We start from the raw sequence: 144179 nt of genomic DNA, 5'->3' as shown, positions 1-144179 counted from the left end.
TAGTGTGCATAGGATAAATGCACAACGTGGCAGCACAGGTAGAAAACAATACTTAAATGCCACCGTGGCTTAGTATCTCCAATAGTACTCGCAGCTGTTATGACACAATTATGGATTGTACATAGACTGACCGCTTAGGAGCGGGGCGGCTCTAATCATTAGGCTTAAGGTATCGCCCTATGTAATCAGTGATAATGGATTATGCCCACTTATGATATTGAGTGTATGTGTGTGTGGAGCAAGTGTATAGTATTAGTGGCGCTGATAAACAATACAACTGCATACCGCAGTAATCCACGTAGTGTTCGCAGGGTCTCCAGCACCAGTGTATGTTACACCCCTCCAGCCGTTAGTATAGCGAAGCGGTTGCGCATAAAAATCCACACAATAATACACTCTGTAGGTGGAACCTCCCACACACTTCAGTATAACCCGATCACATACACACTAAATACAAACGAGCCTGTATATTGTAACCCCGCTGCAGCCAGATGCACGGACTGGTCTCACCGGATTCCTGCCTCCTTCAAGACGTCAGCGTGATGACGTCATTCCGACGTACGTTTCGCGCGTAGGGGGACCTGCGCTTTCTCAAGGATGGGAGGTGCCAGTATGAAGCAGCTCTATATCCATATATATGCTGCTAATTGATTGCAGAAAGTGTCTGCAATTGTTTATTAAAGCCATAGGCATCTACAGCTGAACTTCAATAAAGTATAATATGGAGTTTGTGATTGTGGTTTTTTGAGTGTGTGTGTTTTGCTTCCAACCTATATGTAGTAGTAGCTGTTTAATGCTTCTACATGCATATCATTGTACCAATTACAAAGAGAATGTCTAAATCGTATAAATAGTTATACTGCTTGGTACTTATAAAGCTGTCCTGTTATATACATATCCTTCCCACTCTAAGACATTTATATTAGGGTGCCCAATTTGTATGGAAGTAGTTTAGGCAGTGTGCAGGGTATAGGGCAATGTCATAAATCAGTCTCACATTCACCTCCTTCACATGATACTGTGATTAGCAAAATGGTCTTAAGAAATCGTGAGGGAATAATCCAGTAGTGCAGTCTAATGTAATTGCTATGTAGGAGTGTTCTAACCTAAGTTGTCCGCCCCGAGGGTCAAAACGAACTTCTAAATTTTAAGCTGTATCCCACTAAAGCCCTCCCACTAGATATTTGACATAAACTCGTGTAAGCCACTCAACATTCCATAAGTGTGGTAGTAATTGTGTAGGAGTGTTACTAGTATTACTAATGTCTGCCCAAAGGGTCAATACGGACAGATATGGGGATAATTCCCGATCCGATTATATATCCATAGCTTACATCTTATCGCAGCATACTGTGTGTTGTGTATGTATTTTATATGAAGGAGGTGTATATGTAGCCCTCATTCAGACCTACAGTACAGGGCTGAGTGTTTTTAATGTATATATCCATCTGCATTCTGTTTGCAGAAGGATCCTATTCCAGTCGCCCTTGCGTTGGCCCCATGGGATATGCTGAATACCAATGAATACTAGTTTATCACTATTTCCATTGTGTTCAGTCAATACATGCCGTGCCAGTGGAGTATCTTTCGCATTTCGTATTGATCCCAGATGTTCAAGTATTCTGGTTTTGAAGTGTCTGAATGTTTTCCCTACATACAATTTCCCGCAGGAGCAGATGATCAGGTAAATAACCCCCTCAGTAGTACAGTTAATGTACTGTTTGATTTTGAATGTTCTTGTTTTACTTGAATCTGAAAATTCAATGGTCTTTGGCACATATTTGCAGGCTTTACACCTTCCGCAGGCATATGATCCTACTGGTTTTGGATCTAACCAGGTACCCTTTTGTTTAGACTTAAAGTGGCTTCTCACTAGGATGTCTTTTAGGTTCCGACTCCTCCTACTAGTGAGTTTGGGGTGTGTTGGCAACACCTCCTTTATGTCATCGTCATCTAGAAGGATATGCCAATGTTTATTAAGAATGCGGTAGATTGAGCCCCATTGGTCACTAAAAGTTCCAACAAATCGTATGGGTTTAAATCCATCTCCTCCATTCCTCTGGTTAGTAGTTGCTAAAAGTTGTGTCCGTGGTGTATGTATGGCCCGATTATAAGCTTTTACTAAACTGCCTTTCGAGTGTCCCCTCTCCAGGAATCTATTTGTAAGTGAATTGGCCTGTTCCTTGTATTCTGCAAGCGTCGAGCAGTTACGCCGGACCCTTAGATATTGCTCTATAGGAATCGCATTTATGACATGTCGTGGGTGTTGGCTCTCTGCTCTGAGCAGGCTATTTGTTGCCGTGCTTTTCCTAAAGATAGTAGTCTCTATTTTACCTATTGCATCTTTTAGGATGGTGATGTCCAGAAAGTCTATTTTTGAAAGACTTGAGACAGTGGTGAGTTTAAGGTTATTTTCGTTAATATTTAGCTTATTCACAAATTCGGTTAGAAGATCCGCCGGACCTGTCCAAAGGAGGAAGATATCATCAATGAACCTTACCCATAGGTCAATGAAGATGGTATAGGCCTCCAGGTCCTCGCCAAAGACCACCGTTTCCTCCCACCAGCCAAGATATAAATTCGCATAAGTGGGGGCACAGATGGTCCCCATGGCGGTACCCTGGATTTGATGATAATACCTATTGTTGAATACAAAATAGTTCTTTGTAAGGGTAAGGTTCAGAAGTTGTAGGATAAAATCATTGTGACCCACTAGATCTTGTCCTCTTGATCGTAAAAAATGGGCAACGGCTTTCATACCAACCATGTGTGGGATGCTGGTATAAAGTCCCTCAACATCCAGGCTAACTAGGAGTGTGTTAGGGCCTGTAGTGATGCCCTCCCAGTTTAAGCAGTATATCCTTAGTATCGCGCAGATATGACGGGAGAGAACTGACAAATGGTCTCAATAATTTGTCCACATAGATACTGGCATTGGACGTCAAATTCCCAATGCCAGAAACTATGGGTCTCCCTGGGGGCGGTATTTTGTCCTTATGTAGCTTTGGAAGGTGATAAAATGTCGCCACCTTCGGGTTCTTAATATAAAGAAACTCAAACTCTTTATTCGTAATGATCTTATTAGTTTTACCTGTCTCTAGTATATTGAATAGTTCTTTTTGGAAATTAGATGTGGGGTCATAGTCGAGTATATGGTAACAGGATTTATCAGACAGTAGTCTAAGGCATTCACGTTGATAGGCTACCTTATCTAACACCACCACATTCCCACCTTTATCTGATGGCTTGATTATCAAGTCATCATCTTGGCTCAGTTCTTTCAATGCATTGTGTTCATCTCTAGTCAAGTTGTACTTGCTTGTCCTGTTGTTTAGTTTTTCAAGGTCATGTGTGACTAGTTCAGTGAACACTTTGATTTGTGCACTAATCTCCTGTGGTGGTATAAAGGTAGATTTTGCCCTAAACTGTGTAAACGGACCTTCCCCTATAGGTCTGTCACTGTCTATTACAAGTTCCTCAAGAGTGGCCAAATTGTCCAGATCATTAGTATTTAGATTCTCCAAATCAGGGTTGTTAACTAAGCTCCTTTTCTTTTGTTTAACGAAAAATTTCTGAAGAAGTAACTTCCTGGAGAAGAGGTTCAGATCTTTAACAATTTCGAACAGATTCATTTTACTTGTTGGGCAAAATGATAGGCCTTTTGCTAGAACCTGCAAGTGATGGGTATTAAGAATCTTAGAGGATAGGTTTATGACCTGTAATTTGGTTGCTTTTTCTTTTTGTTCCTGCTGCCTCTCTGGTGGCCGGGACCTTTGTACCCACATACTTTTCTGTCTCTCAGATAATCGTCCTGATCCTCTTCTGGTTTTCCTCCTAGTGTGTCGCTTAGGTATGAAGGCCCCTCCAAATCTAAAAAAAACCCTGTACTGTTGGCGACTAAGGATGTAGTGGTGGTTTGTTTAGGGTCTTTACTTTTTTCTTGTTCTAGGTCACTTGCAGATCCTTCCCACTCAGTTGACGAATTGAGCGGTGTAGGGCGACGTGTATTTCTATTTTGTTTGAAGATTTTATATTTAAAGATTCTGTTTTCCTCAAAATCTACTTTGTCGCGTAGGTACACTGCCGACACACTTAATTGCAGTGCGGCCAGATCCGCAAGCCGGGAGATTTCCCGGCTTGCTAGTGGCCGCCCCTCGGCGTGCCGCGCGTCACGCGTCTTCGGGAGCCTGTGCCCCCTGCACGCGCGTCCAGGGCTCCCCGAGGGAGCCCTGGTGTCCCGCGATGTGGGGGACGGCGGCAGGGGGTTCCGGGGGACCCGGCGGACCCGGCAGCGGTAGGGAGAGCGCCCCGATCGGAGGGCGCTCTTCCGCTGCTTCGGCGCGCGCCCATCACCCTCGGGCACGCGCCAGGCTACTGCTGCGGCCAAGAACGGGCAAATGCTCGAATAAACTTGGCCGCAGCAGTATTTCCTTTGTTTTCTCTCTTTTAAGTCTGCCTAAGCGGTCAGTCTATGTACAATCCATAATTGTGTCATAACAGCTGCGAGTACTATTGGAGATACTAAGCCACGGTGGCGTTTAAGTATTGTTTTCTACCTGTGCTGCCACGTTGTGCATTTATCCTATGCACACCTACACAATATGGTTGCATAGCTATTCGTTCCAATTATATCCAATGAATGGTGGCAATTTATATATACCTATATGGTAAATAGATGGTGAATTATTCCGACCGCTACAATTGAGACTGTTTCCCGGATCCAGATTTTAATTGGTTTTAGTTAGTTTAGAGCATGCGCCGTTTATGTTGTGAGTTTTGCTGATATTTAATAAAATTTTGTTATTTTGGCTATGGCATTTTAGTGGCAATTGTCCTCACTCAATGCAGTGAGCAATTGCTTCCCTGTAAAGGTTGACTGAACCATCATTGTAGATAGGTATTGATAACGTATATACTATCCCTGGCCTAGTGTGCACTCAAAGTGGGAAGGATATCAGGTGTCATGGATTGGGAGAATAGTATCAGTCAAGATGAATATACTCCCTAGGTTATTATATCATTTCCAGACTCTCCCAGTCCGGATACCGGGATCCGAACTGAAAAATTTCCCAAATAGAATATTTAATTTTATTTGGCAAGGTAAAAGGCCTAGAACAGCTAGATCGGTGATGATGGCTTTAAAGACAAGAGGAGGTTTGGGTGTCCCAGATATCTCGAAATACTAACAAGCTGCCCAACTAAGGCAGGTGGTGATGTGGAACGCTGGTCCAACACAATATTGTTGGTTAGCCATAGAATCCCAATATGCTAGAACGTCTTCTCTGCCAGTGTCCCTATGGGCACTGGATAAGGAGGTGTACGCCAAAATGTTTGAGCTAGATCCGACGAGATATACCTGGGAGATTTGGAGCAAGTCTAAGGGCAAATTTAATCTTGTGTCTCCCGTTTCGCAACTCACTCCGCTTTTTAATAATCCCAATTTCCCCCCAGGCTGTGATTATAAACAATTTGACCAAATTAAAGCTAAACATATTAGAGTAGTTGCCGACCTAGTGCATAAAAGAAAACTTTCTAGTTTCCAAGAGTTCCTAACTAGGTATGAGGCACCAGACCTTAGTATGTTTAAATATCTACAGATCAGAATTTTTTTCCAAAAATGTCCCCAAAATTAGAATTTACTCCCTTCACAAGTTTTGAAGCACTATGTAGGAGAGGTAGTTATCAAAAAGGTTTGATAACTAGAATAAAAGCCAGTTTGGAGGCCTTGGTCAATTCACATGATCATGACTGCATGCTCAAATGGGCAGCGGATTTGAAAATAGAAATTGACAGGGATGATTGGGAGGATATATGGGAGTTTGCTGCAAAAACTTCCATATGCAGAGCAACTAAAGAAAATATATATAAAATTTTATTCATTGGTACCTCACGCCATGGCGGCTGAAGCAAATCTACCCTGTGGTGTCTGATCTGTGATGGAGGGGTTGTGGGCAGAGAAGCGATATGGTCCACATTTGGTGGACGTGTCCAGCAATAGAAATATTGGATCGTTATCCAATCTATTAAAAAAAGAAATAACGGATGTGTCCATTTCTATGGACCCACTGACTATTTTGTTGGCTAAACCAGTTGAAGATATTGGCTGCCCGCCTTCTTGCGCCCTACCTGATCCCTCCTGAGCCTGCCTGCGCCCCCACTGTGAAGAGAGGGTCTGATCAGAACTGTGGTCTGAATAAGAGCTTTCTGAGTAGGAGCTATCTTCATGTCATGTGTTTCAGCCTGCGTTCCATCTGGATCCAAGATGGCCGCCTCCCGTTTCAGTTAAAGACACAGCTTCCCTAAAAAAAAAAAAACCACAGCCAGATTTTAAGTTGTCTATGACAATACTGAATATTGATGATCCATTAAAAATGTGCTAAAGGGATGGGTGTCCAATGATGTCATCAGGAGTGGGGGTGTAGGAGGGGAGCTCCGCGGACCCACCGGCTAAAACTTAATAAATAACGCTCCCAAACCAGAAATTCAAGGCTCAAAAACATACCCCCATTACTTGGAGAGATCGGAGCATGTCCAAACACACAAAGAAGCCCGCAGCACCGGCGGTGTCACGGTTCTTCTCTGAGACACAGAAGAGTCCAGCAAACCAAGAGGGTGGCGGACCACGAGGCTCACAAGAGCCGCAAGCAGCTCTAAATATGGGTACGAAAGCCCATGCAACTCTTGAAATGGAGATAGAGGAACCGATTACCCGATCCTACCTGGAGAGCCAATTCTCCACCATGCATGTCAAGCTCCAAACATCCCTGCAGGCAGAAATCAAAGCAGCAGTAGCGGAGATTAAACAGGAGAGGTCTGGCCTAACAGAGAGGACAACGACTCTGGAAGGTGGACTGGAGGAGTCCCTGGCAAGACAAACAGCAGCCGAGGAAGAAATCATCCGGCTAGGAGAGGAGATCTCCCGTCTCAAAGATGGGCAGGAAGACCAAGAAAATAGGGACAGGCGCCAGAATCTGCGCATAAGAAATGTACCGGAGACGGTCTTACCTGGCCAGCTTCGTCCCTATCTTGCGGAACTGTTCACATCGCTCTGCGGCCCGCTAGAGGACATGGACCTAGAGATGGATAGGGCCCACCGGGGGTAGCTCCCAGATCAGAAGATCCCAACCGGCGACGCGATGTAATCGTAAGATTACACAGCTATACAGTAAAGGAGAAGATCATCACCGCCTGCAGAGGGAAAGAGTCACTACCTTTCCAAAATGAAACTCTCCAAATTTTCAACGACCTGTCACGGATAACAGTCGACCGAAGGAGAGAAATGAAGCCCTTGACCTCATTCCTCCGGGAGAAGGAGGTGAAGTACCGCTGGGGCTTTCCGTTCAAGCTTACGGTAAGCTATGACGGCAAATTCCTAACCATCCGCCGCCCTGAGGACATGGCCCCATTCGTGAAAGCCCTGGGTCTGACCCCGCCACTTTCCTGGACAACGGAGCAACTACAAGACCCACCGCACCGGGAGGACGCGGAACCACGCAGCACCCGTCCCACGAGGAGACCGGCGGCGCCAAGGCAGTCTAAGAACAGATGAGAAGCACCGTAGTCCACAGCGAAGACGGGAGCACATGACGGCTCAAGAACCACACCAGACCCAGCCAGACGCATAGCTTCAGAATCCGACCCCTGACGATCGGAGGCAGCCCCCAGCTGAAGCTACTATAACTTTTGCCGCTGACCAGTTGAAGAGTGCTGAGGTCCGGGTGGGCTTTGGGGGTTGGCGGGGGGATTTGTGGGTGGGATAGGAGGGGAGCGCGATGCTCCGACAACAGCACTGCGATCTACTAACTGTAAGTAGCAAAATTTAATCTGTCTAAGGCCCGGGTACAGGACTATGGACCCCAGGCTCGGTTCGCACGACTGTTGCTACCCTCCCCACCCCCCCGGACTAGGAAATACTAGTTAACTGGGAAGCTGCCTAATGAGCCCTGCACAAGACAGGAAGCCCAAATGACTTCGATAATGGAAGCAGCGGCAGTGACACTATTACAGTAACTGGCAGTCTAGATTAGCTGGCCACATGGATCTAGTGCTAAGCCGTCCCTACTGCTGCGGCCAAGTTTATTCGAGCATTTGCCCGTTCTTGGCCGCAGCAGTAGCCTGGCGCGCGCCCGAGAGTGCCGGGCGCGCGCCGAAGCAGCGGAAGAGCGCCCTCCGATCGGGGCGCTCTCCCTACCGCTGCCGGATCCCCCGGGTCCCCCGGAACCCCCTGCCGCTGTCCCGCGATCGCGGGACACCAGGGCTCCCTCGGGGAGCCCCTGGACGCGCGTGCAGGGGGCGCACGCTCCCGAAGACGCGTGACCGCGGGCGGCCACTAGCAAGCCGGGAAATCTCCCGGCTTGCGGTACCGGCCACACTTTAATAAAGTGTGTCGGTAGTGTATGCCACAGTTGAGTTATGTAAAAAAAAAAAAACCTGTTCCTCAGTTGATGAATGTTGAAGTTGAGAAAAGTTGTATGTGTTATAATATAATGTACTCCCTTTTCTCTCCCCCCCCTTTCCCCTCCACCCCCTCACGCTCCAAATCCCATAAGCCTGCCCTTCCGCCGCAGAAGATATGGCCGCACGGCCCCATACTAATGATGCTGCCTGCAGTAATAAAATACGTTGTCAAACCCTCTGAGGAAGGCACACGGCGGGCCACATAGATCAAATAGAAATGTCATAAGGATCCTCGGATATTAACTTCACTAAATGTTACCCCCATGTTTTATGCTATGGTTGTGAGGTTAGTCAGGAAGGTTCCTATGCTAAGATCCCCATCCCTCCCCCCCCCTCTTCCCCGACCAGCAATCGTAGGAAGTATTCCGTTTATGTTCAGCATGATACCTAAAAACATTAATGCAATGTGCTGTTGTGTTACCTGTCAACCCAGGTCTCCCCCTCCCCCCTATCTCCCCACCCCCCCCTCATCTCCACCCCCTTTTCCCAGGTCCAAAACCTATAAGCTTGACCGACTGACAAAAAGAGAGGTTATAATGCTTTTCATGTACTGAGCTTGTTAAGAGTTGTTCTCACGTTTATTACGCTGGTTTTAAGGATTGTCAGATAGATCTCCATGTTATGGCTATGCTAGGAGTTTTCCCTCTCCTCCCCACGCCTTCCCCATATCCAAAAAATATAAGCTTGACCGTAGTGGGTGAGGGATATTATCCCAATATTCAGGGCTCTGCTGTCCTAGGAACATACATGCATATTCAGAGTAATAAAATATGTAACTGTGACGATAGTGAGGGTTATAAAATTTTATATATATTTTCTTTAGTTGCTCTGCATATGGAAGTTTTTGCAGCAAACTCCCATATATCCTCCCAATCATCCCTGTCAATTTCTATTTTCAAATTAATTTGTGCTCCGACCTGTTTAACCCCGGGGTGCGTCTGGCCAGCAGAAACAACCAGGGGTCGGTCCAAAGGGATCGCGCAATCGAGAATTCTCTGGAGCCAATTTCTGATATCTTCCCAGATTGGGAGTATCTTGGTGCAACCCCACAGCATGTGCAGCAAGTCTGCCTGCTCCCCACATTGTTTAGGGCACAATGGAGGGTAGACCCAGACAAACTTTGATAATCGTAATGGGGTCAAATACCACCTCATCAGGACCTTATACGCGTTCTCCTTCAATGTCGTGCAGATTGAGCTCTTAGCTGCCGCCAAGACAATATAGTCCCAGTCCTCGTCCTCTAGTGTGTCCCCCAGATCTCTTTCCCATCTATTCTTATATTTTAGTGTCACGTCGGCGTCAGGAGTCGGACAGACTAGCGCTTTGTACATCGTAGAGATAAGTCCCTTGGTTCCTGTTCCAGTAGAACAGAGCTGTTCAAAATTAGTGCGTTGAGCTCGAATGGGAAATTTATCATAGAAAGCTCTTAGCTGGAGGTATCTAAAAAATTCTGAATTTGGAACTGATTTTTCAGACTTAATTTGCTCAAACGGTTTGATAGATATTCTACCCTCCAGGTGTAAAAGGCGAGTGTAGCCCTTCTGTGTCCATATAGTGAAATCTTTCTTCTGCAGGCCCGGAGCAAAATCAGGGTTTCCCAAAATTGGGGTCATCAAGGAGTGTTGTCTCATTAATACGTGCTTATATTTGCTTTTGTCCCATACTGCCAAAGAGCTGGCAATCGCGGGGAGCGGGTGTTTGAAGTCCTTGCGAACCTTATTTGGGAGCCAGATCAGGTCCTGCAATGCCACCGGGGCACAGCAGGCCGCCTCCAGTTCCACCCATCGCCTCCGACTAGGGTGGGTGTGCCACTGGATAATTTGGGTCAATTGGGCCGCTCTGAAGTATGATAACAGGTAAGGTACCGCTAATCCTCCTCTTGTTGTGGGCCGAATTAGTGTGCTAGTTTTGATGCGGGGGGTTTTATTACCCCAGACAAACTTCACCATTGCGGACTGTAACCGAAGGATCTCTTCCCTGATTATAGGGACCGGAAGAGTCTGAAATAGGTACAGAATTCTGGGAACGAGATTCATTTTTAGAGACTGAATCCTGCCAATCCAGGATATGTTGTACCCTGCCCATTTCCGTAGATCTTTCTTCAGTGTCCGTATTAGTCTGGGGTAATTCGCCTTATAAAGGGTGCCTGATTGCTTCGTGATATTTATCCCTAAATATTTTATGGAGGAGGTTTGCCATTTGAATTCAAAGTTCACCGTGATCAGTTTCTCGGTGGCCTTAGGTAAGTTGATATTTAGGGCTTCTGATTTTGCCTGGTTAATTTTGAACCCAAATATCGCATTAAATTCCCCTAGCAATTGAAAGACGTTCGGCAGAGAGGTGAGGGGCTGTGATAACGTGAGTATCACGTCATCAGCGTATAGGGCCACCTTATGTGGCTGGTCACTAATTTGGATTCCTGCTATATTCGGGCTGAGGCGGATGTGCGCCGCTAGGGGTTCGATGCATAGCGCAAAGAGAAGGGGTGACAGAGGACAGCCTTGTCTGGTGCCGCTCTTAATCAGGAATTCATCCGAAGGGAAGCCCTGGTGCCTGACCTTCGCTGTCGGTCCCCGATACAGAGCGAGAATTGCCTCTATCATTCTCCCACCCAAGCCGAACGCTCATAGCGTCTCCCTCAAGTAGGGCCAATCAATTCTGTCGAACGCTTTTTCTGCATCTAAACTAAGCACCATAGACGGGATGTTTTTTTTGCGCCAGATCAATCAAATCTATAATCCGTCTGGTGTTATCAGCTGCTTGTCGACCACATATGAACCCCACTTGATCAGGATGGACCAACTTGGACAACACCTGGTTAAGGCGGTTAGCTAAAAGTTTGGAAAAGATTTTTGTATCAGAGTTTATTAAAGAGATGGGCCTATAGCTTTTACAGTCCGCTGGGTCTTTTCCTTGTTTGTGGATTACTGAGATAGACGCCTGGAGCATCGAGCTCGGGATGGGGGCACCATCCAGGAAAGAATTACACAGTTTTAGTAGATGAGGAGCTAATATTTTGCGAAATTTCTTATAATAGAGATTGGAAAAGCCATCTGGGCCTGGGGCCTTGGCTGCTTTTAATGACTTCATTACCTCTAGGAGTTCCTCGATAGTAAAGTCTGCCCTCTCCTCTCTGGTCACTTTAGGCAATTGAGCCTCTGTTAAGAACGTCTTTAGTCGTGCTTTTGTGGTTGGCGTGTGTGCCACCTTCGCCCCATCATATAGGGTTTCATAATATGTTTTAAATTCATAAACTATTTTTTTGGGGTCAGAGGTCAGATCCCCCTGTTCTGTTCGAATTATCTGAATTTGGGAGACGTGGTTTTTGTCTCGTAATTTGTTGGCAAGTAGGGTATCTGGCCTGTTTGCTTTCTCAAAAAATTTCCGCTTAGACCATGTCAGCTCCTTTTCAGCACGGGAGGTCAGCAAGATATTAAGTTTGGTTTTGGTGTCTAGCAACTCCTTAAGGGTCATTCCATCTTTGTTATTTTTATGTCGAGCTGAGAGGACTGCCAATTCCTTCTGTAACTAGATTGATTTTTTGTCCTTCTCCCTCTTTCGCCTGCTTGCAATACTTATGAGCTCTCCTCTCAGTCGCCTTATGGGCTTCCCATAGGGTAGCCTGCGAAGTCACACTTCCCATATTCTCCTGAAAATATTCCCTGATTCTATCCCCCACATTTTGTGCAATTTCGGGGATTTTTAGTAAAACTTCGTTAAGTTTCCAGTTCGCTCCTGGTCTGTCCAGAATAAAATCGGAGCACCGCAGCTCTATCGGCGCATGATCTGACCACGAAATATCGTGGATGCCCGAGTGGGAGATCTGTGAAACCATTCTACTGGATACAAAGAGGTAGTCTATCCTACTATATCTGTCATGCGGGTGGGAGTAAAATGTAAATCCTTTGTCCTGGCGGTGCTGTTCCCGCCATATATCTAAAAGATTATTAGTTCTCAGCCCTCTATTCCAGGTTTGTCTAATCTTTGAGTTAGCTTTACCGCTCGGGGTGCATCTATCCATTACTGGATCTAGTGTCTGATTAAAGTCGCCCCCTAGTATTACGCATCCCTGTGCCATCCTCTGGAGGATGGAGAAGAACCTTTCCAGGAAAGCCTCTGTGCCTTCACTTGGAGCATAAACGTTTGCCAATGTGATCGGCTGACCTCTTATTTCGCCGCTTATAATCAGAAATCGGCCGTTGTTGTCTTTTTTAATGGTCTTAATCGCAAAGGGCAAACGGTTATGTAGTAGAATGGCTACTCCTCTTTTTTTTTTGTTGGATGAAGCTGAGAACCAATTCCTAAACCTATAGTCAATATATTTCGGGGAACTGGATTTCAAAAAGTGTGTTTCTTGTAATAGAATTACGTCAGGGTCTGTTTTCTTATAGTCCGCCATAGCTAGCCTGCGCTTCCCTGGACTGTTAAAGCCTTTCACATTGTGTGAAATAATAGTGATCTCTTTACTCATGAGTGTATTTCCAAACCTTTACTCGTTTGTAATCAACCGTCCGAGCCCATGGTGTCAGCGTCGAGAATCTTCTATTTCTTTCCGAGGATTCGGACTGCAGCCGGGAAGAACAAGGGGAACAAGGGAAAGTACACTGGGGGAACAGATAAACACATGTAACGAAACATAAAAACACAAAATTAGCACATCCGGCAATAGGGCGAGACCAGTCCTCCCCAAGTGCCTTCTCTGCCTCTCCTAAATGTACAGCACGAGCGTAGTCCGGGATGGACCTCCATCCCCCTCTACCGCTCCTCGTTGCTGGTTCAGTGAGGACTTTCATGGGCCGCCAGACAGAGTTACCCCCCGCGCCCATGTGGAGGCTCATGCCCTCGTTGAGACTGGAGGGCACTCCACCCTCCCCCCGACAATATTAGGTGATTCATCTTCATTATAGATAATATAGATAAATGAACAAACAGAAAAACAGAACCCTTCTTTTGGCAGTTTAACTGAGATACTGCAACTTTTTCTCCCCCCCCCCCACCTTCTCGGTCCCGAGTCTTTTCTTTATATATTTGTTTTTATTCCCCCTTTTTTTTTATTATTTTTTTTCTTCTCCCCCATTTTTTTTTTCAAGGGGGACTGCCACTTTAATAAGCTAGTGTGGCTTTATGACCCTCCCAACTCCCCCAATTTGGTATCGTGTCTTTGGATGGGGGGATTAGCCCATAGGGGAATGAATGGGCACACAGCTACATTTGCCTGGGGACAGTGTTTATTATCTCCGCTACTCCGCTGCTTGCATGATGGGCCTTGCTTGCTTGCAACGTGGTGGTGTGGTGGTTCGTGGGCCCTCCTTCCGGATCGCTGTAGGATGTTGTCCACGCCTTCTCTTCTTCCTCCGCCATCAGGTAGAGAGTTGTCCCTCTGCTGCATTCCTGGTACTTTATCCTCTTCCTTACCCGGTTTATGAGTCAGAGTCTCTTCTCGCGAGACTAGATGGTGTTCGGCGCTCCGAGATGACGTCAGCGGTAATCTCTCTTTAGCCTCCTACAAGATGGCGCCCAGCAAACTTCCGGTGACGCTGTTCCGGGGAACGCCATTTTCTCACCTGAAGCCCGCGAGGAAGGTCGCCACTCCCCTAGCTCTCCCGCCGAAACTTGCAGCACTTCCGTGAAGCCGCCTCGTGGACTCCATCGAGCTCTTCCGCCATGATGGGCAGCTTACGTTCCACCGCCCGCCGCCATGATGTATGCAGGTACGATTTTTCACTTTTTAGTTGGTGTTTCTTGCAGGAATGCCTTGGAGGGTTGCAGGGTCCCATAACATGTAGTGTTGAGTCCGGCTATAGCCACGTAAGCAGCCAACTCCTTGTTCGTCACACTCGGGGTTAATCAAGGGGGAAGACAGTTCAGGAGCAACATATAACTTTATTAACTAGCCTCTAACCATGAGGTAACTTCAAGATACGAGACTTTAAGCGAGCTCATGTGAGAGCTTCCCGGCTTTCGCCCACAGCCCCCACCACTTGCCAATCCGTTTCTCTGGGCTTTTCTCCTCTAGGGCTCGTGGGTGAGTTCTCCTTGATCCCTAGTTTTTGTAGGAACTCAGCTCCCTCTTCTATCTCCTTCATGGAGATGGCCCTTCCGTTGCGGATGACCAGCAGGCCAAACGGAAAGGTCCACCTATATCTGATGGCTCTGTCCCTCAGTGTGCGGGTGATGGGCTGGAGTTTCCTTCTCCTGGCCAGGGTAAGCGGTGAGAGATCTTGGAAGAGTTGCATTGTGATCTCTTCGAATCTGCAGGCTTCTGCCACTCTGGCCTTCTGTAGGATAGCATCTCTGGTGCGATAATGGTGCAGCCGGGCTATTACATCTCTCGGCTGCTCTGTTGCTGCTGGTTTGCTTCTTAGGGCACGATGGCAGCGATCCATTATTCTTTCATTGGGTGGGCAGTCAGGGAGTAACTCCGCCATCCATCTTGAGATGAAATCCTCCACATTTGTGACGGTTTCAGGGATCCCCCGTACCCTGTTATTCCTGCGGTCCCTGTTCTCCGCATCTTCCTGTCTGTCAGCCAATTCCGAAAGTTGTACTTGTAAGTATGTGGATCGTTTGTCAGCTTTTTAAATCAGTTTTGTATTGGTGCTGACTTTCTCTTCCAGGGCTCCGGTGCACTCACGAGCCCCTGCACCTCCTTTTTTAAGTCCTGCATTTCCAGGTGTATAAGGGCTTTCATGTCTCTATACAACCTCTCAAAATCACAGCGGCGGACAGGTAATTGCTCCGGTCCCTCCGCTGTGTCTTCATCGCGTTCTGACTCTGATCCTGCATTTGAATCCGGCGCCATTGTTGCTGCCACGCTCCGTGAGCTCGATCGGCCCAGATATTTGCGGAGGTCTCCTTCTTTTTTGCCTGCATCGGTGCCATCTCTAATGTTTTAATGGTATTGTGAAAGTAGTTAGGGGTGATAAAGGTTCGTTTTGCTTGCTTTATGAGTGTATTGTCGGGGATGAGGGATGGAGCTCAAGGCTTAAGCTGCCATCCGTCTCACTCTGGGGGCGGGGTCTCTGTCTAAGGGCAAATTTAATCTTGTGTCTCCCGTTTCGCAACTCACTCCGCTTTTTAATAATCCCAATTACCCCCCAGGCTGTGATTATAAACAATTCGACCAAATTAAAGCTAAACATATTAGAGTAGTTGCCGACCTAGTGCATAAAGGAAAACTTTCTAGTTTCCAAGAGTTCCTAACTAGGTATGAGGCACCAGACCTTAGTATGTTTAAATATCTACAGATCAGAATTTTTTTCCAAAAATTTCCCCAAAATTAGAATTTACTCCCTTCACAAGTTTTGAAGCACTATGTAGGAGAGGTAGTTATCAAAAAGGTTTGATAACTAGAATAAAAGCCAGTTTGGAGGCCTTGGTCAATTCACATGATCATGACTGCATGCTCAAATGGGCAGCGGATTTGAAAATAGAAATTGACAGGGATGATTGGGAGGATATATGGGAGTTTGCTGCAAAAACTTCCATATGCACAGCAACTAAAGAAAATATATATAAAATTGTACTCATTGGTACCTCACGCCATGGCCGCTGAAGCAAATCTACCCTGTGGTGTCTGATCTGTGCTGGAGGGGTTGTGGGCAGTGAAGCGATATGGTCCACATTTGGTGGACGTGTCCGGCAATAGAAATATTGGATCGTTATCCAATCTATTAAAAAAAGAAATAACGGATGTGTCCATTTCTATGGACCCACTGACTATTTTGTTGGCTAAACCAGTTGAAGATATTGGCTGCCCGCCTTCTTGCGCCCTACCTGATCCCCCCTGAGCCTGCCTGCGCCCCCACTGTGAAGAGGGTCTGATCAGAGCTGTGGTCTGAATAAGAGCTTTCTGAGTAGGAGCTATCTTCATGTGTTTCAGCCTGCGTTCCATCTGGATCCAAGATAGCACCTCCCGTTTCAGTTAAAGACACAGCTTCCCTAAAAAAAAAAAACCACAGCCAGATTTTAAGTTGTCTATGACAATACTGAATATTGATGATCCATTAAAAATGTGCTAAAGGGATGGGTTTCCGATGATGTCATCAGGAGTGGGGGTGTAGGAGGGGAGCTCCGCGGACCCACCGGCTAAAACTTAATAATAACGCTCCCAAAACAGAAATTCACGGCTCAAAAAGATACCCCCATTACTTGGAGAGATCGGAGCATGTCCAAACACACAAAGAAGCCCGCAGCACCGGCGGTGTCACGGTTCTTCTCCCCGACACAGAAGAGTCCAGCAAACCAAGAGGGTGGCGGACCACGAGGCTCACAAGAGCCGCAAGCAGCTCTAAATATGGGTACGAAAGTCCATGCAACTCTTGAAATGGAGATAGAGGAACCGATCACCCGATCCTACCTGGAGAGCCTATTCTCCACCATGCATGTCAAGCTCCAAACATCCCTGCAGGCAGAAATCAAAGCAGCAGTAGCGGAGATTAAACAGGAGATGTCTGGCCTAACAGAGAGGACAACGACTCTGGAAGGTGGACTGGAGGAGTCCCTGGCAAGACAAACAGCAGCCGAGGAAGAAATCATTCGGCTAGGAGAGGAGATCTCCCGTCTCAAAGACGGGCAGGAAGACCAAGAAAATAGGGACAGGCGCCAGAATCTGCGCATAAGAAATGTACCGGAGACGGTCTTACCTGGCCAGCTTCGTCCCCATCTTGCGGAACTGTTCACATCGCTCTGCGGCCCGCGAGAGGACATGGACCTAGAGATGGATAGGGCCCACCGGGGGGTAGCTCCCAGATCAGAAGATCCCAACCGGCAACGCGATGTAATCATAAGATTACACAGCTATACAGTAAAGAGAAGATCATCACCGCCTGCAGAGGGAGTCACTACCTTTCCAAAATGAAACTCTCCAAATTTTCAACGACCTGTCACGGATAACAGTCGACCGAAGGAGAGAAATGAAGCCCTTGACCTCATTCCTCCGGGAGGAGGTGAAGTACCGCTGGGGCTTTCCGTTCAAGCTTACGGTAAGCTATGACGGCAAATTCATAACCATCCACCGCCCTGAGGACATGGCCCCATTCGTGAAAGCCCTGGGTCTGACCCCGCCGCTGTTGCTACCCTCCCCACCCCCCGGACTAGGAAATACTAGTTAACTGGGAAGCTGCCTAATGAGCCCTGCACAAGACAGGAAGCCCAAATGACTTCGATAATGAAAGCAGCGGCAGTGACACTATTACAGTAACTGGCAGTCTAGATTAGCTGGCCACATGGATCTAGTGCTAAGCCGTCCCTATGCCACAGTTGAGTTATGTAAAAAAAAAAAAAACCTGTTCCTCAGTTGATGAATGTTGAAGTTGAGAAAAGTTGTATGTGTTATAATATAATGTACTCCCTTTTCTCTCCCCCCCCTTCCCCCTCCCCCCCTCACGCTCCAAAGCCCATAAGCCTGCCCTTCCGCCGCAGAAGATATGGCCGCACGGCCCCATACTAATGATGCTGCCTGCAGTAATAAAATACGTTGTCAAACCCTCTGAGGAAGGCACACGGCGGGCCACATAGATCAAATAGAAATGTCATAAGGATCCTCGGATATTAACTTCACTAAATGTAAGAGCCCCATCCCTCCCCCCCTCTTCCCCGACCAGCAAGCGTAGGAAGTATTCCGTTTATGTTCAGCATGATACCTAAAAACATCAATGCAATGTGCTGTTGTGTTACCTGTCAACCCAGGTCTCCCCCTCCCCCCTATCTCCCCCCCCCCATCTCCCCCCCTTTTCCCAGGTCCAAAACCTATAAGCTTGACCGACTGAAAGGAAAATCCGTTATTTCCTCCCCTGGCTTCAGAACCAAAAGGAACCTATTCTCTGCAGAGCAAAACTGAAGCCAAACTGAAGGAAAATCCGTTATTTCCTTCCCCTGGCTTCAGAACCAAAAGGAACCTATTCTCTGCAAAGAAAACTGAAGCCTTGTGACCGGACACACTATCTGCACCTGTTTGCAGCAGACTTCCCAGGAAGCTTCACGCCCTGCAACTGTTATCTCCGGTCTTCGGTGAACTTTTCAGGCCTGGGAGACGAACAAAATGAAACGTAACGCACGCCAGGTTTCAAATCCTTTGTCTCAATTTATTACTCATAGGGTAATGGTTTTTATACAGAATAAAAAAAGATATTGGTTAGAGGCGTAACATAGGCGTGTCCTGGGCGTATACTAGGTGTGTCTTGGGCGTAGCTTTGATTAGAGGCGTGATTTCGGGGCAGGACATATTAGTGGCGTGACTTTTGAGACGTGTCTTTTTTCAATACAAGCAATTGTCTAAATACATAGCTTATTCATTGTCTGTTATCAAAAGAGACCTTGAGTCTTAGCAACTATATTTCACTACCTTGCTTCTTGCAGAGAACTATTCTATTATATTCTACTAAAACACCAGGAAATTGACCTTACAAAAGTATCTAGTAGTATCCTGGCCAGGAAGAATGAAATGCAATTTAGCTGAGAAACTGAGTGCATTTATGAATTATATTTCAGCAAAAAGGCTGACTACAGAATCTTAACTAGTTATGACCATACAAAATGGAAGCTTAACATGAGTGCAGACTCTGGCCTGACATACTGGTCCTAACACCGACTGACAAAAAGAGAGGTTATAATGCTTTTCATGTACTGAGCTTGTTAAGAGTTGTTCTCACGTTTATTACACTGGTTTTAAGGATTGTCAGAAAGATCTCCATGTTATGGCTATGCTAGGAGTTTTCCCTCCCTCCCCACGCCTTCCCCATGTCCAAAACCTATAAGCTTGACCGTAGTCGGTGAGGGATATTATCCCAATATTCAGGGCTCTGCTGTCCTAGGAACATACATGCATATTCAGAGTAATAAAATATGTAACCAAGGCATTAGAGCATGTATAAGAGCTAAGGAGACTCATTAGGATGATATAAACATAGGAGTGTACTAGTTACGCTGGACGGCTAACACAGATCTCTATATATACCATAAAGGTCCTGTATAGACCCCCAGCAAAACAAAAGTACATACCAATCAAACGATCAATGTGAGGAACTCCCTTGAAGCACAGCTCAGTCCTTGATTAGTGGGTGCGTCACGCCAGACGTAATTGCAGAGAGTAGTCCCATAGGGCAGTGGCGGAGTACAACCGTGCAAACAATGGGGGCTGCAAACCAGTATCGGATATAAAAAGGTTTATTAAGTGGTCAAAAGGAGTACATAGTAACTCTGACGCGTTTCGGGACCTGCGTCCCTTTGACCCCTTTCCCCCCCTCACCCCCGCCTTCCCCCCCCCCCGCCTTCCCCCCCCTCTTAAACTAAGGTAGAGCTTACACTAAGCAAGTACAAGGGTCCGCACCTTCCCTGCACGCCTATGCCTGAACTATCGGATTCCCCCCCCCCATTGGGCCTTAAGCCCAAATGCCGGTAGCCAATCCCGGCCGTACTTATTGGAGGTCCTTAGCTGACCTCGTCCCACTTTGCCTCTTGCTGCTGACCCTGTCCCAGCAGCCTATTCCCCCCCCCCCCTCTCGACCTTCCCTGCCCTCCTCACACCCAACCCCTCGTCGGGCGGGCCTGACACCCATACTCAAACAGCACCATCAAGAAGCGTTAAAAAGGTTCTCTGAACCAACGAACCAGGATCTCCCCGGTGGGAAGGGCGAGACCCCGATGGACACTAAACTCTCTCACCCAAATGGCTAGTCAGTCCGCAATTAAACTTGTATCACTAAACGTAAAGGGCCTGAATAATAATTGAAAAAGACGACTGGCGCTCCAAGAGATGAAAAAGTCCAAGGGAGATATCATCTTCCTCCAAGAGACGCACTTTACATCCCAAGAGCTGCCCAAATTGATTAGCAATGTATTCCCTACGGGTTTCTTCTCGTCATTTAAGAGTAAAAAGCGGGGAGTAGCGATCCTGCTCCGACAAGGAACCCCATTCAATATCACCAAAACCAGAGGGTAGATTTCTAATGGTATAGGGCTCACTGGCTGGCTCGCCGGTCGCTCTGATCAACATCTACGCACCAAATGATAATCAAACGGAATTCCTGAAAGCAGTGTTAGAAAAGGTTGACCCTACCTACCTATCTTCGTTGATTGTGGGCGGAGACTTTAATATGGCCATAAACTCTGCGGAGGACAGAACCTCAGGCCAACACAGAGCTCCACCTCAGAGGATGGAGAAACAATTTAAAACGATCACCAAGGAATATTCCTTAATGGACATCTGGAGAATCCAACACCAGGGCCAAAAAGATTACACATTCTATTCCGCACCCCACCAGTCATACTCTCGTATAGACTATTTTTTTGCTACCAAATATATCCTGGAAGCCTGCACAAATTCGGACTTAGGCCCCATTACATGGTCAGATCACGCCCCCATCACATTAACCCTATCCACCCCATTTCATAAATTAACCGCCTACACTTGGAAGCTGAACGACTACCTACTGAACCACCCGGAGGTAGAAAAAGAAAGTAAAAAGGCTCTTAGGGAGTACTTCGCTCTCAACTGGGGCATAGTAGACTCTCCGGCGGTTCTGTGGGAAGCCCATAGGGCAGCAATTACGGGAACTTTTATTTCAATTGCATCCCACAGAAAGGCCAAGGTGAAATTAATAACAGATCTGACAACTAAAATAATTATACATATATAAGGAGACAAAGGATGCTCCTAAAAAGATCCCACTTTAATGCACAGCAAAGCCGAAAATAGTCCACAGGTATAGTAACCCACTAGAGTAATGGTAAGGCTATAAGGGTACAATTAAGTAACCGCTCCCAACACTGTGGGAGGACAATTACCACTAAAATGCCCTAGGGCAAAAATAATAAATGATTTATTGATAATCAGAAGTCAACGCAGTAACACACACTCAAAATAACCATAAAAACAATTAAAACATAAATCACGGGTGAGGCAGGGTAAGGGGATATTATTATAAGGTGAATTCCCAAATATTAGTGTATGTCCCCTTACCAGTACCAGGTGGTAGTGTGAGACACAATGGTAAATACAAATGATAGGCAATAGAGAATGCTAGAGCCTCTGGTTTCAGGGTATGGTGGAGGTTGCACTAATCATTGCATGCTGTGATTGATCTGCTCAGTATCAATAGTTGGATACCTGAACCTTGAGAAAGCGCCAGCCCCTTATGCGCGAAACGATCGTCGGCATGACGTCACCACGTTGACGTCGTGTAGGAGGAGTCACGGGTGAGACTGTTCCTGGTAGTTTGTGTGGGGTTGGTCGAGTTGTTAACTGCCTAGCAGAGGTAGTTTATGGATAAATCAGGTCCGGTTTTTGATGCACATGCCGCGGTTCATTTATATAATGTGGTATAATGTGCACTAATGATTTACTGAATCATTGATCGTGTGACCTAGTACCTATATAGGTTTTGTGGTATATGACAGTGGCACATTTATTTGCATTCACTACTCTGCATGCATCACTACCTACTGTCAGTGTGATATCCAACTATTGATACTGAGCAGATCAATCACAGCATGCAATGATTAGTGCAACCTCCACCATACCCTGAGACCAGAGGCTCTAGCATTCTCTATTGCCTATCATTTGTATTTACCATTGTGTCTCACACTACCACCTGGTACTGGTAAGGGGACATACACTAATATTTGGGAATTCACCTTATAATAATATCCCCTTACCCTGCCTCACCCGTGATTTATGTTTTAATTGTTTTTATGGTTTTTTTGAGTGTGTGTTACTGCGTCGCCTTCTGAATACTGTATCAATAAATCATTTATTATTTTTGCCCTAGGGCATTTTAGTGGTAATTGTCCTCCCACAGTGTTGGGAGCGGTTACTTAATTGTACCCTTGTAGCCTTACCATTACTCTAGTGGGTTACTATACCTGTGGACTATTTTAGGCTTTGCTGTGCATTAAAGTGGGATCTTTTTAGGAGCATCCTTTGTCTCCTTATATATGTATGTCTGTCATCCCTATCCCCTTTGCACCAGCTGATATCATAGAGTTGGTATTCAATATTGACTTGAGCGGTATGTCACTAGTTGTTACAACTAAAATAATTAAGCTGGAACAACAGCACAAACCCAACCCCTCGAAAAAGATTTATAAAACCTTGACCGCAGCCAGGAATGAGCTAAAACAAGCCCAAATGGAAGAAGTAGAAAAAGCTCTTACATGGACTAGTCAGAAATACTATGACAAGGGCAATAAGGCTGACAGACTTTTGGCGAGCAAACTAAGAGGTATACAGAAGCGTTCCCAGATCACAGCGATAAAAAATTAATCATGAGAAATAATCTATAACAAACAGAAAATAGCGGAGGAATTTACCGCATTTTATATTAAACTTTATAACCTCAAGGCTCAGGGTGGGAACACGGGGACACCAGCCACTGAACCTATTAGTAATTACCTGTCCGATTGCCTCCTACCAACACTGACAGAGGAGGAGAATCAAATGCTTAACGCAAAAATTACCCAAAAAGAGCTGGCGGACGCAATAAAAACATTAAAAATCTCAAAAGCCCCTGGCCCCGACGGCTTCTCCAATGTTTATTACAAAAGATTCTCCCCGATCCTAACTAAACACCTACTCAGCTTATTCAATTCATTCATGGAGGGCAGCCCAATCCCTCCATCAATGACCCAGGCCAATCTCGCCATCATCCACAAAGAGGGTAGGGACCCACTGCTATGTGGGAGCTACCGACTAATCTACCTACTAAATAACGATCTTACGCTAAACAGCAAAATCCTGGCAAATAGACTGAATCCCATCTTACCGAGATTAATTCACAACGACCAGGTGGGGTTTGTATCTGGCAGACAAGCCTCAGACAACACCCGCAAAATTATAAATATAGTTGATCATGCCCACCTCACAGCTACCAAAGCGCTTCTGTTAAGCCTGGACGCAGAGAAGACGTTCGATAGAATTGATTGGCTATTTCTTGACAAAACAATGCAGAAATTCGGCTTAAAAGATGCGTATCTAGCGGGAGTCCGAGCGCTGTACTGCTGCCCATCTGCAGTGGTGAAACTCCCGGGGGGTACAGCAAACAAATTTGAAATTAAAAATGGAACGAGACAGGGATGCCCTTTGTCCTCTCTCCTCTTCGCCCTAACAATCGAACCACTAGCGTCTAAAATACGAGACAATATAAATATACAGGGGGTACCAATTGGCGGAATAAACTATAAAGTCTCATTGTTCGCAGACGATATCATATTAACATTAACACAGACCCAGATCTCCCTTCCCAACTTACACAAAGAATTAAAGGAATTTGGCAAAATATCAGGATACAAAATTAACAGTGATAAGTCAGAAGCCCTCAACTTAAATCTATCAGAACCAGAGATGCGGACATTGAAATCAAACTTTAATTATAAGTGGAGCCCTATATACATCAAATACCTGGGAGTACATGTATCGAGGCACTATTGCTCCCTATACCAAAATAATTATCCCAACCTATTTAGGAAAATTAAAAAAGATCTGGATAAATGGGAAAAATACCAGATCTCATGGATCGGGAGAATGATCTCAGTTAAAATGAATATACTCCCCCGATTATTATATTATTTCCAGACGCTCCCGATCCATGTCCCTGGTTCTGAATTAAAAACTATCCAAAATAAAATCCTCCAATTTATTTGGAACGGAAGGAGACCTCGGGTAGCTAGGTCGGTTCTTATGGCGTCTAGGACAAAAGGAGGACTGGGGGTCCCAGACATTAATAGATATTACTAAGCAGCCCAATTAAAACAGGCGGTAATGTGGAACTCGGACCCAGACAAGCTATGTTGGCTAGCAATTGAATCTCATTACTCCAGAACGCCTTTTCTACCAGCTTTTCTCTGGAGCGGTGACAGGGGAAATGACATGGCGCCCAAATTCGGGCTGGGGGCAATGAAACATACTTGGGACATATGGGCAAAAACTAAATTCTTACTCTCGTCCCCTTGCTCTCAGCTCATTCCAATATTTGACAACCCTAAATTCCCACCAGGGTGTGAAACCCGACAATTCGACCTATTTAAAACAATGGGGATCAGAGCGATCGCGGACCTGCTGAGCGATGGACAGTTCCTGAGTCTCCAAGAATTGCGAACCAAATTAAAATTACCCCACCTGGATACATTTAAATTTCTCCAAATTCGACACTTTCTACAAAAAATGTCCCCATCATTGAAATTCCCCCCTCTCACAAAATTTGAGAAACTCTGTCGCGAAGGAGTACATCAAAAAGGTCTAATAACACAAATATATGCCGGCATGGAGAATCCGGTGAACTCTACCGCTCACGACTATATGCTTAAATGGGAAGCGGAATTGGACATAGTTATTGACAGAGAGGACTGGGAGGAAATATGAGACGCGGCCTCAGGAACTTCCATCTGTACCACGGTGAAGGAAAACATCTATAAAATAATGTATCATTGGTATCTTACCCCAGTGAGGTTAAAACAAATCTACCCTCTGGCCTCAGATCTATGCTGGAGAGGCTGTGGACATAGAGGGGACATGGCCCATACTGCACCGACACACTTTATTCGAGCAAATACCCGGTATGTACCTGGCAGATACCTGGAATGCGCCACTCCTCACCTCTGACAAGCCCCGTTGCATTTGCCTTCCCAGCCTGGGTTCATGCCTGGCTGACGGGCGGCTGATCTGTTAAATGATAATGATTAGGATTTAATAGGCTGCAATGCTTCGCGTGTCTACCAGATGGCATAAATTCATGAATTGTAATGCAGTATATATATATATATATACTGTGCAGTATTGCAGCCAGCGGGAATAAAATGCTTCAATCCCTGCTTGGAAAATAACTCAATGCACTCGGGCAGAAAACAGTCACAAACCTCAATACACCCGGGTATACCCGAATTCGTGGGACTAGCCAAGCTCGAATAAAGTGTGTCGCCAGTGTATCTGGTGGTCATGTCCAGAAATTCAGAAATACTGGCTTACGGTACAAGATTTGATAAAAGAGGTCACAGGCCTCACAATTCCTATAGATCCACTGACCTTCCTACTGGGCAGGCCGATAGAGGACATCGATCGCCCAGTATGGAAATTAATCTCCTTTATTCTAACAGCAGCAAGGTGTTCAGTCGCATACTCTTGGAAGAAGATAGCGCCCCCCACCAAACAGCTAGTGAAAAAAAGAGTTAACGATGTTATGAGTTTGGAAAAACTCACGGCCTTCTTGAACTGCTCAACTGAAGGTTTCTAGAAAATCTGGGAACCCTGGTTAACCCATTAATCCGAACCAAATCAGGATACAACCCCAGATGGATCTGAACCACAGTAGAGCCGTGAAGGATGGATGCCGGGACCCGGCCGGACGAGGGTGGAATGACTCCCTCTCTCCCCCCCCCCCCTCCTCTCTTTCTTTTTCCACACCCCAGAGACCATGACGTGGCCTTAGGGGATCTTTCCTTTCTTTCTCTCTCCCCCCACATGAACAAGGAAAATACAACTGTATTAGGCCAACACTGATAATGTAAAACCACATGAACAAGGAAAATACAACTGTATTAGGCCAACACTGATAATGTAAAACCAATGTCTGTAAAGATGATTATGCCTAATAAAAATGTTTGGGGAAATTTTTTTTTTTTTAAATGGTACGAGACAAGGGTACCCATTATCTCCTCCTCTCTTCGCTCTAACGATTGAGCCATTGGCTGCTAAAATAAGAGCAAATAGTAATATACATGGTATATAGTGATTGGGAAAACAAATGATAAAATCTCATTATTCGCAGACGATATTATTCTGACTTTAGCAAGCCCTCAGACTTCTTTACCCAACCTCCAAAAGGCGCTATCAGACTTTGGAAAAATCTCTGGATATAAAATGAACAGCGACAAGTCACAGTCTTTTAATCTGAATCTTTCAGATCCAGAGATAAAATTACCAAAACTGAATTTCAGCTACAGATGGAGTTCCTCACATATTAAATATCTGGGAGTAAATGTGTCTAGGAACTACCACTCCCTATATCAAGGCAACTATCCACCATTGTTTGATAAGATTAAAAGGGATCTGGCAAAGTGGGAAGGATATCAGGTGTCATGGATTGGGAGAATAGTATCAGTCAAGATGAATATACTCCCTAGGTTATTATATCATTTCCAGACTCTCCCAGTCCGGATACCGGGATCCGAACTGAAAAATTTCCCAAATAGAATATTTAATTTTATTTGGCAAGGTAAAAGGCCTAGAATAGCTAGATCGGTGATGATGGCTTTAAAGACAAGAGGAGGTTTGGGTGTCCCAGATATCTCGAAATACTACCAAGCTGCCCAACTAAGGCAGGTGGTGATGTGGAACGCTGATCCAACACAATATTGTTCGTTAGCCATAGAATCCCAATATGCTAGAACGTCTTCTCTGCCAGTGTCCCTATGGGCACTAGATAAGGAGGTGTACGCCAAAATGTTTGAGCTAGATCCGACAAGATTTACCTGGGAGATTTGGAGCAAGTCTAAGGGCAAATTTAATCTTGTGTCTCCCGTTTCGCAACTCACTCTGCTTTTTAATAATCCCAATTTCCCCCCAGGCTGTGATTATAGAAAGGGGGGGGGGAGGGGTGAGGCTGCCACAGAAAGGCTCCGAATCATCTAGGCTCGTTTTGGAGATTGCTGCCACAGAAAGGCTCCGAATCATCTGGGCTCTTTTTGGAGACTTCAGGTCCGTCAGATCTCGGGCTAGCTTCTATCTTAATGTTTGCGTACGTCCGCGGATGTGTACACTTAACCCTGCTCACTCACTCTACTACCAAATTTAGTTGTACCTCTCTGCTGTCTGTATTCTGTCTCCCCGTCAGCCACACTCATCCAAGGAGAACGTGTCTAGATCTATTAAAGCAGTATATTGAAGGCATTGACCCCTGGGATATCGTTCAGGGCTAACCATGGAGCCCAGACTTTTAGAAAGTTTGTGCCGGTGTCGTTAACCAGACTCGTTAACTGTTCCATCCAGCAAACATGCCAAATTCTATTTCTGATTTTTGGGATATTTGGTAATTCGGGCTGCTTCCACAATGCTGCGATTTCGCACCTCAGGGCAGTTGCAAAATGTGCAATTAATTTGTGCTCCGACCTGTTTAACCCCGGGGTGCGTCTGGCCAGCAGAAACAACCAGGGGTCCAAAGGGATCGCACAATTGAGAATTCTCTGGAGCCAATTTCTGATATCTTCCCCCACAGCATGTGCAGCAAGTCTGCCTGCTCCCCACATTGTTTAGGGCACAATGGAGGGTAGCCCCAGACAAACTTTGATAATCGTAATGGGGTCAAATACCACCTCATCAGGACCTTAAACGCGTTCTCCTTCAATGTCGTGCAGATTGAGCTCTTAGCTGCCGCCAAGACAATATAGTCCCAGTCCTCGTCCTCTAGTGTGTCCCCCAGATCTCTTTCCCATCTATTCTTATATTTTAGTGTCACGTCGGCGTCAGGAGTCGGACAGACTACCGCTCTGTACATCGTAGAGATAAGTCCCTTGGTTCCTGTTCCAGTAGAACAGAGCTGTTCAAAATTAGTGCGTTGAGCTCGAATGGGAAATTTATCATAGAAAGCTCTGAGCTGGAGGTATCTAAAAAATTCTGAATTTGGAACTGATTTTTCAGACTTAATTTGCTCAAACGGTTTGATAGATATTCTACCCTCCAGGTGTAAAAGGCGAGTGTAGCCCTTCTGTGTCCATATAGTGAAATCTTTCTTCTGCAGGCCCGGAGCAAAATCAGGGTTTCCCAAAATTGGGGTCATCAAGGAGTGTTGTCTCATTAATACGTGCTTATATTTGCTTTTGTCCCATACTGCCAAAGAGCTGGCAATCGCGGGGAGCGGGTGTTTGAAGTCCTTGCGAACCTTATTTGGGAGCCAGATCAGGTCCTGCAATGCCACCGGGGCACAGCAGGCCGCCTCCAGTTCCACCCATCGCCTCCGACTAGGGTGGGTGTGCCACTGGATAATTTGGGTCAATTGGGCCGCTCTGAAGTATGATAACAGGTAAGGTACCGCTAATCCTCCTCTTGTTGTGGGCCGAATTAGTGTGCTAGTTTTGATGCGGGGGGTTTTATTACCCCAGACAAACTTCACCATTGCGGACTGTAACCGAAGGATCTCTTCCCTGATTATAGGGACCGGAAGAGTCTGAAATAGGTACAGAATTCTGGGAACGAGATTCATTTTTAGAGACTGAATCCTGCCAATCCAGGATATGTTGTACCCTGCCCATTTCCGTAGATCTTTCTTCAGTGTCCGTATTAGTCTGGGGTAATTCGCCTTATAAAGGGTGCCTGATTGCTTCGTGATATTTATCCCTAAATATTTTATGGAGGAGGTTTGCCATTTGAATTCAAAGTTCACCGTGATCAGTTTCTCGGTGGCCTTAGGTAAGTTGATATTTAGGGCTTCTGATTTTGCCTGGTTAATTTTGAACCCAAATATCGCATTAAATTCCCCTAGCAATTGAAAGACGTTCGGCAGAGAGGTGAGGGGCTGTGATAACGTGAGTATCACGTCATCAGCGTATAGGGCCACCTTATGTGGCTGGTCACTAATTTGGATTCCTGCTATATTCGGGCTGAGGCGGATGTGCGCCGCTAGGGGTTCGATGCATAGCGCAGAGAAGGGGTGACAGAGGACAGCCTTGCCTGGTGCCGCTCTTAATCAGGAATTCATCCGAGGGGAAGCCCTGGTGCCTGACCTTCGCCGTCGGTCCCCGATACAGAGTGAGAATTGCCTCTATCATTCTCCCACCCAAGCCGAACGCTCCCAGCGTCTCCCTCAAGTAGGGCCAATCAATTCTGTCGAACGCTTTTTCTGCATCTAAACTAAGCACCATAGACGGGATATGTTTTTTTTGCGCCAGATCAATCAAATCTATAATCCGTCTGGTGTTATCAGCTGCTTGTCGACCACATATGAACCCCACTTGATCAGGATGGACCAACTTGGACAACACCTGGTTAAGGCGGTTAGCTAAAAGTTTGGAAAAGATTTTTGTATCAGAGTTTATTAAAGAGATGGGCCTATAGCTTTTACAGTCTGCTGGGTCTTTTCCTTGTTTGTGGATTACTGAGATAGACGCCTGGAGCATCGAGCTCGGGATGGGGGCACCATCCAGTAAAGAATTACACAGTTTTAGTAGATGAGGAGCTAATATTTTGCGAAATTTCTTATAATAGAGATTGGAAAAGCCATCTGGGCCTGGGGCCTTGGCTGCTTTTAAAATCTTCATTACCTCTAGGAGTTCCTCGATAGTAAAGTCTGCCTGTAGTGCGTCCCTCTCCTCTCTGGTCACTTTAGGCAATTGAGCCTCTGTTAAGAACGTCTTTAGTCGTGCTTTTGTGGTTGGCGTGTGTGCCACCTTTGCCCCATCATATAGGGTTTCATAATGTTTTAAATTCATAAACTATTTTTTTGGGGTCAGAGGTCAGATCCCCCTGTTCTGTTCGAATTATCTGAATTTGGGAGACGTGGTTTTTGTCTCGTAATTTGTTGGCAAGTAGGGTATCTGGCCTGTTTGCTTTCTCAAAAAATTTCCGCTTAGACCATGTCAGCTCCTTTTCAGCACGGGAGGTCAGCAAGATATTAAGTTTGGTTTTGGTGTCTAGCAACTCCTTAAGGGTCATTGCATCTTTGTTATTTTTATGTCGAGCTGAGAGGACTGCAAATTCCTTCTGTAACTAGATTGATTTTTTTGTCCTTCTCCCTCTTTCGCCTGCTTGCAATACTTATGAGCTCTCCACTCAGAGTCGCCTTATGGGCTTCCCATAGCGTAGCCTGCGAAGTTACACTTCCCATATTCTCCTGGAAATATTCCCTGATTCTATCCCCCACATTTTGTGCAATTTCGGGGATTTTTAGTAAAACTTCGTTAAGTTTCCAGTTCGCTCCTGGTCTGTCCAGAATAAAATCGGAGCACCACAGCTCTATCGGCGCATGATCTGACCACGAAATATCGTGGATGCCCGAGTGGGAGATCTGTGAAACCATTCTACTGGATACAAAGAGGTAGTCTATCCTACTATATCTGTCATGCGGGTGGGAGTAAAATGTAAATCCTTTGTCCTGGCGGTGCTGTTCCCGCCATATATCTAAAAGATTATTAGTTCTCAGCCCTCTATTCCAGGTTTGTCTAATCTTTGAGTTAGCTTTACCGCTCGGGGTGCATCTATCCATTACTGGATCTAGTGTCTGATTAAAGTCGCCCCCTAGTATTACGCATCCCTGTGCCATCCTCTGGAGGATGGAGAAGAACCTTTCCAGGAAAGCCTCTGTGCCTTCACTTGGAGCATAAACGTTTGCCAATGTGATCGGCTGACCTCTTATTTCGCCGCTTATAATCAGAAATCGGCCGTTGTTGTCTTTCTTAATGGTCTTAATCGCAAAGGGCAAACGGTTATGTAGTAGAATGGCTACTCCTCTTTTTTTTTTGTTGGATGAAGCTGAGAACCAATTCCTAAACCTATAGTCAATATATTTCGGGGAACTGGATTTCGAAAAGTGTGTTTCTTGTAATAGAATTACGTCAGGGTCTGTTTTCTTATAGTCCGCCATAGCTAGACTGCGCTTCCCTGGACTGTTAAAGCCTTTCACATTGTGTGAAATAATAGTGATCTCTTTACTCATGAGTGTATTTCCAAACCTTTACTTGTTTGTAATCAACCGTCCGAGCCCATGGTGTCAGCGTCGAGAATCTTCTATTTCTTTCCGAGGATTCGGACTGCAGCCGGGATGAACAAGGGAAAGTACACTGGGGGAACAGATAAACACATGTAACGAAACATAAAAACACAAAATTAGCACATCCGGCAATAGGGCGAGACCAGTCCTCCCCAAGTGCCTTCTCTGCCTCTCCTAAACGTACAGCACGAGCGTAGTCCGGGATGGACCTCCATCCCCCTCTACTGCTCCTCGTTGCTGGTTCAGTGAGGACTTTCATGGGCCGCCGGACGGAGTTACCCGACGCGCCCATGTGGAGGCTCATGCCCTCGTTGAGACTGGAGGGCACTCCACCCTCCCCCCGACAATATTAGGTGATTAATCTTCATTATGAAGAAACGGAAAAACAGAACCCTTCTTTTGGCAGTTTAACTGAGATACTGCAACTCCCCCCCCCCCCCCCTCTCGGTCCCGAGTCTTTTTTTTATATATTTGTTTTTATTCCCCCCCCCCCCTTTTTTTCTTCCCCCCCCCTTTTTTTTTTTCAAGGGGGACTGCCACTTTAATAAGCTAGTGTGGCTTTATGACCCTCCCAACACCCACAATTTGGTATCGTGTCTTTGGGTGGGGGGCCCTAGGGGAATGAATGGGCACACAGCTACATTTGCCTGGGGACAGTGTTTATTATCTCCGCTACTCCGCTGCTTGCATGATGGGCCTTGCTTGCTTGCAACGTGGTGGTGTGGTGGTTTGTGGGCCCTCCTTCCGGATCGCTGTAGGATGTAGTCCACGCCTTCTCTTCTTCCTCCGCCATCAGGTAGAGAGTTGTCCCTCTGCTGCATTCCTGGTACTTTATCCTCTTCCTTACCCGGTTTATGAGTCAGTCTCTTCTCGCGAGACTAGATGGTGTTCAGCGCTCCGAGATGACGTCAGCGGTAATCTCTCTTTTGCCTCCTCCAAGATGGCGCCCAGCACACATCCGGTGACGCTGTTCCGGGGGACGCCATTTTCTCACCTAAAGCCCTCGAGGAAGGTCGCCACTCCCCTAGCTCTCTCGCCGAAACTTGCAGCACTTCCGTGAAGCCGCCTCGTGGACTCCATCGAGCTCTTCCGCCATGATGGGCAGCTTGCGTTCCACCGCCCGCCGCCATGATGTATGCAGGTACGATTTTTCACTTTTTAGTTGGTGTTTCTTGCAGGAATGCCTTGGAGGGTTGCAGGGTCCCATAACATGTAGTGTTGAGTCCGGCTATAGCCACGTAAGCAGCCAGCTCCTTGTTCGTCACACTCGGGGTTAATCAAGGGGGGAGACAGTTCAGGAGCAACATATAACTTTACTAACTAGCCTCTAACCATGAGGTAACTTCAAGATACGAGACTTTAAGCGAGCTCATGTGAGAGCTTCCCGGCTTTCGCCCACAGCCCCCACCACTTGCCAATCCGTTTCTCTGGGCTTTTCTCCTCTAGGGCTCGTGGGTGAGTTCTCCTTGATCCCTAGTTTTTGTAGGAACTCAGCTCCCTCTTCTATCTCCTTCATGGAGATGGCCCTTCCATTGCGGATGATCAGCAGGCCAAACGGAAAGGTCCACCTATATCTGATGGCTCTGTCCCTCAGTGTGCGGGTGATGGGCTGGAGTTTCCTTCTCCTGGCCAGGGTAAGCGGTGAGAGATCTTGGAAGAGTTGCATTGTGATCTCTTCGAATCTGCAGGCTTCTGCCACTCTGGCCTTCTGTAGGATAGCATCTCTGGTGCGATAATGGTGCAGCCGGGCTATTACATATCTCGGCTGCTCTGTTGCTGCTGGTTTGCTTCTTTGGGCAAGATGGCAGCGATCTATTATTCTTTCATTGGGTGGGTAGTCAGGGAGTAACTCCGCCATACATCTTGAGATGAAATCCTCCACATCGGTGACGGTTTCAGGGATCCCCCGTACCCTAATGTTATTCCTGTGGTCCCTGTTCTCCGCATCTTCCTGTCTGTCAGCCAATTCCGAAATTTGTGCTTGTAAGTATGTGGATCGTTTGTCAGCTTTTTTAATCAGTTTTGTATTGGTGCTGACTTTCTCTTCCAGGGATCCGGTGCGCTCACCGAGCCCCTGCACCTCCTTTTTTAAGTCCTGCATTTCCAGGTGTATAAGGGCTTTCATGTCTCTATACAACCTCTCAAAATCACAGCGGCGGACAGGTAATTGCTCCGGTCCCTCCGCTGTGTCTTCATCGCGTTCTGACTCTGATCCTGCATTTGAATCCAGCGCCATTGTTGCTGCCACGCTCCGTGAGTTCGATCGGCCCAGAAATTTGCGGAGGTCTCCTTCTTTTTTGCCTGCATCGGTGCCATCTCTAATGTTTTAATGGTATTGTGAAAGTAGTTAGGGGTGATAAAGGTTCGTTTTGCTTGCTTTATGAGTGTATTGTCGGGGATGAGGGATGGAGCTCAAGGCTTAAGCTGCCATCCGTCTCACTCTGGGGGCGGGGTCTCTGTCTAAGGGCAAATTTAATCTTGTGTCTCCCGTTTCGCAACTCACTCCGCTTTTTAATAATCCCAATTACCCCCCAGGCTGTGATTATAAACAATTCGACCAAATTAAAGCTAAACATATTAGAGTAGTTGCCGACCTAGTGCATAAAGGAAAACTTTCTAGTTTCCAAGAGTTCCTAACTAGGTATGAGGCACCAGACCTTAGTATGTTTAAATATCTACAGATCAGAATTTTTTTCCAAAAATGTCCCCAAAATTAGAATTCACTCCCTTCACAAGTTTTGAAGCACTATGTAGGAGAGGTAGTAACCAAAAAGGTTTGATAACTAGAATATAAGCCAGTTTGGAGGCCTTGGTCAATTCACATGATCATGACTGCATGCTCAAATGGGCAGCGGATTTGAAAATAGAAATTGACAGGGATGATTGGGAGGATATATGGGAGTTTGCTGCAAAAACTTCCATATGCACAGCAACTAAAGAAAATATATATAAAATTTTATTCATTGGTAACCTCACGCCTTGGCGGCTGAAGCAAATCTACCCTGTGGTGTCTGATCTGTGCTGGAGGGGTTGTGGGCAGAGAAGCGATATGGTCCACATTTGGTGGACGTGTCCGGCAATAGAAATATTGGATCGTTATCCAATCTATTAAAAAAAGAAAGAACGGATGTGTCCATTTCTATGGACCCACTGACTATTTTTTTGGCTAAACCAGTTGAAGATATTGGCTGCCCAATAAGAAGGCTGATATAACTTATTCTGACAACAGCTAGATGCGCTGTGGCGGCCTCCTGGAAGAAGATATCTCCCCCCTCTAGACAAACTGTTGAGAGAAAGATAAATGAGGTGATGCTGATGAAGAAACTGACCCCCTTTTTGAAGCAGTCAACCGATGAATTCTATAAAACATGGGACCCATGGCTGAGTCGGTGATCGGAGTTGATCTAAAAACAAAATTATCTGTGATAATTCTGGGCGACCAAGCGGGATCCAGTATCCTTCCCCTACCACTCTCTCACTGCCCCCCCAAACCCCCCTCTATCTCTCTTGCTCTTTCTGTCCTCTTTTTTTTTTTTTTTTTTTTTAATTGTTTTTTTTTTTTTTTTTTAATTTTTTTTTTATTAGGCAATCATATTTTTACAGAGTGTTGACAATACAGTAATGCAGAGTATGGGCCTAATACATCTTTTTTCTTTTTTTTTAACTGAAGGGAAAGAAGAAAGGCTCAACGTCCCCCCTGGCCTTAGTTGGTCCATCGGGGCGGCGTGAGTGTAGAAACAGAAAAAGGGGATGGGGAGGGGAGGGGTACGACCAAGACAGGTCTTACTCTCCTACTCCTTGTCGGCTCTTGGCTGTGTCGTGGCATTTTATCTACTTCTGGGTTATTATGGGTGAGTTCGGCATAACAGAGTCATATGGGTTTCCCATGGGTCCCAGATTTTATTAAATGTGAAGGAAGACCTTTTCAGGAAGGCTGACAGTCTTTCCATGTCCTTTACTGTTTGTACTCTTTGTATTATTATTTGTTTTGAGGGAGGAGACACCTTCTTCCAGGCCGCAGCCACCGCACATCTAGCCGCCGTTAGGATGAAGGAGACTAATTTTCTCGTTGGCCGGTCCAGGTAGTCTAAGGGCCTGGCCAACAAGTAGGTCAGCGGGTCAATAGGTATTGTGAGGTCTGTGACCTCCTCTATTAATTTTTGTGTTGTTTCCCAGAATTTCTGAATTTCCGGACATGACCACCATATGTGGGCCATGTCCCCCTTTTGACCGCAGCCTCTCCAACAAAGGTCGGATGCCAGTGGGTAGATTTGATTTATTCTAACTGGAGTAAGATACCAGCGGAACAGTATTTTATATATATTTTCTTTGATTGTAGTACATATGGAAGTTCCTGGAGCATTTTCCCAAATACTTTCCCAGTCCTCTCGGTCTATAACTATATCCAATTCTGCAGCCCAATGCTGCATATAATCATGAGTGGGGGGGATCTGTGGCCCTTTCCAGTTCTATACAAATTTGTGTTATTAGACCTCGTTGGTGGCCTGCTTCTCTGCATAGCCGCTCAAATCCTGTGAGAGGGGGAAATTCCAACGTTGGGGACAATGTTTGGATAAAGTGCCGAATTTGTAGGTACTTAAAAACATTTAATCCTACCATTTCATATCTGGTTTGAAGATTTTGATAGCTCAGGAACTTCCCAAAGCTCAGGAGGTCGGCTACCGCCCTGATGTTTTTGGTTTTGAATTGGTCGAATTGCCTGGGCTCACATCCAGGAGGAAATTTTGGATTTTCGTGAATTTGTATTAGTTGAGATTGGGGTGTGGTGAGCTTAAATTTGAGTTTGCATTTCGCCCAGGTCTCCCAGGTGTGTCTCATCGGGCCTAATTTGAATTTGCTATTCTGCATGTCCTCTCTACTCAGTGACCAAAGGCAGGCCGGCAGTGAAGGCGTCCCGGCATATTGTGTCTCTATGTCTAGCCAGCCATATTGGTGTGGGCTCGCGTTCCAGACTACCACCTGTCGCAATTGGGCGGCTAGGTAGTACTTTGTGATGTCCGGGACACCCATTCCTCCTCTCCTCCTTGGAGCCAGGAGGACTGTTCTCGGGACTCTGGGTTTTTTACCCTGCCAAATGAATTGGAAGATTATTTTTTGGATGTTTTTCAATTCTGAGCCAGGGATGTGGACCGGGAGGGTCTGGAAATAGTATAACAATCTAGGGAGAATATTCATTTTAACTGAGATCATCCTCCCGATCCATGATATTTGGTATCCTCCCCATTTCCCTAGGTCTTGCTTTATTTTTTGGAACAACGCCGGATAGTTATGCTGGTACAATGTTTGGTAGGTCCTCGATATCTTGACTCCCAAATATTTGATACAAGAGGAGCTCCAACGGTAGTTAAAATTTAGTTTGAGGAGTTGCACCTCTGGCTCTGGCAGGCTTAGATTCAGGGCTTCTGACTTATCAGTATTTATTTTATATCCCGAGATTTTTCCAAAGTCTCGGAGTTCTTTTTGTAGATTGGGGAGGGAGATTTGAGGATTGGTAAGGGTTAGGATGACATCGTCTGCGAATAGGGATATTTTGTGCTGCCTGTCTCCAATTTCTATTCCCTGGATGTCTCTATTGAGTCTTATAGCCGAGGCCAGTGGCTCTATTGTAAGTGCAAAAAGGAGAGGAGATAGGGGGCATCCCTGTCGAGTTCCGTTGGTAATCTCGAATCTCTGGTTATTGCCCCCTGGTAATTTTATTGTTGCTGACGGGTTTTGATATAATCTACGGACCCCCTCTAGATATGCGTCTTTGAAGCCGAATTTACGCATAGTTTGGTCCAGGAATTGCCAGTTTATTCTATCGAACGCCTTCTCTGCGTCCAGGCTTAACAGTAGTGCTTTGGTCCCTGTGAGGTGGACATGATCGATAATATCGATTATCTTCCGAGTATTGTCTGAGGCTTGTCTGCCTGCGACAAATCCTACTTGGTCTATGTTGATTAATCTCGGTAAGATGGGGTTCAATCGATTTGCTAATATTTTACTATACAATTTGAGATCACAGTTGAGTAGGGAGATTGGGCGATAGCTTCCACATTGCATCGGGTCTCTACCTTCCTTATGTATTATAGCTAGATTGGCGAGAGACATTGATTGAGGGATTTGGTTCCCTTCCATAAAGTGGTTAAAGGTGTTTAGGAGATGCGTGGAAAGAATGGGCAAGAACCTTTTGTAATAGACGTTGGTGAACCCGTCAGGGCCAGGAGACTTTGTGACCTTCAGCGTTTTGACCGCCTCTTCCAGTTCCTCTTTTGTAATCTTGGAATTGAGGACTGTGTTTTCCTCCTCTGTTAGTGTGGGGAGGTGGCATTTGTCTAGATATTGCTTAATGAGTTCTGGAGCTATTGGCTCCGGTCGCCCATTTTTGGCTCTTAAGTTATAAAGAGCGGTATAATAATTTGTAAATTCTGTTGCGATTTTGTTATCGCTATACTGAATCTCACCAGACCTACTCTTGATCGCCGTTATTTGTGATCTTTTTTGTACCCCTCTTAATTTGCTGGCCAAGAGCCTGTCGGCCTTGTTACCCTTATCATAGTATTGTTGATTGGTCCATTTGAGGGCCTTTTCAACATCCTCCAGCTGAGTTTGCTTAAGTTTTGCTCTGGCTGTTAATAAAGTTTTGTATAGTTTTTTCGAGGGGTTGGTTTTGTGGGCCTGTTCTATTGTTTTAATATTGTCCGTTAGTTCCTTGATTAGGGTTTGGCGGGCTTTTTTCCTGTGGGATCCGATGGAAATGAATTTCCCTCTGATAGCTGCCTTATGGGCTTCCCACAGGATTGCTGGAGAGGAGACTGTTCCTGTGTTGAGAAGGAAATACACTGGCGACACACTTTATTCGAGCTCGGCTAGTCCCACGAATTCGGGTATACCCGGGTGTATTGAGGTTTGTGACTGTTTTCTGCCCGAGTGCATTGAGGTATTTTCTAGGCAGGGATTGAAGCATTTTATTCCCACTGGCTGCAATACTGCACAGTATATATATATATATACTGCATTACAATTCATTAATTTATGCCATCTGGTAGACACACGAAGCATTGCAGCCTATTAAATCCTAATCATTACAATTTAACAGATCAGCCGCCCGTCAGCCAGGCATGAACCCAGGCTGGGAAGGCAAACACAACGGGGCTTGTCAGAGGTGAGGGGTGGCTCATTCCAGGTATCTGCCAGGTACAAACTGGGCATTTGCTCGAATAAAGTGTGTCGGTGCAGTAGTCCTTAAGTGAGGTTCTTATTTCCCTCTCTATTTCGGGATGGTTTAATAGGGAATCGTTCAGTCTCCAAGAGTAATTTGTTGTTTTCTCAAAGGGTATTGAGAGCGTCAGGGTGATTGGGGCATGGTCGGACCACGTGATTGAGCCAATGTCTGATTCAATGGTTGCCGCCATCACGTTTTTGGTGACCAAGAAGTAGTCAATCCGGGAGTAGGTCTGGTGGGGTGCTGAGTAAAAGGTGTAGTCTCGCTGGCCCTGATGTTGGGATCTCCAAGTATCTACTAGGGAGAACTCGCTTAGGATATCCCTGAACCTTTTCCCTGTGATTTGGGAGTGGGTTGTACGGGGGGGACCCTTTGTAGTTGATCTGTCCTCGGTGGGATTTAAGACCATGTTTAGGTCTCCTCCCACTATCATCGACGACAGATATCCTGGGTCAACGCCCTCGAGAACTGATTGTAAGAATTCCGTTTGGTTCTCGTTTGGTGCGTATACATTGATCAGAGCAATAGCCGAGCCCGCTAAAGAGCCATATACCACTAGGAATCTACCCTCTGGGTCCTCTGTCGTTTTGGTATGATTAAATGGGGTGCCCTGCCTGATTAGGACAGCTACACCCCTCTTCTTACTACTAAATGATGCAAAAAAGCATGTTGGGAACACTTTTTTGAATAAATTTGGGGGGTCTTGTGATGTGAAGTGGGTCTCCTGCAGGAATATGATGTCTCCTCCTGATTTTTTTAAGTCCTGTAAGGCTAGTCTGCGCTTTCTATTATTTTGTAACCCTTTGACGTTCAATGACCGAACCTTAATGGGGGCCGTGGTCGTCATTGTGGGTTGTTTGTTTTTTGCTGTGTGGGGTCTTGGGACCTCCTCCTTCCCACTGGGAGGGGTCTTGCATGTGGTTGTTGGGGGTTTGTCGTAGTTAGTTTTTTGTTTTCCCTAGGGGCGGGGTGGGGGCTCTTTAGACTTCGTTTGGAGGGTGGGCAAGGCCTGTCAAGGAGGGGGGAGGGGTGAGGGGGGAGAGGGGGGGAGGGGGATAGATCTGCTGGGACAGAGCCAGCAGATAAAGAAGAGATAGAATTTGGGCCCTGTCGGGTCCCAACATGTTGCTGCCAGGTCTCAATGTGACCGGCATTTTGGGCAATACGTGCCCTACTGGGGTGGGTCCGGTGCAACAGTGGCTTGTGCGCAACAGGGTGGTCCGGACCTTTTGTTGCTGACGTGATGCGCCTTGCCCCTCTCAACCCTTTTGTTCTAATTCTACGATCTATCCTATAAAACTTTGAGCGGGGACAGGGTTGATAGGGGAGGGAGGGGGGGGGAGTGGAAAAGTCCTCAGGGGGACTAAAGACGTGTGGGAGGGATGGGTAAACCTTGTTCAGGAACCTTGTGACATTGGTCCTCAATGTTGGGCTCTGAAATAAACAACCATACTGAACCATTTCAATACCCTTGGGTATCTTAAACACTGTAACAACCATTAATGTATAACATTTTCATTTCCCTATCATGCAGTGACGAGCTATTTTGTTCCTGCGAGCTCGCAGGACGGGGCCCTCGCCAGGGGCACTCGGTCAGTGTCGCCCTTGGGCGTTAGGTAGAGCAGGCTTTCTTGCCTCCCTCTTTAAGCTCTGTTGCCAGCCCTCGTGTTTCCTTCTCGGAGTGCTTAGGCTACCTTGTGAGTCGCGTGCGGTGGGGTGGGGGAAGGGCGGGCTCGAGGAAGGGGGGGAGGGAGGGGGCAGGGGAGGTGGGAGGGAGGGAGGGGGGGGAGGTGGTGGGAGGGAGGGGAGGGACAGAATGGTGAGGGAGGGTGGGCAGTGGAGGGAGGAGGGGGAAATGGGGAGGAGAGGTGGGTAGGGGGGGGGGGGGAAGTGGGGAGGGACGGGGGGAGGTCGCGCGCCACCCGTGCGGGTCAAATAGGGACGCTCCCTTCTGTTCGGTTTCATGCTCCGCCTTGGAGGCTTCTCATTGTTCACTCTCTATTGCCCCCCCAGGGGTCGTATCTATTACCCATCTCCTTCTCTGTCAACCTTGTGACCTCCTAGGTGGACACTCTATCGATGGCTTGATGTGGCTTGGGCCCTCTGGTTAGGTCGTGTTGTTTTCTTATAGGCCTTTCGTCAGGACAGGCTGGAGAAGTAGGTGAGGTGGTAAGGGGGGCCTCGGGCGGAAGGGGGAGGGAGGGTGGGGGGGGGCGGAAGGGGGAGGGAGGAGAAGGGGAAGGGTGGGGCAGGGAGGGGGGGGAGGAGAGGGGGGGCAGGGGGTGGGGGAGAAGGGGGTGGGGGGGAGGAGAAGGGGGGGGAGAAAGGGGGGGGGATTCTTTTCTCGCTGCTTTTTGGGGGCCGCGTCCCCTCTCTTAGGCTTTTGTGTCGCATGTTTACAACATTGTGTATAATCTGGACTTCGATTCAGGCCAGCTCGAGGGAGGAGTTGGTAATTGGCAGAGGTACATGCATCTTCTTCAGGTAAGGGGGGGGTTGGGGGGGGGGGGGAGGTGCCGGGGGGAAGGGAGGGGGAGGAGGGGGGAGAGGGGAGGGGGGTGGGGAGTAGGGGAGAGGGGAGGGGGGGGGGAGTAGGGGAGAGGGGAGGGGGGGGGATAGGTGGGGAGGGGGTGCCTGCATCTTCTTTAATATAGCCTCTCCCTCCTTATACACTGTGAGGTAGGCAGAGCGGTATACATGCTTGTTACATTTTGATAGATCTTCCACATACAGCGAGTCTTAACCTGTCATTTTGTGTGCTTTGCCGTAAGGGGTGGGCCCCGCTGCGGCTCCCAGGCCAGCCCCGGCGTCCCCCAGCCTAACACCTTAGGTAGGCTCCCTATCGAATATAGTTTCTTATTGGGTATGAGGGGAAAAGGGGGGGGGGGGAGGAGGGGGAGGGAGTAGGGACATGGGGGGGAGCACGGGAACACAAGGGGGGGCTAGCTCCGGTAGCAGTTGTTGTGCTAGACATGTCTGTGCTCTGGTTTAGTGGCAGGTAGGCCGCCAGTGTGATCAGAATAGGCCCTCAGCTCATTGGCCGTGGGGGTCTGTCAAACCATGCCGGGGGTCTGTCAAACCATGCCAGGCGCCTGTCTCTTTAAGAGCTCTGGTTTCGGGGCTTGTGGGGCGCTGTACTCACGATTGCGGGGGGGATCAGTTCTCAGTCTCCGCCTTTCGGCCTTTTACCTCCGCGGGCAACAGCTCCGCGGCCTCCGTCCTTAGGCCTCCAGGGACTCCCCCCCCCCCCCATGGGCAGGAGGGGGATCCGGGAAGTGGCCAAGTGGGGACGCAACACGGGGGGGGACAGGCGCAACCCCCTCCAGCCTCCCCCCCCCCCCCCACACGCCCACCGAAACCCCCCCGCCCCGAGGACCGGGCCCGGTAGCTGATCCGGGGAGCCGGGGGGATCCCGGCTGCGTCGGCGGCCATCTTTCATCTGCCTCTCCTCTGTTGCTCCCCCAGGAGCCGATGGATCCTTCCAAAGATGGCCGCACAGCTTGCTTCAAGGGCGTTTGGTGCTTTGGGGTCGTATGTCCATTCCGTCCGTCTGGCTTCGGGTCTCCGGGGCCTCTGTCGCCCGCACTGCAGGGTAGGGTCTGATTAGGGCTGAACTTACAACTGGGAACAAGGGAACAAAGGTAAGTCCTGAGCTTTTTATCTCTGCTGCAGCCGTTGGCCTGCCAGGCGCTGCGATGCTCTCACAGTGGGACCGTCAGCGTCCCTGCTCTGGGTCTCGGATGTGTCTGAGTCCCACGCCGGGGGGGGGTCGAGGCCCACAGCTTTGGCTAGGCGGGTCATCTCTGTGGGGTGCCTGATTGTGAGGAACTTCCCGTTTCGGTTCACGATCAGTTTAAACGGGAAGCCCCACTTATATTTAATCCCTTGGTCCCGCATTAGTCTGGTTAGTGGTTGGAGGTCTCGTCGCTTGTCTACCGTTATCTTTGACAGGTCATTATAGACCTGGAGATGGTCGTCCCTGAATGTTATAGGCTCTTTTGCTCTGCTGGCCTGCATGATCTTTTCTTTGACCGTGTACCGGTGGAGACGTGCTATGACGTCTCTTGTCCTGTTTGGGTCGTCTGAACGCGGTCCTAAGGTGCGGTGGGCCCGGTCCATCTCCAGGTCTTTTACTTCCAGATCGGCGCAGAGAGATGTGAACAGGTCAGTGAGATATGCCTGCAGCTGGCCGGGGAGGACAGACTCAGGGATGCCTCTTAGCCTGATATTCTGCCTCCTATCACGATTTTCGTGATCCTCCAGAGTGTCTTTTAGAGTGTTTATCTCCCGTCCCAGCCTGAATATCTCGTTCTCTGCGACCGATTGTGCCTGGTGTGTTTCCCCCATTTTTACTTCCAGAGCGGTCGTGCGTTCGGTTAGGCCAGTGATTTCTTGGCGCAGTTCCGTTACCGCTGCTCGCAGATCGCTCTGGATGGACACGTGCAGGCTATCCAGCATGTTTTTCATCATGCCTTGGGTAAGGGTAGCTTCAGGGTTAGGCGAGTCCTCTCCTTGATCGCGATCCTGGGCCTGTGGCCTTGTGCCTCGTGTGTTTGAGGTGCCGGCGCCATCGTGTGATTTGCCGGCCCCCTCAGCATGTTTCTGTGAGGGGGAGAAGAACTTCGTAACCCCTTGTGCGGGTTGTGTTTTTTGCTTGGAACTCATCCCTGCTTGTTCCGGCAGCAGTTACTGGGATTTTGGGGGTCTGGGGGTTGGGGGGAAAGGCGCTTTTAGCTAGGTTTGGTTATCAGGGTCCACGGAGCTCCTGTCTTACACAGCCATTCCTGTTGGCGTCCTGGACACGCCCCCTCTTTAGAACATTTTTAATGAGGCAAAGTCATTTAACCGTGTCAGTGTCTGCTGTGTTGCTCCTCTGTATGCGAGCCACTTTATTGCATCTATGCTTGGGTTTTCAGGGGTTATACGGACATTGCCTAGTGGCCGGGGCATGTGTAACTGCTTTTGTTTTATTATTCTCCTGCCTCAGCAGCCCCTGGGCTAGGATTAGGCGGATTTTCTATGTTGTGGTGTTTATTTATTTATTTATGTTACTGGGGGGAGATGTGCCTTTAAATCCAACCTGCGGCGGCCATCTTGGATTTTGCCGACACGCAGGCTGAAACGCAAGGAGCCAGACAGCTCCGATCCAGGCAGCAGCTGTTCTCAGCCCCTCTCCTCGCAGCGACGGTGCAGGCAGGTGGAAGGCAGCACAGGGAGGCAGGGGGGGATAGCGGGAAGGCGCGCTGTTCGGGTTTACTGCCGGCCGGGAGAGGAAAGCACGGCGTGCTGCTACAGCGCCATGGCGGCCATTTTCGTTAGCCTTCAGCCGCACTGGAGCCCCGCGCCACCACCGCAGGCCCCACCAGCAGCCTCAGTCCTCCCCCTTACAGTGTGGACGCCGGGAGGTGACCTTTTGGGATTTTTATTCGGCAGGTACCACTTTTTTACCTAGTAGTTATAGTAGTTATATAGTAGATATAAATGTCCCTCCAACTGCCTCCGGCTGCTTTGCTTCACTACTTTGAGAGGTTTTACTTGCTGTTCTTATTCAGTCACGGCAGCCATCTTAGATTTTTGGCGGCCTGCCAGGGAAGCCTCCGGGGACTGTTATTTTGCCTCTGGGCTCTACTCCGACTATTTTCCAGCCCGTATGGAGCCCTCCACGTTTAGAGGGGGTCTTCCCCCAGTAGTAAAATCAGTTCGGGGGGAGAAGATCGGGTTTTTTTGGACCCTTTTCACCCTGTATTGGGGATCTTTAGGACGGAGCTCCTCTGAAACACGTCTTCCCTGCTTCACGTCTTGGCCACGCCCCCGACTCCTTTCTGTCCTCTTTAAGGACACTTATTGGATAATGATGGATGGTTTTTGCTACCATCTGGATGGAAATCATTACACCTGTTGTAGTGTTGCAAATGAAACTGGGATGTCGAACAGGTGTTATTTAATATTATTCACTGTTTTCTTTGTCTTAAGATATATCCAGAAGACACCAGCCGGAAAGCAGACTCCGCTCAAGCAACCTTTGGCGACAAGTGGACAACCGCCTGTGAAACGGCATTTATATGATTGAAAAAAACCACACAAATGCTTATCGCTCTCCAACTATTCAATATAAAGTCTATTTTCATTCATGGTGCATAGGGTAAAAAAACTGATATAGACACATAAATCCAAAGGGGGGGTTTTAAAGCCCCCAGTGGAGCAACCTCTCCAGTAAAACCCTCAGTCCTGCGCACATGAGTATTTTGGCAAAAGGCTTATCCTTTTCACCCACTAACCACCTAGATATCTTTGGATGTATAAAAGATATACATCTATTTACTCGTAAGCTATTACTACATAAATTCTTTTCACGACGGAATAGACATCAGTATCGTAACACACCACTAGAGAATTTTGATGTAGCAGACTTCTCCTGTCTGAGGGCCATGAACAGTCTCTTGGAAGAAAGTGATAGGGAACCTGGCAAGGGACCATTCTGATCTGAGAAATCAGTCCAAATTCACTCCACCTATTGAGACAAGTACTAATGTGGACGTATTCTCAAAATTGGTTACAGCAGACATCGAGAAACTGTCCAAATACACTGGCCCTAGTAACTTGACAAACCCAGAACGTACAGCCCTTAAGGATTTACAGAGTGATACATCCATTGTTATCAAGCCCTCAGATAAAGGGGGTAACATCGTACTCCTTGATAAAGGGGCATACCAACTTGAATGCATCCGCCTCTTAAGTGATGTAAAATGCTACACTATTTTACCTCATGACCCAACACTTACCTTCTCAACAGAGCTCAAAAAAATCTTATCAGAAGGACTAGTCAATGACGTTATCTCTAAACAGGAACATGACTTTATAATTATTGCCAATCCTCAACTAGCGACATTCTACCATTTACCCAAGCTACACAAAGGTAGATCCCCCCCTCCGGGAAGACCCATTGTCTCGGGAATTGGTAATCTAACATCACACGCCAGCCAATACCTGGATATGGTTTTACGTCCGTTCGTCCATTCGCTTCCCTCCTTTCTTAAGGACACTAAGGATGTGTTACTGAGATTGGAGGGAATCACAGTAGAACCAGACACTCTACTGGTGGGACTTGATGTGAAGGGACTGTATACCAGTATTGCACATCAATGTGGTATACAGTCAGTCTCACATTTCCTGCGATCCCGAGGCAGGAATTTTGCCCTACACAATGAATTCACCCTGAAGCTACTGCAATTTGTACGTACTAAGAACTTCTTCTTGTTTGACCACAAACTATACCACCAGATCCAGGGCACTGCAATGGGGACCACATGTGCCCCCACCTATGCCAATCTATATCTAGGCTGGTGGGAGGAAACTGTGGTCTTCAGCGAGGCCCTGGATACATATACGCAGTGTTCGACAAACCTATACATTTGCACGCCCCGGGCGAGTGGATTTAACATCGTGGCGAGCTCCTATTGGCCCAAGCAGCACATGTTTGGTACTAGGTGGCGAGTAGATTTTTTTGTTCGGCGAGTAGATTTTTTGGTGATTTGTCGACCACTGCATATACGGGTCACATAGTTCTGTGGGCCCGCTATATAGACGACGTCATACTGTTGTGGAGTGGCACAGAAGAACTTCTTGGGAATTCATAAAGGTCCTCAATACTAATAACCACAACTTGAAACTCACTTATGAAGTAGACAGTCACAAAATCAACTTTCTAGACTTAACCATAAGTAAGAATCAGGATGGGACCCTGAAAACAACTATCTTTAGGAAGGCGACCTCCACAAATAGCCTCTTGGTAGCTGATAGCCACCACCCCAGATATATGATAAACAGCATCCCCATAGGACAATTCCAAAGATTACGGCGGAATTGTTCTAACACAGAGGAGTTTGACCATCAGGCTGCAGATATGACCACACGATTTCTGCAAAGGGGATACAGCAAAGGGATTGTCAAAAAAGCTTATAGAAGGGCTAGAAAAACACCAAGAGAGCAACTTCTAGTGACGGGTCAGAGAACGAATCAAGACATTGACAAACATGTCATCAGGTATATTGGGACTTACAACAACCAATGGAAGAATATCAGGAGAATCTTTTCCAAACATTGGCATGTCCTAATGGAGGACAGTGACCTTAGACAGGTACTTAAAGAAAATCCCACAATGACCTGTAGAAGAGCCCGTAACCTTCAGGACACGTTAGTACATAGCCACTATCGTGGGGACCAACCTAGAACTTGGTTAGGGGATACAAAGCCTACTGGCTCCTTCCCGTGTGGTAGATGCAAAGCGTGTACTTATATGCCCAGGACCAAGACCTTTTTGGGCCCTAAATCTAAAATCTACTTCATTAGGGAATACATTAATTGCCTCACCACGGGGGTGATCTATTTGATCTCATGCAAATGTGGAAAGAGATATGTGGGGAAAACCCACAGACACCTGAAAACTCGGATCCTTGAACACATAGGGTCCATTAGAAACAGCAAAGACCTGCCTGTGGCTAAACATGTCAACGTGGCCCACGATGGTGACTTGAATGCTCTAACCTTTTGTGGTATTGAAGATGTAAGCTGGGGACCAAGGAAAGGTGACTGGGATCGCCGTCTAATGCAAACTGAGTGCAAGTGGATCTACACACTTAAAACACTGTACCCAGATGGTCTCAATGAGGGTTTCATTTACACTCCATTCTTATGAACCCCTACAGTATATTAACATGTTATGGGATCCGGTGATCTATTTTGTTAACTGAGTCATACACTCTATGGAACCATATTGACTCTTAGAGGTGGCTCCAAGCAAGGGTTTACACTCCTACACCCTACATGTATATGAGACCTATTAGATTAACCTTACATGTCACCCCTTTTTCACCTACCTTTAATGAGGTTACAACACACAAGCTGTTATGTGGGAATACATGATACTGTTTACATCCTGTATTTGTACGAGTTACATACTGCTGCGGCCGAGTTTATTCGAGCATTTGCCCGTTCTCGGCCGCAGCAGTAACCTGGCGCGCGCCGGAGGGTGCCGGGCGCGCGCCAAAGCAGCGGAAGAGCGCCCTCCGATCGGGGCGCTCTCCCTCCCGCTGCCGGGTCCGCCGGGTCCCCCGGAACCCCCTGCCGCCGTCCCCCACATCGCGGGACACCAGGGCTCCCTCGGGGAGCCCTGGACGTGCGTGCAGGGGGCGCTGACACCCGATGACGCGTGACCGCGCGTCACGCCGAGGGAGTGGGGCAAGCAAGCCGGGGCATCCCCCGGCTTGCGGAACTAGCCCTGCTCGGATTAAACGTGTCGGTAGTGTACTCTGTCAGAACCATATTGACTTTAGAGGTGGTTCAATATAGGAGCTAACACTCCTACACCACACTAACAAGCATCCCCTCTTTTTTGAGTTCAATTCTGACACAACAACAGCCATGGTTTTCAGTTTGTTTTAATGCCTATCACCATGTTTTATGGCTATTTGGGGATATATGCTATTATCAGGATGGGGCGCTTACCTCCTACGAGGTTTCAACACACTAGTTGTTATATGGGAATACATGTTACTATGTACATCTTGTATATGTATGTGTCATATACTCCTTTGGAACCATATTCCATATAAGGGCGTACACTCCTACACCCCATTCACACGCATCCCATCATGCAACATACCCTTTGAGTTCAATTCTGACACAACAACAGCCATGGTTTTTAGTATGTTTAATGCATATCACCATGTTCATGATTTTTTCTGGGGTAAGTGCTACTTATCAGGACTGGGCACATACCAACATTGATACAGTAACCATCAACTGGATTATTTTCTCAATATTCTGTGTATGCAACTAAGTAAATTAACAGGAGGTCTGAGGAAAATAGAAATCCTCCATACATTCTCTACTAATTACTCTTGCAGGAACCTGCAGGACACTTCTAGCGCAGCATTACATTGTAGTTGGTTTACAAACCTTTTTGTGAGGAATATGCCACCAAACATCCACATTAAGATGTCAACAAGGAGTTAACTATCAGGGGACCACCCATTTCCTGTTACTAAAACAGGTATTTAAGGGATTAGTGAAGTGAGTCTCACTTACCACTTTAATCCCTGACGAAGCATAGGTTCCTATGCGAAACGGTCCGTCGGTTTTAGATGACGTCATCCCTTTGACATAGGTGGAGGCGACCAGGATATTTTGTGTACCGGGTCTAGCAGCAGACACGCGGCGGAACGGGTTGTATGAGTCTTTACCTTACGAGCCATACAACTTTGTGTGTGGTGTTGCAGCACTGTATGACACCTTTGTGGGAGGCTATTTATATCCAGGGCTTCCCACCAGTGGGGATTGTGTGCTTGTATACTGTATGCACGTTATACAAAAGTGTATTAGACCGGAACAGCTGGCATTCTTGCAGGAGGGTGTTTATGTCTGCGGTGCCCCACTGTGGGGGATTATCTGTACATTTATATGCACCCGCTTCAGCGCAGATGTATGGGCGTCTACTAGATGTCCCTATCTCATGTCAGTTTAGGACATTAACAGCTAAGATATACACCTTTGGTGTTAGCTCTGCATATATGTACCTCAGCTGAATGCTAAACTGCTATAAATATATACACTCTGTCCGTCTTGGCCATATAAATCTCAAGTCAGCTAATACCCTGAGTATCATATATACTGGGTACCCATATATACCTTTAGCATACCTGATATTGGGAGCTTACTTTTCCCTGGTCACCTATCCTCCTCTTATTTTAACACACTTCTCTTTCCCCGTTTACCCCACACCCCCTGATGTACCTTTCCTTGTATATATATATATTTAAATAAACCTTTTTTGTTTTGCGTTGCATAATACAGGGCTATTGGCCCAGGACTTATTGGTCCCTCCCACTTTTTCTCGTGAGTGCAGCCCAAGGTTTCTTGCCCCTTGGATTTATGTGTCTATTTATAGGATTGAAACAGAACCTGACCACAGCACCTGTCCTGCCGTATGCTGACCCTGAGAGGCCTTACATTCTGCATGTCGACGCAAGTTTCAACAGACTGGGGGCCGTCTTGCATCAGAAGTATCCGGCTGGCATCCAACCAGTGGCCTACGTCAGCCTCAGTTTGACCCCTAGTTAACAGAATTATCCTGTACACAAATTGGAATTTCTAGATTTTAAGTGGGCTGTAGTGGACAAGCTCCATGATTATCTGTATGGCGTGATTTTCGAAGTACGGACGGATAATAACCCATTAACCAATATAATGATGTCCGCCAAATTGGACGCCACTGGCCACCGATGGCTGGCGGCACTCTCAAATTACCAGTTTACACTGAAATACAAACCAGGGCCTCTGAACATTGGAGCCGATACTGTCCCGACGCCCGGGGCTGAATACTGTCGACGACGATAGCATCTGGGAAGAGATCTCTGGACCAGGAATACGCGCTATGTGCTTCACAGCGGCTATCATGGAAGATAGAGTGGCTTTCTCGGAGCTGAGGGTGGCGGACTCCTTGGGATGCCTGTCCAAGGCTATTCCGACTGCATATTGCCATCCTGAGGGAATGAACATCAAGCCCGACAAAGTTATCGCGTGGAAGGATCACATCCAGGACCAAATCCGAGACAGTGGCGGGTATCGTCCGTCAAGCCCTTCAGCAGCATAATCCTGCCTTACTAAAATGTGCTCCCAAGGACACAGTGGCTATTCTAATGAGAGAAGTGGACAAATTTGAGCTAGACAATTGTCTGCTTTACAGGGGGGTGCAGTAACACAATCACCCCGATAGAAGACAGCTGGTTCTACCCCGGAACCTACAACCTATGGTTCTTCGAGCATTGCATGATGATCATGGTCATCTGGGAGTGGACAAAACTTTTGGGCTACTACGATCTCGGTTCTTCTGGCCACGCACGAGGCAGTAGAACAGCCCTGCCGGCGATGCTCCCGGTGCGTCCAAAGGAAGACCCTACCCACCAGCATCTCCAATGGCGCATCTGAAAAGCTCCGGGCCCATGGATCTCGTATGCATGGACTTTCTCTGTATTGAGCCTGACACCAGAGGCATCAATAATGTACATGATTACAGATCACTATACTCGGTACGCACAGGCTATCCCAACCAAAGATCAGTAGGCTGATACCGTAGCCAAAGTATTATTGGAAATGTACTTTGTTCATTATGGACTACACAATCGGTTGCACTCCGACCAAGGTCGGGAATTAAGCTTATACAGGAATTGCTTAAATTGCTAAATATTACTAAGTCCCGAACGACTCCCTATCATCCGGAGGGAGATGCTCTGCCGGAAAGATTAACTGAACTCTCCTCCATATGGTCGTCACTCTGACAGGCTCTCAAACGAGCAAGTGGAGCAAACATGTGGAATCCTTGGTGCATGCCTACAAATGCACTCAACAGGAATCCACAGGGTACACTGCCTACTTTCTGATGTTCGGACGAGAAGCTCGGCTACCGGTGGATATGTCTGAGGATATCTACCGATGGGGTATCCAACAGGAAGGAATTTGTGTACGTACAAAGGTTGCATAACAGTTTACAACAAGCCTACCAATTAGCAGAACAAGCTGCAGCTCAATTGAATTCCAGTAACAAACAGCGCTACGACCATAAGGTTTGCCATCAGGAAATTCGTCCTGGAGACGCAGTTCTTCATAATCTAGGGATTCCTGGGAAGCACAAACTTGCTGTTCGCTGGAGAGATGAGTATACGAAGTTTAGTCACCGATGCCTGGCCTCCCAGTTTATCGTATTCAAGATTCTGAGGATCCTATGGAGGGAACATCTCAAAGGGGCCCCCAGACCACCGGGGCATCTCCAGTAGGAGCTCCGGGTAAGGGGCCCTATAGACAAACGCCAAATAGGGTGGCTCCAGTGAGTCAGCCTCTGGATCCACAGAGCCCGTGCTTTGTACATCAGACAGACTGTGCAGATATTGATCCCCTCAAGAGAAGAGGCTGAGCCTCAGGACTATGCTACTCACTCTCCAGAGGGAGTGACCGCAGAGCAGCTCCGCATGAGCCAACGAGTTGGTTAACCTCCAATGAGTATGACCTATGATCAATTTGGGGCACCTCATTATGAGGCTCAGCAGTGGGCTCACAGTAAAGTGAGATCTGTCATAGTGATGTTCAGCAAAATGTATAATCTTATGTAGAGCTGATGTATATGGTAAGATGTATATATGATCTGCATTTTTTTTTGTAAACTTATTCTTTATTTGTTTTTTTTTGTTTTGTTAAGAAAAGTGGGGAGTGGGGTACAAAACACAAAAAGGGGAACATGTTACTTGCGAGTCACATACAGTTGTATCATGTGGATAACACATTCAATGGGGAGACAATAATGACATCACTGTTATTACAGTGTTTAAAGTAGTGAATACAGAAAATTAACTCAAAAGACTTAAAAGGGGAAAAAGAAAAAGAAGGAAATGTCATTGCTTTTAGAATATTCATTTCTTTTGTTGTCATACCAGCTTAACCTCCATGCATTTGTAGAGTATCCGACACTGGATACTGGATACCCTCCAGGCTCACCACTGCAATTTATACAATTACGATTCCTATCACACCAAGGTTGTCTCAGTAGTGAAGCTCTTGATTCTTTTTTTTCTTTTATTTAATTTCCCTAGCTAGTGTGTTTTTACCTCACCCATTTTTTGATTTTCGGGACTGGAGAGTAGCCCTCGAAAGATATCTATTTCCTATATAGGTTCTCCACGGTTCCCAGACGTCTATGTATTTCTGTACTGTGTCGTTTTGTATCCCCGTCAGTTTTTCCATAAAACAGATCCTCCATAATCTTGCTTTTACAGCGTGTATGGCCGGCTGCTGTTCCTGTTTCAAGGCTTTGGCTATTTCGCATCTGGCAGCTGTATATATGTGTGTCAGGAGTTTGTCGTCAGTTTTTTCTATGTTTTCAATTGGCCTGCATAGCAGTACCTTCCAGGGGTCCAGGGGGAAGTCATACCCAAGAATTGTCTGCGCCATATCATGTGTGGCCCTCCATAGCTTTGTTACCTTTGGGCACGTCCACCACATATGTATAAACGATCCCTGCTGGCCACACCCCCTTGTACACACCGGGGACATCTTTCTGAAAAATTTGGACAATCGTAGTGGGGTGTAGTACCATTGGTGGAGCATTTTATATGCATTTTCTTTTATTAATACACATGTGGAGCTCTTTGCTATTCCTTCAAATATGTTATCCCACTGCTCTTGATCTAGTTCTCCCAGCTCTTCTTCCCACCTCGTCCTCAATTTGGTCTGTATCTCCAATTCCTGTTTGCCTTCTGCAAGTATGCTGTATACTTTAGAGATTAGGCCCTTTTTGTCCTCCCCCATGAGGCACAAATCCTCAAATGTTGTGAAGTCGCTATACGGACCTGTCCTCTGTATGTGATCCCTCAATTGAAGATACCTAAAAAAGGCCGAATCAGGGAGGCCAGTCTCTCTTTACTACCTCAAACGTCTTAATAGCGTTGTTTGCCCATAGATCTTTTACCCTTATGATATCTGCCTTGCTCCAGTCCTTAAACGCTGTTGGTTCCGTGCCCGGGATAAAGCTAATATTGTCAAATAGTGGTGCCATCTGAGATTTGTAGGTGGATAGCCCATGTTTAAGTTTCAATGAATCCCACATGGTTAGCGAGTGTGTGATCGATTCCAGGGGCACCCTCAGAGCTGGTCTTTCTTTTTTTGTTAACCACAGTATCATTTCTATGGATGACCCAGATATCACATCGGACTCAATTTCCACCCACTTTTTCCTCTGTTTATGTGCATGCCAGTGAACCAGTTGGCTTACATGCGCCGCTTGATAATATTGCCACAAGTGTGGCAAAGCTAGCCCTCCTGACTGTTTGGATCTATATAATGTGGGCAGCTTTATTCTCGCTTTTTTGTTATTCCATATAAATTTTGTGATAGCTTTCTGCAGCTCATGCATGTCCCTGGCTCTGACCTGTACTGGAAGTGTGTGGAAAAGGTACAATATTCTTGGCAATAAGTTCATTTTGATGGCATTTATTCTACCCAACCATGATATATGATATCTGGACCATTCTTCTAATTCTTTTTTCAGCGTTTTTATTAGTGATGGGTAGTTGGTCTCATATATAGTGTCGGGTGTGTTAGTCAACCATATTCCCAAGTACTTTATGGCCTGTGTCTTCCACGCGAAATCAAAGTTTATTTTTATTAGCTTTAGTTGTTCCTGAGGGAGGTTTATATTTAGGGCTTCGGATTTTTCGTTGTTTATTTTAAACCCCGATAGTTTCTGGAACTGTGATAAGTTACTAAATAAGTTTGGGAGTGAGGTGAAGGGTTTTGAAATGGTTAACAATATGTCATCGGCGAACAATGCCAGTTTGTATTCTTTTTGTTTGACCTTAATCCCCCCGATATCTGGGTTCGCCCTGATTTGGGCTGCTAACGGTTCTATCGCCAATGCGAACAATAGGGGTGACAGCGGGCAGCCTTGTCTTGTGCCATTCCTTATGTGGATTTTCTCAGTCTGCATATTAATATAGGATACTTTAGCTGTGGGTGTTCCATATAGTCATGTAACAGCATTCATAAATTTGCCTTTTACCCCAAATGCTCGAAGTGTCTCAAACATATATCCCCAATCAATACGATCAAAAGCCTTTTCAGCGTCTAAAGATAGTAGCATCGAAGGCGATTTATTGTGTTTGGCTATCTGGATTAAGTCAATTGTTCTTCGTGTATTATCCACTGCCTGACGACCTCGTATGAATCCTGCCTGATCTGCGTATATCAGTTGCGGAAGATACGTATTCAATCTTGTGGCTAGTATTTTGGAAAATATTTTGAGATCGTTATTGATCAAGGATATCGGTCTGTAGCTTTTGCATTGGGTGGGGTCTTTTCCCTCTTTATGTATTAATATTATTTTTGATTCCAGCATCGTTTGAGAAAACTGCTCTCCCTCAAGAGCTTTGTTAAATATCTTTAGTAGTTGGGGAACTAATATGTGGGCTAATTTTTTATAGTAAATGTTGGATAGACCATCTGGTCCCGGGGCCTTGGAGTTCTTCAACCCCGCTATTGTATCTAATACCTCTGTCGACGTAATTGGCTGGGATAGTGTTGTTATATCCTGTTCTGTGAGTTTAGGCAAATTTATTTTTCTGAGAAAAGCTCTCTGTTTTTTCATGGTGGTGTTCCCTTTTTCTACTTTATCTCCATTGTATAGCTCTTTGTAATATGTGGTGAATTCATTAGCTATTGTCTGTGGGTTTGTTGTGCACACTCCATCTTTTCTTCTAATGCTATGTATTCTAGATTGCATTCTATCCTTCCTTAATCTTGTGGCCAGCATTGTGTCGGCCTTATTGGCCTTCTCGTAGAATTTTTGTTTTGTCCATGCTATGGCCTTCTCAGCTTTATCCGTAAGTAGTAAATTTAGTTTCCCTCTGAGGTCCCGCAATTCAGTCTCCCTGGCTATACTATGGTTTACTTTATGTGCCTCCTCTAGGGTCTTTATCTTTTCTTGCAGGCTTGTTGTTTGTTTCTGTCTCTCCCTCTTTCTATGCGAAGCGACGCTGATAAATTTTCCTCTCACCACCGCCTTATGGGCCTCCCAAAGGATATAGGGTGAGTTCACGCTACCTTCGTTTATTTGGAAGTAGTTGGAGGCCTCGTTACTGATCTCAACTATGACTTCTGGCATCTTTAATAGAGACTCGTTTAGTCTCCATGTCCCTTTACTTGTTTTTTTGTGTATGTCGACAATGTGCACTTCAACAGGACCATGATCTGACCAAGTAATAGGGTGTATTGTAGCCTTTGTAATTTTTGGGATCAGTAAGGAATCTACAAATATGTAGTCTATCCTTGTGTATACTTTGTGGGGGGCTGAATAGAAAGAGAAGTCCCTTTTCTGCGGATTCATCTCCTTCCATGCATCCCTTAAATCAAACTCTTTAAGTCCCTCTCTTAGGGTTTTTCTCTCCCCCTTTCGGGCAGCCATTGTCTTAGCTAGGGCAGGTTTAGATCTGTCTTGTTTTTCATTTAAGGCTATATTAAAGTCTCCCGCCATGACCAGGCGGCCCCGGGAGGTTGTGCCCAGCAATCGAAACAATTTTGTGAAAAATATTCTCTTATTTTCATTTGGTGCGTACACATTAACTAGGGTTATTTGTGTATCTTCTATGCTCCCCGTGATTATTAGGTATCGTCCTTCTGGGTCCCTTCTTACCCTGTCTACCTTGAATGGAGAGTTCCTTGCTAGGAGTATGGCCACCCCTCTTTTCTTTTCGTCCTTTGCCGAAGCTGTGTATATCTGGGGGTATAACTTGTCCCAATACGTGGGGGTGGAGCCAGCAGTGAAGTGCGTTTCTTGTAGGAATATTATGTCCCCTGATAGTCTCTTATATTCTGTCATGGCTAGCTTCCTTTTTACCACATTGTTCAATCCCTTGGTGTTATGTGATATTAGTGTTAGTGTCATTTGTATTTAACTGGGTGTGAGGTCTTCTTCTCTAGTGGATTCGTTTTCTGGTTTCCCTTGAAGGTCGGCCTGGAGGGTATCTTTGCACCTCGTACAGTAATGACAACATTCAAACATGTAAACATCAAAAATAAAACAACATATATAGGATAATCCAGGTGACTAACATAGCCTGGATTTGTGTGTTCACTGGACGTGAACGAACTTTCTCTGCGATTGCGCAGTAGCGCTAATCCAACACCCATAACCTTGGGTGTGTACGGACCGTACTGCGGTCCCAGGCGGCACTATTGTGGCTTCTCTTTATTTGCATATACCTGTGCACTGAGGGACATCCTGGCAATTACTGTCTAAAGGGCTCCAGTCAGAGAGAGAAGGATCTCTGACATGTGAAATTATCTACGACTTTTGTGAGTTCTATTCTACTGAATTAATCCATAACTGCAGTGTTTTACAATCTGCACTATATATGATATCTTTTTCTTTCATATATCATCACACTTTCCTGCGCTCCTCCTCATCTGCAAGCAATACAAGTTTACCATCCGGGGATCTGGAACTGTCCCATCAGAGGAAGTTGAGCTGCCTATTTTTACACTTTTATTGTTATTTTATCACTATTGGTGTGAGATAGATTTGTGTATTTCAGTTGTATTTTATCAACATTATTGGTTTACCATTCGGGAGCGCCCAGTCCACCACCCACCTCCTTTCCCTTCCCATTTCCCACACCCCATTTTTGCATTCACTTTATATACAGCAAGCATGACTCAACAGTCGGGATCATACATTTACCCTATCTTGTCTACAACTCCCCCCTCCTACATTTTTTCTGTTTCATTTATTTATTTTTGCCTAGCTACATGTATTCTGCGTACTGTCACCAGTACTTCTACTTCTACCTTACGGATTACCCGCTCAACCATGGGGGAGGGAATGATGCTGGCCCCTTCTTATTTCTTATCTGGATTTATATAACACATCTCAGTCTATCATTTGGGCATAGTTCCTTATGTCGGGATTTACGGGTCTTCTCCACTTTAACAGGTTTTGCATAGACCTAAGCTTTAAAATTTCTGGGGTTCCTTTGGATTTCTTCTGTGTGGAGTGGCTCCTCTGCCCACTTCTTTCCATATGGGTCTGACGGGAGGCGGTCTGTGTTCTTCGCTGGACATGGAGTCTGGTGGTTGCAATCCCAGTCTTTCTAGGAAGTCCACTCCCTCCTCTGGATCCCTCATGTAGGCTTGCGTTCCATTCCTTGTGGCGATGAGGCGGAATGGGAACCCCCACTTGTATCGGATTTCATTGTCTCTCAGGACTTTTGTGATATGTCTCAGGGCCATCCTCTTCAACAGCGTTGATGGGGCTAGGTCGTTGTACACGTCTATCTTCACATCTCCCCATTTCAGCCCTCCTTTTTCCCGTGCCAGGTTAGAAATCGCTTTAGTTTTAAAGTAGTGCATCCTCACCACTACATCTCGATCTCTATCTCCGGCTTGTGGTCGCGGTCTGAGCGCTCTATGCACCCTGTCCAGGATCAGTAATGCTGGGGGCGTTTCCGGGAGAAGGGTCTGTAGCCATTCAGTTGTTGCTCTCTCCAGATCTGTGACCGTCTCTGTAATGTTTTTGAACCTGAGGTTGTTCCTTCTTGTCCTGTTTTCTTGATCCTCCTGTTTTTCCTCCACGGCGGCCATTCTGGCTCTTGGAGTTGGAGTTGGAGCCGGGACTCAGAGAGGGGAAGGTGTGTAGGTGCAGCGGTCTGTGACCCTCTGCACTAGACCAGAGACACCCCTTAGGCCCCAGCTATACCCAACTCACCCTAGATTGTGGCTGCTCTAGGGAAGGCCCCATTAGTTAGGGACCCTGCCTTTACTGGTTAGCCAGATTAGGGCCACAGCTGCTTTTGGAGCTACTATCACCGCAAGTGTCACTTCAGTGGGAGGTGTTCAGCCAGCGGAGGATATCGCAGGATCGGCAGATCCCTTTACCTCTTCTTGTCAGTGCACCAGGGTGCGGATACAACCGGCAGGTACCTGTTCACCAAACGTGCACCAACACTACTGTACAGTAAGGCGCTGATCACACCTAGAAGGGAGGGTATCTTTTGGGGGACACAGAGGGTGAGGCGACCCCGGGACTCTCCTGGTATTGTGGACACTGTGTGGGGTATACTGTGGTGGGACAAAGCCCTGCGTGGCTAGTGATAACTGTAACCAGTAGTAATTATATCCTCTGTGTTGATTAGTTTATATGACAGTAAAAGGTTATTGCATAATCTGTGAGCTGTTATTATTGGTTCCTCTTCGGGGTTATCTCATATAATTGGGTTCCTGTACAGGTGAAGGCGCTGCCACTTTATATATTTGTTAACCCAGGCTCCTAGTGGCAAAGGCTCAGCTCTCTGTGAGCCCACAGGTAACGCCAGCACCAGTAGTCCCTTCATGCTAGAGGGAAAAAGGGCTGCGGAGTATGCGTATGGAGATCCGTGGTTTTCTCCCACAGCTCGACTCTGGGCTTTAACCTGAGTGGCTTGCTCCATTGCTGGGTGATGGGATGCTCCCATAGACGCCTGTTGTGCAGGGTGGTACTGGCCTGCTGGCGTTGGGGGGCGCCCCTGATCAGTCTCTTCCTCGTGTCTTTGTTGCACAGAGGGAGCACTTAACTGATCTTCATGGTCACACAATTGACGCGGTGACGTCACGCACTGTAGGTGTACATATAGCGAGTCGATGGCTTATTTTACAAAGGGCCAAGTGAAGGGTCGATAGTGACACATGGTGCCAGTCCTCATTTGGATTTGGGTCTTCTAGGCTGCTTCCTGCTTTTCTCCTATTCTGTTCTATGGGGAGGGGGGAAGTGAATTTCTGCGGATATTTGTTTTCTCTTCCCCATACACCACCCTTGTGAGATTCTTATTTTAGTGTTTTTTGTTTAATAAATTGTTTGTTTGTTTTTGCAAATGTATGTTTTATGTATAAACAAGTGAGGAGAAAGAGATATGCTTTTGATCGGTGCATTCCTAGAAAATCCCAAATGTGAGCCGGTGTGGAAATAGGCACTTTGCAAGTGTTCGTACCGGCTACGGTATCTTTTAGCACAATTAAACCTTATTCCTGTGTCTAGGGATAGCCTGACAGGTGGGTCATAGGTTGAAAGTGTAAGCACATATACCTGAATGTATAGGGTATTTATTGTATATGTTTTATGTATATCCATTTGAGCGTTGGACCTTTTTTCTATTGGAGTTTTGTAGTGATCCTTACGCAAGAAATATGGGGACGCGCAAATGAAAGTAGCTTATGCGAGTCGCGGATCGAATGCAATGATGAGCATTATGGTTTTAATCGACTGATCTACTAAACGGGATATATACCAAACTGTAATTTCTTGCTCTTAATAGCAATATTACTTCTACATATAAAAGGGGTCTAAGCCACAAAAAAAGAAATTACAAAACTGTAAGCTGAACAGCACTATTGAGGAACTCTTCAGAAAGCCTTGTGGAGCGAGTATATGCAACAGGCAGAACAAAACTATAGCCAACGTGGCTACATCTCTCCATCTTTAATTGTTAAGTGCCTTTGAAATGGTACTAAATAAAATTAGCACTGTTTAAAAGGCAAACCCTTCTCTTTCGCAAATAAATGACAGAAGTGGACAACTCGAGTTTATTCGGCTACGTATCAACACAAAGGCTAAATACTAGCCACATGTTTGTCACACTGTTCATGTGGATGAAGATGGATTTCACTTGACTATTTTGAATAATCCTACATTGCTTGATTTTGTAAATGCAGCAGAAGTTTGTGTAATAACCATCACAAAAAACCTGCAAAAAAAGACACATTACTGTTACAAACTTTCTAAAATACTTGTTTAACATAAAATCTATGACCAACAAAACTCACTATTTTTTTATTGTAGACCACGTTTCTGCATCAAGTTCCCGTGTGCCATATATTCCAGACCATTCATTGGATTTATAGTACACTATATATGAACAAAAGGTTTTTTTAGATTAGGTGTTTCATGCCACTCTTTACTTCGGGTGAAAAACAACTTTTCTAGTGTGATTTATATATGAATATTTAAACACATTACTAATATGTTAATGCAGCAATACAGGTATCATTGTTTAAATTTATTATAGGCGAAGAGCTGAACTGTGTTAATTTCAGCTCTGGGTAAACCTTACTTCCAGAATTAACTTTGTAGGGTGTGACGGTTATCTCTTTTCAGTTTAAACATCCCAGTCACGCGGGCCAATAGAATGCCTTACTGGATGACGTTATCTCTAGAAGCAGGGGGTCCAATGAGCTGAAATGAATACAGTGCAGCTCCGAAAACCCCTGCTTCAATCCTGTAATAAAAAAATAAAGTAAAACCCGTATTGCTGCTTTAATTTAACTTATATGATACAGGGATCGCAACCACGTGATCACTTCAATAGCAATCAGTTACAACCAGCATTCCGATGACTGAAATAGGAGTGTTTTTCCTTTCCAATCATGAATGCAATCTCCCATTCGAGAACGAGCAAAAAAAGGTATGACATTCAGGGTCCCTGGAGTGCCGGCCCTTGTGGCTTTCAGGGACCTTCATAAATGTCACTCTAAAAGGTTAAAAATTAAGACAATGCCTGTAGGCCATGCTTAGAAAATCAGCCACCCTCCCCTTTTTCTGTCCAGTAACTCCACATTCAGTAGTGCTATCGTAGTGCATTCAAAAACCTTCAATGCAAACAGAAAATGTGGTACTTCAATACAATCAACTTATTATGGTGAAGCCATCATTTTAAAACAGAAAACATATTTTTTAAATAATAACTCAAGTGATTCTACAGTGACAAGTTGTGTTAAAAAAAAAAGTTCTGTTTATTTCAATGTTGACCTACGAGTGATTGGCCTTATATTTTCCACAGTTCATTTCAGGGACTCCCCTTACCACTCTTCTGCTTTTCTATTGCCTACATTTTATCTGACTTTTAGGAAGAAGTGAATTTCGAATCGTTACAGAATTTGAGACTTAACTCACAAACCTACCAATTATAACAGCACAGACTGCAAGGCAGTGCCACCGTGAACTATATAAAAGCAGAAGAAAAAAATGTACCTTCTAAAACAGAGGGAAATCTTCTGTTCATTGTATACCTGAAATCTAGTGAAAGGCAGAAAGATTAGCGATTTATCAGTGGAACACATTACAATCAAATGTACAAAACCCACCTATATTCATATTATATTTATTGTAACAATCACACAATATAGAATACTTGTATAAAAGGTGAGTATTTCTAAATGTAACCACCCCTTACTTTAGGTCCACATAATGCCTCAATAGTCTAAATGGTACAAGATCTAAACAACTGGGGCTAAAACGGTACCAAAAATGGACAAACAAATACAAGAAGATGATAGGACAACAGCTATTGTATGATGTTTGACCTATTTTTAGAGTTGATGGTACTTTACATTCTTTCACTTATTTGCCACCTATGACATATGGTGTTACAGAGCTTTGTTGTTAGAAGTTAAGGCCGGAGTCATCAAAGCACGATGCGGGATAGTCAAACACGATGATGCAGGGTATCGAGCAAATTACTTTATCGGGAGATACTGTCAGACTGAGAGTGACATTCGTCATTGCATTTTTATGACTCCCGGTCTGTCTCACACATGCACCAGAAGACTTAGACAGATGGATGCTGGGTGAAATTTAAATACATTTACTGTTTAGCCAGGGTACAACCTAGACTTGAAAAACAGATTAGGAGCAAAGTTAATCCCATTGAGTCACAAATAAGAAAACAAACTGAGCATAAAGGGTCTGATTCCTTAAACTCCGGATCAGCTGATGGCAGAAACGCTGATTCAAGTCAATTGGAGTTTTCACCCAAAGTGCGACTGGCCTTGGAGTTTTTACAATCAGTCCCAGAGAGTACTGTAACCATGCTGTAAAATGGCTGCAGTCATCTCTCCTGCTGACAATAAGGCCTCGTAAATTATGGGCATGCCAGCAGTAATTATGGAGGTTTGCCCTCACACCCTGGTGAGGTGCCCTATGTATGGATGGGAGTGGTCACATGCTCTGAATCCATAATTAGTGATGTCAGAGTTGTGTCAGCCCCCAGAGGATACATAAGGCACAGCACTGATCAAAAGTTAGGAGTTCAGAAGTAGTTGCTAAGCTGTTGAAGGATTAGGTAATAGTTCTTCCCAGTTCTGGAAGGAGTTAAGAGTGATTCTGTTCTAAGCTGCTGCTTATGAGACTGTGACCAGGGACCTGGCACAGGGTAGATATCCCTGCGGGGATAGGGAATCCCTACATTAGGAGGACTATACCTTTCAAAGGGAAGTACGGTGAACAATGGAGGGCTAAATACACCCATTGTGGAGGGCAGCTGGCCCACCGTATTCAATAAAGATGCTCCTGATTAAAGACACTCTCGTGTGTAAGTGTGGAATCATTGCACAGAGAGGAGCACCACAGAGGAGTTCCTCACCAGGACCATCCACAAGCTCACGCTGGAATCCTGATGAGGTGGAGGCGCTGCACTGGATCTAGGTAGGACTCAAGCACACTACCTCAGCTGCCTGTCTGGGTTGGCAATCCCCACACAACATCATGCGGGAGACTCAGGAGTCCTGTTGCCAACAGGTGCACCACCGGACATCACACTGTAATGGGGACTGGTTAGACCACAGGGGCCAATATGGGATTGGGTGGGTCAGGCCAGGTCAGAAAATCCGTTACAGTACTTAGACAGAAGTAGAAAAATAGAAACGGAGAGAGTCCAGAGATCGAAAGGAAAATATTTTCTAGAGCAGGGGGTGTGCAAAATTTTTAAGTAGCATCCTCTGCCTGCTCTTAACTTCCACACCCCCCCCCCCCTCTTTGGCATCTCTCTCTGACGTTGAGACGTTATCGTCATGGCATTGCGATGTTGCGTTGTCATGTGATGCGTTGGCATTTTGTTGCATTGTCATAGCGACGAGTGTCAAGAGAAGCTGGAGAGAACGGAAGAAGCAATTTAGAGGCCCGGCGCTCTTCCCCAGGCAATCAATTTAAATGTTGTGGAAAAGAGCACGGGGCCTTTGCAAGCGCAGCGCCCCCCCTTTCAACATTTTGTGTGTGTCCCCCCCCCCGTTTGCACACCTGTTCTACAGATTGGTGAAGCTTAGCAAATGTTGGCCATTTGCAGTTTCCAAAAAAGTTATTAAAGTTATCAAACTTCACTAAAAAATCCTCAAAAGCAAATACCTTACGTAGAAAGCCACTTGTTAGAAATGTTCCTGAAAATAATCGAATTTGTCAACTTTTCCAATATTTTTATACAAAAATTGAGAAGTGTTGAGTGCAAATCAACAAGTTTCCCTCAAACATTTTGCTGATTTACAAAGTTCTTAAAACAAATTACAATAACTTTTATGAAACTACTATATTAAATAAATATATTAATGTAAATACTTTATTACTGAGAACTACTATTAATGGTTAAAATCTACTAGGTCCTTCAAAACCAAGTGATAACCCCTGTAAGAGTTTATGGTGTAGAAGTGTCCTTAAATTTAAAACCTCAATAGCGCTGGCATGTGGCATAAAGCCATGTATGGTTGTCACACAGTTGGTGTGACCTTTGAAGAGTCAGTATACTGAATCCTATATATTGGTGTCTCTATTGGTAGGGTCAGTTAGAAATTAATGTTACTGTCTGTATGATCAGTAAGAGCAGTAATAGGATGTTAAAGCATTCCTAGTAATAATATTTGATCCCAAGAGAGCCACTGTATAATATATTGATATTCTAAAGTTGATATATGGCGAGACTGGTAATAGCCAATTTTGTGATACTGTTAGTGATAATTATGTGAACGGTATATATACAAAATAAGTCATGGGCCGTTTTAGAGCCCAGAAATGAAAGAAAAAAAACCGTGAAAAAAAACTGTCTCATGGATTGTGTCAGGAAGTAACTGGGACATCTGTGATTGTCCTGGAACAGGATTACACATTTTCTGTGTCTCTTAGCAGCTCACAGATTTCTGTCTCCTTAATTCAGCTGCTTGTTAGTTCCCCTGTTCCAGCAGCTAGCTGCATGTGTAAAGATACATTATTGACACTTTCTATCTTTACGGCAACCTCCCATTCTCATTACCATGCGTTTGGTTTAGCCTTGTTGTTCCCCTACCCATTTCTGTTTATGGAATGGTCCTTTGACTCTTCCTGCTTGTCACAGGAACATGTGCTTTAGATCTAACTAGCTGGCTTAGTGAGTACATTCTTCCTCCATTACACCCCTGCAAAGGCCATCCTTTTTTACCCCCCCCCCTTTATACCAAGGCACCATCAGCTATTGAAGCACACGCACTACATTACACCATCTTCAAGTACCTTTTATATTTCTGTTGACTCCCCCAATAAAGTTAAAGAATATAGAAGGACTTTGTGTGCTTTCAAAAGGGGTTGCGTTAAATCACTGGAGTCATTCACATCCTACTGTACATGTGATCCTGGTTCCAGAAGAGTGATCGTGTTCAATGTATATACAGATAAAATAGGTGTGTGGATAATTGTCACAACCATCAAATATTTATCATTCTAATTGAATGCTTATCCAAATAGTAAAGATGAGGGTAGGCTGTTACTATTGATAGACGCTGTAGCGTACTGTGTCTCACATGCCTGCCTCTATTTACCGGACAGATTATATTTTGTGTATCGGCTTGAGTAATGGTATACTGAAATCGAGTTAGTGCTCCATAGACAGTATTGGTTTAATATACTGACTGCTAGTGTTTACCTTGTGGGTCCACATCTTTTTATCTAGCTATAGATTGTTAGCCAGAGCTTAGCGTAATAGAACACACTGCCTGTCTAATGCCTTGACTGAGACCTGCGTCTCAGTCACACTTAGTGACGTGAAAAGCAGCACATCACCCGACGCGCTTTTCGTTCCGGGAGGAACTTCTTCATGGGTGGGCTGTCATACCAACTGTCTCATACATGGCTTTATGCCACATGCCAGCGCTATTGAGGTTTTAAATGTAAGGACACTTCTACACCATAAACCCTAACAGGGGTTATCACTTGGTTTTGAAGGACCTAGTAGGTTTTAACCATTAATAAAGTATTATTAACATTAATATATTATTTAATCTGGAAGAGGTTGGGTGAGTCATTTATGGATTCTTCTTTCCTTGTATATGCCTCATGTTTATTCCCTGACAGCACCCCTCTAGAACATATTAACACTGTATTAGCTGAGCTGGGGCTCATCCTCTTTATCTCTCACCTTATTACATATTGAGTCAATCATCCCTTGTTTTGGATCTATCAAACCATGTGGAAACCAGAGTAAAACAATATTTTTTTAAGATAATTGTACAAGCAGTCTAAACAAAACTAACTAACACCATGTCACTTCAACGTACAGAGTTTAAAGGAACAGTCCCTGCAGAGTCAAAAAAAAGAACGAAGGACAGTGGCATGTTAGTAGGTTAAATGGAGATGAACAATCTAAAAAAAAATATTTCACATCTTTTTTTAACCGTATTTTCCATGGTAGGCCTTAACCAAATCTGTTGGTCTTTACATTGTTTATCTTATTCTTCTCAAAATTAGAGGTAAATTTGTGTATTTGTTTTGTCCATTGTTTGTGAAATAGGTATAACCAGACAAAAAATAGTTATGGTGGGTAAACAAAATTGACAAAAACCCTCCACCGTACATACAGTAAATAAAAATGCCATGTGGTGAAATTGCATAGCTCAGAGGTCTGCAACCCTGTCTTTCACCATTATCGCTTAACAGTGCTTCCACTGTAGCCAGGTACTCTGGGTAATGACATGCAAATGAGCAGTGTCCTTCTTTACTTCTTATCCATTGTAACATGGACCTAAAAGCTTATGCCTGCTGTATTACACAGCTTTCCAGCACAGCCTGGGCAAAGAAGTGCATAGCCAGTAAACCTACTCACAGGCAACATCTATTTCGACCTTTTGGGTATAAGAATAGGTATAAAACTGTAAGGGTGTGTTAGGTACTTTATGTGTGCGCGCGGAGGGAGTGCGGCAGGTTCCGCGACGGCACGATAGTACAGGGTGCCGCCATGTTATTGCGCAATGTTGCAGAGGGCACTAACAAAGATGGAAGCGCGCGAACGCCAGGCCAATAAGGGAAAGGCTCTATTAATGGACTACAACTTCCAGGAGTTCTGGATCAGTCACCTGACGCTAGGAGCCAATGAGAAAGCTGGGATTAGAAGGAAGAGGAAGTGGAGAGGGAGACCACGCTAGGGAGGAGAGGAGGACAGAGCCGGAGGAGGTAGTGTGAGTGCAGGGGGTCAGTGACCCGCCTGCATAGGTCAGCTATTCCCCTCAGGCCCATAGGAGAATTCCGAGTCACCGTAGGCTGCGGTACTGCAGGGACGCTCGATAGCGGAAGGAATTGTCACTTTAGTTAGGGACAACGCACCGAGTTGTGGCCGGTCGCCGTCATCTGGGATCAGACGGCGGGACACCGCGACATCAGGAGGACAAGGAGCGGAGGCACGGATCCTTTGTGAAGAAGGAACGGTCACCGCCGTGACCGGAAGGTACATTGTAATGGAAAGTGCACCAACACCGCTCATCAGGCGCTGATCCCGCCTTAGGAATACCTCTGTAGTGACACTAGCAAGTGGCTAGCGGACTGAGCATACTACCCAATACTTTACAAGGACAACCTCTATAAGAGCGTGGCGGAGCCACTGTTATACCGGACAAATTCCCTAGAGGTGTGGCTGAGCCACTATAGTATAAGGACTCTAACGTTATAATATATATGCAAGTTATGTGTGATGTTATATAGAGAATAAGATAAGACTGCCTATGCATAGTAAAACTTGGTTGCACGCACTGTATGGTATGTTTCTTGCCCAGGGCAATCTTACATAACGGGGATCCTGGGCAAGTGGAGGCTCTGCGCTAGAACCGTTACCCCAGGCTCCCAGCTAGCGGAGGCTCAGATCTCCTGGAGCCGCAGGTTGTGTACAGTACCAGTAGTCCCTTAGGAAGGCGTCAGAAAAAGGGCTACAAAACCATCATTGATTAAACAGATAAGTTGCTACCTGTATGCATGAATTCAATGGGCCTGGAGAAAAGTAAAACGTGCTTTTTTTTAACAGGATACTTACTTTAAGATTAGTTTAATTTTTCTAAGTTAGTGGAATATACTCATGTTTTTTTACCTGCCACGTGGGACTGCCCCTTTAAATCAAGATAAATACCCAAAGATGAAAATTCACATTTTGATATTATTTCGCATTAAAAAAAAAAATAGATATGTATGTTGCAGGTGCTATTCTGTGTACGAGACTGCATACAGTTGTCTTTACTTGCAGGTGCTTTGTGTTGTGTAACTTAGAGTGCACCTCAGTACTACCTTGGCTCACGTTCAATTTATGAAACAGAGCGTATGCCCCAACCACACCGGCCACTTCCAGCAATATAATGCCTTTCAAGATCTTCTTGGCGACGGGTTCCATGCTGACGACCAACCTGGAATCTGATAACAGGGGGGGGGGGGGTGTTGTGCTTAAACTGTAGTTTGATTTACTTAAAAATGTATATTATGAATAAAGTACAACCTTTTAAGAAAAAACATACTGTACACTAAATTATCGATGTATGCATAAAATTATCGATGTATGCATAAAATACAATTACGATACACCTTTGGCACATTCTGTGTAAGCGATTTTAAAACGTAACTTAATAGTGGTCTTAAGGTTTATTTTAAAGCGGTAGTCCATCTACATTTTCACGACACCACTCATCATTATTCAAATAACTTACATCTGCTGCAGTCTAATAACCCCCTGTACGTTTATACTAAATAGAAATAAAAACTGGACAGACGGGAAGGGGCACAGGTTGATTTATCTTGAAATGTAGGTTTCTAACCACTAATCTACATTGTAATACCCTAAAAACAGGGACTTAATATGTTATATTAGTATATTCTACCAAAATATATTGCTTTCTAAGAAGTTATCTTGACATCACTGATTTGCTTCTTATATACTCCTGTGCTGCATTTGCACCATGTGAGTAAATGATTAATATGCACACTAATTATTCTGCAGTTATGTAATACTGTACAACAGCAGAAGATGGACACAATATAATTAGAATAAGTGCTGAAACTTTGAACTTTCCTTAGAACCGGATAACACCCTAATTCCTTATATAGCAAATGCATTCTAGTTTTTTTTCCCGTTTCCAAGTTTGTTGTACAGTAGATTGTTGTCATGCTATCATCTGACCATGGGAATGTTTATCAAGATTAATCCATTTTCTTCAGCCATTACAACTCCCCAAACCACTCACTAAAGGTGCCAGCAAAGTGAAAACAGAGTAAAAATGATAGACATTTTTGCAGGACTTAATTTGAGTCATGCTTCATTTTGCAAGTCTTCATACATACTGCATCACCCATTGTGTTCTAGTACCCATTACTAAAATGAATAAAACAAGGAATTTGGAAAACTACATTTAATAGCACAGCACTATTTTGATGCAAACATCAGACACTTGATTTTAACATATTTTTGCGTTGTGTACATGAATTGGCTGTTCACAAATCCCAATTGCAGACCAATGGGCTAGATTAAATCTTTGTTCTCAATGTAGTCGTATACCTGGATATTTTTGGTAAAAAGCCTTTTTTTAAAGTAGAAAGACATTCAACCCTTTTATGTATACTTGGCCAAGCCTCGTATGGTGCAAAATGTATTATAACTGATATATGTAGATTTATAACACAAACTATGCAATATTCTGTAAAAGTCAAAATACAGTAGACACTTTAAATCTCTGCAGACTTCACAATCTAATTTTGATTCCTTGAAGCAAAGGGGGGGTGGGGGAGGGGAGACCTCAGCCTGAGGAATATTTCTCTAGCCGCTGATGCGAGGTACCGTACCCAAGTCTATACATATGGAGGTAACACACTGGAATTACCCAAAACAAAAAGTGAGATGTAAGGGTCACTCAGATAACTCACACATTGAAAATTTGAGAGGATGTGTATATAAACCAATCACTTCATGCAACAAAAATCTCAATTACATTCATATTTTGTGAATGTTTGGTGTCTAAAAGAAAGAAATCCCAAATAATTTTTTTTAAATCAAAAATAGATAAAAGGAGGGAGAAAGAGAGCAACATTATTTTTAAACTATTGTCAATTGGAGGAGCGGCTAAGTGAGTAAAGACACTGACTGGCACGGAGTTTGAAGCAGGGGAACCTGTTCCCTGTCCCCCTGATGAAGTGTGACACGAAACGCATAGGATAGTCATTGCATGCTGGGTAATTACGTGACAACGCTATACGCCTAGCACTGCCTACATGAGTGCAGGGATCACTACACGTGGACGCCAGTTTAGAACTTCCCCTAAGCACATGCCAACTGCGATCCAGAGGGGGATATTGCCTGGACTACAGACCTTCCGTTTGAGTGATATACCCATTCTGTGTACTTGGATCCATATGATTCCACTTTTATCGTAAGTTGTGTACTTGTTATTTTAATATGAATTTATAAATGTGTAGCCAGGTCCCCCCTCACGTACTCACCCCCCTCCTTCTAGCACGCGAGCCGCGGGTGGTTGTAATTGCGGCCGGTTGCTAGGGAAGCGGTCGGGCCGGTTGCCGGGGACGCGATCGGGCCGGTTGCCGAGGCCGCGATCGCGTCGTTAGGGTCCCGGCGGCTAGCGGAGCCAGGCGCCGCCATTGAAAGATAGCTCGCGCATGCGCAGTTAGAGCAGGTGCGGGAGAACTCCAGTCAGCTCGCGCATGCGCAGAAGTAAGCCCGCGAAGCCCTAGCCTACCAGGGAAGGTATTGGCCAGGGACTACAGATACCAGGAGCATTAGGGAACCCCATGTGACGCCAGGGAGCCAATAGGGCTGGAGGAGCTCCCTGCTTGCAGGGAATAGATACTTTTCGCGGGGTTTTTGCACACGTCAGTTGGTGACCGGAGCAGCTAGGGGAAGGAGGTAGGGTGCGGGAGTCAGTGACTCTCTGCACTAGGCCAGCAATTCCCCTAGGCCCCAGATAGCCCTGAGTCATCTTAGTGAAGTATTGTAGGGACAGGCCCTAAGTTAGGGATCTGCCCCATTAGCTACTGGACAGTAATAATAAAGGTTATCAGGGTGGGATCGCCCCTGAAGAATCAGCCTGTGTTGGATCCGGAACTCGTGTAGGAGTTAGCCTAGACCCTTTGAGAAGCCGTTGCAGGTCCGAGTACAGGAGTGCTCGGCAGGTAACCCACACCCTCACGTGCACCAACAAGGCCTATCAACAGACATAGTGGCTGCGCAGTCACACACATACACTGGTTTATGACTTGGGAGTACGAGACATTGGGTTGGGGTTACTGGACTTGGGGAGGGATCTCTTTGTACAAGCGTTAGCGTCCGACGTGGCGCATAAGGTATTGGCGTCCGCCGTGACGCATAAAGTGTGGGCTTCCGCTGTGGAGCATAGGTAGAGTGGTGTGATAGGCTGTGATTAGTGCCTCCTCTAGAGAGGGACAAGTGTTATATGAAGTGTGTTATTGTGTTCCCAACTAAAAGCTCTTTGGTTATCTCACACATGTGTATTTGGTTATTGTGATTGTCCTGCGAGGAACCACTCCCCCTCTGGTGGGAGCCATCGCAGGTGGAGGCGCTGCATCGTATGTGAATACCCCTAATATAATTGCCCCTAGGTTCCCCGTGGCGGAAGCTCAGCCCTCCTGTGAGCCAACAGGTAATGCACCACAACTGAGTAACCTTGTATGTTCCTGCACCCACACAGTGTAATCTGCGATTGGGGGGGGAAAAACCCGTTACATTTGGAGGCGCTGCTGAGAGCTTAGACCTGGGGTGCCCTGTTCCATTTTTTTTCTCTTTTTCTCAAAATGTCATCCCCGTTACCGTCCCCGTCTCGCTCTGAAGTACGCGACTGGGCCATGGAGCTACAAGTGCCGCCGCTTCACACGCTCGCGGTGAGCCGGGTCCCTGTTGATAAGCCGTCCTCATCCATACAACTGGCCCTGAGGCAACACCCACATATCCGGGATGCTGTCAAAATAAGAGTGTTAGAGCGACGCAAGGATACAGACCGGGAGTATTGCTCCGTGCTAGTGAGTGTAGGGAAGGATATAACCGAAGATCAGGGGCCGTCCAGCTTGTGGCTGGCAACGTCAACCGGTTCTTGCTGTATTGTTGTCTATCCTGAACTGTCCGTAAAATCAGAACCCGACAGCTCCCGCACAAATTTACAAGAGGTTGCTATGCATACATCACCTTCTCCTTCTGAAAGTTGTTGCGGGGCCGACAGGCCCGCTCTCACCGACCATAGTCCACCCTTAAGTATGGCCCGCTCGTCCTATAAACCTGGGGATGACATCCGAATGCTAGCTCAGGCACTCCTAGAATTAGGGCCGTCCTGATCCGAAGCTCAGACCTCACAACAGTATCGCAAGCTAAAAATCTTTTCAGGAACCAAGCCGACCCCGACGGGCGAAGAGGCGTTTGACGCCTGGAGAGAATACACGTCTCAGGTTCTAGAAGAGTGGACGTGCTCTGAGCCGGTGAAGCGACAACGCATAATGGAATGCTTACGCCCTCCCGCATCTACCACCATACAGATGGCTAAAGATCAGCACGCGGACGTCACCGCTCATCAAATGCTAGAGACTCTTGTGCGGGCCTATGGGCGAACCGAGGACATAGGGCAATTGATGAAGCGGTATTTCAATCTGTGCCAGAAAGACGGGGAGGAGCTATCTGATTTCCTACAGCGGATCCAAGCAGTCTTGTGGGAGATGCGAAAAAGGAAGAGTATTACGGCCGCCGAGGTGGACGAATACTGCCGTAACCAATTTCTGAGAGGAGCTCTACCCGAACATCATATTGTAATTATGATGAAGCGCTCCTTGATGCGAGGTGACCCCCCTTCCTGGGAGGAATTAATGGATGAGATCAAAGAACACGAGGCCTACGCCCGGTTGCATACTCCCACCAAGGTTAAGGAGCCTTCCACCCGTGACCCTGCTAAGGCCGCTGGGGCCAAGGCCAAGACAACCCCGACCCAGGACGTGGAGGTCGCAACTAAGGACTCAGCCTCTAAAGCTAGAGCCGCCCGTAAGCCATCTTCCCCGCCTAGGGGCCGCTCTGGGCCCAGAGACCTCCTCTGCTATACCTGCGGTAATACGGGCCACTTCTTCCGTGATTGCCCAGAAAGGGAGGACCTCCCCGGAGACAACACTCCCGACCGTAGGAACACAGCCCGGTCGATGGTATGCAGAGTACAAACCGCCGGGTCTGACGTGGAGACCCCTCAGGGAACCACCGAGGCCCCTGCGGATGCCGACGCAGGGGATGACGCCTCCAACCGGGAAGATTACAGCCAAGTGGGCCCTGCAGCTATCATACCGGTGTTATTAGAAGGGATCTATGCGTCGGCTCTTCTGGACACGGGGTCCCAAGTGACCATCATATACCGCCCGTTCTATGAACAACACCTCCGACACTGCACCCTGAGAGCGGCTGATCACGTGACCGTACGGGGGCTAAGTAATGAAGACTACCCCATCGATGGGATTGTACGGGTTCAAATGGAAATACTCCAGCTGAATACCGGCAAGAGGCACCCCATGCATGTGGCGGCCCTGGTATGTCCGGAGCCCCAAGACCAGTGCAAGTACCCGATCATCTTGGGCACCAACGCTGACATAGTACAAGCGGTGATCCGAGCGTATCTGAAAGAGACTAACGAGCTGCCGCTAGCCACCGCTCTCCTAGATCCAGTCCTGCGAGAAGAGTGCAACCGGGTATATGCCCTGGAGCGCCATGGGGATCTCTACAACCGTCAACGGGGACTGACGACCATATTACCAGGGGGAGTGCAAAAGATGGACGTCTGGTGTTGTTATCCCGAACGAGATAAGAGCGACCAGCTATTCTCTCTGGAGAATGCGCCTGAAGAAGAAGAGGTCCAGAGAGGGTATAGGGTACTACCCGAAGTGAGGGAGTGGACAACCAAGATCCCACTCCGAACCCACGTGTATGTCCAGAACCTCTCCCCCTTCCCGATGGAATTTGATGCCGACCAGAAGTTAGGTTGCATATATCCAGTCAGCCCTGTAGAAACCACGCCTCAGGTGAAGGCGGTGGCCGTGGATGAACGGTTAGTCAAGCTGGACTTCAACTTCGGTGAGTCGACACTGTCCAACCAGTGGAAGGAGCGGCTGACAACCCAGTTGAATCGACGACGACAGGTGTTCTCCACGAGTGAGATGGATGTGGGGTGCAGTCGCAGCGCCAAACATGCCATTCGTCTGAGTGATGTCACCCCGTTCCGAGAACGCTCTCGTCGCATCGCCCCACGGGATGTGGACGATGTAAGGAACGCCATTCACGATATGGAAGATGCCGGGATTTTGACGGAGTCTCGGGGGCCCTACGCATCACCCATAGTGGTAGTGCGTAAAAAGAACGGATCCGTACGACTGTGTGTCGACTATCGAACTCTGAACAATCGTACAATACCGGATCAGTACAACCTTCCGCGCATTGAAGAGATACTGAATGCGCTGAATGGAAGTCAGTGGTTTAGCGTGCTCGACCTCCGATCCGGGTACTATCAGGTACCTATGAATACGGAAAATCAGGAGAAAACAGCTTTCGTCTGCCCATTGGGATTCTACCAATTTACACGTATGCCCCAAGGTATATGTGGGGCGCCCGCTACTTTCCAACGGCTGATGGAAAAGACTATCGGGGACATGAGCCCGCGGGAGTGTCTTGTATACCTGGATGACATCATCGTCTTCGGAAGCACTCTGGAAGAGCACGAAGAGCGATTACTCAAAGTGATCGACCGTCTGGGAAACGAAGGATTGAAATTGTCCCTAGACAAGTGCCGGTTTTGCCATACCTCAGTAACCTACGTGGGACACATCGTGTCCGCCCAAGGGATCGCCACCGACCCCGCCAAGGTAGAAGCAGTAGTGAACTGGCCTCGTCCCGAGAATGTCACGGAGCTGCGATCCTTCTTGGGGTTCTGTGGGTATTACCGTCGCTTCGTGGAAGGGTACTCTAGTAGAGCTAAACCCCTGAACAGTCTGTTGAAGATATATCCCTCAGAGACCGGGAGGAAAGCTGCATCGGCACGCCAACCGTTTGGTGATAAATGGACGCCTGAGTGCGAGCAGGCCTTCCTGAAATTGAAGAAGTGTCTAACTGAGGCACCGGTGCTTGCGTATGCTGACCCCGAACAGCCTTACGTTCTACATGTGGATGCCAGTCTCAATGGACTGGGTGCCGTCCTGCATCAGAAGCACCCTGAGGGCCTTCGGCCTGTAGCCTACATCAGCCGCAGCCTGACACCCAGTGAACAGAGATACCCCGTCCACAAGCTGGAATTTCTGGCTCTCAAGTGGGCTATCACCGAGAAGCTCCACGACTACCTGTATGGTGTTACCTTCGAAGGACGGATAACAATGCCCTCACTTATGTCAACACCTCTGCTAAGTTAGACACCGCTGGCTGGCCGCTCTAAGCAGCTACCGGTTCACCATGAAGTATAAGCCGGGACCCTTGAATATAGGGGCTGACGCCCTATCCAGATGACCAGGGTGAAGTGCTAATCCAGATGACGAGGAATGGGAGGAAATCCCAGGACCCGGAGTGCGAGCTATGTGTAGCATGGCCGCTATCGTCAACGACCAAGTGGCCTTTTCAGAATTAAGAGTGGCCGACTCAGTGGGATGCCGGTCGCAGGCTGTCCCAGCCGCCTACTGCGACCCAAAAGGGATGAACATCACGCATGACAAGGTGTTACGGTGGAAGGATCTAGTAGACTACCAAATACGAGACCCGGTCGTTAGTATCATCAGGCGAGCCGTTGAAAAGCAGAACCCAGCCCTTCTGAAACGCGCACCCAATGACTTGGTGGCCTTGCTCATGCGGGAATGGGACAAATTCGAGATAGACAATTGCTTACTCTATCGGGTGGTGCAATACCACAACCACCCGGATAGGCGACAACTAGTCCTCCCTAAGAACTTACAATATCTGGTGTTGAAGTCTCTACACGATGATCATGGACACCTGGGTATAGACAAGACTTTTGGGCTGGTCAGAGATCGTTTTTTTTGGCCCAAGATGCGAGAGGCCGTCGAACGCCACTGTCGCCGCTGCACTAGGTGTATACAGCGCAAGACTCTGCCTACACGAGCAGCCCCCATGGGCCATCTAAAAAGTTCGGGCCCCATAGACCTTGTGTGTATGGACTTTCTGTGCATTGAGCCTGACAGCCGGGGAATATGCAACGTGCTAGTCGTCACGGACCATTACACCCGGTATGCTCAGGCCTTCCCCACTAAAGATCAGAAAGCCATCACCGTGGCAAAAATACTATGGGAGAAGTACTTCGTGCACTACGGTCTCCCCAACCGCCTGCACTCCGATCAAGGACGGGACTTTGAGAGTACTTTGATCAGAGAGTTACTCAAAATGCTGGATATCACCAAGTCTCGAACAACCCCGTATCACCCCGAAGGAGATGCACTGCCCGAGCGCTTTAATCGAACCTTACTGGATATGCTCGGAACACTACAGTGCTCAGAAAACTGAATGGAGCCGACACGTAGAGGCCCTGGTGCATGCGTACAATTGCACTAGACACGAATCAACGGGATTCTCCCCCTACTTCCTCATGTTCGGGCGAGAGGCAAGACTGCCAGTGGACATACGTCTTAAAGTGTCGACAGATGGGATACACAATGCTACCCATTTTAAATACGTACAAAGACTCAAAGACAGTTTACAGCAGGCCTATCAACAAGCTGAGAAGGCTACAGCTAAGTTGAACGCTGACAACAAAAGGCGATACGACCATAAGGTCAGATATCGGGAACTTCGTCCTGGGGATGCGGTATTGCTTCGAAACTTGGGAGTCCCGGGAAAGCAAAAATTGGCCGACCGATGGAGAGACGGAGTGTATGAAATAGAATCCCAGATGCCGGGCCTCCCGGTCTATCGCATCAAAGACACTGATGGCCGGGTAAAGGTATGGCACCGCAATCATCTTCTCCCCATTCCACAAGTAGAAGATGAAGAGACAGAGATACTGGCCACACCGCTCAACGGTGAGTCCGAGTCGTCAGAGATGGGTCAAGAGACTGTCAATAATGAGACCCACTCTGAAACTTCTGAGGATCCTATGGAGGGACCCTCTCAAAGGTACTTCCCCACAGAAGGGGCATCTCCTGGAGGAGCTACGGGTAAAGGGCCCCGTAGGCCAATGCCTACTAAGGTGGCCCCAACGGGCCAGCCTTTGGATGCACAGAGCCCGTGCTTTGTGCCTAACAGAGACTGTTCAGAGACAATTATCCCCTCAAGGGAAGAGGCTGAGCCTCAGGACTGTGTTTACTACTCCCCCGAAGGAGTCGCAAAAGAACAACTCCGTAGGAGCCAAAGAGTCAGGTACCCTCCAAACCGGGTAACCTATGATCAAGTTGGGGCACCCCATTATGAGGCTCAGCAATGGGCTTGCAGCAAAGTACAGTCAGTTATTGTGATGTTCAATGAAATGTGCAATCTGATTTAGAGCTGATAATAGTGAAATCACGGTTGGTTGTTGAAATTTTCATTATATAAGTATGTTACGCCATTTTCATTATATAACTTTTGTATATAGTTGCATTGCATGGTGTCCCAAGCGAGGACATTGGGGATTTTACCAGGGGGAGGATGTAGCCAGGTCCCCCCTCACGTACTCACCCCCCTCCTTCTAGCACGCGAGCCGCGGGTGGTTGTAATTGCGGCCGGTTGCTAGGGAAGCGGTCGGGCCGGTTGCCGGGGACGCGATCGGGCCGGTTGCCGAGGCCGCGATCGCGTCGTTAGGGTCCCGGCGGCTAGCGGAGCCAGGCGCCGCCATTGAAAGATAGCTCGCGCATGCGCAGTTAGAGCAGGTGCGGGAGAACTCCAGTCAGCTCGCGCATGCGCAGAAGTAAGCCCGCGAAGCCCTAGCCTACCAGGGAAGGTATTGGCCAGGGACTACAGATACCAGGAGCATTAGGGAACCCCATGTGACGCCAGGGAGCCAATAGGGCTGGAGGAGCTCCCTGCTTGCAGGGAATAGATACTTTTCGCGGGGTTTTTGCACACGTCAGTTGGTGACCGGAGCAGCTAGGGGAAGGAGGTAGGGTGCGGGAGTCAGTGACTCTCTGCACTAGGCCAGCAATTCCCCTAGGCCCCAGATAGCCCTGAGTCATCTTAGTGAAGTATTGTAGGGACAGGCCCTAAGTTAGGGATCTGCCCCATTAGCTACTGGACAGTAATAATAAAGGTTATCAGGGTGGGATCGCCCCTGAAGAATCAGCCTGTGTTGGATCCGGAACTCGTGTAGGAGTTAGCCTAGACCCTTTGAGAAGCCGTTGCAGGTCCGAGTACAGGAGTGCTCGGCAGGTAACCCACACCCTCACGTGCACCAACAAGGCCTATCAACAGACATAGTGGCTGCGCAGTCACGCACATACACTGGTTTATGACTTGGGAGTACGAGACATTGGGTTGGGGTTACTGGACTTGGGGAGGGATCTCTTTGTACAAGCGTTAGCGTCCGCCGTGGCGAATAAAGTGTGGGCTTCCGCTGTGGAGCATAGGTAGAGTGGTGTGATAGGCTGTGATTAGTGCCTCCTCTAGAGAGGGACAAGTGTTATATGAAGTGTGTTATTGTGTTCCCAACTAAAAGCTCTTTGGTTATCTCACACATGTGTATTTGGTTATTGTGATTGTCCTGCGAAGAACCACTCCCCCTCTGGTGGGAGCCATCGCAGGTGGAGGCGCTGCATCGTATGTGAATACCCCTAATATAATTGCCCCTAGGTTCCCCGTGGCGGAAGCTCAGCCCTCCTGTGAGCCAACAGGTAATGCACCACAACTGAGTAACCTTGTATGTTCCTGCACCCACACAGTGTAATCTGCGATTGGGGGGGGGAAAACCCGTTACAAATGTACTTATGCACTTTCAGTGATTCTTTTCCTTCTTCTCTGCGCCCCCATTCTTTTTGTTATATGTGTGTGAGTCCTCTCAAGCCTCGCTGATCACGGGAGACGGGGAGCAGCATTGAAGAGGGATCTCCAGGGAGACATTTGACAGCCAGCGCGCACTAAAACTCTTTACTCGTGTCGGCTCCTTGTGACCTTGGGCAAGTCACCTTATCTCCCCTGTGCCTCAAGCACCAAAAACATAAGATAGTAAACTCCATGGGACAGGGACCTGTGCCTGCAAAATGTCTCTGTAAAGCGCTACGTAAAACTAGCAGCGCTATACAAGAACATATTATTAATTGGACTTATTCCCAAACTGCACTTAAAAAGTTATTTCTTAATACTAAGGCCCAGTCAACAACAAATTTGCTTTGAACAGAAAAAAAAAACCCTTTATAGTAGTAACGATTTCCCCACTCTGTGCTCATAAAACTGATTGTCACTGATCAGTTCATTATTGGCATACCATATTAGGCCAAGTACTTAATCCCTCAACCGTCACTGTAGAGTTGGGCGTTATACTGATATGATAGTAATATTGCAATAATAAAAAAAATGACGATGTCGATATGTACATTTTTTATTACTGCTGTATCAGTCAGCCATAGTAATTGTTGACATTTTAAGGTAAGCTAGTAATATGCAGTTTCAGACGAGGCATCTTCAAAGAAGGCAGAGCCGCCAAGTAAACCAGGATCTTTGGACCCCTATATTTCACCCAACCCTCAAATGCAGTGATACACCCCTGGAGGATCGCTTTGCCCAGTGTTTGCACTCTGCCTCTTAATCACTTCCCCACCCATCTCTAATGTTCAAGGACAGGGGGAAGTGTGACTTATTTTAAAATGAAATTGATAAAAAAAAAAAAAAAACATTTAATCTGTAATAAATGTTAAGAGCCAATGCCTTCTACATTTCCCCTTTTATACATTATAAATTCCCCCCCCCCCCCCCCAATAATTAAGAGTTGATATATTTTTCTATTGTACATATATGGATCACATTTGTTTTATACTAATTATTGTAGTTTTTTATATTTCCAAACCCTAGGTCACTGGATGTGCCTTATTTATTTTAGATAATAAAACATCATAAAAGGTAGTTATGGCGCGGTACTTATATTTTGTCTGGGAGAATCTTTAATACAGAAATGCCTCCCTTAGACTTGTCTCTATGTGGTAGCCTAATGAAGAGCTCCTAGACAACTACTTAGTTTGATGATAGTCATGTACATAATCCACCAGTACTGTTTATACTCCATATACCTCTGCCATCTGTTAAAAATATCCCTTAATTCAAAGCATGGGTTGATCCTTCTCTTAAGAAAAGCCTCTCTGTTTCTGTCAAGGTCAGTGGTGTTTTTGTAGGGAAATAAGTTGCCAGAAACCTGAGGGGGGGAAATTAACAGATCTAAGCCTACAGTAAATAAATTAGCTTTAATATAGAAATATCTGAGAGGCTCATTTGTATTTCTTTCATCCCCCTTCCAAATAATTGTACAAATCACTTTAGTTTCTGGTTAGCTGCTTACATAAGGCGATGGCGCTCACTTCCCTTGAAAACCCAGCCCTGTTATCAAGGTCAACTTAAAATACAGAATGCCACCATGCTGCATGTTACAGAAACACTTTCAGCCGGTGCATGGGCCTTGCTGGGTTACTAGAGATAGCACAGTATCTGCTGCGCACGTGCCGAGGATTGCTATACACTGCGGTTATGTTTCCCTCGTGGGAGGGCTACTTTTTATGGACTGCCTTAATAAAGCAAACCCGTTGCCATCAGGTCAATGTCACCCCCTCCACTTATCTCCTACAGATAACACGTGTCCTTATAATGATGCGTAAACCCTGCCAGCATGTGCCGTATAACACACTACTGCTCTCCCCAACACAACAACTGCAGCAGCGTCACACTGCGCGGGGCTTTATATAACCTCACCCCGCCCCCTCCTTCCACGTGACCCCGTGGTCTTACCACGCGGAGACGACGGCAGCAGTTATAGTCAAGTATGTCAGCGAGGTGACGTCTGCAACGTATGATATCTGACGCGTGACCGCACCGAACGTGCCCTCGCTGCTACTGGCAAAACAATTCTCCCGCCATCACTGTTACTGGCAAAACAACTCTCCCGTCATCACTGTTTCTGGCAAAATAAGACGTTGCCCGCCGCGCCTCAAGAAGTGAGTTGACATGAAAGATTCATATGCTGAGATAACCGTGTATTCGTGTCTATAGTACAGATTGTGTTTAAAACGATACACTGTAAATACATATTTATTGGTGTTAAAAATCTCAGTGTCAGTGGTGCAAACTACTGTATTGTCACATCTAGTGTGTGGTTTTATATTATTGATTTGTTGCCGGGGAGCGAGGCTGTCAGGAGCACAGTTGACCGTATCCAAGATGGCTACCGCAAACGTGATTGTGTCAACGCGCGGCCGAGGACCAGCAGCCGGTTTTGCTTGTCGCGCTCATGACGCGTTTTTGCTTGTCGCGCTCACGACGTGTGGTGAAGGGAGAGAAGAAGCTTCCTGGAAGAGGAATCCGCAGAGGCATCTGACAGCAGCTGTATAACCAGAGAGGGCTAATGTGAGATGGATGTATCCACCCATCCTGGGGAAGGGGAATAAGGGATGTGTGTATATATCATGGGGAGTGATAAAAAAAAGTGGATGCATATATCCTTGGGAGGGGAAATAAGAGGGGTATATATCCTGAGGTTTGGGAGATAAGGGGCTGTATATCCTGGGGAGGGATAATAATGGGGGAGAGTGTAACCTGGAAGGGTAATAAAGGAGGGTGCATAATCTGGGGAGGATTTAGAGAGATGCAAATACCCAGGGGAGTGGTAGCAGGGGCTCTTATATCCATTACAAATCATTAGCGGGTGTCTGACCAGGAGAGAGCAGTAAGACATTGTGTGTAAATAGGTGCTAACTTGTTTGTCTTCCTCGGGCATCAGGGATCTGAGGTGGACAAAGCATCAGAGCAGGAATGGAGCTGGCTCACAGCTTGCTGCTGAAGGAAGATGCCTTGGTGCAGATCACAGAGGCTAAGAAGTCTGTCTTCATCTTTGAATGGTTGCGGTTCCTGGACAAAGTACTTACCGCTGCAAACAGGGTAGGTTTCTTGATTACCATTTTATAAACTGTCACCCATTCTGTCAATGCATTTAATTAATACACCAAGAAGTCTGTGTTCAGCATTCATTACATGTTTTATGTGGAAATCGGTTGTATTTCCTTTGAATAATTACATAACTAGTATTCTATCTAAAAAGTGCTTAAAGGGCAATCCTAGATAAGGACAAAGAGAGATAACCGGTTAAATGTAACACAAGTACAGTATGTGTATATTTGTTGCTGGACATACTGTATTTCCATGGTAACCAAATGCTCTGGTGTGTTTTAGGGATAAGACCCATTGTGAGCTCTACCTACAAGCAAATTGCTGACCCACTCTTTATTTTATTTTTTTTGCATGTAAACTGTAACGAAGGCAAAAAAAGTAAGAAACTTCCAAAAACATTTGAATGGCAGTTACAGCCAGAAAGAGAGTGATACTCTGTATCGCGCTTTGATAAATCATATAAATAATCGAAACCAAAAATAATATGCACAGTCAAATGAAACACATTACAGAAAAGTCCTATAGCAAAAAGCCATGAGGTAGAATGTCCGTGTCGGCTACTTTTTCGTTATGGAAGTTTTCTTGGTTATATTGCTATCCTAGTGACTTCATTACAGCTATTGTATTGAGGATTAGGTTCTGCAAGAAAAATAGCACCACTATTGTATTGTATGTCTTTATTTATATAGCGCCATTAATGTACATAGCGCTATTGGGAATATATATGTCGCTGTGCAACGCAGCTGTTCTATTTAAGAACTAATTATGCTATCGTTATTAGCCAAACAGATAAAGGTGGGTGACAGTAGCACCAGTGTTGATCAAAAGAATGATCAGAAAGAATCCCCTTATATATAGCACTCAATTGTCATATATATTATTTAGAGTGGACACAAATGGTCCTGCTGTAAATTACAACAATAGACTTGTTGTAATTTACAGCAGGACCATTTGTGTCCACTCTAAATAATATATATGACAATTGAGTGCTATATATAAGGGGATTCTTTCTGATCATTCTTTTGATCAACACTGGTACTACTGTATAAATACTCTTGTAGCACCTGTCATTCACTCCTGTGCATATATTAATAATGGTGACTGCGGTCTCATTCACGTATCAAAGGTGGGTGACAATAATAACTTTATTTCATATAGCCCGTTTCTTCTAAACACAAAGCACTTCACAATTACAGTATAGTGCACAGTATGCAGCATTGTATATAGCCCTGAAGAGCTTTTCAATTTGTTTTTAGTTTGAGGCACAGCAAGATAAAGTGATTTGTGCAAGGTCACGAAGAGCTGACACCGGGATTTGAACCCCTGCTCAGTTTCCATTTTCAAACTCTGTGTCGTTATCAAAGTCAGTGTCTTTACTCACTGAGCCACTGTATCAAGCCATTACGTAGGACCTAGTGATAATAGAAAGATGCACATTATTCATAGGAACCTCAGTCATGTTTTTCATTGAGTCATCATGATTAATAATTTGTTTCACTTTTTTGCTGCCCTGTAGGACGGCTCCTTGAATGCCTCAGCCCTGGTCTCTGCAGCTTTGGACTTGCCCTAGCAACTCCTGAGCCAAGTAGTGTTCCTCAAATATTTTTTGTAAGCACTTTTTACATGGTAGATTTGTGGCTGCAAGGCTCAACAATGATCCTATCCTTGTGTTTTATTTACTTCTGGAAAATTATATTTAATTGAAAAGTAAGAGTATTTAAAAAAATGAGGCGGTAATTATTTAGGTCAACAGGTCAGTTTTTTTTTTTATTTATAAAAATGTTTTACCAGGTAGTAACCTCGTTTTCAGGTTTGTCCTTGGCATAGAGTTATTACAATATATGGTTACATTACAAGAACAGAAGTTATACATTTCATGGACCGAGTTGGAAAATTGGGTAGAGGGGATAAAAGGGCTGTTGAGTTTCAGATTGAAATAAGAACCTTTAACATCAGCAAACAGCTCACACCCTTTGACTGTCCAACGGCTGCGCCAAAGTCTGTCAGCCTTTGGGGCGACACAGATGTAGAGTGAAATGGTTCAGATTGAATGCAGCTGTGAATTCAAAGGCCTTTGCCCTCTTGGCTCATTAACATTCCATTGGGTAGAGTTGATGTTCCACATAGTACAAGCAAATGTTAATCCTTGGCACGCTGGTTCTGTGCAGATGGGAGCAGGTCTGGGAGAACCCCATCAGGCGCCCGCTTTTGGGGCGGCACTGATGTACACAGAAAAAGTTGCAAAGAAGTAATATGTATTGCCTGCACAGAAACACTGGTCTGTGAAGTTTTGAGCACCATAGTGTAACGGTGAAGGGGTTAACCAAGCTCACTAATAAAGGTTCAGCCCACTTGCTTACCCCTGATCCGTGAGTTGAGGTCCTAGAGTGTCAGCTCTTGGACCCAGATGTCCTAAATGCATTACTGTGACTGGGTGCAAATTATGCGACAATAAAGAATCATGTGTGTTTTGCCTTTCCTGGGATGCTGGGATCGGGAGGTTTCTAGGCTGTAAGTTTCAGAGCTGGTTTGTCGGAGAAATTCTTCACAGAATGTGGCTATGTATCGGGGTTCCAGAGTTATGGGATACCCCAGGAATTGGATCCGGGAATCGAGTGAGATTCTCGGATACAGCCAAGCACATTGCTCCGGGCAAACCCTGACTCTGAAAACGCTATTGTGACTCACCGCCAGGATTCCTGCTGCAGCATCTTCCAGACAAGGTAAACGGGCATGAAGGGGCTAATGTATACCTACGGTCACCCATGGGGTCCCTAGTATAAAGAGTGGTACCCAGATACATGCCCAGGTACCCTGCACCTAGTATTGCGGTTCAGGGGGCACTCCAGGTAAGTGATAAAGTTGAGAGTGGTTCGTGTGTGTAAAAGTTTTACAAGTTATTTTTCTAAAGTGTGCCAAGTATGAGGCTAGTGAGGGTAGGTGCTATATACACTCACTCCATCCCTGACACCAGAACAGAGACTTATATATTTTACCACACATAAGACACAGTATATTTTATTAAAGGATTATATTTAATAGGTATATGTACTGGTAACCTGTAAATGAACTGTGGGATTTCCAAGTCATGGCTTCCGAGCAGACCAGATGGCTACCACGCTTGGTGCCTATGGGTCTGTGAGAAGTCAGGACTTGAAAGTCTCAGGGATGCCAAGGTGTTAGAACAGGAGGGGTACTGCAGTTCTGCTTGAGTACCCGCCTCCTGGGCTAACACGGGGCTATCCGACCACCGTTTGCCAGAACCCATACTCTGTGGAGCCTGGACAGCGGGTGGGCTCAGTATGCAAAAAGGCAGAGGTGCCAGGTTGGCGCATGCCCCTTGACAGACTGAGAAAGGTGCCCACCCAGCTTTACAATACTGGCAAATCGGTGATTGGCTGGCAGGAGAATTCCCACGCTTTGATAGGCTGCAGATGTTAGTGAGGGAGACACTGAAACCCATAAAGGGACTTGCAGCCAATCAGGAGCGCAGATTCCAAGTGCCAAACCAACAGCGGCAAATTCAAAGATGCTCTCTACTGAATAGACTCGAGCCGGCTTTAAAGATTTTCAACTCAGAAAAGTTTCTAAGTCCCGCTTTTTGAGAACGTAGCGGTCGCAGTTGACATTGCGCCGAGATCAGTTCCAGGACTTTCGTGAGTACCTACCGGTCAAGGAAAAGGGTTCCTACAGAGGTCATTTTTGGGAATTTCATTCTTAGGATAGATGTATTCGTTAGCCCTGTTCCCAGTAAGTGTGTTAACGTTGTAAATTGTGTTACATTGTGTGTATGTCTTTTCCTGAAATAAATTACAATTTCTTTTACCTCCTTGCTTTGTTCAATCAATGATCCCGGCATAAAAAGGTGTTAATAAACCTGGTCTCCCGTGACACATAGTAGTGCTGCCCATAGATTCTTAATTCTCATTATACAATAATGCATTTAGTTGACTGAAGTCACATCATATCTTATTATATATTTGTGAAAGCACTGTATGCCTGTCTGCATCTCCTGTGTCCCTAGGGGAAATCTCATTGGTCCCTTGGGCCGCCCGCCCCCGCACACCTCTCATTGGCCTGAGGCGGAGTGACGACACACACACACACACATCTCCCGCTCTCTTACCCGCCGGTCCCGGAGGCTCCGCCTCTTCCTCCCCGAACATCAGCCTACAACTCATCGTGACCCGCGCGCACCTCCTCCTCTCCCCGTGTCTCCCCGTTTCCCGCGCTTTTACCCCCCCCCCCCCCCCCCACCAGTCAGCGGGGGAGCGGAGCGAGCGCCCGGGACACCCCCCACAGCTCTCAAGCACGCGCCGCGCGCCCCACGCTCTCCTCCCCGGGATGCCATGCGCACACCTCTCCCCGTGTCTCCCTGTTTCCTGCGCTTTCACCACCACCCCCCCCCCCCCCCGGGGCCGCTACAGTCAGCGGGGGAGCGGATCGAGCGCCCGGGACACCCCCCATGGCTTTCAATTGTGTGCACGCGCTGCGCGCCCCCACGCTCTCCTCCCAGGGATGCCGCTGTGTCCTCTCCCCGCACTCTCCGCACTGTGACCCGCCTCCTTTACTGGCTGCACGGGTTCCCACACCTGCAGCTCTCCCTGCGGCCCAGGGGCAGCGACTTCAACCCCACGGACAGCGGCTACCGGCAGGTCAGTGCCACCCGCGGCCTGTGTGCAGGGGGTGTGTAAGTGCCACGGCCTTTGTACAGAACGTGACTGGGTCTGTCCTTAGCCTGGTAGTGGGTGCAGCTCTGTGTGGGACAAGGTGCAGCCTGTGGCTGTGAAGTTCCCTGTGTCTGGGTGCAGCCTGTGGCTGTGATGCCCCCGTGTCAGTGGGTGCCTGTGATGCCCCCGTGTCAGTGGGTGCCTGTGATGCCCCCCTGCCCTTTGCCGCCCCTCCCTGCCCTTTGCCCCCCTGACCTTTGCCCCCCTGACCTTTGCCCTCCACGCCCCTTGGCCCCTCCCCCGCCCTTCCACGCCCCTCCCCCCGCCCTTCCACGCCCCTCCCCTACCCTTCCACACCCCCTCCCCCCCCCCCGCCCTTCCACTCCATGCCCCCTGCCCTTCCACGCCTGGGCAACGCCGGGTATATCAGCTAGTATCTTCTATATTTCCTTCTGTTTCTAACATTCTAATACATTATTTGTGTGTTATCTCTTTGGAAACAGTTAAATCCCATGTAACCAACCACAATCGTTTTTGAAAACACTTTTTAACCATTTTAAATTTGCCTCCTTAAATACATGTAACAATGCTAAAAGCTAAGATCTGGCTACTTTTGTTGCATTTGAAGTTAGTTACAAATTGTATGTCTTAAGGCGTTCTGAATGAGTGTGAGTTTTCCAATGAAGTATTTAATTTACCCATAGCCCTCACTGTCCTTATCAGAGAGCCAACAAAGATAAGGAGAGGGGCAAGAGGAGAGTTTTGCGTGGACAAATGCATGTTGGAAACAGTGATAAACACAGAAGGTAGTAACTAGAGGCAATATAACACCTCCTCAGTCGCAGCTCATGTTTCCAAACAAACTGTAAAAAAAATGTCTTTATAAATACTTATAGATGTCAGATTGTGGTTTCAAGTAATCGATCACCCAGATGTAACCCCTTAACCATGTCACTGCCATCAATACACTTGGTTCCTACTGAGGACTTGACCCTTTAAATGTCATCCAGCTTGGAGTGCTGAATACCACCCATATTTTATTTCTTGATGGCACAATGACTAGCACAAATACATTAACTGCTTTTTTTTACTGCAAACAAGGCAGCACAATTGATTGCATTTCACTTAATGGACAAAGCTAAATATTGTCCCCGAAGCCTTTCACATGACATTTGTTTCTCAATTTATGTATACCAATTTAGTGAAAGGGATTTATTGCTTGGCAATGCTTTATTCAATGTGTATATTTAGAACATGGAATCTCTCACTTACCAATATTTTGCTTATTCTCTGGCAATGAAGGGTTAAGGCACTGTTCAGTAAACTGGTGAGCTGTGGGTCTGCTCCTTGTGACCGTGGGCAAGGCTGTTCGACCCTTTTGTGTTTCAGGAACTAAAGTGTAGATTGCAAACTTCTTGTATTGTGCTGCATACACGAGATGTAAACTAAATAAAAGTACATTCCTATCACAGACGGACATCAAAGACAACCAGAAGAAGCTCGTGGAACAGGTCACCGGTCTCATAAGCAGCTCCCCAGGACCGCCCACTCGCAAACTATTAGCCAAGAACCTTGCCACACTCTACAGCAAGCATGTCAAACTCAAATGCTAACAAGGGCCAAATAAACAAGGTTTAAGTGTAGGTGGGCCGCAAAAAAAAAAAAACTTACATTTTCATAGAAACGTAGGTTTATTTCGAAAAGTTGTGTGTGTGTGTGTGTGTGTGTGTGTGTGTGTGTGTGTGTGTGTGTGTGTGTGTGTGTGTGTGTGTGTGTGTGTGTGTGTGTGTGTGTGTGTGTGTGTGTGTGTGTGTCTCACAAAACGAAAATAAAAACTAAAAAAGCCAGATGTGAATGACTTCTGAACCCATTAACCAGTGTCAGGATGCCCCTCTTGATTTCCAAAGCAGCAATCCCGCCTGGAATCTTACCTGATCCGCAGTCCCTCAAGGTACTATACTGCAGGGGAGGTGTTTCCTACCTGTCTTCCGATGTCCCCCGCGTGAAACTTGAGTCAGATCCGGAACAAAGCAGAATAGGTTATTTCGGTGTAGGTATAGGGCAGTTAAGATAAAAACGAGAGGCAGAGAGAGAGAGAGAGAGGCAGAGAGAGAGAGAGAGGCGGAGAGAGAGAGAGAGAGGCAGAGAGAGAGAGGCGCAGAGGCACAGGGACAGGGGCAGGGACACAGGGGCAGAGGCACACAGGGGCAGAGGCACAGGGACACGGGCACAGGGACAGAGACGGGACAGGGACACAGGGGCAGAGGCACAGGGGCAGAGGCACAGGGACACAGTGGCACAGTGACACAGGGACAGAGGCAAAGGGGCACAGGGGCAGGGACACGGGACAGGGACAGAGGGAGACGGACAGAGGGACAGAGGGACACAGGGACAGGGACACAGGCACGGGGACAGAGGGACAGCAGCACAGGGGCAGGGACAGAGGGACAGGGGCACATGGATACAGGCACTCTCTCCCTCTCCCTGACACTCTCTCTCTCTCTCTCAGACGCACACACACACACACACTCAGACACACACACACACACACAGACACACACACACACACACTCAGACACACACACACACAAACAAACACACACACACACACACAGATCTCCTTCTGCACGTGCAGCTCACACAGAGATTTGACAGGGGGGAGGGGGGCTGCTGTGAAGACATACCCCTGTCCGTGGGATCTCCACTGAACTGCTGAACTTTCTGCACCTCATGGAGGGGGGCGGCCATGATCTCTCTGGTTTACCAGGCTTCAAGGAGAATGCAGTCTCTCCGCCGGGGTTTTGACTCCGCCCCCATGCCCTCCCACACACGGCACGAGTGCAGATTGACTGCACCCGGCCACCGTACGCCTCCAGCCCCTGCAGGACAGATTTTACTTCCGCCCGTGCTACTCGCTTCCCCAACACCCGCGCTCGCTTCTCCCGCGGCCAAAACTTTTTACCGCCGCCGCGCTGGTTGTGAGCGGGCCGCAAAAATATCCATTGGGGGCCGCATGCGGCCCGCGGGCCGCATGTTTGACATGCCTGCTCTACAGCATTGGAGACACTTTCACTGTCTTCCAAATCCTGGACAAGTGCAATGAAATGATCAAGAGTAAAGACGACACTGCTGCCTATCTACCAACTAAACTGTAAGTTTGAAGGCTGCAGTAGGGTGACCATCTGTTTTGTACATACTGAAAATAAATGGGATGGGGGGAAGAGGGGATGTAACCTCAAGCTACTGTCTAAGAGACGGTGCCAGGGGTAAAGAAATCAGGTAACAAAAACTACGCTTGCCTAGGCAAGAAAGGACCCCTTTTAAACAAGCACTCGTGTGGTAATGAACTTAAATGAATAAAATGACCTTTATTAATACACTGGCGACACACTTTATTCGAGCTCGGCTAGTCCCACGAATTCGGGTATACCCGGGTGTATTGAGGTTTGTGACTGTTTTCTGCCCGAGTGCATTGAGGTATTTTCTAGGCAGGGATTGAAGCATTTTATTCCCACTGGCTGCAATACTGCACAGTATATATATATATACTGCATTACAATTCATTAATTTATGCCATCTGGTAGACACACGAAGCATTGCAGCCTATTAAATCCTAATCATTACAATTTAACAGATCAGCCGCCCGTCAGCCAGGCATGAACCCAGGCTGGGAAGGCAAACACAACGGGGCTTGTCAGAGGTGAGGGGTGGCTCATTCCAGGTATCTGCCAGGTACAAACTGGGCATTTGCTCGAATAAAGTGTGTCGGTGCAGTATATAAGGGTAAAATGAATGAAGGAATAGACACACAAAACTATTAAAAAGAATATTAAACTAAATACCTCCCAGTCCAGTGTACCAGACTGGTTGCAATATGGATATGAGGGACCTTGTAATAACTGGCACATGCAAAGATAGATGGATAGCTTGTGCCTCAGTGTGGTATATATGTTGGAACCAGTCTCATGTCTGTCAATGATGTACCGGACAGACAGCTGTATATATAACCACAACTGATTGAATGGTTACTCTAAGAGAGTACACGGTGGAGTTAGTAGTGAGTGATCAGTGCACAGTATCTCAAACTCACATACTAAATATTTCCAGAGGTTGGTATACCTAGAAATAGTACTCAAATCTTAAGGGTAAACAAAATAAATGAAATAAAAAGGTCCTTAAAGGCGACGCAGGGTATTAAAAATGAACACTAAAGCTACTGTGTAGCTAGGGAAAAGAGGCTTCAAAGTGGGAGCCTTAGACACCCTAATGGGTTAAGTATACACAAGGTCTCCCACAAGGCGCACTAACAGTATCTAGTTAGTGCCATAGATAGCCTAAGCCTATGTGGAAGCAGTGAAACAAATGTATAATACAAGCTAAACTGTAAGCTGCTTCTCAGGATCCTCCGTGGAAACAGCACAAATAGTACAGTAGGGATAAGCAGGTACCTGGGTATATTGCTAATATGTCAGTAGGTGTTTAAAAAGATACCCGAAAACCAGTTTGTAATAGTGAACTATGTATAGGGTATGTATATATAATTAGTGTCACCCAGGTTGCTCAGGGAAGTGGACACAGTTCAAAGGGTATCAGGCAATCAGACTTATCAGTTGACCTGAATATATACACTATTCCACATTTAATGTAATGGAGATCTATACAGGTCGCTGGGTATATACTGTGCATATGTGCATTGTGGGTGCAGCGGATATGGTCTCCAATACACTCAAACATGTAAAAGTACCAAGATAGATAGTACCTGAGTGGATGAGTATGTGTTCAAACACGATAACCCTAAAAAAACATTCAGGCCCACCCAATGATTCCAGCACTGATTGGGACACTTCCAACGATGAGGGCGAATTAGAACTTAGACATACAGGAGTTGAAGGTGGGCAAAACTCTTTTTTAGGCAAGGATACAGACAGTGTAATTCCTTTTCCAAATCCAAGACACGAAGGGGTAAGAGGAGTAGATCTTCAAGACAGAGACCAATGGGGTTTCAGGGGTCAAGGAGGGAGGAGGCGGTCGAGAAGGAGGCGCAGGTATTGACAACATCACAGGAGGAGAATAGTCAAGTGATTAACTTGTCTCAATTAGCCCTTGACGAATTCCACTTGAAAGCTCTCTCAAAAGGCTTGTCATTTTCCCCTTCATCCGACCGTAACATCTTTGAATGGGTGAAGGACGTTAACCTTTTTGGGCGTAATTTATTGTTACATAAGTTCTTTAAACGGAGAGAGGACTTTATTAATAAGAACCTAAGCCTACCTGACTTAGACCAACTTGACCGTGAGAACCTTCTCAACCTGGCCTCACTTGAAGAAGAGTCCAATAGACCTATTGGTGAGGGGCCATTCACAGATCTCAAACCCAGAGCCACGTTTATTCCTCCATTAGGAATTTGTCCCAATGTGGAGGTATTTACCAAGTTGGTGGTTACTGACTTGGAAAATATTAGATATGCTACCAACACTGGTAACCTTAGTGCTCAGGAAAGAAAGGCCTTGGATGATCTACGTTCAAACTAGTCAATAGTCATCAAATCCTCTGATAAGGGGGGAACATTGTGATTATGGGAAGAGAGGAGAATACTGTATCAAAGAAAACCTGAGACTCCTATCCGACCGAACCTGCTATGAGGTCCTGAGTAAGGACCCCACTATTCAGTACAATCAGGAATTACTCACCATCCTCAATACAGGCTTAGCAGATAAAGTGATCAACAAGCGTGAATTGAATGGCATGTACAATAAGGTCCCTAAAATAGCCACATTCTATAGCCTCCCAAAAATCCACAAGCTTACGAGGCCACCACCGGGACGACCAATTGTCTCCGGGATTAACAACTTGAGTGAACAGGCAAGTGTCTATTTGGATAAAGTACTGAGACCGTTCGTGGTAGCACTTCCGTCCTATTTGAGAGATACCACGGATATTCTCACACGAATTGATGATATTGTGGTTGATAATGAAACACTCATTAGCATGGACGTTGAGGCCTTATATACGAGCATCATACACGAACATGGCATAAATGCCACACTGTACTTTCTGAAAACCAGGGGCCTATTGTACAATAACCATAACAAATTCATTGAACAACTGCTTTGGTTTGTACTGACGAAGAACTACTTTCTGTTTAACAACAAACTCTACCACCAGGTACAGGGGGCTGCAATGGGGACGACTTGTGCCCCCTCATATGCGAACCTGTACCTGGGGTGGTGGGAGGCAGAAATAGTGTTCTCTGAAGAAAATGATATCTACACTACCCATATTATTTTATGGGCAAGATACATTGATGATATCATTATTCTCTGGAAGGGACCTCGTACACTGTTTGTTGACTTCATCAACAAACTTAACTGTAATTCCCTTAACCTTCGACTCACTTACGATATAGGGCCTGACAGCATAGTCTTCCTAGATCTTAAAATAACTTGTGCAACCAATGGTAGAATTGAGACTACAATTCATCGTAAAACCACCGCAACTAATAGTTTACTCCACGCTGATAGTCATCACCCTCAGAATCTCATAAATGGCATTCCAACTGGCCAATATTTGAGAGTTAAGAGAAATTGCTCGAATGATGAAGAATTTGAATCACAAGCACAATCTATGTGCCAATGCTTGCTCGCGAGAGGTTATAGTAAGAACAGCGTTAGGAAGGCTTATAATAGAGCCAAGCATACACACCGGGCATCTCTGCTGAATCCCAAACCCAAACCACGTGAGCAAAAAACAATTCGCCTCATTGGCACTTATAATAGACAATGGAAAACCATCTTTAACATTGTCAACAAACATTGGCATGTTCTCTTAGAGGACACGGATCTACGGGGAGTCTTGAAACCCAGACCAACTATGGTCAGCAGAAGATCTACTAACATCAGGGATCTTCTAGTCCATAGCCATCTTGAACCCATCACTTCAGGCACTTGGCTAGACAAAAGATCTCCGGGTAACTATAAGTGCAAGGGGTGCCGTGCATGTCAGTACGCTCAGGTCACCAAAACCTTTGGTAATTGGGATGATAGTAAAACCTTTAAAATACGGAATTTTGTGAACTGCAGAACTACTGGGGTGATCTACCAAGCAGTGTGCACATGCGGCAAGAAATATGTGGGGAAAACAAGTCGGCAGCTAAGACGTAGGGTCCTAGAACACATAGGGACCATACGCAATAAAACTGACACCCCACTTGCCAAACACGTTAACACTGGACATGGAGGTGACATTTCCAACTTACGTTTTAAGGGCATATACCAACTCCCAGAAACAATCAGAAGGGGGTGACTGGGACAGAGAACTCCTCAAAAACGAGGCAAAGTGGATTTATACCCTAGGAACTCTATCCGCAGGGTTTAAATGAGGGATTTATGTTTGCCCCATTTATTGGTTAGAATATTTTTTATACCTTATGCCACTTTTGACATCACGATAAGACCATATGTACTCATACTGCCAGGATCTGATAACCATGGGGTGTAAGTGTGATATTCACTTTGGCTCCAGCATTTGGGCTGTAACACCCCTTATACACCATAGCCTATACTGTATCCACTCCATATCCCAGCATTATGTACTGGCACATTTACAGCTAGGTACTATCTCTCTGTTCCCTATCATCATGAGCCTCTTGGATGGCACATGTTTATAGATTTATTGATATATTTGTAAACATATTTACCCCTGATGGTATATGCCTCCATTCTACCATTTAGTGTCTATTGCATACAATCACTCGCTTATCCGTCTCGGCAACCCTTCATTTGCTGCCTTACTGTTCTGAATTTACTCAGGTTCTATCAGGAAGCCAGCCAGAACTTTCACACAAATAAATAGCAACACAAACACATGTTTTATTACTAACACATATACTTAACTTAGCGCCACTGTTGCCAAGGCAACGCTCGCCTATTTAAACGTTCGGCTACCATAGAGGCGTGGCCACCTTGAGAAAGCGTCAGTGCGACGCGAAACGGCCGTCGGTGGTGGCCACTCCTCTGTGACGTCAGCACATGTGTCAGTGCGGTGGCGTCTAGCGTAGCCCCGTGGCAGCCTTCACAGGGCTGAGCTATATCTAGGCTTGCTGCTATATGAGATATACTTCTCTCCACCCGGCTAGCTAACGTTCTGTGGTGTTCATGAATACACCACGCCGGGTGGAATCTCTGTAGATATAATCCGATTGATGCAGTGTTCATAACGCATTCTGGTCTCATCCACTCAGGTACTATCTATCTTGGTACTTTTACATGTTTGAGTATATTGGAGACCATATCCGCTGCACCCACACTGCACATATGCACAGTATATACCCAGCGACCTGTATAGATCTCCATTACATTAAATGTGGAATAGTGTATATATTCAGGTCAACTGATAAGTCTGATTGCCTGATACCCTTTGAACTGTGTCCACTTCCCTGAGCAACCTGGGTGACACTACTTATATATACATACCCTATACATAGGTCACTATTACCAACTGGTTTTCGGGTATCTTTTTAAACACCTACTGACATATTAGCAATATACCCAGATACCTGCTTATCCCTACTGTACTATTTGTGCTGTTTCCACGGAGGACCCTGAGAAGCAGCTTACAGTTTAGCTTGTATTATACATTTGTTTCACTGCTTCCACATAGGCTTAGGCTATCTATGGCACTAACTAGATACTGTTAGTGCGCCTTGTGGGAGACCTTGTGTATACTTAACCCATTAGGGTGTCTAAGGCTCCCACTTTGAAGCCTCTTTTCCCTAGCTAAACAGTAGCTTTAGTGTTCATTTTTAATACCCTGCGTCGCCTTTAAGGACCTTTTTATTTCATTTATTTTGTTTACCCTTAAGATTTGAGTACTATTTCTAGGTATACCAACCTCTGGAAATATTTAGTATGTGAGTTTGAGATACTGTGCACTGATCACTCACTACTAACTCCACCGTGTACTCTCTTAGAGTAACCATTCAATCAGTTGTGGTTATATATACAGCTGTCTGTCCGGTACATCATTGACAGACATGAGACTGGTTCCAACATATATACCACACTGAGGCACAAGCTATCCATCTATCTTTGCATGTGCCAGTTATTACAAGGTCCCTCATATCCATATTGCAACCAGTCTGGTACACTGGACTGGGAGGTATTTAGTTTAATATTCTTTTTAATAGTCTTGTACATACTGAAGCAGACTATTTAATCAGCCGCGGTCCTTCTCTGGCAACAATTTGTAACAAATGCATAACTGAATGCTAATTACAGACAAAACTGTTCTGCTGAGGTACTATCAGGGTCACCAGCATCTGTGTATATTTTATCTGTATCTATATATCCGGGTCACACACGGGACCATACATTAGCACTTATTCTAAACGCTTGTTTTGATGTATGTACTTGAAATGGGTACTGATAGCTTCTGCCTCTTTCAGGGCCGCTGTTGCTTGTGTCGGAGCATTTTATGAGAAGATGGGTAGGATGCTGGGAAGCTCCTTTCCTGAAACCGTGAATAACCTCTTAAAGTCACTGAAAAGTGCTGAGGTAAGATGCACAATTAGATGGCCTTCTAAAAACTTCTCGAGTTTATGATCCCAGTTTCTACGAATATCTAGAGCACGGGTGGCCAACTCCATTCATCAATGGCCATCAACAGGCCAGGTTTTCAGGATATCCCTGCTTCAGCACAGGTGGCTGCCATTCTAACGGAGCAACTGATTGATCACTGATGTGATGAAGCTGGGATAGCCTGAAAACCTGACCTGTTGGTGAACATTGAGTATTGAAGTTGGCCACTCCTGCTCTAGAGCCTTGGTAAGAAGAAGTTAATGAAAATTGAACACAAAATCATATAAGCAGGGTGACGGGTCTCGATGCATGAATAATACAATTTATTTATGAAGCTTTCAACATTTCGGTCCTCCCTTAGGACATTTCTCAAGAGCAGTCATATCGTAACAGCTGTTTTTGGCTTTTTACAAGTACCTCTGATGTAGCTGGAGTACGCGGAACAGTGTGTTTGCAAGTCATGTGCTCATAGTCATCTTTCCAAAGATGCCATCACACTCCGTTATTGGTTAAGCAGTGATCTGAAACATATCTAACCTCTGGAAATCATCAGTCTAGTGAAGGTGTCTCCAGGATGGTGCGACTAAACTATGATCAACTCGACTGCATGCGGTTTTCAATGTAAAATATGTATGTATGTATGTATGTATGTATGTATATGTGATAAAAAATCACTGGCACTCCAATAGAAATTCAATAATGAATAGGTGCATGTCCCATATAAATAATAAAAGTATACATTACCGCATAGCAGCAAAAAGGAGACAGCACTCAGGTGAATGAAAAATGAATGTATTAAATACAGCACATAACTCCAAGTTATACTCCAAGTTATGTGCTGTATTTAATACATTCATTTTCATTCACCTGAGTGCTGTCTCCTTTTTGCTGCTATGCGGTAATGTGTATATATATATATATATATATATATATATATATACTGGACACCTAACAAGCTCCTATTGAACCCCCAAAATAACCACAACATATATATAAGCATATGAGTGTCACAGAGGAGTGCTACAGAGCATGGCAATATATATTTAAAACCAGAGACAGAACATAAAACACAGACAAAGCTCAGTTTTAGCACATCTAGTGAAACACATACACGGTACATACATACATACATACATACATACACTGAAAATAACATCAAAATAGAGTTCCACATAAATTTGCTATATTCAGTTTGGTATAAAGTAGCTATTTTCTTTTATTTAAAACCTAGTGTTAAGTAACTTTTTTAATTTTTTTATTTATGATTTATAGTCGCTGCAATTATCTATCTTTACTTCCTTTTAGACAGAAGGGCGAATGCAACTGTATAAAGCTTAAGTTGTCCTACGTTATCTGGTATTGTGACTGTTCTCTTGTGCCGTTTAAGTCGCAGGGTCGCAGTGAAATCCTAATGAGTTTGCAGAAGATCCTTGGCGGTCTCGGAGGGGCTGCATCTTCCAGCCACAGAGACATCTACAAGAACGCTCGTTCCCTTCTGACTGACAGGTCCATGGCTGTACGATGTGCTGTAGCCAAGGTGAGTAACCACTGTGTAATGTGAATAAGAACTGCATGAAGCTACAAAACAAATAATATACTGTGTAGACCAGTGGTTTTAAACCTTTTTTTGGTTGGGGAACCCCAGAATTCGATTTTGAAATTCTGAAGAACCCCAACCCTCGCCCCCATTCTCTCGTCGCTCCCGTCTCTCTCCCCCACCCCCTTACCCCTGTCTCTTTCCTCCGCCACACACTCTCCCCTCCCCCCTCACTCTACCCCTCTTGCACACACATACACTCCCCCACTCGCTTACACACACTCCCCCACTCACTTACACATACACTCCCCCTCTCGCTTACACACAAACTCCTCCTCTCGCTTACACACACACAAACTCCCCCTCTCGCTTACACACACACAAACTCCCCCTCTCGCTTACACACACACAAACTCCCCCTCTCGCTTGCACACACACAAACTCCCCCTCTCGCTTACACACACACACAAACTCCCCCTCTCGCTTACACACACACACAAACTCCCCCTCTCGCTTAAACACACACACAAACTCCCCCTCTCGCTTACACACACACAAACTCCCCCTCTCGCTTACACACACACACAAACTCCCCCACTCTCTTACTCTTACACACACAGTCCACCACTCTCTTACTCTTACACACTCAGTCCACCACTCTCTTACACACACACACTCCCCCACTCTTACACACACTCCCCCACGCTTACACACACATTCCCCTACTTGCTTACACACACATTCCCCCACTTGCTTACACACACATTCCCCCACTTGCTTACACACACATTCCCCCACTTGCTTACACACACATTCCCCCACTTGCTTACACACACATTCCCCCACTTGCTTACACACACACACACATTCCCCCACTTGCTTACACACACACACACACACATTCCCCCACTTGCTTACACACACACACACATTCCCCCACTTGCTTACACACACACACATTCCCCCACTTGCTTACACACACACACACATTCCCTCACTTGCTTACACACACACATTCCCCCACTTGCTTACACACACACACTCCCCCATTCGCTTACATATACACACACTCCCCCATTTGCTTACATATACACACACACACACACACCCCCACTCGCTTACACACACACTCCCCCACTCGCATACACACACTCCCCCACTCGCTTACACACACATACACACACAAACTCCCCCTCTCGTCCTCTGTTGCTCGACTGCTAAAACTCTGACTCAGGCCCTCATTCTCTCCCGTCTTGATTACTGTAACCTCCTGCTGTCCGGCCTTCCTGCCTCTCACCTGTCTCCCCTACAATCTATCCTAAATGCTGCTGCCAGAATCACTCTACTCTTTCCTAGATCTGTCTCAGCATCTCCCCTCCTGAAATCCCTCTCCTGGCTTCCAATCAAATCCCGCATCTCACACTCCATTCTTCTCCTCACGTTTAAAGCTTTACACTCTTCTGCCCCTCCTTACATCTCAGCCCTAATTTCTCGCTATGCACCACCCCGACTCTTGCGTTCTGCTCAAGGATGTCTTCTTTCTACCCCCTTTTTATCTAAAGCCCTCTCCCGACTTAAACCTTTTTCACTGACTGCCCCACACCTCTGGAATGCCCTTCCCCTCAGTACCCGACTAGCACCCTCTCTATCCACCTTTAAAACTCACCTTAAGACACATTTGCTTAAAGAAGCATACGAATAGCACTGTGAACATTCTGAACACATGATACATAAAGCTTGGCCCCCTGCAGACGCACTTACCAGAACTCCCTCCTACTGTCTCTGTACGTTCTCCCTACCTACCAATTAGATTGTAAGCTCCTCGGGGCAGGGACTCCTCTTCCTTAATGTTATGTTTGTCTAAAGCACTTATTCCCATGATCTGTTATTTATATTATCTGTTATTTATTCGATTACCACATGTATTACTACTGTGAAGCGCTATGTACATTAATGGCGCTATATAAATAAAGACATACAATACAATACACACACTCCCCCACTCGCATACACCCACACTCCCCCACTCGCATACACACACACACACTCCCCCACTCGCTTACACACACACTTCCCCACTCGCATACACGCACACTCCCCCACTCGCTTACACATACACTCCCCCACTCGCTTACACATACACTCCCCCACTCGCTTACACATACACTCCCCCACTCGCTTACACATACACTCCCCCACTCGCTTACACACACACTCCCCCACTCGCTTACACACACAGTCCCCCTCTTGCTTACACACACACTCCCCCTCTCACTTACACACAAACTCCCCCTCTCGCTTACACACAAACGCCCCCTCTCGCTTACACACAAACTCCCCCTCTCGCTTACACACAAACCCCCCTCTCGCTTACACACAAACTCCCCCTCTCGCTTACACACAAACTCCCCCTTTCGCTTACACACAAACTCCCCCTCTCGCTTACACACAAACTCCCCCTCCCGCTTACACACAAACTCCCCCTCTCGCTTACACACAAACTCCCCCTCTCGCTTACACAACAACTCCACCTCTCGCTTACACACAAACTCCCCCACTCGCTTACACACAAACTCCCCCACTCGCTTACACACAAACTCCCCCACTCGCTTACACACAAACTCCCCCACTCGCTTACACACAAACTCCCCCACTCGCTTACACACAAACTCCCCCACTCGCTTACACACAAACTCCCCCACTCGCTTACACACAAACTCCCCCACTCGCTTACACACAAACTCGCTTACACACACACTACGACTTCCGACGCAGGGAGAGGAAGGATAGCAGTGACCGTGTGGCTGCTGCTGAGCTCCGTAGCCGCCGGTCCTTGCTATGTGGGGGTTCCGCCGCGGGGCCCTGGGACAGCATAGGAGAGTTCTCCCAGCTCCCCCCCCCCCATGGCGGCTGTGGAACTTGCTTACACACACACTCCCCAACTCGCTTACACACACTCACTCCCCAACTCGCTTACACACACACACTCCCCCATTCGCTTACACACACTCCTCCACTCGCTTACACACACTCCCCCACTCGCTTATACACACACACACACACTCCCCCACTCGCTTATACACCCACATACTCCCCCACTTGCTTATACACCCACATACTCCCCCACTCGCTTATACACCCACATACTCCCCCACTCGCTTATACACCCACATACTCCCCCACTCGCTTATACACCCACATACTCCCCCACTCGCTTATACACCCACATACTTCCCCACTCGCTTATACACCCACATACTCCCCCACTCGCTTATACACCCACATACTCCCCCACTCGCTTATACACTCACATACTCCCCCACTCGCTTACACACCCACATACTCCCCCACTCGCTTATACACCCACATACTCCCCCACTCGCTTATACACCCACACACTCCCCCACTCGCTTACACACCCACACACTCCCCCACTCGCTTACACACCCACACACTCCCCCACTCGCTTACACCCACACACTCCCCCACTCGTTTACACACCCACATACTCCCCCACTCGCTTATACACCCACATACTCCCCCACTCGCTTATACACCCACATACTCCCCCACTCGCTTATACACCCACACACTCCCCCACTCGCTTACACACCTACACACTCCCCCACTCGCTTACACACCCACAAACTCCCCCATTCGCTTACACACACACACACTCCCCCACTCGCTTACACACACACACTCACCCACTCGCTTACACATACACACACACTCCCCCCACTCGCTGGCACACACTCCCCCACTCGCTTACACAAACACACACACTCCGCAACTCGCTAACATTCCTCACTCGCTTGCTCACACACTCACTCCCCCACTTGCTCACACACCCACTCCCCCAGTCGCTCACACACATTCCTTCACTTGCATACACACACACTCACCCTCTCTCTTATACACACACACTCCCCCACTCGCTTACACACACACCTACACTCCCCTACTCTTACACACACACACTCCCCCACTTGCTTACACACACACTCCCCCACTTGCTTACACACATTCCCCCACTTGCTTACACACACACCCCACTCTCTTACACACACACACACTCCACAACTCGCTTACACACACACACTCCCCAACTTCGCTTATACACACTCCCCCACTCGCTTACACACACACACTCCCCCAATCGCTTACACACACACACTCCCCCGCTCGCTTACACACACACACTCCCCAACTCGCTTACACACACACTCCCCCATTACACACACTCCCCCATTACACACACTCCCCCACTCGCTTATACAACCACATACTCCACCACTCGCATACACCCACATACTCCCCCACTCGCATACACCCACATACTCCCCCACTCTCATACACACACACACACACACACACACTCCCCTACTCGCATACACCCACATACTCCCCCACTCGCTTACACACACACACTCCCCCACTCGCTTACACACACACTCCCCCACTCGCTTACACACACACTCCCCCATTCGCTTACACACACACACTCTTTGACACATGCTCTAACACTGACACACAGAGACTGACACACCCCTCTCTCTCTCTCTTTGAGGGAGCTGCGTGCTCTTGCCTGATCCTTCCTCTCCCCCCTGTCAGCAGGAAGTTGACACGACTTCTGACGCAGGGAGAGGAAGGATAGCAGTGACCGTGTGGCTGCTGCTGAGCTCCGTAGCCGCCGGGTCCTTGCTATGTGGGGGTTCCGCCGCGGGGCCCTGGGACAGCATAGGAGAGTTCTCCCAGCTCTAACCCCCATGGCGGCTGTGGAACCCCTGAGGGGTGCTCGCGAACCCCGGGGTTCCACGAAACCCTGGTTGAAAATCACTGGTGTAGACAATCATGCAAAGCAATACTAAATGGATATTATTGTGTTTGCTTGATAACATAACTAATGAACTTCCAAATGGGTAGTCAATCTTTTTATGATTTTCTGATGATGCTTGTAGCTTTATCTCAAATTTGTAGCAAATGACCATTTTGTTCTGGTGAAAAAGCAGTATTTTATTCAGATTTAAATAGCACTTGTAGAACGAAAGTAATTATACATGTACAGGCAGTCCTCGGTTATCCAACGGAATCTGTTCTGGAAGTAGCGTTGGATTGTAAAACCGTTGTAAAGTGAGTCCCATGTTAATCAGTGGCGGTGAGCGTTGGATAACGCATTCAGGCATCGGATAACGCATTCTGGCTTAAAAAACCGGCCCTTAGGGTTGCATTGTAAAGCGTTGGATATTCCATTTGTTGCAAAAGAGAAACGTTGGATAACAAACACTACCTGCATATTGTTGCATTTAAGCTTAAGATCTGAGAGGTATCTTCGTAATTTCTGAAGAAAGAACCAACATACTAAAGACACTATTGGATATAATTGTTCAACACTATGTCAGATACTATACCTATCGCAATTATTCACGTGGGTTAGATTTTTTAATTTAGTACTAAACCATATATGCCAGAGACTTCAACATCGGTGTGCTTTGGAGCTTATCAAATAAGCCTCATAGTCTTCTACTACTTTACTTTTAGAGAATATTCAATTTTCACATTTGTTGTAAAGGTGCCTTTTTTTTTTTTCATTAAAAACTCAGTAAAATTCTTTAAGGCTTAAGTGTACTGATCATTAAAACTGAATTTGAGCACAAAAAAGGTATTTGAGACTTATTTATGCTCCTCCTCTATGGATGGGGTTGATCAGGAACAGATTTATGAAGTGGCTATATAGAAATGCTCAACATTTTAAATGTAACCCTTTCACTGCCTGTGGAGCTTGCCTAGTATTGCAGTTTATGCCGTATTGAGTTAATACGAGTTGAGTGTGTTTTGGTATGTGTGTGTGTCTCTGCAGTTTTGTGGGTTTACAGGGGGCATTGCTGTGTGTGTTTGTGGGTGTACAGGAGGGGGGAGTGTCAGTGTTAGAGCATGTGTCAAAGAGTGTGTGTGTGTAAGCGAGAGAGGGAGTGTGTTTCCGTATAGAGGGGGGTTGCAGAGTGTGTTTGTGTGTATAGGGGGGGCTGCTGTGTGTGTGTGTGTGTGTGTGTGTGTGTGTGTGTGTGTGTGTGTGTGTGTGTGTGTGTGTGTGTGTGTGTGTGTGTTTATAAAGGGTGGTTGTGTGTATGTACAATTTTCTTTTAATAAACTTGCAGTAAAAACATAAGAATGTAGATGATCATGCTGATAAAAATCAATATGACTACAAAAGTGTCCTATCTTTTTTTATGAAAAATGTAAAGAAAACATAATTAGCCTACATTTAGCCTATAATAGTAATAATCCCCTCAGAACATGGTATTACTGGCCAATAATGCCCTGTCTGGGTTAAAGTCCCTTGGCTTCGCCTCGGGCCTTCAACTCTTCAACTCTTCCAGCCAGGGAATTATTGGCCAGTAATGCCCTGTTCTTCGGAGATTATTACTTAAGTAATGTTTTTTTTTCGCAGTGCCTGCTGGAGCTGCAGACCGAGGCCGTTTTCATGTGGACAGCCGAGCTGGAGAACGTAGCAACACTTTGTTTTAAGGCCTTAGAAGGCTCCAACTATGGAGTGAGAGTCGCAGTTTCTAAACTCTTGGGAACGGTTATGGCCACGGCATTAATGCCAAAGCAAGCAACAGGTAGGTTTACAGCAGCTCGGTTGCATTCATTAGGACTCGTACAGAAGGTGGGTGGGAATAACCAAAATCCCCAGTCAGTAACCAGCAAAGTACTTCTAGTAAAATTCCAGTGGTCAAGGAGAAATCTCTCAGAAATTCATTATTGTAGAGTCTTGCCATGTGCGGCTTAATAACAAAGCATCAAACTTCTTCTTGGATTAGGAAACCCAGCAGTAAAGCCAGAGTCCAATGAGGGATGAAGACACTATTAGTGTAAATCCCTAGACAGCTGTCTTTGCACATCTCTATTTCTCTACAAGAACTCCATTCCTAATGCCATCGTCAATGACCTGTACATTTCAAGTTAGATTTTTTTTTTTAATTTGTTTTGTTTTACTTTTTATCTTATTCACTAAAGTCATGCGACAGAATGTTAAGAGGGCCACGTTAGAGGAGGTGTTGGAACTTATGGCCACAGGATTTCTGCGGGGAGGCTCCGGATTCCTTAAGAGTGGAGGAGAAATGTTGAAAGGCGGAGGATCAATCAGTCGAGAAGTGAGAGTTGGCGTTACACAGGTTTGTTCTGCAATATGTATAAACCTATAAGCAGCCGTACATAGCCTAGAAAGTAAAAAATAGCCATTAACATCTTGTGTGTATTATTTTCTACTTCTGTACAACAATGAAGCAGAGTTTTATTTTTTAGCATTTTTGGAAATGAAAAATACAACTTTGGCTAGTAACAGTGTCAACAATAAATCATTTTGAAAACAATGTGATTGGGTAGTCCCTGCCATGAAAAACTTACATGGCTGCACATACATGAATTCTCAAATGTTAAGAGATGGTTAATACATCCTACAAAGTGATAACCCTGGAGTTCTATATTACCATTATCAACTCTGAATTCTACTACCGAACTTTACTCAAGGTACCTGTTCTGTAAGTGAGGGCAGTAATAGTGTGGATGTATTAGAAAGCAAGACGTACATTGTAATTCTTTGCTAAAATATCCTTAAAAGTCTAAATAATGGAAGCAGGCTTCTAAACTAGTTATTTTTGAGGTGTGTGTTTTTGTTTTGCTTCGTCTCCCAAGCCTTGCACCACATCTCCAAATAATTGCTTTTACCATTCATTTAGTGATTGAAACCTGCATTGTGGTTTCCCTGGCATCAGTTTAATTTAGTACAGTAATAGTAATGAATATTTTTATTGTGCATTCTGCTCTTACGTTGACCTGTACACACAGGGACCCTTCAACCAGTTCTCCATATCGGACAACATTTTGGAGTGGAAAGGTTACACGTTCGTGCGTGCGTGCGTGCGTGCGTGCGTGTGTGTGTGTGTGTGTGTGTGTGTGTGTGTGTGTGTCGTAGCCCGAGAGGCAGATGGTGTCTCGGGCTACAATCCGGAGGTTCCCTCAGCTGGCGGTGGGCATTTAAAGCCGTACCACGACACAGTTATAAAGAATGTGATTTCTATTTAATCCATCTTGTAAGTGGGCATTGTCTTCCCACCTACTTTTTATAATAAATCCAATTTTTCTGGTAATGCCCTAGGATTGTGCGCTGTTTCTTTGTGTATATATATATATATATATATATATATATATATATATATATATATATATATATATATATATATATACAAATGTTATCAAAGGTTTGTAAAATATTAAAATACATGTTAAATATTTAAATGAATTTTTATATATATATATATATATATATATATATATATATATAAAAATTTTCATTTAAATATTTAACATGTATTTTAATATTTTACAAACCTTTGATAACATTTGTATTTAAATACATATTTAAGCTACCTTAAGTTACAAGTGTTTTCAGTTTGAAAAAACTGCATTTAGCTGCCTAAGCAACTAGTAGTATGAAATTAGCAGGAGCAGAGAGTCTTAAGGGCCACATGAAGGCTCTTTGCGGGCCCCATTTGACCTATGGGCAGGCAGTTGAAGAGCCTGGCTGTACACACAATGAAACCAAGCCAATGCATTTCTCTACCAAAGAGCTTGACCTAATTTTAGTACACACCACAGAAAGTAATTTGTTTGAGATCACATGAAGCTTACACTAGATCTTTCACTAGGGGATCACCTGTCCTCGTGTCCACCACAGAGGTGACACTCGCCAGTAATTTGTAACTACTTCAAACATGACTTCCATGCAATGAGGACACAAGGGAGAGATCTCGGCCATCAACAAAGAAAAACACAATCGTACTGTGCATACTGTCAGTTCATTAGGTCACTTTTATGGGATGCTCATTGGGTTTGCAGTAAACTAAAATCCCACGTGATGCTAAGGTTTATTACAAAATAATGTCTCTCCTTCATGTTTGTTTTAGCTACTCTTGTTCTACATGCAGAATTGTCTCCACATTCTACAATAATATGCTAGATCACGGGTACACAAACTTCTGGTGCTGCCCCCCCCCCCCCCCTCTACCTTTTTGCTGCGGGGTCATGTGACCCTGATGCTGCGTTGCCATGACGGGCGTCGAATGACGCAGTGGGGTCATGTGATGTCACATGCCATGGCTGAGTTGAGTTGCAGAGGCCTTGCGCGGTCCCCCGGCATTTAATTTAAATGCCTTGGGGAAGAGTGTGGGACCTCTGCAACCGCCTGCGCCCCACCAGAAAAATCTTGTGCACCCCTGCACTAGACAGTGAAGAAAACCAAAATGGCCTTTTGACTGGTCACATTATTGCAAGCTTTTTCTATTGGTAAAGAATGGTGTTGTGAATAATAATGGAATCAAATCTTGTTCAATTTGTTAGCTTTGTTTTGTCATTTAAGTACTGGTTTATTGGGAATTGTAACCATGGGTTGATACCACTTTTACTGACCGTTTATAGATCTTTAATGCATGTTGGCTGCTCACTATCCCATTAAACTAGGCTTTTTATATGGAATTGAAAGACCTAAATGGCCCAGATTACTAAACGGTGCTTAGCCTTGATGTATTAATTTGACTGGGCCTGACGGTGCACTAAAATGTGTGTCCGCTGTGTAGAGCATTGTGCAGGTTTTGCATCTTGCGTCTTGGCATGGTTTCGTCCCGCATTCAGTTGTGCTGCTGAATACCTACCCACATCATTTATATTAACTCCCACTCCACACACACCTTTTGTAAAGCACTGTTTACACTGTGGGCTCTCCATTCATTTATATTCATACAGATTCACACACACACTCTTACATCACTAACTTTCAGGAGCCATTTAACACCTCTAGCCATAAATCACATCCACACACGGGGGAGGGAGGAGCACAGATAACATTCCTAGAGACACTGTTTTTAAGTATACCCTTTGCATGCTTCATTCATTGTAACATCGCCAGAAGAAGAGATCAGTGTATCTCGAAAGCTCGCACAAATAAAAGCATTTCGTTAGCCACAGAACGGTATCGTCTATTTATTTTTTGATTATTGAAGCTCGGCTAACACGGTACTGATACCTCTACATATATAATATATATATATATATTTAATATTTTTATTTTTTACAGTCCATGTAATGCTTCTTAAAACTGTTTCTATTTAATAACATCCTTTTAAAGTGACTTGTTGACTTGACTTTTCTGTTGGTCACAGGCGTACGTGATTTTTGTCACGACACTAGGAGGCGAGTGGCTGGAGCGCAATTTTGCCACGTTCCTGTCTCACGTGCTTGACCTGCTCTCACACCCCAGTGCCACCCAGACGCATGTGGAGGCCGTGTACTCCCGGAGGTGCGTGTCCTTTATCCTGAGAGCCACCGTGGGCAGTCTACTAGGGGAGAAAGCCCAAAACGCAGCGGCTAAGGAGATCTGCCAGGCCATCAGTAAGCAGATGAAATCCGTGGGTAAGATGATTGTGTTTATTTTTTATTTTATCGTCCTGTTTTTGTTGAGGTTTTCAAGGTATAACAAAAGAGGGAGGGGGGGATGTAAAGGTAAGGATACATAAATAATGAGGGAATGGAGTGGGGAGTTGGGGGTGGGAGGGGTACAGCAGTTTAATGTTATAGCGCTCAAGTAAAGACATCAGCAAGTATAACTTTTTTATGGAGTGTAAACAGTCTATTTATGTGGAAGGCAATCCTGAGAGTCGTCAAGGAGGACACACACCTCATCGCCCAGGTAGGATGAATAAGGGGGGAAAAGTCTCTAGTTACAAAGATGATTGTGTGCTTTAAATCATTTTTTTTGTTTGTCTTCCTCTGTATCAATAAACTGCAAGTACAAATATAGGATAAGTATTTGTCATCCTAAATTAGCATAGGTTGAACTTGATGGATATGTCTTTTTCAACCTCCTCTACTATGTATGTAACTATGTAAAAAAAAAGTACAACAATCAAAGGCTGAAATATGATTTGCCTTTTTGCCACTTGAATATAAGAATTGGGGATACGTACAATGTAGTTTCTGTGTTCTCAATTGCCCATAAATGCAGATTTACTGAAAGCTGCTAAGATTTTAGGTACAATCGTTCTCAATTAACATGCTATTTTTTTTTTTTTTAACAACATAACAATGAAATTGTCTCCTTTAAAGAATTGTTGCCATGATTATATGAAAGGGAAGGGGAGGGTTAATTCCCACTTGTGATGCTAACCAGGAGTAGGCAATGTTTGATCATGATATAAAAATATAATAATATAAACATCTTCATAGCATAGGACAGTTCATAAGACTCAGGATTCCAGATAGTCCAATGTTAAACACACTCCCATAGATTATGCCACTAGCCATATAGGTAAGTCTTATGTGGTGGTCTAGGAGGGATACATTGGCAGGACAATAAGACCATTAAAACAGCGAATAATGGAACACGTGAGATACATCAGAATCAAAGACATACAACATCCAGTGTCAAGACATTTTGTAGAATGTCCCCAGGGCGGGCTATTAAATTTCAAATTCATGGCAATTGAGTATGTAGAAATGTTAAAAAGAGGGGGTGACAGGCTAAACATCTTAAATAAACGTGAGATGTATTGGATGTTTAAATTTAATACCAGGACCCCTCAAGGGCTCAATGTAGACTGGGAACTGCAGCATTTTTTATAAAGAGGGTAAAAGAATGACTTAAGTAAAGAGTCTGTGATTATAAAAGACACAAGTTTGGAATACGTGCAATATTGTTTGATCCAATTATACCTAATATTGAAAGTTACACCACAGTATAATGAGTTTATCAAATTGATTATTTTAATCAAATGATATTCAAGGCTAAGTGTCCTTATTTCAAGAATACAAATGTATTGAAATTAATTCCTTATCTTAGCTTAAACTTGTAAATTGTACTGCACCTAGATCCGTGTTTGATGGTACAATCATTTTTGATCTTCTTGTAACCATATAGTCCATAGGACCCTATCCTGCTAAACTACAATGTCATTTTGAATATCATTATGTTTAACTAGAAAGATTTAGCATGATCTAGATATCATGCATATGTGGCAATTATTCCTAACTTAGGTTCTAACTGTATATATTTTCTTTGTGTACTGTGAGGGTAATACACAGCAATTTGTGTGTTTTTATGTACTACTCCACTATAGTGTTAATAGTGGTTTTTTAATTGTCTTACTTCATTATATGGATCATTGTTCCTTTATATATTGCAGTGTTGAACAGTGCTAGACATACTGATTTAATGTGTCTTGAGCGATGATCCTAATGTTATTTGTTCTTAGGAGTATACCCACCATTTCCTTTTCTTGGATAAAGCTGTCAGTCAGTCTTTGTTTACATTTAGGACGTCCCGTTTTTTAAGGCCTATGATTGGCCAGAAGGGACGTCGCGTCATCAAGGGGAGGATACATTCACCTCCCATGCAATTGCACTGTGAAGCACAGCTGGGTTTGCTTCAGGCTAATGTGCCTTACACCAGCTAGAGGGGAGTGACGCCTCCCACGCTTCCGATTGGCCCAAATTACACAGCGTCATAGGAGAGGAGAGGGAATTGTGGGTATTTAAGTATGTGATCGTTGTAAGTGATTTTACTCTTTGATAAAGCGTGGGATACCACGGGAAACGCGTCAGAGTGTTCTTTTTGGCTGTTACTATGCCCTAAAATAAATTTTTGCACCTAGGATATTTTGTGGTTTGCAGTTTGTGGTTTCCAATCTTCAGCAGCAGCAGCAGCAGATGCACCGCCGTTTTCCCTGTACTCTCTTCAATTGCCATGATCAGTGGTTGACAAATCACCAAAAAATCTACTCGCCACACAAAAAAATCTACTCGCCACCTAGTACCGAACGTGTGCTGCTTGGGCCAATATTTACTCGCCCGGGGGTTAAATCCACTCGCCCGGGGCGAGCAAATGTATAGGTTTGTCGAACACTGGCCATGATTATAGCAAACATTTGGCTGTGCGGGTTTAATTGGAAATGAAGAGAAGTTTTCTTTTTCAATGGGTGAATCTGAACAATGGAGAGCTTGAAATTCGACCATTTTCTTTACCCCTAGCTCACACATGTCCCTGTTGACGGGCAGTAAAGATAAGGAAGGAGGGAGTTAGCCGCGCAGGCCCCTGTTCAACAAGTCCTCGTCCTCTGTCTCCGCTCACCATGTTTACAACCTAACTTTAAAAAGTGCATACAAATACGTACTGTACAAGTGTTTGTTTATATTTATTTTTAAGTAAATCACTCCTATTTACTTGAATGGGCAGGATGGTGCTTTATTGCTTAGCACTGCTTCATAAATATGGCCTCTAAAACATGTAATTGCCTTTCGTTCACTTTCATCCTAAAAGGGATTGCACCTTTTTGCCGGTTGGTTGGTTACCAGGATTTTATCTTCATTTACAGAGCAGCGGCCCTTCATGGAAATACTGGAACAGCTGATTTTCCTAGCCTGATACGATTACTCTTTCTTAGAACCTTATTTGTTGCACTGTCCTACATTTTATGTAATGCCCAATATTGGCATAAACAATTTAGAATCTTACTCCTGTTTATTTAGATCCTTTTTATGGTCGTGCTCGATATGACATATCAACTTTTGCGGTGTAATTGTGCTGTTTCGTGTTTTTTTTGTTGTTGTTTAGAAGCTGTGGTGAATGATGCCAACAATGAAAATAAAGGCGGATCTGCCGACGTTTCTGCCACTCAGCATGTCATGGTGTGTGCCCTGCAGGAGCTGGGGAGTCTGGTACAAAGCCTGAACTCCACAGCATCACCTCTCATACTGGAGCCTTCTATAGGTAACTGCAGCCAGATGCACAGCAGGCGTAATTTATACAAACAGTAGATTGTATTGATAAGAATTTGTCACGTACGCCGCACCCTTGAGCACATGATTTCTGTGTGTGAAAAGGGTTAATACATCTGGCGGTCCAGCTGACTTGCCAACCTTCCCGCAAGGCCCTCAAAACGAGCAATATCTCCCCAAAAAAACTCAATACGCTGCCACCACTAAGAATAAATGAAGGGCTTGCTCCCTGGAGTTCACAGCCCATGTTTACTGGAAAAATATGTAACAATGTAGCAAAATGTGTCAGAAAATACAGTTTATCTCTTCTAAAAGGTTACAAGGTTCAATTAGAGCTCCAAAACAGTACTTATTCCATTTTAGGTATAATGTACGAAAAGTGGTAAAGTGATTGTTTAAAGAAAAAGCGTTTCAAAGACCGTTTCAGAAAATAATGGGATAAAAACAGAAAACTTAAATACGTTCTCACATGCTAAAGTCCTTAAGAGGATATGAAGAAATATGAGAATCCACCTGTTATTTGGCCTAACACCCCTCTATGTTGAACCTCTTCAGCCTACACCTGCGTTGCCCCAAAGGCTATTTTTAAAACAAGCCAAATCAAGAAAACTGCTTAGCACATAAAGCTGAAACTACCATGTGAGTGCAGTTTGTCTTCGTGTTTCCCCTTTGCACTGCTATGAAGTGTTTCAACCTTTTGCCGTTTGTATTTAGGACTTTTGGACACAGTAACGTCTGTCCTCCTTCACCCCAGCATGGCAGCCAGACTCGCAGCTGCATGGTGCCTGCGCTGTGTTGCTGTGGCACTACCCTTTCAGCTTACACCGCTGCTGGACAGGTGTGTAGAAAGACTAAACAACTTGAAGAATTCCCCTGAAGCGGTTAGCGGTTACAGCTTTGCAATGGCTGCTCTACTAGGCGGTGTACATCAGTGTCCTTTGGGTATTCCTCACGCCAAAGGAAAGGTAAGAAACAAAATGTATCTGGTCTTTCAATACTTAATGGGCCATAATTACTAGGTTACTGTAAGCCTTGCAGCTTAGCACCGCTTGGTAAATATTGCTCATTCTTTATGTCTCTCACAAACTGTGTGTCTGTGCATGTGTGTACAGGCATACCCCGCTTTAATATACGCAATGGGACCGGAGCATGTATGTAAAGTGAAAATGTACTTATAGTGAAGCACTACCTTTTTTCCACTTTACAATGCATGTACTGTACTGCAAACATCATATATGTGCATTACTGATGTAAATAATGCATTTGTAACCAAAATAAATACAGTAGGCTTTATTGAAATAAAATCTTTAATGTCAGCTGATTTTTCTTATGTGCTGACAGATACAACATGGATGAATGGAAATTTATTTTAAAAATATGTAGGAAGGATGAAGGAGAGGGCATATCTTCTACTGTACAGTATTTTTACTGAAAGGGCATGAAGGTGAGGTGCATTTATTTGACTGACTGATATATTTTTGGGACTTATTTTTTGTGACTTTGGTGAAAACAGTACAGTACAATACTGTACAGTACTGTACAGTGTTTTACAATGCTGTGCTTGCTTAGGCCGTGCGTATAGTGCCCGCGACCGGCGACGTCACCCATCATAGCTAGCGAAAGTTATATGCTCCCGGGCATTTGATTTGTTCAGGGGCTGTCACATGAGGTGACAGCCCTTGAAAATCAAATATTCCCGGCTTCCAAAGTCCGCTCCGTCACATTGCCGCTCTCGCGCTTACTATAAGCGCACGCGGCGGCGGCGGCAATGTGTTTGTTTTTGGGTGGCATCGCCGGCACTATACGCACGGCCTTACTCAGGTCCTTGATCAGCTTGGCTTGCACGCACTCCCTCAGTCACGCACACACTCCCTCTGTCACACAGTCTCTCACGCACTCCCTCAGTCACACAATCTCTCACGCACTCCCTCAGTCACACAATCTCTCACGCACTCCCTCAGTCACACAATCTCTCACGCACTCCCTCAGTCACACAATCTCTCACGCACTCCCTCAGTCACACAATCTCTCACGCACTCCCTCAGTCACACAATCTCTCACGCACTCCCTCAGTCACACAATCTCTCACGCACTCCCTCAGTCACACAATCTCTCACGCACTCCCTCAGTCACACAATCTCTCACGCACTCCCTCAGTCACACAATCTCTCACGCACTCCCTCAGTCACACAATCTCTCACGCACTCCCTCAGTCACACAATCTCTCACGCACTCCCTCAGTCACACAATCTCTCACGCACTCCCTCAGTCACACAATCTCTCACGCACTCCCTCAGTCACACAATCTCTCACGCACTCTCACTCAGTCACGCATGCACACGCACTTAGTCACGCACGCACTCTGTCACGCACGCACGTGCACTCAGACACGTGCAGACACACGTGCAGACACACGCGCAGACACACGCGCAGACAGACTGGCACACACACGCAGACAGACACACACACGCAGACAGACACACACACACACACTCAGACAGACACACACACACACACACACTCAGACAGACACACACACACACAGACACACACACACAGACAGACACAGAAACACACACAGACAGACACAGAAACACACACAGACAGACACAGAAACACACACACACACAGACAGACACACACACACACTCAGACAGACACACACACACACACACAGACACACACACACACACACACACTCAGACAGACACAGAAACACACACAGACAGACAGACACACACACACAGACAGACACACACACGCAGACAGACACACACACGCAGACAGACACACACACGCAGACAGACACACACACGCAGACAGACACACACACGCAGACAGACACACACACGCAGACAGACACACACACGCAGACAGACACACACACGCAGACAGACACACACACACGCAGACAGACACACACACACGCAGACAGACACACACACACTCAGACAGACACACACACACTCAGACAGACACACACTCAGATAGACACACTCAGACACTCAGGCAGACACACACATTCAGACACACACACACACACACTCAGACAGACACACACACACAGACACACACACACACAGACACACACAGACAGACACAGAAACACACACAGACAGACACAGAAACACACACACACACTCAGACAGACACACACACACACTCAGACAGACACACACACACACACACACACAGACAGACACACTCACACACACTCAGACAGACACACACACACACACACACACAAGCACAGAATGCAGTAGAAGAGCACCTCCTCCTCCTCCCCGTAGCCTGTAACTCACATGCAAAGTTCCATTCTACAGCAGCAGCAGGCTAGAGCGAGCTCTGAGGAGGGAGGAGGGAGAAGGGAGGAGGAGAGCGGAGGGAGAAAAGCAAGGAGCTGCAGTGCGGGCGGAATCACTGCTATAGCAGCTGATTGATGGTGCGCCCGATCTCCCCGTTCCCCCTGCCATCTGGCCCCGTTCCCCCTTACCCCTTACCTGCACTCCCACTCAGTTAGGGACCACAATGAAGTAGGTTGCAGTATTGATGAGAGGTACGCACGCCGCCCCCTGGTGTCCATACTCACGAAGCATGCGTACGTACAAAGGGGTATGGTGTAACTAAAAATAAATGTACGTACTTGCGAGTTTACGTAAAGCGGGTGTACGTAAAACGGGGTATGCCTGTATTTATATGTGTTCAGCCTAATAGACATTACTGAAACTTGGCTAACGCCACCTGTTACTATCTCACCTGCTGCACTGTCTTACAGTGGCCTTTCCTTTAGTCATACCCCTGACCAGGGAGCAGACATGGTGGAGGAGGCCTTCTTCTCTCTCATTGATGCACTTTCCAAGTAATACCCCCTTGTCCTTCCCTCTCGTTACCCTCATTTGAAAAAAACACTCCCCTGTCTCTCCGTATTGCAGACAATTTTGTTGCCTGGCTTCCACACCTGCTCATTCCTGACTTCCTCACTCATTCTAGCAGACTTTAATATTCCTATTGATAACCCTAATACTCCAGCTTCCTCTTATTTCCTCTTTGACCTCATTCTTTGGTCTCTGAGCGGTTGTCCAGCTCTGCTTCACATTGTGATGGTTACTTGCTTAATATTATGTTCTGTTGTCTCTGTTCCCTCACTAAATGTCAATGGAGGAAATCACTCTCTAAAGCTGATTTATGCACCGCAAATTAATTCTCTTTGCCTGTAATTCTGCCCAAATCCTTTCTAAACAAAACTACTTTTACTCTCACATATCTACTATCCACCAATTCACAATGTCTGTTTTCAACTTTCAACTCTCTTTGTCCTTCCACCCAAGGTCCCACTTCTGGCCTTATAGCTCAAGATCTAGCTAACCACTTTAGAGATGAAATCAACGCTATTCGACACGACTTTGTCAAGCCACATCCACACCAGTTACCAAGGAGAAAGTCTCCCATCTTCTCCCCTCACCCCCCCTCTACAATTTTCTCTCTCAATCCTCTCATCTCCTGACCTCTCCTCTTTCATTCCAATTGTGTGTAACTGTTTTTCTGCTATTTGCTCGTGGATGTCCCATTATCATCTCTAACCTAACATGTCAAAAACAGAGCTTATCAGTTCCCTTCCTTCTAACCCTACATCTGTACCTAATTTCTCAATTGAATTGTAAGTCTCCACTATACTTTGTAGACTCCAAGCTAGATGCACGGGTGTCATTTTTGTACTCCTCCCTCACCCCTCACAATCAGTACCTCGCCAAATTTTGTTTCCATTTCTGCAATATTGCCAATCTACATCCCTTCCTCACCTTTCTGACCTAATTTCCAAGTTATTTCTCAAATGCAATCTACTTTGTGCTCATGCTCTAGGTCTCTTCACTTCCATGGCAACTAAACCCATGCTAAGCAATCCAACACATGCTATTATGCACTGCAGCAGTTTAGTGAAGGTTATTCTGGTTCCTGAGTATTACTGTTGCCAATCTGTATACTGTATGAAGTCCGTCTCATTATTTTGATTTTGTTGTTGCAGATGGTTGTCAGCATAGCCGAAGACTTGTTACGCACTGCTTCACAAAATAGCAGACTATCGTTACAACGCACGCAGGCTGGATGGCTATTGCTTGGAGCTCTAATGACATTAGGTACGTACGCTGCTCTGCATCTTCTCTGTACCCTTCTTGTTTGAGAGATGCACAAAGTAGAAACCAAGCACAAGGAATACCTGCCTTTGGCTGGGGTTCATCGGGGTATCGCACCTCAATCCGTTGGTAATTGCATCACAGCCGGATGAATCCCTGTCTTGCTATGTAACTCATTTCTATGGCAAAAGTTGAATTTCTGTAACTTGGAATAATAGAAAAGGATAATGGAAAAGTGTGCATCGCTCATAGGCGCTTTTTGGGAACAGAGTAGTTGGGTTAGTGATAATATAATGTGGTGCCTGATCCATAAACCTACTTCCTTTGGATTTATCATCAAGCTAACACTCTCTCTCAGAACCTGAATAGATGGGCTGCTGTAAGCTGAGTACTGCACTGGTTATACCGTCTGAAGCTCCCTCTTATTTAGCTCCCCATAGTCCCCGCATTTTTACAAATAAATGTGAGTGTTGTGAGTACTTGTTTGTTTTTGTTCTTCTCTGTAGTAAAAGCTTGTCATATCCTTGCCAAACATACATGGAGACAAGTCTTGTCTGCTCACATCCTTTCCGTTCACAGTCCATTGCTATAGTCCCTATGGCTTCTCACCAATTTCTTGTCTCAAACTTACACAGGCCCCTCAGTTGTGCGATACCATCTCCCTAAGATGCTTCTGCTTTGGCGAAATGTGTTTCCTCGTTCCTTAAAAGAGTTGGAGGCAGAGAAAGCCAGAGGAGACTCTTTTACTTGGCAGGTGACTCTGGAAGGTCGCGCTGGAGCTCTCTGTGGTAAGAAGCAGGATGGTACACCCCCGATTTCCTTATTGGTGCAGTCCGATTTAGGAATAAAAATGAATTGATGTTTAATTGGGTAATTCTATAGTTCAACGTTTTAGTAGCCGCATTGGTGCTGGAGAAGTGTAAATGTGTTGTAGGCTGTGATACCTTTTTTAGTGGAAAAACAGAGTCCTCCATAGATGAAATTATAGTGTACAGAGCTTTCGAAACTTCAAAAGTTTATTTTTCTAGTGTACAATGAAAATTAAACCTCTGTACACTAACTTAATCTATGAAAAACTCTTTGTCCGCTAAAAGGTATCACAGCCTAATATGGGTCTAGTCTGAGTAATAAAAAATAAATAAAAAAATAGACCTGTATTTAAATATGTAAGCATTTTAAGCTGTTCGGGGAAAGGACTCCTTTTCCTAATGTCTACTTTTATTCCTATCATGTATCTTATTATGATGTCAGGTGTATTACTACTGCAAAGCGCTATGTACTTGGATGGGCGCTATAAAGATGTATGCATGTGTGTGTGTATATATGTATGTGTATATATATATATATATATATATATATATGTATATGTATGTATATATATATATGTGTGTATAAATGTATAGTATACACATTGTTTTGTGTATTATACACACGTTTTTTTAATTTCAGTAATGTTTCAGTTGGATCTATAAATGCCATTAATTAAATGTTTTCCATTTGTACAGCAGACTAAATCATGAATCATCTATGTTAATATATTTTGATGAAACATTGACTTTTTTTCAAGCTATGCGGAGTTTTGTTGCTCACTGCCCTGAGCTGCTCACTGAGGATGTGATCAGGAAGTTGATGACAGTAAGTAATTGGGGCATGGCTGGATAAAATGCTTAAGTTATGCAGTTTAATTAGTCTTTACATCTAAATCTCATTTAAATCAGGAACCTGCATTGAACCATTGAATTTGTATTTATTTTTTTGCGTGCTTGTAATTGGAACCAGGGAAATTTGGTGGAAAAGACAAATAGTTGGTAACTACTACAGATGCAGCGGCCATTATCCGAACATTTACCTGGGTACATTTTGTGTTGTGCCGCGTGTAGGCTGCGATATATTCACAAGTTTTGCCGCTGCAAACGGCCCATCGGATAAACACAGCAGGGGTCCCTGCTGTGTGAATCCTGCCGGGATCTGCCTCTCTGTAATAGACGCGCAGTAAGAGGCTGAATCAGTCACTAACTGCGCACCTCTCATAGGCGATCACGGGGGGGTTTATTTAATTGTAAACATTACAGTATCGTAGCAGGGAGTCTCCGGAGCTGAAACGCATTGGTTTCAAGTCCGGGGATCCCCTGCTTCCCGAGATACAGGCCCCGTTATAGGGTGCCGGTATCTCCTATGCATGGAAATGTCCCGATCACGTGACGCGAGACATTTACATGCATAAGAGATACCGGCACCCCATAACGGGGCCTGTATCTTGGGAAGTAGGGTGTCCCCGGACTTGAAATCAATGCGGTTCAGCTACAGAGACCCCCTGCTACATTACTGTAATGTTTAAAATTAAATAAACCCCCCGCGATCGCCTGTGAGAGGCGCGCACTGTGAGTGTGACTGATTCAGCCTATCTCTTACTGTGCGTCTATTACAGAAAGGCAGACCCCGGTAGGACTCACACAGCAGGGACCCCTGCTGTGTTAATCCGATGGGCCATTATAGTCTGCCCGGCAAAACTTGTGCGGATCACGGTGAGATCTCGAAATCCATTTCGAGATTTGTTCGAATAACGGCCGCTGCATCTATACTTCAGTGTAACAAGCTAATGAAACTCTGTTTTCCAAATAGTGGAGTGTTTCACTGATGTCAGAACTACTGACTAGATCAGCGGTGCGCAAACTGTGGGGCGCGACCCCCAGGGGGGGCGCGACACTGCCGACAAGGGGCGCGGGGTTTACAGAGGCCCCGCGCGCTTCCCGAAGGCACTTAAATTAAGTGCCGGGGGAGCTGCAGGGCCTCTGTAAACCTAACTTACCGTGGCTCCGGCGGCTTCCTCCCTGCAGCGCCATGACAACGCGGCGTCAGAATGACGCTGCGTGGTCATGTGACGTCACGTTGCTATGGCAACGTGACGTCATTACGCCGGAGCGCGGGTAAGTTGGGGTTGGGGGGGACGCGGGAGTGAGGGGACAGCCGTCAGGGGGGCGCAGGGAAAAAAGTTTGCGCCCCCCTGGACTAGATTGCATTTTATTATAAATGCTACCCTCTCACACTGCTTGAATATAGAATATACCATTCTGTTTTTATTGATCACCGCCTGTAACATTATAAAGTAAATATATTAATGAGCAATTTTTGAACTGCAGACCATTCCAAATATATATTGTCCCTGAAACTGAAGTTACATTGCTATCGGAAAATATAGGTCTATTCACACTACTAAACTGGGTGAAAAAAGCTTTTAGGAGATTATTTTAATTAAATTATTGGCACCAATCACAAGTTAGTGTCATTTTTTTTTCCCCCTTCTATTCTTTTCTAAATGACAAAAGTAGTTTTGAAATGACCTGTGTGGCTGATAATACTGTGATGTCACCAATGTTAGTTTACATCTGACATGTGGTATCACAATACACATGTGTTACCAGAGGCACACAGGTGTGCTCCACTATTATTTTATAGAATATATTATTTTGCCACATCCGCATATAATTGGTTAGAAGAGAAAAGTATTCTTGTTCGTACTGTGTGTCCTGCAAAGTGTTTTTAGGCGTTTGGAAAAAATGGGTTAGGTTAAACCAGTAGTTCACAGCCATACTGTATCCCTAAGGAACCACAGATACAACAGATATATTTACTAACTAGTTTTCTGCCATGCGGAAGACTAGTTGGTTCTGTTCATGTGTTCACAACAACAGATTTCTACCTACCCTCTTAATAATGGAGTCACCTACCACCACAGACTTTTTTGTTCTGAGTATCCTGTCCTCTGTGCTGGATGAACAATTTCCCGGGCTGCTAAAGGAATCGGTCTCCCCAGCCTTGCCATTCCTGCCATGACACACCTAATATCTTCACTCAATCTGGCAAATCTATTGGGATCTGTCAACTCAGAACTGGCCTGCCTCTCCCTATTGCCCCTGCTTCTTCTTCTGTTACCCAGCTACCTACCTGTTCCTCACTCACAGCTCCACCATCTGCAACACTAGTCCCAGCTAGGGCTTGCTTTGTGAGCACTAAACTCTGTTAAAGATTGTCAATGGCCCTCAATGTTGCAAATTGCCTCTTCAGATTAGCAATCTGAGACGCCAAAGAAACCACCTACTCACACTTGCCACCGCTGTATGGTCCCTGGAACAGCTGCTCCAAGGGACCAGTACACTGTTTTTTTTTGTTTTGTTTTTTTTTAACCCGATTGTGCCAGTCACATCTGAATGAATTTGGTGTAAATATTATTAGAATATAATCTGATGCTACTGGAAGCTTGGTCCAGCTACTGTGCCTTGAAGACAGAGTTACGAACCAATGAATGAAACTGTTGAAGCTGTGCTCAAACATCTAATAAACCTGTTGACTATTCAAGATAGTTTAGATTTTTTTTTATTTTTAGTTGCAATAAGAGAGCCTGGTTCGGTATAAACTGTCCTTCTGAAATCATTTATTGTGTTTAATGCAAACTTTTTATTTCCCCTCTTGATTTAACTCTATAGCATCCTTTCTGTAATTAAAGCACATGGGACACATCTAAAGGCAAGTGCTGCAATGGTCCGTCTGAGGCTGTATGACATTTTGGCTTTGTTGCCCCCCAAGACGTATGAAGTGTGACAAACGCCCCTCTTTTGTAGTGCTGACGTCTGTCTGGGTTCTTCCCGACACAGTCTTCTAGGGTTAATTATACAACAAACAGGATCATGCAAAGTATTATGCTGCTTAACTCAGGCTTCTGCCTGCTTTATTTTCATCCAATTAAGGTACTGCAGCTTTAACATGTGTAGGTTAGAGGTACTCAGATACTTTCATTCAGCAGTTCACACATTTCAGTGTTACAATATTTCCCACACTGTTATTTCAAGAAATAAAACCAAAATCATATAAGCAAATCCTATCCCTTTCAGGGATCTAACTACACATCAGAATCAGTCTCTCTAACAGCTGCTGGCCAACTAAACTGGTTCCCCAGCTTAAAACAATGCTCTCTCATTTAGGGACACAAGATACAGCAGTCTTTTAGCAACAGCAGTAATCATTTGTTTTGTCTTATCTGTTCGTGGTGTCCAGGCAAATCCTCTGGTACTGTCATACGTGGAGAGGCCGTCAACCTCGATACTGGATGCAGGAGAGTAGCGACACCCCCAGCCCCCAGGCTCTAAGGAGAGAGAGTGAAATGCAAAACCTCTCTGCTCTAAATACCTGTGCATGTGATTAGAAGAGCAGGTAAGGGAGAACTAGAGCCATTGTAATCTGTGGTCTGGATTTTCCATCCAGCTGCCTGAGTTAATGTGAAGCTGTGGAACGGATCATTTTTAACTATTCCTGCACTTTCTGCTCTAAAACGGGGCAGAAAGCTGCCTAACATCTTTGGACTATGTCACATATCCCCCTCCCCAGCTCACACCTACTGGGGTGAGCGGCCATGGACCTCACTGGGGTGAGCGTCCTACCTGAAATACTTGAGCTAACTCCTCAGTACAACATTAAGTATTCACATGATACGAATATGAACTTTTTCCATGGCAATTATGGACAATAGGTTTCGTCATAAGAGACTATACTTGGCAAACATATTTTGAAAAATAAGTGTCTAGCACACATTCTTACAACCCAGGATATGCTAAATATATTCACAAAACCAAACAATTTCTATTATCTCCCTGAGTTTTTCTACTGTAGAATATGAACCTCATTATATATTTACCAACCGAAAGGGCCATCAACCCTGTATATTAATTTGTAGTTTAGCTACATTTTCAACACAGAGAACCAATATAACACTGTAACATTGACAAAATGCTTATTCTAGAGGCCTAATATACCTTAACTACAATAGCTTATTTGCATAGTTAAGTGTCCGTGACATAGTCCACACGTGTAATAACAAAAAAATATCGGTCAATTCCCCAAACACATTTTTTTTTCTTTGACTTCCAGTCCATTACATTTCCTGACTTTATTTCATAGGCCGCTGCAAACTGCAAATGACTGGACTGTTTCTTTAGCTTCTGACGGAACTCTGGGGCCGGATAGTCTTTGTCTTTATATTGTGGCCCAGAGTGGCGAGATCCGGAAAAATTAAAGGCCAGCGTTGACCTTCGTCGCTTTTGATTTGCGACCTTTGAACCTTTATGGTACTTAGAAGATGAAGCACTGATTACCTGGAGCACCTTCACCTTGATGGGGCTCTCACTAACTCCGGCTGTACCCTGTGGTATTTTACCTTTGCAGCCGGCAGGCATGTAGTCTTGGACCTCTCTTTCCTGAGGTCTACATTTATTCAGGCGGAAGTACCGCTGGATAACCAGTGACGCATTTCTCAGGGTTTGATAGCGAATCCTGTTCTGTGTCATCCTAGTCAAAGACTGGATTTTTATAGTTGCTCCTTTCATAATGAGGAACCTGTTTCGTACCATGCGGGCACGGTAGAATGATTGAAGAACACAGGCTGCTTTATTCCGGTGATTGAACCGACGAATTTTCATCCCTCTGTAGGCAGCCTGTAGGATGATAGTTGCGGCGCGTTTACGCCGATAATTTTCTCTTTCCCTTCTTCCTTGGACAAGAGCTTTGCAGTGCTTCTGAATTATTCTAATGCTTTTCTCCTTTTTCAAAATGTTAAGTTCCTCCACGAGAGAATTCTGTTTTGTGCATACATGTCGCAATTCTGTTCTCAGAGCGTCCATTTCTTCCTGGTGCTGGCTCTGAGTGTGCATCAGTGCTTCCTGCACTTCTAATTTTTCCTGAGTCAACTGTTTCTTTACTTTTTCTGCTTGGTCAGTCAAATCTGAATTTTCCAATTTCAGAGTCTCATTTTCTTGCTTTACAGTCTCTAACTCACTTAGGGCATTCTCATGGGTTTGCTTCAACATTCCCAGCTCTGTGTTCAGACCGTGGCCCTCCAGGCGTAAGTGTTGCACCTCTGTGCTGAGCGCATGAACCTCTTGTAGAGCCTTCCCGTATTTCTGTTTTAGGATAGCAATCAATTTGTCAGACTTAATCTGTTTTTCATCCATGGTGGCAATTACGGTGTTGGCCTTTTCCAGATTAGTCGTCACCTCTTCCAGCTCACTCCGTAAGAGAGACTCTGTTTTCTTCAAAGCCTCGTGCTCTTGTAAAGCTGGGAGTATACACCTCTGTAACTCGGCGTTCGGTTCTCGCTCCTTGTTCCAACATTCTCGCACCTTATTGTTAGATTCTTTCTCCTTCTTCCAACATTCTCGCTCCTTCATCAATCCCTGCCGCAGGACTTCATAATCATGGCGGGCAGCTTGGAGTGCAGAAACCAAAGCCTCTTTATCCTGGTTCAAGGATTCAGCTTCCCTTTGCTCCTCCTTTTCCTTTGCCACTGTTCCCGTGACAATTCTGCTGGTCACTCCGGTATGCAGCACATCTTGGCGCCTTTCTGACGCATGTCCTGATAGCGCAGGTTCAAGTGGCTCGGTCACTTCCCCTGTGACTTGAGGGACAGTTTTCTTTTTCTTCTTCTTTCTTTTTGCTTTATTAGCTCCAGAGATATCAGTGGTACTGGGCACACGCTCACTGGTATCAGCTTCCACATCTTGCTTGCACACATAGGGCGTTGCTTGTTTTTGCAGCTGTTTGTCTTTGAAAATTTTGGGGCACACATCTTCCATGTGACCTACTTTATGACAGGCCCAGCATACTAAATTCATCTGTGGGTACGGCTCTCCTCCAGGGGCCACATACGAGTCGCCATCATCATCATCATCGTATGGCCTGAAGGGACACTGCTTTTCATGATTATGTACATTACAAAACAAACATTTCACGTCGGCCATTTTAGAAACCCGGCAGGGACAATCTGCTAGCTGCAATTTCACTCACTTCAGCAACTTGCATACAGCACTTGCTAGCTGCAAATTCACTCACTTCAGCAAAAGGCATTAGCTTTACAAACAGCACTGGCAAGATGCAATTTTTTTTTTTTTTCTTCAGCGAAACATTTTGGTTTTCTGTTTGGGTTCAAGTGCTATTGCATCCACACTTCGCACATTCTCTGTGTATGCTAGAAGCACAACTGATATACACAGTGGGACAGACTTCACTCATAGCATCTGTACTTTAGTTCAGCTGGGCGGCCATTTTAAACCCCCGCATTTATTTGCAAACCCACAGACTTTTTAGTGTCGACCCGCATTCTCCACCATATGTGACAAACGCCCCTCTTTTGTAGTGCTGACGTCTGTCTGGGTTCTTCCCGACACAGTCTTCTAGGGTTAATTATACAACAAACAGGATCATGCAAAGTATTATGCTGCTTAACTCAGGCTTCTGCCTGCTTTATTTTCATCCAATTAAGGTACTGCAGCTTTAACATGTGTAGGTTAGAGGTACTCAGATACTTTCATTCAGCAGTTCACACATTTCAGTGTTACAATATTTCCCACACTGTTATTTCAAGAAATAAAACCAAAATCATATAAGCAAATCCTATCCCTTTCAGGGATCTAACTACACATCAGAATCAGTCTCTCTAACAGCTGCTGGCCAACTAAACTGGTTCCCCAGCTTAAAACAATGCTCTCTCATTTAGGGACACAAGATACAGCAGTCTTTTAGCAACAGCAGTAATCATTTGTTTTGTCTTATCTGTTCGTGGTGTCCAGGCAAATCCTCTGGTACTGTCATACGTGGAGAGGCCGTCAACCTCGATACTGGATGCAGGAGAGTAGCGACACCCCCAGCCCCCAGGCTCTAAGGAGAGAGAGTGAAATGCAAAACCTCTCTGCTCTAAATACCTGTGCATGTGATTAGAAGAGCAGGTAAGGGAGAACTAGAGCCATTGTAATCTGTGGTCTGGATTTTCCATCCAGCTGCCTGAGTTAATGTGAAGCTGTGGAACGGATCATTTTTAACTATTCCTGCACTTTCTGCTCTAAAACGGGGCAGAAAGCTGCCTAACATCTTTGGACTATGTCACAGAAGGTAAAGATAACCTCTTAATGTTCTCTTTTTTTAAGAATGGCTAAGTTGATATAGAAAACTTGGTGGACTTCTAGCTCCAGGATCTTAACTGGGAACAACAATGTTTTTGAGCCTCAGGAAGAAACAATAAAATGTGACAAGATTCTCGTATTGGAATTGTCATTCTCAACTTCTTGTTTTTGACCTTGGTATTCACGAATAAAGGTCCCTACCCCTCTCCTCTCCCCCCCCCCCACCAGTTCTCACATCCTGTGTGATAGGAACATAGAATGAGCCTCTAATTTGTATCTGCAATGGTATTTTGTTTTAATTTATTAACAGTTTTCTTATCTCTTCTAAATATTCATGTATACCTAAATATCCATTCTTTTGTATAGGAAACTTCAACGTGCTTCTTCGTGAGCTAGTGGCAGAGTTCACCTTAACCGACAACTCTTCCAATACCACCACATCCCTCCTCCGCTCTCTGTGTCACTATGATGACAGTGTGCTGCTTGGCTCGTGGCTGCAGGAGACTGACCACAAATCCATTGAAGATCAGGTATGGGATTGATGTGGAGTGACAAACAATATTTCTCACCCCCCTCCCCTCCCCCTACAAAAGGTAGCGAATGATCTTGATTGTTGCATGATCAGTGTGGTCCCAAATTGAACGAACCAAGTTAAAGCTGGGTGATGCCTTCACAAAACAATCGTACCGAAATGAGTGTTAAATTATTTTTGTAAGCTTATTGTGAAAAGGCACTGTCGCTGGAAGTGTATGATGGGGTTTACTACCCTTATTTCTGCTTACATTTCCAGTTTCCCAGTTTGTCATTTGACTCAGTGGGCATGTATAATTCTGGTTATTTTACCCCTGTGATGGAACAGACCAGATTGGGTCATCCCCCTTTCAGCGTTCGTATTTTAGAATTCTTTATAATTATTCCTATTCTTTCGCCCTCATTGGGCGAGCTGCTCACGTGACGCATCAGTGAGCAGCTATATCAAATTTGGTTGTCTCGCCAAGCAGGTAAGCGCCACGCTCGCTCACGCTGGCCACACACATTGCAGCAATGTGTTTCATCGCGGCCAGCGGGAGCGCCCGCTCAGCGCCACCCTGGACAAGGCCTAAGACTTGTCTTTGGCTTGTTTCTTGTAAGGTCAGTCTTATTTTTCCCAGTTGGCTGTACAGCTTCCATCTTAAGACCAGAGAATTGTTTTCTCATTGGTTGGTACAGTACTCGCAACCTTCAAGGGGGGGGAGGGGGCAGAGAGGGTTTATGGGGGATTGTGACACAGATGTTTTATTCTGTTGCTGCTTTTATTAATTGATATTTGCATGTTGTGCAGCTGCAGCCCAACAGTGCATCTGGAAGTGGGGCTTTAGAACATGACCCTTCCTCAATATATCTGCGCATCCCAGCCGGAGAAGCTGTGCCTGGCCCCCTCCCGCTAGGAGTGTCTGTGATCGATGCTTCTGTGGCTCTCTTTGGGGTGGTGTTCCCTCACGTGTCATCCAAGCACAGGTCAGTGTGGCATTTCAATTTGCGGCAGCAAATTGGGAAGCAGTTGCTAAAGCAACTGGGTCACTTTCAGGTGAGTGTTACTGAAGGCAGAGTTTCTGCAAAGGAGACGTCCTAGCAAAATGTGATGCTAGTTCAAGCTCTAAACCAGGGGTGCGCAAACTGGGGGGTGCGCCCCCTAGGGGGGACGTTGTGTTTACACAGGCCCAGTGCTTCCCCGAATGCATTTAAATTAAATGCTAGGGGGCCGCACAAGGCCTCTGTAAATTCCCTTACCTTGATTTGGCTTCCAGCAATATGACTCGATGGCAACCCGGCGTCAAATGATGCTGTGGGGTCACGTGACGTTGTGTTGCTATGGCAACATGACGTCACATGACTCTGCTTCGTCATTTGATGCCGGAGCCGAGTGGGAGGAGGGTGGGGGGGCGCGAGCAGGGGGGGAGATCAGGCCTATTCTCCGTTCTGGAAGAACATTTAGAGCATCAATTTAAAAACATAATTTCTTGTTGTATTTCAAAAAAAAAATCTCTCTTGCCGTTGAATTTTAATATTGTTTTATTTTAATGTTCTGTGTTTTTGTTTTGTTTTTAAACAATACCTTTTGCAGGTTTTTTTTTTCCTGCAATGTTGACACGTTCAAATTTGCTCCTACTTTGCGTTCAGCTATGTAACTCTTAACATTGGCATTTATAAAACAAAGCCCAGTTACTAAATATATATATATATTTCTCAAAAGAATTGGTGTGCACACCTGTAACACCTCCAAATTACACGTGAGAATAATATAACATGTAATAGTGCTCCTAGTAGGTGCTGCTTATTATCTAAGGTCCCACAAGATCCTCAAGAGAGAAATATAAAGAGAAATGACAGAAGCGCAAATAACTAGGAAAAAGATATACATACTAAATAAATAGTAAAAAGGGAAAATGAAGACTATTCTACTAAGTCGAAATCAGAGGTGAATGTCCAATTCAATGAACAGAGAAGAAAACCGGTCCTGAAAATTAATAATAGCACAATATGGTGAAGTACTGTAAAAAAAAGGTTTACTACCCAAAAATAAAATGCCACTTACAATCTGGCAGAGTAAAATCGCGCTGTGAGCAACATCCCAATACAGCAATCTGCTCCATGTCGGCTGACGCCGCTTGTTCGGATGGTAAGTAGTCTCTGGTCACACAGCACGCTCTGTCGATTCAGACCACCTAGTCACCAGTCGATTAAGTTAGGGGGCGTGACGGGGCCTGTGCATTGGAGTTGATGCAACTACAGACACAGCTGTGAGGTTTCCACTCCAATGCACAGGCGCCGTCACTCCCCCTGATGTAATCGACTGGTGACGAGGTGGTACGCACAACTTCAGCTTGCCCCGGTGCCGGGAAACAATTACTCTTGCTACATCTGTATAATGTGGTCTCCTTTTTCATTACTTGGCCATTTTGTTCAGCTGCTGCTGCAATTCCTGCTTTCTCATTGTGCCTACGGGTAGTAATAATAAATGATGGATATGAAATGAATGGTCTGTTTAGTGTCGAATTTTGCTGTGTAAGACCCATTGCAACAAGTTGCTGTTGTGTTTTTGTGTTTATTACAGGCTGCAAATGTTGGATCATTTTGCTGAATGTGTCAAGCAAGCTAAAGGAGTTCGCCAGCAGGCTGTGCAGCTGAATATTTTCACAGCTGTGCTTAGTGCACTAAAGGTAGGGACAATACCATACTGATAAATAACATGTAAAATGTACATATGTTTATCACCTCTCTCTGTGATGCACAGAGGATATTTCAAGAATGTAAGGTTTTCTTTGAGGCTTACAGCTCATAACCTGTGTATCGTCTACATACTTTCAATCTATACATTTTATTTCACTTTTAGTGGCAATCAGTGATACCCCTAGGTTAAGCTCCCATTCTAGATCAACATACAAACAGGAAGGGTCTTGAACGTAAATGGAAAACTCCTCTGCACAATCCACAGGAATAATGAGGGAGCAGTGTATTTTTTTAAGTTCCAAATTATTTTCAATCTTTTTTACAGGCCTACAGAAGTAGCCAGTGTAACATCACCCGGCAGCAGGAAATCTCTCCATGGGGGATCCATCAAAAACAAAAAAGTTACCACCACCCTCCCCCCACACACAGAGAGCCATAGCTTTTATGGAGCAACAGCATTTTGCTTTTCTTCGTCCGGCTCTGGCGACAGTCTGGCTACATCTGTACAACAGATGAACAAATGGATAGATATTTCGTTATCACAATAATTTAAACTCGTACTGACACAATGATTATATTGTAACATTACATGCAGTAAAATTGGCTAATTTAAAATTACTATTTTTACTAACATGATACCAGTTTAATTGTTATTGATTATATTGAAACATACCTTACCCACATGTAGGACAAAGATAGGGCGGCACTCTGTATTTCTCAGACAGTAAAAAAATTGTTTCCTCATGAGTACATCACAAAGGATTTCAGAATTTTTCCACTAGGCTGTGACAACTGTGCTGAATAGCATAAAAGAGAAATGTATTCATGCATCCTTAAAATCGATCAAGAAACTTCTCAACAGGTTACAATGCGCATTGTCAGTGGATGTCCGGTTGCTACAAATATCACATGATATTTATTGTCAAAATGTCAAGAGCTAAAAAAAATTATGTTTTGATTTTTGTTTTGGTTGTAAAATATTTTCGTGTTTTGGTTTGACAAAAATTCCATTTGGACCGTGTCCATCCTTAGTATATACAGATGTAGTAAAGTTTATTGCATTAAAGTGGGATATTCTGCGTTATAGTGTGATATGTTATCAGCAGGAGCAATTAAATCTTCTACATCTGTTCTAACCTGGGTGGATTTTTTAACAGGATGACAAGATCCTAGATGAACAACGCACACATTTTTACAGATGACGTTAGAAATTTTAGCGGAAGCAACAAAAAATGTAGTAATAAAGTTCAAATGTATTGAATTATGAGATGATACTTTGTCAGGGCTCCCTGCTTTTGGTCCATCCAATTGAGAAAATATACTGTATACGAGAGATCGGTTTGTAAGGTTTATTTCCCATCTGAGAAATACAGAGTAACATCGTCATATTTGCACTGCAAGTGGGTAAGGTTAGTTTGGTATGACCATGAGCATTATACTACTATGAATCTGCACTGCTCCTTGCCTGAACTGTTAAAGCACAATTTTCAGCATAGAGATCATTAATATTTTTTGGCTGGTTTGCATATGGTACATTAGTAGTTTGCCCATATTCTAGATAAAAATGAAAGCAACAATATTGCAGTTTGAAGATACACTAAGGCCTTGGGAAATGGGAAATGTAACTTAAATAATAAAGCCTGCTCTATTAAAAAAGTTATCTCAACCGGTTACGGTATCAAGAAGAGTTTATGGAAATATATGTAACATTGCAAGAGGCAAGTTGCGGTTTGCATGGTAATTTAATTTTGAATAGCTTACTTTTACTGTATGTGCGCTACCTGAAAGATACATTAGTATGTACTTTTGTTTTCAACTACAGCCTAAATTAACTCAAATTAGACCTGTGATACCATAAAGAATTCAAATTATCCTTTCAGCACATGTGATATCAAGTATCTGGTGAGCTGTACCAATCTCCAGCAAAGTGAAGAGTAATTCAAATAGTTATTCTGTTTTTTGTCAACTTTTTAAATATATGTTATTGTTTATGTTCTCTAGACGGCATAGACATGCATCATATGAGGTGTTTGAGTCTGGAATTCATTATGCCTGGGAACTATATTAGTATCTCGTTATTGTGAACTTATTTTGCTTTACCTTTATCAGCGTATGTGATTGAGAGAAGATAAGAAGTAGAAATATGTGAAAGTTGGAGGATTTTTGAAATTCATCAAGCATCAATTATGAATATCTTACTTAGAAAGCATCTTGACACCAACTTTCACAAGAAAGTTTTTCTGCCAGTTCTGTGGTGGCATATAATGTATCTCCATTTGCTTGATATACTGTATCTCCATATGCTTCCTATACTGTACCTCAATGTGTGTCATATACTGTGCCTTCATGATCTTCATATACTGTATCTCCATATGCTTCATATACTGTATCTCCATGTACTTAATAATTATACCTCCATGGGCTTCTGATTCTATACAGTATCTCATTGTGCTTCCCATACGGTACCTTCAAGTGATTCCAATATTGTACATTACGTGCTTCCTATAGTGTACCTCCATATGCTTCCTATACTGTACCTCCATGTGCTTAGTATACTGTACCAACATGTACTTCCTATACTGTACCTCCATGTTCTTCATATACTGTACCTCCATGTGCTTCCTGTACCGCTCCTGCATGTACTTCCTATACTGTATTTCCATGTGCTTTATATGCCCCAAACCCACCTTAGCAAACTTGACACCCTCTACAATTCAATTTGTCATTTCGTTCTCCAATGCAACTACAACACACATCACTGCGAAATGCTCAAAGAACTAGATTGGTCATCACTCGAGTCTAGGTGCAAAGTTCACCTTTTCTGTCTTGCCTTCAAATACTTTCTGGTCAAGCTATCTATGTGAACAAGCTCCTCACCCCTACCACATGCAGCACTTATCATCTGAGATCAGACTCCAAAAGACTGTTCATGGTCCCAAGGCTCAACAAAGTATCCGGCCGCACCTCCTTCTCTTACCGTGCACCCCAAAACTGGAAAAACATACTGGAGACTCTCACATCCGCCACCAGTCTAAGTTCTTTCAAAACTAAGGCTGTCTCACATTTTAATCTGGTCTGTAACTGTTACATAAGCTTATAATATACATCTTCTCTAACTGTGCATGCAATCTATTGTACAGTATATAATGTATACCCTGTTCATTTATGTAACTGTATTTGTAACCATGTATTATTTGTCATATTAACTATGTCCAGGACATACTTGAAAACGAGAGGTAACTCTCAATGTATTACTTCCTGGTAAAACATTTTATAAATAAATAAATAAAATAATACAGTGCAGTACATCCATATGCTTTATATGCTGTACCTCCATGTGGTTCCTATACTGTAACTCCATGTGATTCCTTACAGCACCTCCCATGTGCGTCATATACTGTACCTCCATGTGCTTCCTATACTGCTCCTCCATGTATTTCCATGTGCTTCAAATACTGTACATACATTTATTTATTTATTTATTTATTTATGGGAAAGGGTAGTATGTTTTTCCCCACCAATCTAATGAATCGTTTTATGATCATTGTGTTCTACCTTTGGCACCCTGGCATAAATATACTTTATTGATGTTTCCCAGCAATCTGCATTCAAGTTTACTCAAATTAAATACATAAAACATACACAATGTGAAATAAAATTGTAAATTAAATCAGTGGGTTTTGACCTTATGATTTTTAGTTTTTTTTACATTGTTATGTTAAAGCTTGGGTTATGTCGAGATGTAAAAAATGATGGTCTTTAATATGGGCATTTTTTTTAGTTGATTTTTGACAATGGAGAAATTACACAATCTGTCTGATTCATTAGTAAATGATTTGCAGATCCCCATAGTTTAAACTCCCTGCTCAGATATATTGAATTATTATACTGACTATATTTAGGAACTTTACGCAAGAAAAACATTTCTGACTAATACTTGATAACAGTATACATTCCAAATTTACATATAAGAAACTCAAATAATTATTAGTTTATGATATCTAGTGGTACCAATGTACTTTAATTCAAATTGCACACACTGAAAAATACAGCACTTGTTCTAGACCAGGGGTGCGCAAAGTTTCTGCGCTGCGCCCCCCTGCCTCCCAGCCCCGGCACTTGCCCCCTCCCCCCTTTCGTGTGAACCGGCGTCAAATGACGCCACGGGTCATGTGACATTACGTCACGTGACCCCGCTGCGTCATTTGATGCCGCATTGCCATGGCGATTCGTCCAGAAGCCAGCTGAATCCCGGTAAATTTAAGTTGCAGAGGCCTTTAATTTAAAAGCCTAGGGGAAGAGCGTGGGGCCTCTGCAACCCTCTGCGCCCCCCAAAAAAATCCCGCGCCCCCCCCCCCCCAGTTTGCGCACCCCTGTTCTAGACAAAGAGTTTTCAATGCATTCAATTCATTTTTTAACACCACAAGAGTAGGAAGCTAAAGTCACATGTTCAAGGTCATACAAAGCTGGCATTGGGCCTAAAAAAAGTAATTAAGAGCAATATAGTTATAGTATCTAAAAGGAGGGACATTATTTGCCATAAACAAAGGAAGACATAGTCACTTATAAAAAAAAAAATACAATAGGTCACTGCAATAACACAAAAGTCAGCTAATAATAACTCCAGGAGTCAGAGCCAACATACACTATGGTTTAGGAGTGGTACTGAGATTGCCACAGAGACTTCAGCTCATTTACACCATACATTTGTGATGTGAGTAATTTTGTAAACATAGCAAAGGAAGTGCATTTTTAATATGTTACAACCAATAGTTTTAGCACATGGTTAAGCCTTTTCTATATTGCTCATATCTGTATTCTGTGCTATAAATACAGTGGCGGCCGATCTGAGTCTAAAATGGCTAGATCAGCGGCTCTCAGATTATCCCGGTTAGGTGCGTTTTTTTGTCATTTTCACCCGGAGTGAACTGCGTTATTTTCGCGCTTGTAATATTAGCATTTTATTCTCGCTGTCTGCAATACTGCAATGCCGTGTAAAAACTCAGGGGAGCTGTTGTCTTGGAAGTCTAATACCTTTGCGGTTCAACATACGTCAGTACACAGTCTGTGTGCGCGCGCAGTAATTGTAAATTTGCATATTTAAAGTATACATGCATTTGCAGTGCTGTGCTGCTGTATGGTATGTCACATTTGAAAATTGTTGAAACGCATAGGTGTGTACAGTACTGTAACAGTGTCACATTTCGGCATATACAGCGCTCTCCCCTCGCTCAGGATAATTAACTAAACTGCAGGGTATTTCAACTTCTTATCTTCTGTGCAATGCAGTACATCTCTCCCACACCATTCCTTTGAACGTGTGTCTGGTTTCAATCACATCCCTGCTTGACAGCAGGAATTTACTGCGCATGTGCCTGCAACTTCGCCCACCACTGCTTGCTTGCCTGAGTGAGTGAGTGACCAAAAAAAAAATTAAAAATTAAAAAAAAAATTATTGTAATTTTTTTTTCTCCACAAGCCTGCAAAACCTATCTTACTGTATTATGATATTCAATCTGTGCTTTTGACTGCGACCCTGTGCGTTTGACTGCACATGGTTGATTTGTGTGCTTTTTACGTACTGTATTTGGGGGTGTATTATTATGATGAATTGCCTTTTGGAATCAAAGTATGTCTTTAGCTTTGAACTTCATGCAGCTGTACCCTGCAGCCCCCTCCCCCACGAACGCTAGCTCAAGGATTTGAAATTCCACGGAGTCGTTAATTTTCTGAATCTTGCCATTGTGTTCTTAATCCATCCATAGCCGACCTACAAAGCCTCACTGCACCTGTGTGTAATCCTTTAAGAGATGGGAGCTAGCTGCTTACTGCGCATGAGTCACCCAACACCCCCCCCTCTCCACGGAGTCATTAATTTTCTGAATCTTGCCATTGTGTTCTTAATCCGTCCATAGCCGACCTACAAAGCCTCACTGCGCCTGCGTGTAATCCTTTTAGAGATGGGAGCTAGCTGCTAACTGTGCATGAGTCACCCAACCCCCCCCCCTCTCCACAGAGTCATTCATTTTCTGAATCTTGCCATTGTGTTCTTAATCCGTCCATAGCCAACCTACAAAGCCTCACTGCGCCTGCGTGTAATCCTTTTAGAGATGGGAGCTAGCTGCTTACTGCGCATGAGTCACCCAACCCCCCCCCCTCTCCACAGAGTCGTTAATTTACTGAATCTTGCCATTGTGTTCTGAATCCGTCCATAGCCGACCTACAAAGCCTCACTGCGCCTGCGTGTAATTCTCTTTGAGATGCGCCTGTAACATTACCCACCACTGCTTGCTTGAGTGCCCCCCAAAAAATTATTTTATCCACAAGCCTGCAAAAACAATCTTGATATTACGATATTAAATCTGTGCATTTGCCTGCACATGGTTTATTTGTGTGCTTTTTGTGTACTGTATTTGGGGGGTGTATGGATCAAATTACAGTATTATGATGAACTGCCTTTTGAAATTACTGTACTCTACAGTACAGTATGTTATTTCTTTGAACTGCTGCACAACTAATCCTTCATCCCTCCCCCACGCACACACAAACTCTTATCGACAGACACCTCCACAGAGTCATTCATTTTCTGAAGTTAGTTAGTCATTGTGTTTTTAATCCATCTCTAGCCGGGCGTCAATCGCCTCACTGCGCCTGCGTGTACTCTAATCCTTTTAGAGATGGGAGCTTGCTGCTTACTGCGCCTGAGTCACCCAACCCCCTCTCTTCACAGAGTCGTTAATTTTCTGAATATTGCCATTGTGTTCTTAATCCATCCATAGCCGAGCTACAAAGCCTCAGTGCGCCTGCGTGTAATCACCCCCCCCCCCCCCCCACCCTTTGAGGCTTTGTTTACGGTAACGCTTTGGAAAATCCCTTCTCGATTTTGAAATGTAAATCCGATTTGCACAGCATTGTGAGAATTGAGAGTTAAAAAAACCATTAACTGATTCATTGGTGTACTGTAGGGGTGGGGGAAAGGGTTGTGGTTGTTGTAAATGATTATGACTAGCAGGAATGTGAATAAATATTTATTTTATCAGGAACCAAAAAATACAAATATAAAAATAATCATGAATAATACATAATGCAGTCTTTATTAAGTTATTTTGGCAGATTGAAATTGGATAAACATTTAGAAAACATTTCTAAAACATGGGGAAACATGAATAATGCACATTTATAAGAATATTATTTAATAATATATACTGTAATGTATTATATATATATATATATATAGTAATATTATTTTTCCGTCTTTATCTTGTTCCTCATTCTGTGTACAGTACAGTAGTTCATTGAAAGAGGAGAGGTTTTGTGTACATCATTACTGCTGTTTATATACTGTACATTTTACTGTACAAACAGATTAGACTGGACACAAAACCCCACCTCCCCCCAGGCCACCCTTTTTTCCCTGAAACGACAAGAAAACAAAAAATTAGTGCAGTTATGTGCGTACTGTATTATGGCATTGTGTGATGTGTAGTACTACTATAGATGGCTGGTGCAGCTTTGTATGGAAAGAAAAAAATTGAGCAGTTAGTAGGCAGTTACTGTAGTACTGTCAAACTAGTCTATACTGGAACTACTGTATACTCTGACTACTGTTAAATACTATGTACTGTAACCTGATGGCTGGTGCTGCTCTCTGTAAAGAAAAAACTGTAACTACTGTATACTCTGACTATCTGGAAAGAAAAAATCTGTGCCATACTTACCTGTATCATACTGTACTTACAATACTACAGCACAGTACTACTTTCCTGATGCTTGCCCATTACGCGCGATCACAATGGGCAACACAGTGGCAATATGTTCTATATATTTATTGCAGCGTTCCACGATGGGTACATCGTTCCAAAAACTCATTATGCCTTTCAACAACTCGTCCTTTTTGGAGGGTTTCGCCACTTTCCGGATATGGTCTTTCAGCTGATGCCAGACCATTTCGATCGGATTGAAGTCTGGCGATCTGTCATTGGAAAAAAAGGACAATTAGTTTAAGAGATACAGTACACAGTAAAAACTGTGGGGGAAAAATGAGACACGGTTACCGCACTTACTCTGCTAGCGTCTTGATCCAGTTGATACCGCGCTCAAGGATATGCGCTGTTGACGCGGTGTGCTTCGGATCGTTGTCCTGGTAGAAGCGGTGACCATTCGGGAACTCACGTGTGATGTATTGCACTATCTCAGGGACAATGTTGTCTTGGAAGAAAGCTTTATTCATGATTCCTATATAAAGAAAAGAAAAGTGCTCAAAAAACTGCGCAATAGTACAGTACAGTGCATACAGTAAGGCTACACTAGTAAAGTACAGTGCATAAGGCTACCTTATATTTCATATAGTTTACCTTGAAAGATGACAATGCATCCTGGTCCACGCCTAGAGATGGCACCCCACACATGCAGCTTCACGGGGTGTTTTGGCCGCGGTTTCAAAGATATGTGGCCTTTTTTGTGGAATGCAAAGCTTGCAAATCTCTCCAGCGACACAGTAGACTCGTCAGTGAAGATGCAATCCTGCACACCATCCCACTGTACTGTATACTGTATGTTTCTTTAATAAAGTAGATGTTGCGTTTTGTATACTGTATTTTATGAATAAAGAATTTTTTTTAATCACAGGTAAGACCATACTGTTGTGCTGAACTGTATTGTACATGTTTTGACCTGCTGTACTTAAATAAAGAAGATGTTGTTGTGTGTTTTTTAACTTGTATTTATACAGAAATGTTTTAACTTGCTGTACACACACACAGGACCTGCACAATTCCAGTCCCTGAGGGCCGCAAACAGGCACTGTTTTCAAGCTTGTCCTGAAAACCGGGCCTGTCTGCTGCCCTCGAGGACTGTACTGGTGCAGACTGTTTTGCACACCATCCCACTGTATATGTTTTGACTTGCCGTTGTTTAATAAAGGAGATGTTGCATTTTGAATAAAGAATTTGTTTTTAAAACGTGACTGTAAACCATACTGACTGACTGTAAATGTTTTTACTTTCTATACATAAATGTTTTCACAACTGTAGCAGTAAACCATACACCTGTTGATGTTTTGAATTGCTGTGCACTTAAAATGTTTCTACATTGTACAGTATTTGTAAATAAAGGTTTTTGTACTTACTCCACCAATAAAAAAACATGTTGATTTGTTTTACATTGTTCCATTGGCTCCTTTGCTACTGTAACAAAATACAGTGTTTCTAGAATGTACACTACTGTCCAGGCACACTGTACTGTATACTGTAGGCATGCTCAGTACATGAGTATTAAAAAAAATAATAGAAGACACATACAATACTGTACTGTACTGTATGTACTAGCACTGTATAGAAGACACATACTGTATGTACAGTACTGTAATACATGTAGAATAAATGCATAGTTTTTTTTCCGGGTTTATTACACAGTATACGGTTTATAAAAAAGTATTGTATACTGTACGGCCGCAAAACATCAGCATAGTATACACCAGCCACTAAACTGTAGACTCCGGTACGTGGGTTTTTAAATCTGATTCAGTAATGTGCAGGCATTGATACACAAAGTGATATTATCCATTGAAATCCCTCCATTAGCCGTTTTCTTTTCTGAGGAAAAACAAAAATAAAAGTTTTACTGTAATGGTCTAAAGAAGTTCCCAGCCTGTCCCACCAATAATTTTCTCGGGGAGAATCTCCTGTTCACATGCGCATGCGCCTACCGTTGATGTAATGACACTCAAACTGTATGCGTTTCAAGAAGGTTCCTTTGCGCATGCGCCTAGCGTTCCACCAATAGTTCAGTATCTGCAGTACAGTACTGTAGAAGCCGCTCAGCCAATCATATTGCTTACAGGAGAATCGCTTGACTTTTGAATCGCACCGATATTGATACTGTATTGTCAAAATAAAAAAAACACAGAAAATAATACGGCAACAATACTCACCACAGAATTTCACATTCAGCTGGCGCCGGCGGCGGTCCACTGCCAGTCCAGTGTTCTTGATCATCCACGTCGATAGTTTGCAGCGGGACTAGTCCACCTGTAGTCAGCTGATGCGGCTGGAAATTGCTTAGGTACATGCAAGCTTGATTGAAACTGCACGCGAAATCCGGCTCAGGCTCAGGGTTGTCACTGACGGCGGGACCGTCATTGGAAGCCGGTGCTGGTGCATTGCTTGGCAGCGACTGTCGTTTCTTAGTTGGTTTTAACACGGCCCTTCGCCTTTTGCCGTCTGCTTGATCATAGATACAGGAAAAAGCCGGTGATACACACCAATACCCTCCAACAAATTATGGCTCAATATGATAAAAACAGGGATCGCTACATAACTGCACCGACACACTTTATTCGAGCAAATACCCGGTATGTACCTGGCAGATACCTGGAATGCGCTGCTCCTCACCTCTGACAAGCCCCGTTGCATTTGCCTTCCCAGCCTGGGTTCATGCCTGGCTGATGGGCGGCTGATTTGTTAAATGATAATGATTAGGATTTAATAGGCTGCAATGCTTCGCGTGTCTACCAGATGGCATAAATTCATGAATTGTAATGCAGTTTATATATATATACTGTGCAGTATTGCAGCCAGCTTGAATAAAATGCTTCAATCCCTGCCTGGAAAATACCTCAATGCACTCGGGCAGAAAACAGTCACAAACCTCAATACACCCGGGTATACCCGAATTCGTGGGACTAGCCGAGCTCGAATAAAGTGTGTCGCCAGTGTAACCTTTTCCTTATTGCACGCTTCCATGTATGAGGAGTTGGCGAAAATTTGTAAAAGTCATAGTTTTCGATAAAATACTGATAAATTTGAACAACTGTTGCCATCTTATCATCTGTTGCATTAATCGCGGCCCATATCAAATACGCGTAACTTCTGTCGGGTTTTTGGAAAACGGGCTGCACTTGAACACTCATGGCGGGCGGGTCTCTGGAGAATACTGTAACCGAAACTGGTCTTTATCTTTCTTTAATATGAAAAGCCTAAATTGATACATTTTTGCAACCTCTTCCTTCAGTCTCAAGGCCAAGTTACAATAGCACAGTGTGGTATCTTTTTTAAATGAAACACCTGCAAGTCGACACATTACTGAAGCGCATGCGCATTACAATTCATGAATATCTGCCATCTGGTGGACACGCGAAGAATTGCAACCTATTAAATCCGAACCATTCTCAATAAACGCATCAACCGCGCGTCAACCGCACATGACCTGTGGCTGAGAACGCAAAATGAATGCGGCATGCTCCAGGTGAAGTGTGTCCAATTCCAGGAAAAAGCCAGGGAAAAACCGGTGATGTGTTAGACTCAGATGCGCCGCAGCAGTATAAAATATTGTTTTACTTCCAAACTGCATTAGGTTGAAAAAGAAACCAAAAAAAAGGTTTTTTTTGTGCAGTCTATAACAATTTTGTCAAAAAAAGGGGGGGATCCTCCGGCGCGTGGTTCCACTTGTGATTCCGGGACACATGCAAAGTAAAATAAAGAGAGGGACCACAATCAGGGGTGGTTAAGAGACAATAATAAACGTATGAAGTTCTATAGAGAACACACTTACATTTGAACAACAAATCTTCAAATGGGGATGGGGGGGACCTCTTGATGATACCTCAAAATAGGGAAGAGAAGGGAAACAATGTATAACACTGTTTATTAACAACAAATTAAAAAGAGATTGAAATCTAACAAGCGGCCAATAAATAATGGCATAGAGAGGAGGTGTCTCCAGACTCCACAGATCATCCTCCAGAATATTTGGTTGTCTCTTGTGGATTCTGTTCCAGCTGGTAAGATGGTAATGCGAGGATGCAGTTAACAGCAGGGGGGTCTTCCGGAACTCGTGCACAGACCGGATTTCCTCTCGTATCTCCCTTTCAGGAACGTAGTTTCCTGGATCTGCTTCAGTGTCCCCACTGGAGGAAATAAGAGGCTGAAGGAACCCTGAAGCAGATCCAGGAAACTACGTTCCTGAAAGGGAGACCTGCCTGACGTCCACGGAAGCAGAGGATACCACGAGTTGTTCGTGTTACACCGGAGGCGACCAGGACTCAGAAGGCTCCAAGTACAGATTCTCTCCCCTGCATGCATCCTATCTACTTCTAGTAAGTAGGCATTTCATTGAGCTTTGATCATAAGGGCACATTTGGCAACTAGATTTACAGCGCAATGTCCTGTTTCTCTGCTCTATGTCATACATCTGCAGGTTGAATATATCGTGAGGAGGACTGTTCACTCTTTGCTCTGTGAACTGTGATTTTGATACCATATATCACCAGATGACCACTCAAGATTGGGAACAATAGTCTGTATATTTGGACTTTAATATCATTTCACATCATTTCACAGTATTTACACATGCGCCAGGTTTATGTCTATTTTTGTATTTATATTCTTGTTTTGAGGTTTATTTTGGGATATTCCTCAGTAGATTACCAGGCTGCTTTAGTTGTGCACTGCACTTATTAATTCACATGTGCACTGCATAGTTTTAATTTAGGTATAGCGCTTGTCACAGTATATTTTGTATTTTTATTGTTGTTATCTCACACTGTATAGCTGCTCACCTCACATAATACCCTTTTCACCTTTGTCATTAGTATGGCTCTTTTCACTAATAGAGCACTTAGAGGTTGCAATTTTGATGGGGTCTTTGATGAAAATCCAGACTGTATGGATCTGGAAATAGAAAATCTAGAAACGCAGTTCTCAAAATTAGAGAAACTATTACATCAGGAAGTTAAGCAAACTTGGGACTCTTACGCTCTTAAAAAATATCTGGAGTGCAAGAGAATCCCATGGGGCTTAAGAGTTTTAAAAGTCCCCACGTTAGATCAAGATAAAGAAAGTTTCATGGAGGAGTGGAATTTCTATCTGGACCAATGTTCGGTTAATCTCATACAGTTAGTGATCAAACAAAGAGCCTCTACTTTGGAGATCATTGACAGTGAGATTAATCAGATTAAGGAGAATCTGGAACCCTTTATGGAACTAAAGGAATATAAGGAACTAGAGGACAAAGTGATTTTAAGAATAGAAAAATTGGATAGAGAAACCAAATTGAATAAGCAAATTAAATTTGCAAGAGACAAAAAAGATTATGACGAAAATAAACAACGTAACTGGAAAAGAGAACAGGTGACAGTCCCAACAGATAATGTAGAAGGAGTAATTAATACAGCACCACCGGTAATTAAAACAAGTAAAGTGTCTCATAAAAACTCCAATTCTAAACATGCTCAAAGTAAGAAGAATGAGACAAAGACAGATAAAAAAGATACAAAAGATCTGAAGAACCCAGAAAACAGTCATACAAGATATGAATCATTTAGATCACAGACATCTGAGGGAGATCAAACTTGTAGAAAATATAGGGAGAGATCACCACTATGGAGATCAAATGAAAGAGAAGATAGAGATGGAGAAAGTAATAAAAGATTTGTTCCTCCTTTTTTAGAGCAACGCAGAAGTCACAAGCCCTTTCACGAAGCCAGGAGAGAGAGCAGGAGAGAGTGGCAAGGACCCAGGGAGTTAGAAAGAAAAAGATCACGAGCAGACGTCTCAGAGGAAAGAGAGGAGGAACAAGAAAACAGAAAAAGAACAAATGCAGGCAGAGATTGGTAAAAAAAACAGAATATCTTTAATCTTAGTGATCACAAACTTTCAGATGTTGAGACAAAAGTATTAGAAAAGGGACTCACTTTTGCTCAAGTCCAGGGACCTAACATGTTTAAAACATTTATTGATGTACATAAATATGTTAGGAAGTTAACACTAAAGAAGTATTTTATCAAAGATGCAGTCACTAGAGCTGTTAACATGGACACAGCAAGTACAAACGCAGTGAAGTCCCCATTGACTGCATTTAAGAAAAGTTCAACATTTTACCCTAAGATGTGTAAAGGGAAGTTTATAGACACCTTTGCGGACATGGTCATAGGAGACTTAGAAAACTTGAGCCAAGACTTCAAATGTAAAAAACAAAATATGACCACAAATGAGAAGGAAGCAGTAAAATCATTATCAAATAATCATCAGATAGTGATCAAGCCAGCTGATAAAGGTGGTGGGATAGTAGTCATGAACAGGGACTACTATCAGGAAGAATCCCAACGAATATTAAGTGATGGGGAAACCTATCAAACACTTAAAAATAACCCCACAAAGGAATATGGTATTCAGTTATCAGAATGGCTGGCAAAAGGGTATGATACGGGTATTATCAGTAAAAAAGAGTTGGAGTCCTTATTGATAGAACAACCTAAAACACCACTCTTCTATTTTATCCCGAAGATCCACAAAAATCCCTTGAAACCCCCAGGTAGACCTATCATCTCAGGGGTAGGGTCCCTAACATCCAACCTATCTCAATTTGTGGATCATCTATTACAGAAGTACACTGGCGACACACTTTATTCGAGCTCAGCTAGTCCCACGAATTCGGGTATACCCGGGTGTATTGAGGTTTGTGACTGTTTTCTGCCCGAGTGCATTGAGGTATTTTCCAGGCAGGGATTGAAGCATTTTATTCCCGCTGGCTGCAATACTGCACAGTATATATATATATATATATATATATACTGCATTACAATTCATGAATTTATGCCATCTGGTAGACACGCGAAGCATTGCAGCCTATTAAATCCTAATCATTATCATTTAACTGATCAGCCGCCCGTCAGCCAGGCATGAACCCAGGCTGGGAAGGCAAACACAACGGGGCTTGTCAGAGGTGAGGAGCGGCGCATTCCAGGTATCTGCCAGGTACATACTGGGTATTTGCTCGAATAAAGTGTGTCGGTGCAGTATGTGGTAGAAATACCATCACATCTCAAGGACACGTCGCATGTGTTACGAACCATTGAAGATCTAACATGGGAAGAAGATCTGATTTGGGTCACATGCGACGTGGTGTCCCTTTACACTATTATAGACCATGAAAAGGGTCTGAAGGCCATAGAGTGGGTTTTGAATAAAGATACCAACATGGAATCTTCAGTTAAAATATTCATTATAGAAGCCATCAGGTATATACTCACCCACAATTATTTCTCTCATGATGGCTACTATTACCTCCAGACGTGTGGCACCGCGATGGGTACCAGGTTTGCACCAAGTTATGCTAACATTTTTATGGGCATGTGGGAAGAAAATTACATCCTTAACCACAACCCATATGGTGCAAACCTGGTACTCTGGAAACGCTACATCGATGATGTGCTATGCGTCTGGAAGGGCACTAAAGAAGATTTAGAGGCCTTCAAAGAACATCTTAATACAAACGACTATAATATACAATTCACGTTTAGTACTAGTCCACAGTCTATAAACTTCCTGGATCTAACCCTCTACACTGTTAATAATGAGATACACACAAAAACTTATTACAAAGAGGTGAATGCCAACTCCTATGTCTTGGCATCCAGCCACCACCATCCCCATTGGTTAAAAAATATCCCAAAATGACAAGCGCTTAGGGTAAAAAGAAACTGTTCACAATTGGAAGTGTATAAGGAACAAATTGAGGACATGGGTAATAAGTTTAAAGATAGGAAATACAATGGGAAAGTTGTTAAAAATGCTATTGAGCAAGCTAACAACACAGAAAGGGCTTCCTTGATCCATCCGGTTAAAAAAGTAGCTGCCAATGCAAATAAAGTATTTCTCCCTTTCATCACACAATTTAACGGTATGTCTAGGGAGATATCCAAAGTGTTTAATAAACACTGGGGGATCCTACAAAGAGATCCTATTCTACAATCCATATTACCTGACAAACCGCAAATTGTGTATAAAAAAGCTCAAAACTTAAAATCCCAGCTGGCCCCTAGTTGCCCTAAGAAACATCAAGGATTGGTACAAACAATGTGGTTAAAAGAACTTAAAGATTATTTTCCCTGTAAGAAGTGCATTGGTTGTAGTTATGGATCAAAATGTAAAGAATTCAAATCCAATGTAACTGGTAAAAGTTTTGAAATCCGTTCATTTATTAATTGCAAATCTAATTTCTGTGTTTACCTTTTAGAATGTCCCTGTAAATTACAATATGTGGGCAGGACGGGGAGACCACTGAAACGAAGATTTGTCGAACATGTGTACAATATTAAAAATGGTTTGGAAACACACAGTGTTTCCAACCATTTTAAATTGCACCATAATCAATCACCAGAGGGGCTCACATGTATCGGCATAGATTGCCCCAAGGTGGGTATCAGAG

At 44.9% G+C, this 144179-nt stretch overlaps 2 protein-coding genes and 1 long non-coding RNA gene across 3 annotated transcripts; 2 read left to right on the top strand and 1 right to left on the bottom strand.

Annotated features, from left to right (window-relative positions):
* Positions 1-59512: 59512 nt before the first annotated feature.
* On the bottom strand, positions 59513-80076 carry LOC142497249 (uncharacterized). Its single transcript, XR_012802211.1, has 5 exons — positions 79920-80076; positions 67280-67402; positions 60971-61015; positions 59767-59848; positions 59513-59687 (listed from the first exon to the last, which is right to left on the bottom strand). It is a non-coding gene; the product is annotated as an uncharacterized LOC142497249 (long non-coding RNA).
* An 854-nt stretch (positions 80077-80930) lies between these two features.
* On the top strand, positions 80931-87391 carry LOC142497242 (HEAT repeat-containing protein 5B-like). The gene is made up of 2 exons (XM_075604768.1): positions 80931-81065; positions 87217-87391. The coding sequence occupies exons 1-2, from the start codon at positions 80940-80942 to the stop codon at positions 87355-87357; spliced, it is 267 nt and encodes an 88-aa protein (XP_075460883.1). The 5' UTR covers positions 80931-80939; the 3' UTR covers positions 87358-87391.
* A 1205-nt stretch (positions 87392-88596) lies between these two features.
* LOC142496684 (HEAT repeat-containing protein 5B-like) lies at positions 88597-131643 on the top strand (the record flags this gene model as incomplete). The annotated part of the gene is made up of 17 exons (XM_075603490.1): positions 88597-88895; positions 95187-95295; positions 96707-96856; positions 103308-103479; positions 103877-104034; positions 107077-107326; positions 110523-110678; positions 111401-111651; positions 115710-115821; positions 116454-116606; positions 117386-117453; positions 120871-120933; positions 124788-124791; positions 125130-125293; positions 126085-126260; positions 127858-127963; positions 128299-131643. Coding segments are annotated over 17 exons (2505 nt in total), but the record flags the coding sequence as incomplete, so codon positions are not given.
* Positions 131644-144179: the final 12536 nt, after the last annotated feature.

This window comes from Ascaphus truei, chromosome 1, assembly GCF_040206685.1.
Source record: "Ascaphus truei isolate aAscTru1 chromosome 1, aAscTru1.hap1, whole genome shotgun sequence".
NCBI lineage: Eukaryota > Metazoa > Chordata > Amphibia > Anura > Ascaphidae > Ascaphus > Ascaphus truei.
The sequence above is the reverse complement of the archived record's forward strand: the minus strand, read 5'-3'. Positions and strand labels throughout refer to the sequence as shown.

What these genes read in the sequence shown, in the direction of transcription:
- LOC142497242 (XM_075604768.1), top strand. Translation starts at nt 80,940, where the DNA reads ATGGAGCTGGCTCACAGCTTGCTGCTGAAGGAAGATGCCTTGGTGCAG. An exon ending in TACTTACCGCTGCAAACAGG is followed by an intron (nt 81,066 to 87,216) that starts GTAGGTTTCTTG and finishes TTCCTATCACAG; the next exon opens with ACGGACATCAAAGACAACCA.